This window comes from Rhipicephalus microplus, chromosome 1 (genome assembly GCF_043290135.1).
Source record: "Rhipicephalus microplus isolate Deutch F79 chromosome 1, USDA_Rmic, whole genome shotgun sequence".
Lineage (NCBI taxonomy): Eukaryota > Metazoa > Arthropoda > Arachnida > Ixodida > Ixodidae > Rhipicephalus > Rhipicephalus microplus.
The window spans coordinates 171822659-171966837 of record NC_134700.1 but is presented as its reverse complement, the minus strand read 5'-3'; the positions used below and the strand labels follow the sequence as shown (position 1 = coordinate 171966837).

Genomic DNA, 144179 nt, shown 5'->3' with positions numbered 1-144179 from the left:
TGCTTTATGGTGTTTTTTTTCCTTTTCAGACAGCGATTAGCAGCAGGGACACGCGCCACTACAGGAGACGACGTCACTACCAACCCATTTAAAACTAACACGCCACGGACGACGACGTGCCTTTGACAAAGATAAGTCCTCCTATCGAAACGTCGACCAACCTATCTGAGGCACTTCCTCACTTCATTCTGCATATCCATCTACGTGTCACGATCTGTCGGCTCCCATTTTGATTTTGAAGGCAAGCGATAAGTGAGTCGAGGAGGAGATGAACAGAACAGGAAGAGATGGTGATTAGAAAAAGAGGGTTAAAGAAAGTAAAGCAATCTATGACTTCGTCGCTGAAGCCTTCCCTCAGCTCCGCTGTCCCTTCGTGTTTGCAACAGGAACGTCACACCTATAGAATTGTATAAGCTAACCACTGCGCTCAGAGTCTCTGAAGTATTTTTGGTTCGGTTTTCAAGTCTAGAGCTATTCATCTTCTGCAAACAAATCAAAGGATATGCTGACAACAATCACATTCGCTACATTCCGTGACTGAGCCTCTTCTACATAACACCCACCCTCATACGAAACTTGGGAAAAATCTTTGATTATTACGTCGATTAGAGCATGTGTTGTACACATATAATTTTATTCACACATGGTGTCACTGTTTCATTAAACACGTGCTAAATGTATTCGCAGGTTAACCTTCTGAGGTTGTTTTTGTTCTATTCTGTCCACAATAGTCTCCATGACATCGCATTTTCAGAGTCAGGGTGGGCGGCTAATGTCTACGTTATGGTACGCCTGGTTCATCCACGTATCCCTGACAGGAAACGCATCTACTTAAAATCAAATTCATAATGGCGCCAATGTTTCCCGCTTGATCTTCTTCCCTGTTTACGGCAAAGCACACTAACTACATTCCTTCATCATTTTTTTGCGGACTAGTGACGACAAGGGAAATTCACCCGACTTATGTGGTCCATGAATTTTTGTCCGCGGACGACTTCTTCATCTGGCAGCGGACCGGTGGCAAGTAGTAGGGCTCTCCCAATTACTGTGTCACATAAGCGCTGAAAGCTTTTGCGCACATAGGACAGATGAATTTTGGTTTCGCCTATAGCCATATACGGCTTCGCTTAAAAGGAAACAAGGAAACCTCAGGTCGATTACAGACAAATTGATTTCAATTATTTGTTTTCTGCAAGCACGCGACAAGGCACCCTCCCGCAATAGCTACGAGAGCCTCACGAAGCACTCTCTCTCCTCTTCGAAATGTTTGACGAACAAGACAATAGTACCGGCCTCAAAATATCACACAAAGCATGACCTTTTTAAAAGAGAAAACTACCGTGGTAGTGAATTTGGGTGAATGAATACTTCCCGCGATACTCGGAGCGCGTGTTTTTGCACTGTGCAAAGATTGTGAATCAAAGAGGAAGATAAAGACGACGATTCGGCCTGCAAAGGCGTAGGCAAGTACAAAATTGCAATGAGCCGCCGTCTCTCAAGCAAGGAGGCCTCGGAGGCGGTGGGCGCCTACCTCCAGCGTACGCGTGATTCCCGAAGCTCGCTGGAGAGTCCAAATTCGTCCCTGTCGCCATGGTACATCAGCGACCGGTATGGGGTAAGCCTCAGCACCATGACAATAAGGAGTCCCTCTCAACCACACTCCGTCTCAGGAAGCATGAGCGGCATAAATTACATGACGTCCGTGTCATCCAGCATCATTCCCCGCACGCGGACGCGGCTCATCACAGCCAGCACGAGCGGTGGTGGCCAGGTCATTCACGGTGGCGGCGCCGACAGCGTGCCGTACGCTTGCAGACCGCTTCGTGTCGGGACCGACACTGCGATCACCGGCAGCAATGAGCCTTTTCCGTCATACGTACGCGTCATACCATCTCACGGTCACCTCGTCCAAAGCCACTCGTCTTCGTGCAGTTGTGGACACGCGTTCATCCGCCACACCACTCGCGTCAGCGTTCGGGTGGGGTCCATGACGAGCAGCCCGGTGATTGCCGACCGCATGAGACAGGCGAGCTTCGGAAGGCGTACTACGAGGCGCGCTTCCTTTGTCACCGCGAAGCTATCGGTCTCTACTGGACAAGCTGCGCAGACAACCTCGACCTCCTGTGCTACGCTTGCGGACTTCAAGCAGCTCGACGTCACGCCGGGAGCCCTCACGAGTGCCCAAACGGACGCGGCCGGACAATCGGGGGTGACACCGACAGCATCAACTAGCTCGCACGACGACGTCGGCAGAGCTTTGTTCAGTGACTGGGCACACCGGAAGCAGGAAATGTTCGCGGACATATTTAAGGACAGGAATGACTTCTTCGCGGACCTGTTGAGAAAGCGCATTGACGAAGAACACCAACCCATTGCACCCGCGCAGATGACGCTGTCTGCTGATTCTTCACACAGTGGACCATTTATGACAACCATATCCGAAGCGGGAGAAAAAGACGGCCCCGATACGTCTGCCGAAAACTACACTGTACACAGCGCTACCACCCCGTCGTCGACAACTGAAAAGACCGCCGTTGAAGAAAAGACACCACTGCAAGCTTTGACGGCTTCGACACGTTTGACGTCGTCTGAGTTTTACTCGTATGAATTTTCGAAAACTCAAGTTACCGAAACTCCAAGCGACGGAGTTTCAAAAGAAATACCTCAGGATAAAGCAGCAAGCCTGGACGGAAAGCTTCAGTACAAGTCATTTGACTTTCAGCCCAAAGAAGTTGTAATGGCTCCAGACGCCCCAGATGTTGAGACAGTGAAAGGAACAAGTGTGGATTTGTCAACCACAGAAACAAAGAGTGAAGAAAAAAAGAGGCGACTAGGGGAAACACTTCCTTTGGAGCAGTTTCATAGCACTAAAGCTATGCCAGTTTCCTCTGCAGAAAACCTCGAAGCTGCTTCCACGCGCACTCAAGTGCCGACTGAGGCGAGGGGCCACAGCTATGTTCCTGCCCTTGCCGAATCCTCGTTCGAAACACCTGGAGCCACGAGTGAAGAACACCAGCTGTTACCGACGTCGTTGGAAGGTCCGTTTATGTCGATGGCGTCTGACATGACAGATTTTCCCGCACTCGACTTGAGCAAAACGCAGGAACCTGATGTGTCGACACAGCCTTCCTCTCTGCAAAAACCAGATCACGGTGAAGTTCAGACGCAGTTAGCCGAACGACCGCAAACGGATCAAAGGGCGCAAATACAAGCGACAGGTAGTCTCCTCAAACTTGGAGCTTCGGGAGTTAGTTGCCCTACTCTTGAAGACCAAACGCCTCGGCCACAACATACCACTGAGGCAATAAGTCAAAAAGAAATAGGAGAGCACACGAAAGAATGTGAGTCAAGACAAGTGATATCGATGCCACCATATCGACGATCCGAGCTTGCTCTATCGGAACAGACCACCACCTTTGATAAGGGTGCCCTTGAAAAGCAGAGTGACCATAATCTCAAAGACGTTGCTCAAGAGCACCCGTCTCAAGGACGGCCTCGTGAAGAAAGTGACGCAAGAGATTTCGTGCCAAAAGAGGTTGATCTAAGTAATGAAATGGCTGCCTCAGTAGGTTCGGTCACAGTTTCTGATGCTGCCACAGCAGAAAAGAACAAGAACCTTCCACTCGCCAGTCATACTCAGGAGCCCACCAATCAAGAATATCCAGCAAAAGAGGAACACGACAAACGGGCCTCGAACATATTGGCCGTGCTCCCAGAGCTAGACAGTGAACTAATTTCTTCGGAACACGCACCCCTTTCCGACGCCAGTATGACACTGCATACCGATGATATTCTGACGTCAACACAAATCGGTGAGTCTAGTACTGATGATAATGTGGCGATGAGACAAACTCCAAAAGAAAGCGGAGAAATCATACCAAGACGGGAAGAACAAAGCAGTGAACAGGGTCTGCCAGAAGATTCCGCAGTAGATGACGAGAAGTCCACAGAAAAACGCGGTAGCATTCCATTTACTGAACCTGCAGTGGGGCCCAGGCCCATGAAGGAACGCTATGTGGATAAGCAGGAACACGACAAGCAGACTTCAGACGTTTTGATAGGGCATCCAGAGCAAGACAGTGAACAATTTTTTTCAAAACAAGCACCGCTTCCCGACGTCAGCATGGCACAGCATACCCCTGATATCCTGCCTTCAACACAAACTGGCGAGTCTGGTGCTGATGAACAGGTTCCCAAGAGAGACAGAGCAAAAGAAAGCGGGATAGAAGAAATCGTAGCGGGACACGAAGAACGAAGCAGTCAACCGGAATTACCGGACAGTTCAGCTGTATTTGAAGCACTGCCAACGGAAAAGCACGGTGGCATTCCATTTACTGAAGCTGCCGTGGAGACCGGGAAGGAACACTACGTAGGAAAGCAGGAACACGACAAGCAGACCTCGGACATTTTGGTCGGGCACCCAGAGCAAGACAGCGAACTCATTTCATCAAAACAAGCACCGCTTCCCGACGTCAGCATGGCACAGCATACCACTGACATTCTGCCGTCAGCACAAACTTGCGAGTCTGGTGCTGATGAGGATGTTTCCAAGAGAGAAATTGCAAAAGAAAGCAGGATTGGAGAGATCATACCAAGACATGAAGAACAAAGCAGTCAACCCGAATTACCAAAAAGTTCAGCCGTAGTTGAAACGCAACCACCAGAAAAGCACGATGGCATTCCATTTACTAAACCTGCCGTGGAGCTCATGAACGAACATTATGTAGCAGAGCCGGTACTCGACAAAAAGACCTCTGATATTTTCGTCGGGCCCCAACAGCAAGACAGTGAACAAATTTCTTCAGAACATGCAGCCGTTCCCGGTGTCAGCATAACGCGGGACACCACTGGTATCATGGCGTCAACGCAAGTTGGTGCGTCTGCTGCTGATGAAAATGTTTCAACTAGACAAGCTGCGGAGGCTAGCAAGTCGAAAGATATCGTGCCAGGACAGGAATATGAAGGCAGCCAGCCAGCGTCGACTAAAGGTCATGCTATACTCGAGACGAAGGCAACAGCAAGAGAGACAGGCATTTCATTTACTGAACCTTCCACGGAGCCCACAGACGATGTTATTATTAGAAAACAGAAGCCTGACAAAAAGATTCAGCGCAAGATGAGTAGCAATCTACAAGTAGGCGAACTATTTTCCACAGAACCAACACTGTTGTCTGACGTTGACCTCAGTGCAACGCAGCAGCCTTACGATTCTCTGATTCGACAAAGCGCTTCCACTGCGTCCTATGAAAACACAAGTCAGCACGAGACTGCGAAGATAAACAACTTAAGAGACTTCATGCCAAGACAAGATCAAGAAGGCGAACCAGCATCATCAGAAAGTTCTGCTGCATTAGAGTTAAAGGCAACCGCAAAACACGAAGGCATTTCATTTGCTGACCTTCCAACGGAGCCTACAGACGATGCTTTCATAAGAAGGCAGAGGCCTGAGAAAGGAATTCAGCGTGATGTGAGTAGCTCCAGTTACCTGCAAAAGGGAGGCGAGCTAGTTTCTACAGAACCAACACCGTTGTCTGAAGCTGACCTCAGCACAACACAGCCAACTGACGACTGGCTGCTTCATCAGAGCTCGGCCGCTGCGCCTGATGAAAGCACATTGCTGCACGAAACTGCGAAAGTAAGGCACTTACAAGACATTGTGCCGAGACAAAGGGATCAAAGCAGCGAACCCGCATCATTAGAAAGTTCTGCCAAATTTGAAATGACGGCAACAGCAGAACAAAACGTCCCACTTGCTGAACTTAGCACAGAGCCAACGGACGATGGTTTTATGAAAAAACAGAAGCCTGAAAAAGAGAGTCAGCGCAAGGTGTCTAGTGAACCGCGACAAGGAGGCGAATTAGTTTCTACGGCGCCAACACTGTTTTCTGACAGTGAATTCGGCACAGCAGTGAAATCCGATGAATCCTTGCTTTCACAGCACGCTGCCTCTGCGCCTGATGAAAGCACAATGCTACACGCAACTAAGAAAATAAGCAACTTAAGAGACGTTGTTCCAAGACAAGAAGATAAAGGCAACGAGCCAACATCATCCGAAAGTTCTGCTGCGCTTGAGTTGAAGGCCGTCGCAAAACACGAACGCATTCCATTTGTTGAACTTTCGACCAAACCCACGGACGATGACTTCATGAAAAACCAGAAGCCTGAAAAAGAGAGTCACCCTGCGGTGACCAGTTATCCGCAAGGAGGAGTTTCACTAGTTTCCACAAAAGCAACACCGCCGTCGGCCACTGACGTCCGCACAACACAGCCGCCTGACGATTCTCTGCTTCCGCACAGCAGTGCTTCTGCGTCAGACGAAAGCATAACGATGCTAGTAGTTGTAAATTTAAGTGACTTAAAAGACGCTAGACCAGGGAAAGAGGATCAAGAGAGCGAACCAACACCGTCAGAAATTTCTCGTGTAGTTGAAAGAAGTGCAACAGAAAAGCACGAAGCGTTACACAAGCATGCACTGTCCACTTCACTGGAATATGCGCAGCATCCAGACCACAAGGAAGAAAATGTTGAAGATCGGGCAGAGAACGTCAAGACTGGCGTGTCTCCCGCAGGTCAGTCTACAGCGTTAGGCCTGCAAGTTGGCCCACTGGGGGTGAAACGTACCAGTAAAGAAAAGACAAGTACAGGGAGAGAAGTCATCCCATGCGCGACTGTGGCGAATGAGCTTACGTGGTCAGCGTCTTTGGAACGTCCCACGGAGCATCCAGAAGGGGAACCAGAGCCAACAGAAGACGCAACACTGGCTACCAAGCCAGACATCCAGCAACCGAAGAAAGACGAAATCGAACGAACAGTGAGCGACCTGGTGGTTGGCACGTTTGACAAGGAACGCGGACCACTTCTTTCAGTCACGAAGACTGAGAAGCATTCGTGCGAAATAACGAGCGAACGTACCCTCAAGCGGTACGGTGACACGAAGCCCATGGAGAGTGTGACTGGAGCACGTGAAAGTTTTGTGGTTAAGGGGACCGAATCGCAGTTCTTCGATGCGTCAATGAGAAAGTCGATCATGAGAAACGCACCAGAGATAGCTCGAACAGAAGTTGAGTACAACCACTGGAAGTTCGAGCCAGACGTGTTTTTGAACGATTTAATGGGCAAAAGCGCTATCGAACCAACAGAGCCGAGTCAGCCTTGTGATTTCATCGCAAGGCCTTTCGACATTTTCGACGACGTTGTTGCAGTTGCAGCCATAAGCGCCACCGAAGCAGTTTCTTGGAAGCACTCACTGTCCGAAGACGCCGTCATACCGGTGGAATCCAAATTGACGAAGGAAAGTGTTCCGTACTGTCACGAAATAGAAATTGAAGATAATGGCAACGCTTTCGACAACACTAACGGGGTGGACGAAACGCCCGATAAAGCATCCTCAAAATCTGATAGTGACCCAATTTGCTCTCCAAATGCCTCACTAGTGGCAACGTTTAGTCCATTAACAGAAGCCAAGTTTGGATCGCTAACCAATCAGAACCAGTGTATGTGTCGGCCAACATCAGAGACAGAAAACACCGGCGCCAAACTACTAGCACGCACTAAAGAAAGCGACTTCACCATCAAAACAATAGGCACGTCTCAACGCCCGTCCATAAGCGCGCAAAGCAACTCTTCCGTAGATGAAATACTGCGAACGCTTTATAAACCTCCGTTTCACTTGAATGGCAGTCTGTTCCAAAAGCAATTAGTGAATGCAAACACATCGTCCACGTCAATGGGAAAATATGTTTTTCCAAACGTCATGTTATCTGACAATGTTTGTAAGAGCCCGTTTTATTCAACGAATTCGGCATCTGAACAAAATTCAACAAAAGATAAAGACCTCTGCCAGGAACAAGTTCCAGAAGACAGCCCCTTCGACGCTTCTTCTGAAGCGCCAGTCAGTAAAGTGCAGGATGATGCGACATCTCTCAGAGTAACAGTAAGGAAGGTCTCTGTCGCATGTGTAGGAAAGGAGGACGAACAACTGTCTAAACCTGAAGACAAAACAAGAAAAAATGACTCGTGCCTAGTGGACGCTGCTACATATAAAGAACTTCCAAAAGACGAAGGCGTTGCCCTAAATGATGCTGATGATTTTCAGGGGAAGGCACTGTCTAGAGCACAGCGCAATGACTTGGAGCCACTTTCGCGGCCTTGTGACGGACAGTTGGCACAAGAACAAAGTCCTTGCCGAGCTCTCGCAGCAGGCTACACGACCCCGTTTCACACTGAAGACGTGCAAGCACTGTCTGATAAGCAGGCCAAGCTGCACTGTGCTAACATCTCCCTCGAGAAAAATTGCGCACCGTTCGAAACTGCAACTCCGCCTGTTCGAAAATCACCTCTCGAAACACCAGCAACAGAACCGCCGACCACTGGTGCGTCTATTAACGAATCAGCAGCGACCAGCCACGGGCCGTACGCTTGCCAAGTGCTAGGAGTTAACGCGCTCTATTACGAGTACACAGCTCCATTAAAAGCCCAGCCGTCACGTAAAAGCGATGCGGAACCAGTCTCTGCCATATTACGTGGCGCTCAAGCAAGTTCCATGAGTCGCCAGCGTTGTTCTACAGACACGCCGATCCCAAACACCCCTGCACCGTACGGGACTGAAAAAGCCAAACATGAAGATAGCCAGCGCTTCGAGCAGGTATATAACCAGCAACCAACTTATTCCTCTGCTGAAGGCAAACAGCCGTGTAGCGCACCAAGAGAGGATCTAAATGGGCGCGCATTCGCCGCCGACTTGCATAGCTGGTTCAGTTGTGAAGACGCCGCGATGACTGAGTACACTATCGGCGTGCAAGCTGACCCATCCGACAAAGATTCACCCCGCTTTGAAGTTCCTCCCCGGTCGAGTTACTCAGATACAGAACCAGAAGAGAAAAGAGAATTGCACGCAATTTACGTGCCAGTTGCTGCTCCGAATAAGGGCAGCGCAAGAGGGAACGACGTCGCAGCTGCATCCTCGTTGCAGGAAATGAAAGAACCCCATGTAGTTGGCTCGATTGAGAAACACGACAGTATCAAAAACACAGCGGAATGTGCCGAAACGGTCATTGCCAGCGGAGCACACCAAATTGCAGCGAGGACTTCTCTAAGCAGTACCATGCCTTTCGCGCAACCGCAGAAAAGCAGTTTAGCAGTCGCCGCAGGGAGAGATGGAGCGGGCAAGCCAAGGACACAAAAACGAAGACTCTCGTTCAGCGACGAAGTTCCTGCCACCAGCGACGCAAACATTTATGAAAAACAGATGCCACTGGTTGGTTACTCTAACGTCGCTTTAAAAGCAGATCTATCACCCTCGGACACCAACCTTCGCCCGTCAGGAAAGCAAGTAACATATACGATTCCGGAAGAAGAATATTCCGCGGAGAGACGCGAACGGTCCACTGCGGTGAAAAGCGACGCTTGGACTAAAGCGGGTGAAGGTGGATTCAGAAGGTCCCACAGTGCCAGACAAAGCATGACGTATGATGAATTGGACTATGACGAGCAAAGCTCAGGCAGCGTGGCCCAATGCGGTGAACTTTTTTCAAGCACATTTACGCAGTCGGCTCCCAACGATATCACCACGGCGACAAACGCTACCTGGAGCGCGGAAAACAAAGACGATGGACTGCAGCGTCCTCTGTACATTGAGGCTGCTTTTGAGGACGCCAAGCGCCAAGTGCACAAGCCGTTGCTTTCTCTCGGCACTGGACGCACCGACTATAGTGACGAACACATAACGGGCACTTGCGATGACGAAACGGCATCTGTCGAGCGTCAAGAGCACGCAAAGGGAGCAGGAAAGAGCACCTTGGAAAGCTCAATTAGAGAGTTTGAGACCAGTGTGCTAGCAGGCGCTGCCTCCAGCGGTTCCTTGAGAAAAGGAGGTGTCCCCTCAACAGAACAAAAGACATGGCTAAGCAGCGTCAGTGTCGGCTACACACAAGAACCGCGAGCTAGCGATAACACGTCTTCTAGCGATGGAGATGGCTCGGATGACTTCGAATGCCTAAAGGTTCGCCTCTTTGAAAGAACTCTCTCCGAAGGTCCGGGAGATATCGCCGATGAGGATCTCCGGAAAAGCGAGCTCACGTCACCGCTCAGCCCTTCACACGTTGTTTGTACGGACACTCCGTTTACGCGGGAGCACGCATGGAGCTTAGATTCGGAGGTTGGATACGCCCCAGCGACTGTGCTGAGAGACGACGTTTACCGAATGAGCTTGCCGAGCTCGGCTGCAGCTGAAGTCCCCGCAAACGAAGGCAGCAAAATCGGGGTTCCCGCCTCAGACAAGGAGACCGCGAAATCGATAAACACATTGTCGCCCGCATACGAAATTACGTTAATCGCTAAAGAGTATGCTAAGCGACACAGTGAAGAACCGCATAATGAGAATTATGATGCGCAAGCAACATCGGTGCTACTAGAACGTTCCCGAAGCGAGCGCACCGAGTCACCTGCTAAGCACAACGGTGAAAAGCGCATGGAACCTCTCTCGAAGCTGGCAGGCGCAGACAGTGAGGACGACGCCCGCGACATCAGTGGCCAATCACCTGACACTGACGATGAGAACCACGAGGTTGTTTCCCGATACAAGGAGCTGCGATTCGAAAACTTTAGAAGGATCGTGAAATGCATGGCAGACCTGTCGTCGCGTAGCGAGGTAAACGTCGTGTACGAATCGTTTGTTACCCCCGTTGGCAAAGTCTGCGACATGCTCGGCAGCGTTCATTACGATACTGCGTTCAAGGTTTGCGTTGTGGACGACTGCGATTTAGCATCCATCATGCACGACCGCTGGAATGAAGACGCTGCCAGCGTGGCTCCTACGATCAAGACGTTTTGGTCTTACAGCCCACACAGCTTTCTGATGTCCATAGACGAGAACGGTACGTAATATAGACTTCCTTTACATCCTACAGTAAACGGGACTCTGTAAAGAGCGAATCATTACATAAAATTCAGCGCTCGTTATAAACATTATTGTAATTTAGTATGGGGAACAATATCAAAGAAGAATTGCAGGACATTATTTATGCTACAAAAAAGGCATTGCGGCGTGTTGCGTATGTTCCTTATGACAGCCATACAAGCCTATTTGCTCAGTTTAATGTTCTCCCATTTCGTTACCATTACGAGTTCAACCTTGCCATGAAGTATAAAGCGTTAAACGAGGCCACAGTACATTTATTCATCTTTGTAACTTAAACAAACAACATCAACTTAATTATGACATTAGAGAGCGTGAAATTCGGGCTGTCCCCTTTTCGCGAACCAATCATGGAAGAGACTAGCTACTGTACCGTATATCATGACTGCTTAACGATCTTGAAGGGGAAAACATTATTTTAAATACTACTTCACGTCGAATGTTAAAGCAGTATTTTCTTAGCCTTGCGGTTTTATGTGACAAATTTTCTGCCACATATGTGCTTGATTTTTCTTTGTCTCTTAGGTCTGGTATATCTTTTATTTTTGTGGTGCGTGTGAAAGTCTTCCTACATGCCTTTATGTACTTGAAAATTTGTATGGTTTCACCATGATACATATTTTCTACGACTGTATTCGTAAATGTTGTGAACTGTTCACTAAAAAAAAGTGCCTTCTGTGTAAGGAAAAATAGGAAACTTTTTGTTGTGCTGTAAATTTGCAGCACACATTTCAGTGTTTTGTTCGTTTTTTTTTCTTTAAAGATAATCTGTATATCGATGCATTGCAGTTCTTGTGTGCGTATATTGTCTCCTGCCAAATTCTGAAGGGGCAGGGGCCTTCGTCAAGCCGTTATGATAGCCCCGCCACGGTGGTCTAGTGGCTAAGGTACTCGGCTGCTGACCCGCAGGTCGCGGGTTCGAATCCTGGCTGTGGCGGCTGCATTTCCGATGGAGGCGGAAATGTTGTAGGCCCGTGTACTCAGATTTGGGTGCACGTTAAAGAACCCCAGGTGGTCAAAATTTCCGGAGCCCTCCACTACGGCGTCTCTCATAATCATATGGTGGTTTTGGGACGTTAAACCCCACAAATCAATCAATCAATCAAGCCGTTATGATAGCGGCTTTTTGTTCCTGTCCTTGCATTTGTTTCAATATGAATGCTGAAGTAAAGAATCTGAATCTGAATTCATAAAAGTGCAGAGAAGAACTAAACGAAACACCGAAGCACTATTAGTTGAAACGCATATTGCGATATTTTAATTACAGTGCGTCACGTCAGTGTTCTACTACGCTAAGCGTGCATGCGCATGGCTCCCCTTCAGAGGCGGGGGCGAAGATTTGTCGCAGCGCACCCCTCCCTATGAAGTCAATGTATGCCGCAGTCTTTGCGTCGTACCCTCCCCCCCCCCCCCAAACCCTCTCAGATAACTAGGCGGGGCGAGGGAGGGAAGGCGAGGCTAGTCACCTTACACGGTCTGACGCAAAGCTGGTCGTACACGAAAATGCGACGATCGCAGGTTATGTCCCTGCCAGCAGCGAGTTGTTTTTTCGTCGTATTTACTTTCTTCGAATCTATATCCCAATTATTACAATACACTGAAAACAGTACAATTAACGTCCCCCTATACCTTCCTTGGCTTCTTTACCAACTGCTTTTCATTAAGGTAGTGCTCAAACACCCAAGTGACACGTCGATCGTTCGGTTAATCGTGCGTTTGGCTTCAACTCGTCCGTTTTTCTCTCCACATGCGCGCAAAGTGTACAGTAGGGAAATTTAAGAGGGAAAATCGACATTTCGTTCAATCAAAGATTATATATTTTGTGCCTACAGCCGTGCGCACAGAAAGGGGGGGGGGAGTGAGTGGGCGGCCACCTCTTCTAGTAACCTGATAGGGAGAGCGCAAAGTCCGTTCCATTCATTGATTCAATAGAGAGGGGGGAGGGCCACTGCGACGAAAGTTTCCTTTCCCTGAAGGGAAACCCTGAGCACGCCTATGGATAAACCTATGTGAATCTAAGGTATAGAATAGCATGAGGTAATTTTACACTTAAGCATTTAGTGTAATGAACACTTCTGTGCTTGCAGACTGCGTTCGGTCGATATATTATGTGAAACGCAATTTCAGTGCTTGCTTTCCCATTGATTGTGACTGTACGTCCGAATAACGTGTTCGATGCTCTAACCACTGAGCTACCACAGCGGCCTATGTGACTGTACGTTGCACGACACTCCCAAACCACGCGGGCAGGTACGCAGTGCGGCATCATCAGCGCCATCGCGTTCGAGGATGAGCAGGCCTTCTGCGCGGCAAACAGCGTCAAGCGCGAGTTCCTGGCCGAAGGCGCCAAGCGGCAACTGTGGGATGCACTGCTGAGCGTGCAGCACGGCAAGAACTTGTTCACCGTGGTGCCGGCAAACGAGGTAGGAGCCTATTACCGCCACCTGGGCTTCTACACGTCGGCCAGGGGCCTCATCCTGCACGGAAGGCTGGCGTCAGACACGGAACTCGCGCCGCTCGGCCAAGTCCCGCTGCCGGATGGCGTCGAAGTGAGTTGATGCGTTTTCCTGGAGTCCTCCGTCATTCATTCTTTAATGCAGGGGTTCTCAAGCATGTTGGTTCCAGGGAACCCTGCTAAGCTCCATTAGGTGCCATGGAGCCTCCCTCCCCCCTTGCTCTTATGCAAGAATTTTTCTCGGTTAACGCTACCTACATTCGCGTGCAATAAATTCAAAGGCAAATATACAGAATGTGCCAGGTAACTTGAGCCAGAGTTTAAAAATATGCAGCCACACGCAATTACGACGCGATCATGTTGCTCACCGTTGCCTGGAGCTAGTCAGACTTTTTTGTTTTTCTGTTCTCAAATAGTGTTTATTTAGATCTCTTTTTTTTTTCCACGTGACAAAACCACTCACGCGTCAGTGCGCACTATGATTCTAGTTCTCCCTAACGTTCCGCGTACGAACGACACGCTTCCATCGCACCGGTTCATGACAGCGATAAGCAGTCACAGCAGTTATCGTTTTTGTGGCGGATGGCAAAACGTGTTCATCGCAAAGCCACCACCATCGTTTCGGCCCTGTCGAGACAGCCCAATGGGGCATATGCTATGGTCGTTAGTACGCGGAACGTTGGGGACGAGCACTGGCGCACGAGCGGGTTTGTCACGTAGTATTCTTGTATTTCACGGGCATTTGTAATTAGCAAAAAACACTAATACTTAACAGTTATAAAGTTCAAAACTGTCTAATCAGACGTTTTGCAAAACCAATCTACAACTTTCTGATTGAAAATTTTTATCCGTCTTCGTTTCTTGAAAAGTTAGTACAAGAAATGCACTTAAACAATCTTTGAGAACTCAAAAAATAGTCTGACTCCAGGCAATGATGAGCGACATGCATATGGTGGCGTCGTAATTGCGTGTGCCGGCATATTTTTAAACACTGGCTTAAGTTACCTGGGACACCCAGTATACATAATAAAAATTCTCTTCTAAGACATAAAACTAAACTCACTTTTCTTGCACCAACAAATCAGTGCGATACTCAGTAATATACCATAGTCCCAACTCTACAGTAGTGCCCGGGACCAGCCACATTTCGGCACCTATTGATTCAGCCGATTCCTGGGCCTATTTTTCAGATAGGCTAGTGCCGAGAATGCCTACTCACAAGCATATATTCATGCAAATGGCTGCAGCATGCCCACTGCCTTACCTTCGGCACCTGTCCTTCAAACAGGAGAAATGCGCAACACAGCAATAAAAGATCGACATCCGGGCCAGTTTTCGAAGTCCAAATGGCTAAAAGCTGCTAGTGGAAGTCATTGTGCAGCTCACATGTTTCTGTTATACACTGGAATGTGCTTATTGACACACGGGTGTGAGTAATTAAGGAAATCAATCTGGGATCGGTTTTCACCGTCTAAGTGTCTTGGTGAGTGCAGAACCAGACAAAAATTATGATTAGCTCGCGGAACGCCGAGGTGGGACTTGCAGAACCCATTTTGAAGATCCAAAGTTTAAAGCAGACGGGATTTCAAGCACACCCACGGACACCTTGTTTCCGCCCCACCGCGCACGTGACGGTCTTCATCCTATATGCTTGTCTCAGTAAACTTTCATGAGCTACATAGACTTGATTCGTCTCATTCTTTGCTTGAGCTACCTCATGCGGTCACAGCGCTGTAAATCATAACTGTGGAACGAAAATTCTTTTAAAACCAGCGTGCAGATTTCAGTCGTTGTAAAAATGATTATCCATATGTTTCTCGGAACCTTGCATCAACTCCCCTTCCTTATATGACATATAGAAAATGCTTGCTTTCAAATAGCAACATCAGCTGACATTTTGTTCCAAGTTCCGCCTACGCCTCCTCCCCTCGGACTTTCACTGTCGTCCTCGCGGAACTAAACTTCGTGTCTATGGCCCGCTAGGTCAGGTGAGTTTGAGAACCCTGCATTGATGGAAAAAACACCGAGTGACACTCCTGTTTCGCTCCCAAGGACTTCTGCTCGAGTACGTAATTTCGGTTTTCCAAATATCCAGAAAAAAACTTCCGAAATTTAAAACTGGTGCGAAACCGATGGTTCTGGTTCAAGTGAAGAGTTATATTGTATACATATGATGTCGGAGCGTAAGTTTACTTAGATAAGGGCCAACTAACTGCCAGGATAATTTGGAAAAAATATTGTTGATGATAGTTCATGGAAAGAAAAGGTTGTTTTCTTGTGAGCAGCTGGGAATGTTGCGGCACCTGGCGATGCAGTTTTCAACCACGCCTTTCTGTCTACGTGACCTCCGAGATCGGCCTCGGCAGCTTGACGATACGCGGTTAATTCTAGGAATACACCACGACAGACAAACGCCGACGTGCGATTGCTACTACCACACACATAGGCGTGTGCAGGGTTTCCCTTCGGAGATGGGCGAAAATTCGTCGCAGCTCCCCTTTATTCCTATTAAGTGAATGTACGGAGAAGACCTTGCGCCCCCTCCCCCTCTTCGGTGAGTTAAGGGGCGCCACCTGCGGCCCTCGCGCTCCCGCCCATAACCACACACTTAAGTCAATAATTAGGGCCCCGCCGCGGTGGTCTCGTGGCTAAGGTACTCGGCTGCTGACCAGCGGGTCACGTGATCAAATCCCGGCTGCGGCGGCTGCATTTTCGGCGGAGGCGGAAATGCTGTACGCCCGTGTGCTCAGACTTGGGCGCACGTTAAAGAACCCCAGGTGGTCGAAATTTCCGGAGCCCTCCACTACGGCGTCTCTCATAATCATGTGGTGGTTTTGGGACGTTAAATTCCACATATCAATCAATCAGTCAACAATTAGTCCACTCCGATTTTTATATTTGCGGATAAGCCCCACAGAGGACACATAAGATCTTTCGCTCGTCAAAAAAGGTTAGGGGGGGGGGGGTAGTAAATATAGTGAGGACAAGGCGCTACTTCTGCAGCCTTCAAGTACGGCTCAGCATCTGCGGAAAGGGGAATTGTGAAGATAACGGTGAGTGGTACATAGATGGATGGAGGGGAGAGCATGGTCTCTGGTTGTCTGGGGACGTTGTGACGGGCTGCAGGTCGCTCGTACCATAGGTGGTCCGGGGGAGCGGACCACCTATGGGGAGCGGACCACCCTGATCACCTGAGAGGAGGAAGCAAGGTCAGCCCCACATATTGACATTATAATGAGCGACGGCGCTGTGACTCAGGGGGGAGCGTAAATTCAGCCCCATGCATTGGCTTATTAAGGGGTAGTGCGCTGTGACCAGCCTTCGCCCCCCCCCCCCAATGAAGGGGGACCCTGAGCACGACTACGGCTCGTACAGCCGGCTATCCTGCCCAGTGTCACCGTAGGACTTGGTGCTGCTGCTGGGCAGGGCAGACCATACCAAAAAGGGCGAATGCAAGCGAATGCTTGAATTCACTCCACTGCAGCCGTGACAAGCGGTCTCGTCCTTTTAGCGCTCGTGTTGTCTACGTTTCTTTCTTTTGTCTCCGTTTTGTGGCGCTAAGATTTCTTAGTCATGCATCGTTACCAACCCGCCCAACTCGCCGCACTCGTCCCTTGTTCAATAATTATAAATGGTTCAGATCTCCTAACCTGTTTCTACTCATTTATTCGACCACTTTATTGCCAACGGCACATGGCAGCGCCATGTTTCATTGCTTAACAATGCCCCAGCTAACTCCAGCAAAGAAAAACAAAAAAACAAAGCCAATTTCCCGACGTCGCGACTAAGCGCACGCCGCTGACTGATGCAGCTTTCAAATTCGAATTTTTCGCCCACTTAGTCGCTTTAGGTTAGCGTTACATTGCCGAATTGAGCATTTAAGCACGACATACAACACGGTGTGACTTACTCCGTGCAATTGTCTGCAACACGCACTTCATCACGGCTTCATAAAGTGTGCTGGCATATTTAAATTCTGCCCAGAGTTAGCTGGGCACCCTGTAGATTCTTTTATTTCCCCTTCTTTGCGGATGTCGAAAACTAAAAAAAGCGGGATTGAAAGATCAAGTAATGCATACACAATCCGTGTACTTCAGTTCATGCAATCTATTGGCAAATTCGATGTCGGAACTTGATATCTGATCAAGGCATTCTATCATTTTGTGAGCGTCACATCCATAACGGCAGTTCAGCGGTCACAGAGTGATCACGCCGTTGATCATCAGGTTGCTGGTTCGTTACCTACTCTATATAGCGTCCTCGCTAATTCATAATGGCTGACTTCAATAACCTTATGCAATGTATAACCGTGTCCTTTTGTGCACACCAAAACACTATGTGGTCAAGGTTTAGTCCCAAGTCCCATGCATGCCCATTATACCGTGCTACTGACCGGGTAAAACTGCACATTTTTCAAAGCGTGTCACGAGAAAAAATGTTACCAGTCAACCTCAGTTGACTGATAACATTAGTCCTCATGTTATCAGCCCTCATGACAACGTGGCATACGCGGAGTGAACTCCTTGTTTATAAAGTGACTAAAGCGACAACAAAGAGAAATGATACTTTTATACTATTAGCAAATTACAACTAAAAAACTCCGAAAGCACCGCTTTTACCGCACTCGCAAAACGCTTGGCCAGAAAGTGAACGCGCAAGAAAATACAGGTGGCGACGCCGCCTTGACGTTCCCGTACCAGCTCTCCATGAGGTCCCAATTCACTCTCCTACTCTGGAACTTCCTCCTGTATACTCAATTGCAATAACCAGATTTTTTGAAAATAATAAAATTCCAGATTCTGATGACGTCATAGGTTTTGACGGAGTCTGCAAGGACCTATGTAATCGTCTGTCGCTAAAAAATTACTCGCATTGCGTTGCTATAGGGACGCGAAGTCTTAACAAGTTTCAGAAAAACTTTACAGAAACAACACAGCCAAAATGCACAAAAATATTTTGAAATTTATGACGTAGCAGTGGCATTCAAGTGCTGTAGTTTCGGTGCGAAATTCGAACATTCATGTATATTGATTGTTGGTGTTTTACGTCCGTAAAGCACGATACGATTATGAGAGCCCGCATAGTGGATGGCTAGAGAAATTTTGACCATGAAGTGTTCTTTAACGTGTACCTCTAAGTACACGGGCATCAAGCACTCTGCCTCCATCAATCGAAATGCGGTCGCCATGGCAGGGGTGCGATCTAGCGACTTCAGGTCAGTAGTCGCAAGCACCATCACAATAAGACCTCCGTGACGGGCATAGGCGTACAAGGGGGGGGGGGGGAGGGGGGTGCGAAATCTGCTTTATACATTGACTTAAAGAGGAGTGGGGGCTCTGAGATTAACTGCCCCTCTGCCCCCTGATTAAAACCCTGCTCACGCCTAAAGTGCCATGTAAACATGAAACTATGACCATCATCTTTTGTTCTATTAGATAACCGATACCATGGCAAAATTAATTATAAACGTGCTCTGAAGAAAACATGTTCACATCACTGTCGAAATTTGGGCTTGTTGGTGCATTGTGACGACACAATGTTGGTGCATTGTGACGACACAAACATGTCTGAACTGATCTGCAGTTTCACTGATGTCCCTTTTGAAGCGCGTTCCGTGTGGAAAATGGTACGATCTCGGCGTGCCTCCTCTTTCCCCAGATCGTCAAGTTCAAAAAGCAAATGTACTCGTCCCTGCTGAGCTTCGACAAGGGCACGCTGGGGTTCGGCCGCAAGCGCTTCTGGAGGATGACGCTGCGCGAGGGTCCCATCTCGTTCCGCGTGGCTCTACAAGGAGCCAGCGTGTGCGGCTACGCAGGCCTCCAGAACGACGTCAACGGCGTGCCCGTCGTACGCTGGGTGGTGGCCGCCAATGGGCAGGTGGCGATACGGCTCCTGCACAACCTGCTCGCCGGGTCCTTCACGTTTCGTCAGCGTGGCGCGTGGATGGCGCTGTACGCGCGCAGCCACGCGTCGGCCGCCCTCCTGCGGCACCTGGACACCAGCGGCTTCGAGCCGTGGATGCTCCTCTTCAATCGCCGGGAACCCTTCCTTCAATACAAGAACATAGCGGTGCTCACCTACATATGAACAACGACCCCTGATCTTTGTTCCGCCGATGTGACACATGCGCGGGGAGACTTTCGCTTGATTTGTTATTCGTTATTGGCAATGAAACCGTGAAACTGCCACATGCAAGAACGTTCTGGTGGCGCTGCTTCCCTCGACAGCAAGTTATAAATGCAAACCTTTATTTATTTTTTTTGTTCGTGCGTGCAAAAGCGGTATTGAGCACGGCGCTTATTTATCGACGCAGCTAAACGTTATGGTGGCATACCAAAATTCGCTAAGCATATATTAACAAAACCTTAGCCAAGGTAAAGACTTCCTTAGTAACGTTGGCTTAGCAATACGGCGACATTGCCACGCCTGGTAAGCGAATGTCAACAGGTGAGGCCTTTCTGTAATCGCTAGCAACTAGCGCCACTTAATATCAGTAAGCAACACCTTGATAAGCCTGCATAAGCTCGGCAATAGGTTTAGGCACGCCTAAATGCTCAGTTTATGAATAACCCTGACTGCTAAAGCTTTCACTGAAATATATTCACCAGCAGTAAACGAAGCTTCCAAAACAATGCGATCGATAATAATAATGCAAAGACGCACAATTTTGTCGCGTGGACTACGTGAAAACGTTGAGTAGCAATAGCAAACTATGTATAATTCGCTCTATGTTATAATGCGTATCACTTGCTTTTTTTTTTCGTATTTTCAGTAATGGAGATGATAAAAGCCTAAAACAAAAAAGCAATGAAATTAAGAGATGTAGCAAACTGTAGAAAAGAGTTGATTACTAAAAGCAGTAATTGAAATCATTTTACGGGGTGACCGAAATTTCAATCATTGCAGCAGTATTGAAACTTTTCAGCAGTTGATTAATGACAGTTGAACATTGGGTTGACTTGTTTGTATTGATTGATGAATAGAAAGGCGAACAGTTTGAATTCCAAATTGTAGTAAAATAAACCCCAATGCAAAACAGCATTGCATCATTCACACAAGCGTACGCACCCCACTGCAATCAACTACATAACCAGTGTGCACCAATGACGTAGATTGGATGTTCCAGGAAGGTTCAACCGCCCCCACCTACCCCGAATTATCCAATTTCACATTTGTACACACAAACACATGCTGGTGAGGATCAGGTAACATCAGATCTGCTGAAAGATGGAGGACAGATTGTGTTAGAAAAACTAGCCACCCTGTTTACGAGGTGTCTCCTGACGGGAAGGGTACCAGAGTCTTGGAAGAACGCTAACATCATCTTAATACATAAGAAAGGAGATGACAAGGACTTGAATAATTACAGGCCGATCAGCTTGCTCTCTGTAGTATACAAGCTATTTACAAAGGTAATTGCTAACAGAGTAAAGAAAACATTAGAATTCAATCAACCAAAGGAACAAGCAGGATTTCGAACAGGCTACTCAACAATTGACCACATTCATACTATCAATCAGGTAATAGAGAAATGCTCAGAGTATAAGCAACCACTATACATAGCCTTCATAGATTACGAGAAGGCGTTTGATTCAGTAGAAATATCAGCCGTCATGCAGACACTGCGGAATCAGGGCATAGATGAAGTATATATAAACATTCTGGAAGAAATCTACAGGGGATCAACTGCTACCATAGTGCTTCATAAAGAAAGCAACAGAATACCAATCAAGAAGGGTGTAAGGCAGAGGGACACAATCTCCCCAATGCTATTTACCGCGTGCTTACAGGAGGTTTTCAGAAGCCTAGAATGGGAACAGTTAGGGATAAGAGTTAATGGAGAATACCTTAGTAACCTGCGCTTCGCCGATGACATTGCATTGCTGAGTAACTCAGGGGACGAATTGCAACTCATGATTACGGAGTTAAACAAGGAGAGCAGAAAGGTGGGTCTTAAAATTAATCTGCAGAAAACGAAAGTAATGTACAACAACCTCGGAAAGGAGCAGCGCTTCGAGATAGGTAATAGTGCACTTGAAGTTGTAAAAGACTATGTCTACTTAGGGCAGGTAATAATTGCAGAGCCTAACCACGAGATTGAAGTAACTAGAAGAATAAGAATGGGGTGGAGCACATTCAGCAAGCAGTCTCAAATTATGACAGGTAGATTGCCACTATCCCTCAAGAGGAAGGTATATAACAGCTGTATCTTGCCAGTACTTAGCTACGGAGCAGAAACCTGGAGACTTACAAAGAGGGTTCAGCTTAAATTGAGGACGACGCAGCGAGCAATGGAAAAAAAAATGGTAGGTGTAACCTTAAGAGACAAGAAGAGAGCAGAGTGGATTAGGGGACAAACGGGGGTTAAGGATATCATAGTTGAAATAAAGAAGAGGAAATGGACATGGGCCGGGCATGTAGCGCGTAGACAGGATAACCGCTGGTCATTAAGGGTAACTAACTGGATTCCCAGAGAAGGGAAGCGGGTTAGGGGGAGACAGAAGGTTAGGTGGGCAGACGAGATTAAGAAGTTTGCGGGTATAAATTGGCAGCAGCAAGCACAGGACCAGGTTAACTGGCGGAACATGGGAGAGGCCTTTGTCCTGCAGTGGACGTAGTCAGGCTTATGATGATGATGATGACAAACACATGAATTCGGTAAGGGTGTTCTAGTAGTCGAAATTTCGATGACGAATAGAATATTTTTCTTATTTACGTGCATTCAATAAAAAAAAGCCTATTCAGAACATTCGGCACCGGCTGAATATGCAGTCCAACAGGTGAATATTTGACAACTTGCAAATGCTGCACGTTCCGAATTTTGATGAGCCCCAAGACCACTTTACCGAACGGTTATTGAATGCCGTCAGTATGCAAGTTCACTGCAGCAAAAGCCTTACAAGTCCCATGAAAAGTGAAAATTATCCGTCAGTGTAAATGCGAGTGATGCTAAAAATCATCACACAGTGACGTTACCAAATGACATTAGTACCACGTTGCATAATGTGACAACACATGACATTATCGCATGACATGGTAGCCAAGTAAAGGCTGGGCCTATTCTGGGGACAGGGCAAAACTAAGCGTGGTGCAGAAAGTTTGCAATCCCTACAATCTTCGAGTCAGTGCATAACCAAGAGAAGTACAGAAAGCTTTTGGAGAGGCGTGTAAGGGCAGGACAATTACATCCGCTTAAGTGTGCAAATTGCGATGCAGTGTCTGCAAATGCATCAAACTCATGGGACATGATTCCAAGACATTCGAAATTACATTCCAAGAAAAAAGAAAAAGGAATGCATTACATTGTGAGTTTCAGTACTTAGTCTTACTTAGTGTGTGATTAATATCTAATTATTCTGAAACCAGTCAGCTTCAATTCTTGCATAGAAAGAGTAGATTATTATATCCGAAATGCCTGCAACATTTTTTGTGTGTGTGTGTGGTATTCAATTCAAGCAACAACAAAAAATAGTCTTGGCGTTGGACCTGGCACGTGTCACGTCAAACATGGTAGAGTCTCCCGTGCAATGTGATCCTCCGTAGCATTACGTAGCACAATGAAGTTAAATAGCCGCTAGTTGCCCACTCAGGAAGCGTGCACAAATGTGTGCATCGAGTTTTAAGCTATTTGAAGAAGCACATGGTATGTGACCCACCTCCAATGTTGATGTGTATTATCAACAGCAAAACTTCGCAGGATGTTGGATCCAGAACAAATGCCAAATTCTGCTATATTAGTGCCTAATGCTTGCAACCAAGCAGGTGACTGCATAGTTCAAGATGACAAGTGCAGTATGGTTCATTTATTTAAAGATTACATTCCCAGACGAAGCAGGAATTCAGCTTTATCCAACATTTCACATCCCGCAAAGCTTGACTGTAGATAGTACATGATGCCGTTGAAGGGGATGCTTTAGTACATCTACTGGGAAAAAAAACAAAAACATGGAGAACGCTTGCACTTCGCGTTCAAGAGCAGTACGGGAGAACGTAATTGGGCCCCATTCGCATCACCTTCTCAATCGTTAGCCTGGCTTAGCTTCTCATTGCACACGTGAACTGTGCCACAACGAAAGGACAACTGTGCATAAAACATTGGCCGTTTCAACCTATCTTAGGATACCTACTGCAAGTACAGCCTGAATCGCACTTGTCTAGAGTGGCTTAGCGCATGGCTGTGGACGCTGTCGCCGTCCGCAGCTGCTGCCTCGCATAGGCTACGAGCTTCCGTTCACGCTTGAACTAAAGCACAAAGACTTACACGCGGTACCTCTATGGCTGTCATCATTACTGCATCAGTCCATGCATGTTTTGCAAACAAATTATGCTAGTTTCACACTAATGGTACCAAGCCTGAAGAAAAAACATAACTGAGTGGCCTTTCTTGTTTCTCTGTTTTTGTAGCATAAGCTACACTGGCTGAGGTTGAGCAGTTTCGCGTGGCTTATAGAGAGCCAGGCTGTGAATGCCCAAGAAGCAGCAATAACTCACGAGAAAACTACTCAGGATGAAGTTCACATGATCCGATGCCTGGTGCAATTCTAGGCCTCTTCCGCGCAATATTTCATGCGTTGAGACCCTTCCCACAACATGACATTTGTAATGGCCACAAGGTCCTCCACTGCAGAGGCCGCCGCTGCGATCGTTTTGATATAGCAGATAGGATGCTCCTACTCGCCTTGCTGGGTAGTAGTTGTGGAACGCAACATTCGGGTGTAATCGCGATGCGCAGCATTAAGTTCTCAGCGTGTGAAGTTTAATTTGGCGAGCTGGATATATCATCACCTTATAAGCAGTGCAATGTTGTGTGCAAGCAGCTTCTAGCAATAACAATGTAATATGTGGGGTTCTACATTGCAAAACCACGATATGATTGAGGGACGCCGTGGTGGAGGGCTCTGGATATGTAGATCATCCGATGGCATCTCACAGTGCGCGGAACTCCAACATTTTGCCTTTATCCGAGATAGAAACAGTGATTGTAGGGTCAGCAGCCACATACTGTAACCGCTACTCTGCTGAAGCAGACTGCAAGCAGCCTCAGTGCCAGATGTATGCAACAGATTCCGCTGCAAGTTGTCATGATTATACAAATGCAAATAAATGCACGACACTTGGCTGGTAAAGCCGAAAGTGGGAAAAGACTGCAAAGCTAACTAGAGGGTCCACAGAAAGCACTTTACTGATGATTTTGTGTACGCCACCGCGGCTAATATGTTCGATAACAGCTGATGTATCCTCACAAGTGCTTATAGTAGCTCATAACAGCTGATGTATCCTCACAAGTGCTTATAGCAGCTCATCCCGCATATTTGTTCATGAATTTATTGACAACTGAGAATGACAGGTTAACTCTAAACACACAAAATGAGTAATAAGGACGCCCGCATCAAAAATATCTCTCATGGCAAGGTCCTTACGAAACAAATATTTTGCTATGTTTACGATTCCATTGAAGGTGCTGAAAACTAACGATACACTGCCAACAAGTGTAACCCAAGGGGAAAAGTACATGTTATCAGATGCATGGGAGACCCGTGCTTTAATGTGACAGTAGACCACTAAATGGCGAATCTACACTTATATTGGATGGATGCACTCGCTCCAATGCCTGCTCGTGTGATAGGCCACTGCTAGGAACCACAGCTGTGAAATGTGTTCGCTCTAGGCACACTTCCTCTTTGGCTCGGCAGTCAGCGTGCTTCGAGTATGAGTGACGCAGACAAGGCAGCAGAGCGGGGGCCTCTGAAAGCTGCTGCAGTGTGCGCTCGCACATGGCATCTCGATATGCTCTCAGATGCATATCGTATTGATCACATGCAACCAACCACTATCCGAGGAACCTGTATAGATCTTGTCTTTGCAAACTTTCCACTATGGCCTATTCAAGAGCCACTCACCCTTCACTTTGCAGACCATACAGCAGGTATAATGAAGTTAGGTTGTGTATATATACAGTGTTTCTCACTTCTTTAATGGATCAAGTGGGTCGAATTAACGGAGGATTCATGGTTTACCGATGTAACTCCGGAGCTTCGCCCACTTATCATTCACTCCGTCGATATGCTGCCATATTTTTTTTGTCAGATTTCACCAGCACATTTATTCATTTGCGGTGATTCGTTCCACTCGCTATTCCCACTGTTCATTGAGTTGTTTTTGCACTACATGCATAGGGGTATTACTGCTCAGCGGCACGCTTTCCTCGTTGATGCAAGTTCGCTTGCTATTTTTAAAGAAAGTGAGAACTCACGCAGGGAAAGCATTTAATAGCGTACTAGCAGCTCAGCTTTCCTGACAAGGGAGATGTACGCGCAGAGCACAAAACAAAACAAAAAATTACTGCATCTCCACTGAGTAGATGACGGTGAGGTGAACGAAGCTCCGGAGGTTTCTCGGTGATACCCTGAATCCTCCGACGAACAGCATCTGGGTTTACCCTGCGCCGCGCGCTTCGCCACTGCTTTTTGCTCTCGCATTCCAGGGGAGGGGGGTCCACTTCTCCTTGAGCCCATTTCGCAGCAACTTCCTAGGCATGCACCGTATCGGGATCCACTTATCGTTGCACATGTTTCGTAGCGGCGTCCTTGGCGTGCACCGTCTCGGAATTCGCTCAGCGCCGCGCTTGCTTGGCAGCAGCCGCCCAAGCCATCAAGCGTAATCCGACACGTACGGCGACGATCCAAACTAATGAGACGTAACGGATGCGTCAGCGCAGCAGCCAATCAGAGAGCAGCGACACTTCCAACGCATTCTAGTGTCCATTCACCCAAACGCCATATTAAACACATCTCTATGGTACAGCGCTATGTAGCAAACTAGACGAGAAATGGCGATGACAATAAATGCCTACAGCACCATCTAGCATATCGTCAACCTACTGGAGTTAGCATGCATCTTTATGAGACAGTGCCTGTAGGGACGAGGAATTTTCCTAGACCATAAGAAGCTTCACCCCTAAAAACTTGTGGTGGCTAAAAGACCCCCCCCCCCCCCCCTACGAGTGTCGTAATGACGTGTGGCACCACGCTATGCCCTCGAGGCCAATAGATTTGTTCCAAAACAGTGTCAAATGCTGGCATGGCTCTGAGATAGAACACTGGTTCGCCTCGCGAAAGGCCTAGTTTCCGTTTGCCTTAAAGCCAATGGTTTTTAAGAATTATTTGCATCTAAGGCCAAGTTCCGATTCACACTCGCATTGAAAGTTTTCAAGATTCGTTTGCATCTATCTCGAAGTTTTGTTCACAGACAACATCGATCTTTCGCCCAAGTCCGAGGAATTCTGGCGCAAGAAGCTCTCTAACACTATCGCTTTATTTCAAAGAGCAAAATACTGCTTAGCCTTCAAGTCGTCTTAGGCAAATGCAAGTAACCCAGATATTTTTTATTTCCCGAAACGACTGCTATAAACGTTTCTTGAATCCGTCAAAAACAATTGAACTTGCAGGGATTCGTCCCATTTGAACGAAAATGCCTTATAATGGGATGCAGCAAAGTGGGTAGTTTTTTGTTTTTTTCAGAGTGGTTTGCAATACTGCTGTATCACTTTTTGAAGTGTGACACCTCTTCTTCTTAAAAATAATCTGTGTATTACACTGTCGGACAAAACCAAGTCTCATAAGTGAAGGAATACTGAAGAACAGCCTCCACATGACACACTACCTGTACAGTTCACAAGCACTAAGCACACATTTCATTTCGCATTCAGAGAACTGAGTTCATGCCATCACTTTTGGAATACACAGGCTGGTTGGACAGTATTCTTCCGAGGCAAGCAGGTATTTACTAAATGAGATGAATAATTTATTATCTTTGTAACAAAAACACATTGATGTTGATGAGGGTCTTCAGGTGTTAAATTTTTAAACGTCCAGCAGCTTCTGGAGGATAGTCACGTGCACTTGTAGCTGTGCAGTCTCTTTGAAAACAGTGAAAATAGTCGAGTCTAGGTGGTGATTGTCTTTGCCTTTTTTGATGCCTGAAGAAGAGAAGGGTCGTAATATCCTCTATAAGCATCATCAGATATCAGGACACCAGATGTGTGAATAAGACACGTAAAACAGATGCTATGCGAGTACAATTAGAGACCATAATATTATCCTGTCAGTAGTAATATGAGAACTAAGACTGCCAGAGGCTGTTTCTAATGGCGATTTTTAAAAACCAACGGCTTCTTTTGCGTAAAAACTAAGCCGAAGTTTTCTCTCACAGTACTTCTTGATGTCAACGAAACATTGTTTCTAAACTGCAATCTTTTAAAATTTCCAAGAAGTAATGATAAGTTTCCAATAGATTCAAAAAATTTATTACTGAGTTCATTTACCGCAAGGATGATAATAGTTTTATCTACGATTCAATTTATATGGAAGGTTTATGAAGTTTGTTGACCTGCGTTAATATACATCTAGAGCTGAAATTTCATGCAATTGCTTCCCTAATATATTCAAAGGCCCCATTCTACTGGCATTTGAACTGCACTGTACTGCTGTGCACACTGAACACATTGCTGTGCACTCTTCATGTCAAAACAAAAGAAATACAGCTCTGGTAAAGTAAAATCCACTTACATCTGGCGCTGGCGTGGAGGTGAACCTCTGCTTTCGCTTAAGAAGCCTCTCCTTATCCTCCAACTGTTAAAGCGAAAGAGAACAGAAAAGCATACAGTTAAGTCTCACTATGATAATCATGAATTCGGTAAACCAGGGGTGCAACAGCCAAAATTGAACTTGGAGCAATTTTTAGAGCAGCAAAATGTTATGTTTAGAGCCCTAAAATCAAAATATGGAGTAGGTTCCGGGAAGGAAGACAAATTTTTATCATGAAAGATCGAAATTCTGGCATTATAAAAAAAAGAAGGCTTAAAAAACAATGTATGCACAAAACATTCAAAAAACCTAAATCGTGCAGAGTGAACAAGCACTGCTATATCAATAAATGTATTCTGAATTACACCACTCAGCGAACAATGATGAAGTCCACATTAGCATTTGCTGTGCCTGTTGAATCTTTTGACAGACTCAGCAAATTCAAATGAGGGTCTGCCAAGCTAGCGACTTTGGAATTCGGGAGATTCGTAAAACCGAGAAGTAGGGACGGGGAAAAAACAACTGACACATTACTTTTTCTAGGGCGACAGAAATATCATGCACTGCTCCAAATGATTGCTAGTAACTTTTTTAGACCTCAGTGATCAAAGCAGTACTCAATTATGCTGCGCTACACGCATCGGTAATTGAACAATATGTGCTATGTCCAGTGACTAGCACTGACAGCCCCTCACAAATCATATTACACTTTTCCGCGGGGCACCGATGTATTGCGCCGAAGGTGGCTTAAGCACCGTTCTGCACGGGTTTGAACAGGGCCAAGCAATTTGCAAAAAATTTTGCGGCGGGCAGGACATTTCAGCACTCGTGGCACAACTTTGACGAATTTCATGGTTTTGGTGCAGCTCGGCGCAACTATGGAGAATCTTATCAAATGGGCGCAATCAGCACAACTGTTGCAACCCTCGTAAACTTTAACATAGAAAGTTGTTTAAGATGATGTTCGACCTTTTAGGCAAACTACAGTCTACGAAAAATTCAGTTTCACACATGCTGCAAAACAGTTGAACAAAACAGCAGTAAAAAAACAAATTTTGGTGGACTCGAAATCTGATGACAGTTTGATGCCGCACTGCCAAAATTCTCTTCATAGAACCGGTGCGACACATGTAAAACCAAAAGAATTACAGGTATGTATAATGCACGGTGGTAACAGAGATTGAAGAACGCTAAAGCAAAGTTATTCAGCGGTAGCGGCTTGTCGAAATGACTAGTGTTGTCTTGAGTAATGCTGCGCTGGTGCTATCATGTTCACTAAAGCGAACCACACATCTTCCATTTAGTCTGATTAACACTTGACACTAAGAACCGTTGAACACTACAAAAACAAAAAAGCTGTCGTCTAAAATTGCATGAAAACAAGGTGACAACCTGAATAAAGCCACCTCCACTTATGGTGGCCACTCTATTGTGACATTGCACTACAAATTGATTGAGCTAACACAACCAGCACTAGTGTCTCGATTTTTGGTCACTGCTATGCACTTGCAAATTACACAGAAGTCTTGTAAATTGGCCCCCCTCACCACATGCTCTCACAGAGCTGGTGGCAGTGCAGCTGGCAACATCTAACTGCTTTAAAAAATACTGGTTGACTGTTTAAAACTTGATGCCCTTGCCAAACAAAATTTTATATTGGGTAAACGTGGGTCAGTTTTGATTGCCTTTGCTGGGAACCCTTCTACTCATAGCAGGGTCTGGAACACACCATAAGATTTTAAGCAAGCACCTGATTACCCTTTCCGGGAGACTTGAAATATGTGCCAATGAACGAGCAGTGCCTTCTCACCCCTTTTCCCAGCGGCCACAGTCTATATTTTTTTAAATTTTATGCTGCGTGGCATTCACGAAAATTATGCACAAGTCGACCACGTCAACACTGACACCAGCAGAAGATTCATTATATTGCCTTGCTCTTCCACTGTGGTAGCGGTGAAATTTTGTTCGTAGCATCAGCATTGCAGAAGAGCCCGCTTCGTTTCAAGGAGGCTCAAAATACATGGCTGTACAGCGATGATGTTTTAACATTGAAATACATTACATTGAGGATCTCGTTCACTATATAGTGGTTCAATTGTAGTGGTCAATTAGCGCACCTCCATCTGAGCCGACAACAGCAATTCGGCCCCCTCCCCCTTTCCGTAACCAGAATACAAAGTGATAGAGGGACAAAAGGATCCCACATTCATTCACCAGAGCACAAAGGGATAAATGTATAGAAATGCATCGAATAGGCAAGGTTAGCTTCAGTCCTAAAGTTCAGACACCGTAATACAGTGATGCTACTGGCTTAGGCTGCTTTGGAGCAGCTTTTAAAGCAGAAAAAAAAATGGTTCGAAATATCAAAACTGGCTTTCGGAGCAGATATTGCTAGAGTCAATTTTAAGACCCCTATTGTGTTTCCGAAGAAATCTGTAAACAGGGGTTGTGTCGAACCGACGTTACGACAAGCGGTCTTGTGTTCCTCAGAACAAAACTGTTCTGTTCTAGCCTTGAGGGAGGCAAGTCCACTTGCCGAAACGTCCACCCGTCCCAACCTCTGTTTATGAACTTTGTCATCCACCTCTTCCTTACGTTTTTTTTTTTTAATACTGCGTTCATAACACAGGAATGATAAAATTACAATGTGCTGCACGCTATTCGAGCATAATAGAGTAAAAAAGAAAAGGAAATGATATCCCCAAGAGATAACCAGGCTATATTTAATAGACAAAGGCAATTATAAAATTTAAAACCATAGCACTTCGTTACAACATGATTGAACATTAGTCGACTTCCTATTTTTGAGAAGCAAGATTTTAAAGACATGCTAGAAAATTCAGACGATGTCACGACAACATCACAAGCCCTATCAACGTCTATGGATAAGAACATCTAAAATTTTCAGCAATAAAACTTTTCGGCATCCAATTTTTTGGCTTTTCAGCCGAGATTCCTGGTATGAAACAGTGTTACAGTACCTAACTTTCCTACGTCTATCACCTCGTAGGCTTAAACGAGCGCTTTCAAGAATCGTTTGGCCTCACAGTAATCTCCGAAAGTCGGCTTTACTGCAATGCAAAAATGATATGACGTGAAGGAGATAAAAAATTTCGAAGAGGCTGGTATCACCGTGAAGTGAGGTGAAGTCTAACGGGTAAGCACCGGAAATGCTTGGAGGCGTGATGACGGATATGCGGCAAATACGCCAGCAAAAGTTAATCACTTTATTATAAGCATTTTCAGCTAACTGCTTGTTACTGCATGTGGCGCAGTTGTCGGCATACTGCACGCTTAAAAAGTAGGCATACTGCACGCTTAAAAGTGTCGGCATACTGCACGCTTAAAAAAGAAAAGTAGCCTCACGCAGGCTACTTTTCTGTGCGAGTCAGCCAAGCTTTCACGAATGAAAGCAGCTCACCATTGCCATGCGCGTGTGCCATCAGGAACATGATGGGCATCAAGAACGCTTTTTTTATGACAAACACGTGCGTACGAAAGCGCCTTAATAGGAACGGCGTCAGCCGTGTAGGCTATGTGCTGCACACAACTAGAAACGATCGGTCTCGAGTGGCAGCAAGAGCTACGTGTCACTCGCCAGAGATGTTCGTACAATGGCGCATCTTCAAGTGCACACATGCATGGCAGAAGTCCGGACAAGTATTCCCATTTTCTTCCACATCCTTTATGTTCTGTGTCATTGTTTCCACATGTTCTATGCAATAAATCCACAACTTATTTCGCGCTTCGATGGTGTTGGCAGCGCCCATCACGCAATGCATATTTGCAAATGAATGTTGGCAGGCCCTCAATGTATTTAAGACAGCCTGAGCGTGCACCGAAATGCCTGATAATGATGATGTGTGGTATTTTATGGTGCAAGGGCCAATTGATGGCCAAAGAGCACCATTTCAGTAGACTATAGATGTGCACAATGACATGGTGCGTGGCTACATAGGGGCCTCAAAGTTCCTCACGCTAACACGGGTAAAAACATAGAAGCATTAAAATCATGACAGTGGCACGAAATATGTGCAGTGAAAGTGTAAGGCGAAAGGTCATGATCATAAAACCATAGTGGGACGTAGTCACCACAGCCGCGACCTCGGTACAGAGGTCGTGCTAGGGATCAGCTCGAAATATTCAGTGAAAACTGTGTACATCATTTAAAAACCTAAACAGTGATTGAAGTTTAAAAATCGGATCCCTACCGCTGAGCATCCCAGGGTGTAGTGGGAGCTGCTGTCGGTAGGGTAGTAAAAAGTGCTTTTTTCTCAGAGCATCTAACTCATTGCACTGTACGAGGATGTGGAGAACCATAAGTGGCTCTCTACTTCTCTCACACAATGGCAGATCGCCACCAGACAAAAGGTATGTGTTGAGTGTGTGTGTCCTATTTGTAGCCTTGCAAGTGTGACGTGTGTAGCGGAAGCTAGATACTGTTGGCCAATTTTCAAGTATTGGTTTATTAACATGTAGTTTGTTGTCTGTTTGCCTATCCCACATGCACTGTCATCACGCCCTGAGCTCCCGTCATAAGAAAGGTTTCATGTCTAGTGCAGGGACGGCCAGAGATGTATTGGCGGGTGCGTGGTCGTGTGCAGACCTAGCCAGCTGGCCGCCACTACGTTTCTAGCGATCTCGCGGTGCCCTGGCACCCAGCACACCACCTGTCGTTTGAGGGCGTAGATTGAGCATAAAAGAAAGTAAAGTGATATAAGGACAAAATTTTTGTTTTTTCAGAGTTTTCAACGCTGTTGCGACGCTCGGCGAATCTGTGTATACAACCGCTCGCTGCAGTTGCAATTTCTCAATGTGCTTGACGGCCACAGATATCGCATGAGCTTCTGCAGTAAATATGCTTGTTTCGGGTGCAGAATACCGGGTGCAGAATACCGAATTTTGAAAAGGATGGCCCAACAGCTGCATAGGACACACCAGTACGAGACTTAGACGCATCTGTAAAGGATTCCGGGCAAGTGTTTTTGTGCTGAAGTTCGAAGAAGTGCGTGCGGATGTGTGCAGTAGGTGTGTGTTTAGTAACCTTCACGAAGGATACATCGCAGTCAATAATCTGTCACTGTCACGGCGGTGGATATGCTGCGAGAGCCATCAGCCGATGCTCTAGAAATGACCCCCCTGTGTCATAGGCCTTCTCCATATCCAGGAACACAGAAAGAAAAAATTGTGAATGAAAGCATCACGAATTTAAGCCTCTATTCGGACAAGGTGGTCATTAGTGGATTTAGCCTCCTGAAACCCGCACTGGTATGGATCAAGTAGGCTGTTTGTTTTAAGGAAGTGCACCAGTCGCCTGTTTATAATTTTCTAAAAGGCCTTGCACAGGGAACTAACTCGTCAATGCTATGGGCCTGTAACTTGATGCTAAAGATGGGTGCTTACCCTGTTTAAGGATTGGAATAATGACAGCTTGTTTCCAGGTGGAAGGGATCTCTCCGGAAAACCAAACAGCATTATACAAGGAAAGAAGGGTTTTTTGGGTATCAGTGGACCTACGTTTCAGCATTTTGTAAGTCGGAGCCTGGGGCGGTCTTGTTACAGAATATTAGTGATGATGCTTCTAGCTCTGCTCAAATGAAAGGTTCATTGTATGTGTCATTATTTGTGGATTTCCATTCTATTTTTTGTTTTTCTTTTCTTGCTTAGTAACGTTAGAACACTGGACTATAATGGGTTGAGCTGGGGACCTCTTCGAAGTGTGCACCGAGGGAGTTCGCTTGGTCTTCCAAATCGTTGCCTTGTGTGTTTACTAGAGGAAGAGTATGTGCTTCTCGTCCTACTACGCTGCTGACCATGCTCCAGACTTTTGCCTCATGTGTATACGAGTTGATGCATGATAGAAACTTCTGCCGGCTCTCCCTTCTGGCCTGTCGACGCGTTCTCCTGCCTTGTGACTTGATTCTTTTTTTTTAATTGACAAGGTTTTCGATGGTCGGGGAGTCTTGAAGACACCTCCATGCTTTGCTGTTTGCGCGCATTGAGACACTCGCTGTTCCACCAGAGGCGGCGTTTTCTGGGTAGTGCAGATTTTTGCGGAATGCACTTAGCCGCAGCTTCAATAAGAAAAACAGCAAAGTACTCTACAGATGCATCTATGCTAGAACCGCATATGTCAGTCCAACTTAAGCTAGCAATCTTATAAAACTGGTCCTAATCAGCTTTTTCTATAAGCCATTTGGGAACATGAGCAGGACATTGAAATGATGTTAGTGTAATCAAAATTATGGGAACATGGTCACATTCGTAAGGATTATTTACGACTTTCCATGTGAGTATCCGTAGGAGCGATGGAGAGACAATGCTGAGGTATATTGATCAGTAGGTACTATTAGCCAGGCTATAGCACCCTTCCGACAGCTTCAAGCGTTGGCAAATAAATTAGTGCACTATACTATCACACACAACAGTCACATCTACGAAAAAAATATCATGAAGAACTGAAGGCATTACAGTTGAACGGTGCTTCAACGAAATTTCCGCTACAACGAAAAATTCTCAATTTCCCGTCGGCAATCCGTAGAAGTCAATGCAGAAAAATTCCCACCACAACGAACATTTTAGGGGCGAAGCTCCTTATGGCGTGGCTTGGGCATCCCTCGTACGTAATCACCAGTGGCACATACCCGAAATAGGTATAACACTTGACCTCCAAGGTGGTGCCAGTGAGAGATTTCTTCTGTGCGTTGTTTAACAATAAAAAATAGTGCTCAATGTACATGCCAATGGCTGCTAATGGGGAATGAGAGACATGAGCATTCGGCTTTTAGTCAACGCGCACGCTGCGATCCCCATTAGCAGCCATTGGCATGTACATTGAGCACTATCGGACAAGGAAGGGATGCTACATTATACTCGCTGGGTGTAACCTCCTTAGCTTTAGAAAGGTTTAGCGAGCATTGAGCCGCAGTGCCATGAATACAATGAACTTGTATATACCATGAATGAACTCAAGGTGGTTAAAAATGAGAAGTAGATACGAAGCGCAAGCCGTAAGAAAGTAAAAGCCGAATTTTCCTGTCTCTCATTTCTCATTAGCAGCCATTGGCATGTAAATTGAGCCCTATCTGACAGGGAAAGGTTGCTACGTTATACTCGCTGGGCGTAACCTCCTTGGTTTTCGAAAGGTTTAGCGAGCGTTTGGTCGCAGTGCCATGAATACAGTGAACTAGAATATACCATGAACTCGAGGTGGTTAAAGGTGGGAAGTGGACCCAAAGCGCAGGCCGTAAGAAAGTGTGCGTGTGCCACCTCTCGTTTAGTCCTTGGAATGTCCGCTGGATGGCGGTGCTTCTATATGGGGAATATATGATAAAAAGATGCGAGATGGTGGGAGGAGTGTTGAATAGATGAACGAACGGACACACAAACAGATGCATGAATGGACGCATGAACGGACGCAGGGGCGGATGCATGAAAGAACGCAGGGACGGGCGCACAAACAGACGCATGGACGGTCACACAGACGGACGCATGGACGGACGAATGCTTCGCCCCACTCTCCATCATTCACTCCGTGGATATGCTGCCATTTTTCTTTTTTTTTTCTTCTGCCGTTCTGCTTCAACGAAATATCACGTCGCAATTCCATGCTCAGATCTTTAAAGCCATGCAGTAAACACAAGCTTGAACATTTTGATGCATTTTCAGAGCATAAAAAAAATGTCTACAAAGGACAGTTGGCATCACCAGAAACCGCGGCTATTTACTAAGCATGAGGGCAGCCACTGCTCAATAGTAATGGCAATGAGACTGCCCTACTCTTGCCACTGGCTTGCTTCCGAGCCGCAGACAGTCCAAAGGTGAAGCTCAGTCCCTCAGTTCATCAAGTTTCGAACATGCTGCAGCTGGGTGCAATCGCGGAACAATGCCTTTTCCGATACCAGTGCTATTGGTTCTTTTTGCACTTGGCCAGCGTAATCACTGGTCATAGCCGCTATTCACCAATGTTATCAACAATATCAGTCAGCTGGGACAAATGGATGATAATAATAGCATAGAATAAGGCATAGGTCACCGCTTCACGATACAACGCCTCCATCTCGGCGTTGTTGGATTTTGATGGCGGACAGCTGCTGGAGCTACCGTTTTAGTGCAACAGTTACGCTTGTTCTCGAAAGCCATTGTTTCAGCGTGCTTTTCAACGTGGCATCGCTATGCATGTGTGAGAATCACGTCGTGATGCTGCTGGTAAAAAAAAAGGAAGCAGCAAACACTCAGACTTTTGGGAATAAAGTTCCTTTGTTTAGCTAGCTCAGGTCAGTTGTATCTTTTTATATATCACAACAATGAAATTCTCGCTTCAAAAAAGTTTTCTCCGCATCTAATCAGTTTCGTTGTAGTGGGGTTCGATAGATAGATATGTGGGGTTTAACGTCCCAAAACCACCATATGATTATGAGAGGCGCCGTAGTGGAGGGCTCCGGAAATTTCGACCACCTGGGGTTCTTTAACGTGCACTCAAATCTGAGCACACAGGCCTACAACATTTCCGCCTCCATCGAAAATGCAGCCGCCGCAGCCGGGATTTGAACCCGCGACCTGCGGGTCAGCAGCCGAGTACTTTAGCCACTAGACCACCGCGGCGGGGCTGTAGTGGGGTTCGACTGATCCACACAATAGAAAAATCATGTTAACTATCTCTTACTCTTCTTCAGTGCAGCAAATCAAACGTTATTACAAGCTAAATGCAACAAGCTAAAGCAAGATGTCTCAATCTGAGCAATCCAACCCTTATGTTCATACAGTGAAATCTCGGTAAAACAAACCCCACATTAACGAACTTTTCAGATTAACGAACTTTTAAAAATCCCACGCCGACTGTTAATAGTTTCAATGTAAAATTATTTCACTACTACGTATTTCAGAATACCGAACTTTTCAGAATAACAAGTGTTAATTTAGTTCCACGTTATATTAAAAATGCCTCAGTACTACGAACTTATGTTCTGAAACCCGTCGCAACCACCGGGGTACCGTACACAAGCACACAACAAAGCGGACGGACGCCTTACTTCTCGGAAGGCACGCAATGGTGTGGAGGAAAAAAAACGAAAGGGCCACTTTTTTTTCTTTTTTTGTTGAAACGCTGATGCTGCAGCTATACAAGCGGGCGCAAGGGCGAGGGCAACATGGGAGGGCAAGGTCAGCGAGGCAGAGTGGGAGTTGCGGAGCAGGTAGCACGGGCACAGAAAGCCTGAGACAGCGAGAGCAGAAAACGAAACGAGAAACATTTTCTAGCACTTTTTTTTCTTCGAAAAAGGCGATGACAGCCGTGACGCTTCGGGTTTTTCTTTGGAGGCCTTGTTTTTTCAGTCGTGTTCATCTCTTTTCGGTGATTACTTGTCTTGTCTGCAAAGCAAGTCGGTGTTCATGCTGCGGTGATACTACAAATGAGTTCATCTCTGCTTGCGATGAAGAAGCGGAAACAGTTTTCGCAAAGCGAGACAATGGATATTCTTTGGCAACTGGAAGGCAAAAAGCAGGCTGTTGTGACCAAAAAACCGAATCACACCGCAGGAATGTGGATGAGCTGGAGGCCTTCGCGCTGCAAAGTTTGCACTGCTCGCGTAAAAAAAAAAGTCACAGACTTTTTTAAAAAAGACTTGCATTTTTTGGTGTTTACTAGTGCATTTGTTTTTTTCTCATGAAAAACGAGTTCAAGGACCCACCGTTGTAAAGGTAAGTCGATTTGGTCGGTTAAAAGTAAGTATTTATGGTTAATTTCCGAGCTTTCACGAAAACGACCTTTCAAAATAACGAACAAACTTCCACGGTCCCCTGAAGTTCGTTATCCTGAGATTTCACAGTACAGTGCTGGGCTATACAGCTGAACCCACTTATAAAAATACCACTTTTAACAATATATCAGTAACAACAACAAAAAGCTGCTGCACCATTGACTTCTGTATATTTTCTACAGTGAAATAAAGCGCTTACAGCAATGCCCGCATGCTGCATTATCAGTTATAAACATTACTTCTGGCTGTCGGTGGCTGTGCTGAAAGGTAATGGAATGCAAAAGCCTTGAAAAGAACGGAGAAATTCAAGATTCTGAACCCCTGCCAACAACACCAGCACCTCCTTGCATATTCCCTAATTGTAATTGCACCAAAGCTGACTTCCAAGTCCACTACAGCGCGGGAACGGCGGTGGCTTTGGTTAATGGCCTTTTAGACATGTCGTTTGAATAAAAAGTTGAGACTTGGAAGAGTTTTGGCATCTGAAACTTCAGACATTGTAATACAGTGGATGTATGAGGAGTGTGGCGATGCTGTGAAAGCATCCGAATTTTCAAGCGTTTCTGAAAAATCGGTAGCCTTGTAATCTGTACAAGTTATCACTAATGGCGGTTTGTACCATCTGATAGTATTACAGCTCTGTCACAACAGCCTGCCACGACAGCTTGCCTGTCACAACTGCCCACTTTGCTCTTTTATTTTTTTTATTTTTTTTGCCAGTTTATACTAATTACCAGTTATAAAAATGAAATTTTTGTGGTGCTTAGTGCTTGAGTAGTGCTATAAGTAGGTCTGACGGAGTACATCGCAGACAAAATGGGCAAGCCCTTCTTTCCCCAATACATGCATATGTCAGACACGCCTGTTCCTAGGTACCAGGACTTGCAGGTATTACTAAACCGCACACAGTAGGTAAATAGATGTACATATGCATCCTATGTCATTTACACGAAGATGCAAAGAAGCATCATGTAATATACAATGCAAATGCTTCGTCTTCAAATCACTTGACCACTCAAAATATGAGAAGAAACTCCAGAAATGCAAAAATGAAGAGACACCAGAAAAGCACTCACATCTTTTGCCACGGTGGACACACTCTGCCCAAACCGCTCCGCTCGCTTTTTCAACTTTGCCAAGTCAACAGGCTGAAACATGAAAGTAATCAAGAGTTACAAAAAAAATATATGCACAATGACTACGTTGCTGCCTTAACATCTATTCCCACAGTGCTGAAGTCACAGGTTTAATAGCAATACAGCTGAGCAGGAAATATCAAAGAACTAAACGTTTTGACAAGTGGATTTTTCTCTGCCAAAACTTGTCTGCGCCCTGACAAAGCCAAGTACATTAGTTGAAAGTGCCGACACCTCAACACCTCAAGCTTCCATCTTGCGCTCAACTTCTTTCCTGTCTGGAGGTACAATTAGCATCTCCCTCCTTCTACAGTAAAGCAAGCCTTGCAGGTCTTTGAGAAGCACCCAAATTGTCTGCTTTGAGAAGCACCCGAATTGTTTGCTTTGAGAAGCACCCAAATCGTCTGCTTACTTGCCAATGTACCAAGACTCTACAAAATTAATTCATGCGCATCAGTGACCAGGAACACTTTGATGTCACCATGACATGGAATTTAACGTGCAATTTCGCAAGTTCCTCGTGCGACAGCACTGTGGAGGAGGAACAGGAGTCCACGCCTTGTGGAGAGTTTAATGGTAGAGGAGGTGTGCACGCATATATTATACTATATGTAGTTGGAAGAAACAGCTTGCAACTGCTGCACTAGCACATCACGGCTATTAGTCAGGCGAGGATCTCCTAGTCTATTATGGTCACCTTCATGGCAAATTTTGTTAGGGATCAATTAAATCCCGATTTACTGTACTTGCACGACTGCAGGTGGACCTGTCTTATTTAGACTTAAAATCCAAAGCTGGATGCCAACCTATAAATGAAACCAAAACTAGTACCATCGGTAATGATGGAATAAGTTAGAAATTAGGAACACGGTGCTGTGGTAGCATCATGTTTCCTTCTTGGTTCTACCACACCATTCAATGTGCTCATCTTGAATAAAAAGGGGAAAGAAGACCTTTTCAACAGTTATCAAGATGCTGTTAAAAGCTAGGCATGCTGTTGCTAATTGGAAGAGCAGTACTTGCATCGTCATAAAACAGCAGAGCACATTTTGTTGAGAGTTTACACAGGATATTTTCCCAATGAGGCATAATTGGAGGTGTGCCACTTTTATTGCTAACTCTCACATCAAGGAGAGCTACCTCGCACTCTGAAGACAGCTCTGTCGCATCCTTTTTGCATGCTGATGCTCTATTATCGTGGGTAGTGTAAACAAGGAGGCGATTTTTAGCTGCACGTTGAACAGAAAAACTTTCCATGGGCCAAAACTGGAAAACAACTGGACTTCGAAGACAAGCTTGCTGCCTAGCTCACCTATTCCATTTAAAATGAACTAGCCCGAGTAAAAGTCCTGGAATACACATGCCATCAAGATGGATCAAGATGCGGTCTTACAGGGCCAGTAAACAGGCTCCCACTTTTACATCTAAAAAAAGCTCACCGATTGGTGCAGAAACAAGCAGCAACCATACTTTGCAAATATTACAGTGTTGCACACTGCACATATTTTCTATTTCAAAAGAAGACTTTCTCATCGTTCTTCAGTGCCTGTACAATATGAGAAGTCACATAATTTAAAGGGCAACGTAACGTTGCACCAAGTTCGTCAATCGGTCCTCTGCACTAAGAAACTGCACCTTGGCACTGCCGTGATGCGGCTTTGGCTGCGCATTTACCGCACCACCAGGTTGATCCTAGCACTACTCTTTCAAACTCAAGTTCAAAGGGTTATCCCTTCATGCATCAGCAGGACACTAACATCCCATTTCTCCTTCAAAAAATATTTCTCTACCGTAATGTGTCGCAATTAGCCCAACGCAGTGTTGCCGATAACTTACAAGTCCTTTGTGAGCCCGAGAAAAATCGTTTTACCTTGCCACTAAAAGACTGGAGTGCAGAGTTGCCATATACTGCCGAGCTTACAAGCAAATAATCACGAAATAAGCCCAAAAGAAGCGAAAATTTATATTTCCCTGCTCTGTAACTATCTTTACTTAGAATAAAAGAGTAACTCATATGCGAAATGGAGTTGAAGAAATCACTAATTATTTTGTAGTGCAAAAATATTTGCAAATATAAACGACAGCCCACATTTAACTTTATCTACAAAGTAGTCACCATTCAACTGAATGCACAGCTGCCACAGCTTGGTTAACGTTACTTGTAGATTAACCTTACTAGTACACTTGACTTCAACAATCAACTGCTTGATGTCATTGACAAATGCATTATTGGTGATTGTGATGATGATCACTGAAACAAATATATATGCTGGAAAAAATGCACATATACATAAAAACACGACAAGCAACTGAAAAATCCTAACAGCAACTCGGCGACAAAAGAAGCCAAAATTGATTGATATGTGCGATTTAACGTTTCAAAACTACCGCATGATTATGAGAGATGCAAAAGAAGCCAGAATTCCCTTATTATAAGTGGAAAATGCCAGCTCTATGGCAGTGCCAGAATTCCATTCAAAGTAATTTAATTTTTTTTAAGAAAGCTCCTGAATTCTCCATTGGTTCAAGTAGAAAAATCTGCTATTCGAAGTGGCAAGTAAATTTTTCCTCTGGTTATCTGAAGAGGCGATCTTAGCTCCCAGTCACCAGCTTTTATAAACTTGTGCAGTAACTAGACAGATAAATGCATCAGCACTATCTCTTGCAAACTGACAGGTTCTTTGCTAAGCCTAACTGGGCACAATGGTCCACGAAATGATGTGATATACCTCTTAAAAGGCGGGCAGACACTCAGGAACATCAGTACTCGACCATTTCAAACGCAAAAGTAAGGACAACAAAATTAGCAAAAAATGCAGGTGCATGCATAGAAGTAAGCTTCGCAGGAACAGAACCCTCCAGCCCTGTGAAAGCTTAATACAGTGAACCCACAATAATACGTACCTACTGGGTACAGCGGCATAACTACACACTAAACGTACAGTAAAAGCTCGTTAATTCAAATTCCACGGGAACGCTGAGCAATTTCGAATTAAACAAAATTCAAAATAATGAAAGTGAGCAAAAATGGGTGGATTTCGGGGGTGGGGGCACGAAAAATATTTATTGGCCAAAAAAGTCGGTGATGACCATCTGCTCCTTTTCTCTGAACGCCACAGCTGCGGCTCTCTGTTCCAGCGCGCGGACGCGGCGCAGGGAATCCTCTTCACCCTCTTCAAAGCTGAAGAAAAGACGTGCCACATTAAGTGCCTCCATCACCGCAGAAGCTGACGGGCGCACAGGCGCTTCGTCATTTTCGTCTTCCTCACCTTATGGCTCTTCAGCATCAGGCTGCGCACCGGCTACTTGAGCGATAATGTCCTCATCAGTCAGGGCACCACACACCGATGAACCGGTGTGAACTCTAACATAATCGGCAAAACGTACGCCCCGAAGAGTGTCGCGCAATGCCACTGGCATGAGCTCCTCAGCCCCATCCACGTCGACGTCACAACTATCCTGCACACTTCCAGTTGCAAATCCACTGTGGCGGAAACAGTTTGCGATTTTGGTCGCGGTCACCTGTTCCCATTTGCGCACCAACATGTGCATGGCAGTGAGCAGCGTAATGCCGAAGTCCTTCCTGTCGCCCGCGCACAAAATCATTCTCTCCAGCACGTGACGCCTATAAAAGCACTTAATGTTCCTTATCACACCCTGGTCCATTGGCTGTAGGGCCGCAGTCGTATTTGCCGGAAGGAACACCAACTTAGTTGCTCTCAGCTCAACGTCGACTTTGTGCGCCGAACAGTTGTTGACGACAAGAAGAACGCGTCTGCCGCCCAGTTCCATTCGCCTGTCGAATTTCAGTACCCACTTCCTGAATAAATCACCTGTCATCCAGGCTTTCTTGTTTGCAGCGTACTCCGACGGCAGTGAGCGAATGTTTTTGAAGCACCGTGGCTTGAGTGCTTTGCCAATCACAAAAAGGGGGACCTTTTCCGTACCGGTCATATTTGCGGCGACCAGAACAGCGACACGCTCTTTGCTGCACTGGCCGCCGGCACAGCTGTCTCCCTTGTAGGTGATCGTCTTGTCTGGCTGCAACTTGAAAAATAACGCTGTCTCGTCAGCGTTAAACACATCCTGTGGTGAGTAGCTCTCCAAGTACTGCTGCAGGGTGTCGCTTCTCCAAGTAGCGCATGTTTCGGCGTCCACTTCCTTTGCCTCGCCGGATAACGTGCGGAATACGGGATTGTGCCGCTCCCTGAAACGATCAAACTATCCCTCGGAGGCGACAAAGTCTTCAATGTCCAAGCCCAGGGTGAAATCGGCTGCCTTGGCCACGATGATAGGGCCGCTCAATGCGATACTCTGGGCTCTCATTTCTTTAACCCAGATAATCAAAGCTGACTCCAGTTCCGGGAACTTCGCTGTCCTTAGCCTTTTTCGACTGGCGCCAAAATCCTCGGCTTCATAGGCGTTTTCAATGGCCGTCCTGTTGCAAATGTACGTTGACAACGTGCTCGGAGGTATGCTGTGCTACCTCGCAATTTCGTATTTGCTCGAGTTCCCTTGGTCAACCTTTCGCAAAATCTCCACCTTCTCCTTGACAGTCTTCGCGCAGTAGTTTCCCCGCGGCATCTTGCAACTTCGATGCGGAATAAGATGGCTTGACAGCGTGAACGAACAACGTGCGCCTAGGACTGCTAGGACTACTCTGCCGACTCCTCAGCGTCCCGTGGGTCCCGCGTACAAGTGGCGCCAGGCGCTGAGATAGCGGGAGGGCTACGGAAAAAAAAAATTGCTCCCTGGATTTTGGAGGCCATACTTTGCTCCCCCTTTGCTCGGAGGCCACTTGAAGCTCAAAAAAACTGGTCGTGCCACCTATCGTTCGACCGTAAAAGCTTGTGTTTAACGATGATGACGCTCGGCGCCGCGCGCTTCGAATTATCCGTAGAGGCAGCAATTTCTGTTCGAATTAACAAATCGTTTTACACATCGTCTCCTATGCACTGCGGACCGGACTGCGGCGACCATTTCGAATTATCCAAAATTTCGAATTAATGAGGTGTAAATTAACGAGCTTTCACTGTACTATACTACGCATTAACCACCAGCTACAAACGTGCATCTCCTGACGTGCGCCGTTGCCTCCAACGAACAAATACAATGCAACAGCAAGTATCGGCTAATGTACTCACCCCAAAGCCATTTCTTTTTTTTTTTTTGCCCAAGTGGGAAAAGATTTCGTCACTCTCGCACAACCGTCCAAAGAGCTTTTCAAACTACTGCAAGGTCCAGAATATGCAGCATGCTATAGCTATAGAACAGACATAATCAGTGGTCCATGATACATGCATTTTGCGGTCTGCTTCTAACCAAACATTGATGCAGATTTTTTTTTTGTTGTTGTTTAATGTGGTACAGCCGCAGAGAGTCAAATCGTTTAGTGGCTAGTTGCGTGCAGCACTTCGCCTACTCGGCGCACACCGCAACTACTGATCCACTTGCAGTAAACTACGCCCACTCTGCTTCAGACCGTGCACACATTCAGCGAATAGCCTGTAAGGCCAATGCGGCGACGACTAGCTGTCTGCAAGCGATGTGAACTCTGCGATGCTCTAGCAGTCCTGGCAAAGGGCGGAAGGCACTGTTGGGCCGTAGCCTAGTAGAAGTGTGCAGTATGGCTACAACTGCACTATGCTTGCTGCACTGTGCGCATGTTACAGGAAGGTATCTTGGTGCATGCGACGTGTGACGCTAAACACCGCAACAGCGAGCTGCTTGCGTTTCTGCAACGCAGTGCGCACTTGAACGCGGTCTCGCACAATGCGGAGGCAATCGGCAGTCTAGCACGTATAGGTTAAAAAGCGAGCAGTAGGTTTAAAGTGGCGCTATGCCCCAAGCGTACCCGAGATGACAGCTGGAGATGCTTACTCTGGTAAGGCTTTCCATCGGCGATAAGTCATGCAGGCGCATTTGTCCGTGCTCACCTCCTCACCTTAGTTTTTTCCACCCCGATTACCCGCAAAGGTACTGCCGCAATCGTGCGATAGTCTGAACAGTTGATACGCTGATATCCGCACGGAGGGGGGACGCAGCACTTAGACATAGAAAATCGGCCCAAAAATCGGATTTTCTCTCTCATCATTTTCGCGTTCCCGATGCTCTTTCACAACCATCAGCAAAGTTTGGCTTCGAAATTCCACTTACCTATTTCTCAAGTTATAACCCATAAAGAGAGCAACTTTGCGCAAGCGGATTTTTAAATTGAAGTGTCAACTAGCCGTACTTCAACCACCGACGGCACATGAACTACGCGCTCCACCAGCACCACTTTGGTCTTGTTAGAAAGGTTGCGTTTATGCCTCTTTCTTTCTTTTCCAGTAGACAACTATGTGCCTCTCGCAAGAGCAAAAGAAGCAAAGTCAAAATCACGCGCAGCGCGCGATTCCATTGGTTGCTCGACGCACGTGACCAAAATGGCACTTCCCGATTGGCCAGAAAAACTCCCTGGCAATGTCAGCCGCTATGTTGAAAGGGTATCGCTCTTGCGCATAGAATTTTTAAAAATAATTAGGAAACTCTATGCCCTTGCGAAGATGTCGTGACTCGTATCCCTAATGTGCTTGTGCGTCTCGCTATGCCCGGCGGTGTGAAAAAGTTCCGATCGCAGCATCATTTTCACCGTTCACGGAAGAAAGGCAGAACTGCTACTACTGGGTCGCGGGAGCAAGTACCGATGTTGTTTGACAGCGCCATCGTAACCAAACACAGTTTTTCAGGCGTGCGCGGCATGGACGCTGGCCGCCTGTGTACTGAAGATGTTATCAATGGAGAAGTGTGCGAGACGGCTTCCCCGGATAGCGGATGCTCTGTGAATTATGACTGTGCCGATGCTATTGGCATCGGTGAAGTGCGCGTAGAAACGGGCCTCCCTGACAGCGCCTGCAATATCAACTCCGGCAGTGTGTGGGCAGACGCTGATGTGAATAATACCAATGAAGTTTGCGATGAGCGCGCCCGCGAGACAACCACGACGCTTGAGGGTTTTTCCTCGGTGTCGGCAACAGCGCGAAAAATTGGGTGCTTTTTGGAGTCAAGTGGTGTGGCAGTGAGGCAAGATGCCAGCAAGGCAAGACTCAGAATTCACATGAAAGCCTCCAATCCATGATTTGGAGTTTGGTATCAAAGGAGCAGCACAGTTTTCTTTTTGCTGTGCAAGCTGCTGCAGCAGAAGCTGTGCTTCAACACGGGCAATGCCAATACAGTATTTACTCGCATAATCCTCGCACATTTTTTGCCAGAAAACTGATGCAAAGTTGGGGGGTGCGAGAATTACGCGGGAAAAACTTTCCATGAAAACACAGAGAGCGAAAAAGAAAACGAAGTGGCCGCAAATCGGGATTCTCACGGCAGAAACTTACAACAAGCTTTAAGAAGTACTAATTAGGGCTTACCTCAACAATAAAAGCAGAGGTTTAACACAAGGCAAGATTTATTTGAGACACAAAAAGAGGAAGAAAATAGTCGAGAATTAGAATACCATACGCGAAGCTTCTGCGCGTTGCGGGCGTAGCGGTAGCGGTCGGCCCTCAACAGGATCCCTCAAAAGGTAAGCGTAGGACGTCAGTATTGGGCTGATGGCTATTTAACAGAATCGTCCGCAGTTTGCTTTTGAAGAAATAAAGTTTACCATCAATCCCAGTTTTAGGCGCACAGCAGGCGCAACGCGTTTCGGTGGCTTTCAGCTGCCGTCACCAGTAGCGAACACAAAACTCGTAGGCTCTGAAGGGCCTACCGGCGGCCCTGTTGCCGTTGTTTAGCGCATAATCTATCACTTGCAACTTGAAGCAGCCGTGTGGCTTCAGTATCGCCCCATAACGTGCCAAGATTACCGACACAACATACAAAACACGCTGCAACGCGCACTGGCCACTTCGGCTTGGCTTGGATTAGATTAAATCTCCGTGCTATAGTAGACTTGATGCTTAAGAAATGGTGCCAGATAGCGTGCGCTATCATCATCAGTGGCTGGAACGAGCAGAGAGCAGACGAGATTATTGCGGGAGTTTTCGGGGGTGCGATACTTACTCGAGGAAAAAAAAATCGTATTTTTCTTGGGCGATGTGGGGGGTGCGATAGTTATGAGAGTGCGAGAATTATGCAAGTAAATACGGCACATTTGCTCCTATTCTTAAGCAGCTGGACGTCATGATGTTCAGCAGCACATCCCTGAGGGCTGGCGGAGAAGGACTATCACCAGAGTACAACCTCAAATAAATAGAGAGAAGCGTCCCAAAGTCTGAGAAAGCTGGTCAAGAAGCAGCATATTCATGGGATCCATTCAGATTATGCCCTTGGTGCATTTTCATAAGATTTTATTAGTATTTTTTCAAGAAAGGCATTTTGAATCGTTTTTCCTCGTTTTCTCGAAACATCAATTTTAGCACATTTGCCAAGTTGGAGGGGAAAATACCTTCTGTTCCATTTGAGACACCAGCATAATTCCTTTTTTGCCAGAAATATAAGTGCGTGCAGTATGCAATATGCCTATTTTGAAGGAAATATACACATAAAAAATTTTTAAATTGGGTCACATGCGTGACAGGTGAAGGTGGCTTTTTTTTTCCTCTTTGAACATTGATGTCCTCTAACTCTTGTTGAAATTGGTGCAGCGAATTGATTTATAGCACATTGCACTCCTTAAACATCCTACATTGTTTTTACACTGTTGCCAATGTTTTGAAGCTTCCTGCTTAGATGCTAATTAGGCTGCAAACAAAAGACCCAGGTTTTACATTGATTTTGGAGTATCTTGGAAACTACTTGACCTATCAGAAAAGTAATTGCATTTTTAGAATCTGCACATATAAATACAAACTGTGAAAATTTCATTCAGATCTATACATAAATAGAAAAGTTGCCCATCAAGTGTAGCCTCCCCCCTTAAAACGATGGAAAACCGCTTGCGACACGTCATGGCGTCCGCATGTTCATCGGCCCTCTGAACTTTTATGGAAGCAAATACTACTGTCACTGTATGCAGTTGGTACTCGTGTACCGGCAGGCATAAGGTGAACCACTAAAGCTTATGCTGTCCACGAATGAATTAGCGTCTATGAGACTGTCGGGGATTAGTCGCAACCATGTTTTACCTGTTAGTACGTTTAGAGCACGTGCATACCAACGAGGTTTGACTGAATTACCAGACACTGCATATGGCACTGTACAGCTATAATGAGGTGTACAAAATGTTCCTTGCTCGTGCAGTCATCTTCTCTTCTTGCGTTTCGTCCTTTCGAGTTCAAATATATTCGGAAATGTGCCTTGGCCCAATTTGATAATTGCTCTCTTGTACCCTCTTGTTTTAACATTTCATCCCAAATAATCGACCGGTGATGTGATTTCAAGGTAGCACCTTCACAGTGAGACAGCGTTTTCTCCCTTTTGTAAGCACCGTCATTTATTGTAGCGAGACATATGTGTCCCAACTGAAAAAAGTTGGGACACATATGCCATTTTGATTTTGATGAGATTAGTCCTATATTATTTTCATGTGGTATATACGTTTAAACCACAGCCTCACATGAAAAATACAGACAAACCTGCAAAGTGTCAAGATTTTTGAGCCATTTAGCTTTAAAACTGTGTATCCCCACTAGCACACTCGCGTGTTTGCTCTTATGAGCCGATAACTTCGCACTGGCTACTTACGGGTGGGTTTGCGGAAATGGAGGTTCGCGACAGTTTCACCGAGCTTGGCGTGGTCTTTGCAGTCGCCTTTGATGCCGCTGGGCTGTTCAAAGCAGTAGCACCAAACCTGCGAAACAAAATGAGCATACTGAACATTCTGTTTCTAATCAGAGCTTCGTTAATAGTCAAACCTATATACGGCAAAGTTGGAAACGTTAGAACGAACATCAGCACATCACACACTGCATCGTAAAAATGTTGAGGTACATTAAACGACGTCGTCAAATACACAACCACAATTCAGCAGCAGTGACTGCATCAAGCACGTGAAGAGCAGTGACCCTTTTTGTGGGCCGACGGGACAAATGTGCATGGAAACACACCACGACATTAAGCTACTGCCTACCACTGACATTACTGTCAAAGCATCGTGATAAAGGGGTGTGTTATCTTGCCACTTACCCTTCGTATAAAATTACCTTTTAAAAAAGCAAATGGTGGGGCAGGGGGAGGGCCACTTATATCATAAATCCATTACTACCTTGCGCAAGGAAACTTGCAGGGCCTCTCGTGCATTCCCTTAAGACGACTCAAAGTTGAAAGCCATCCTTTTTTTTTTTTTCTCAGTCTACGTATGATGGGAGCAGGGAACACGCACCATGGAATCACATGCCACAGCAAAGTACCGTCTTTATTTCCTTCTCACGAGGTTGCACGCTCCCCGGTTCTGTTCCCCACCCAAAGGAGGGCACTACAGTGGCGTCCTGTGCCATTACGTCACACGATGTCAGACCAGAATTTGCAACGTCGCGATGCCATCATGTGACAATTTGTTTGCATCACTAGTGCTCAACGACGACAGGCGGTTAGATTTCCTGTTTCGCGAGGCATCTGAGGCTTTCGCCCTAATAAAGAAGATGCACCATGATGCTCGAATGCTTGTAAGGTGCTCTGAAAGGGTATCCTTTAGAGGTTTCCTGCCTACAAGGAGCCACCTGTATAGATATTGTGACACGGTTGCGACAAAAAAAGCCGCAGTCGGCATGCTCAAGACAAGACTATGTCAGCAAACGTGTGCCCGAAAAAACTGAAAGGTCGAAGCACACTAAAATCTCATTGATTCAAAGTTACTGGGACCGTGAAAATCTTCAAATTAGGCGGGTTTTCAAATTCACTCTACATACAAGAAGCGGGACGAAAGTAACTTCGAATTAATGAAAGTAATATCACAGGTGGTCGTTTGCTGTGCCGGCGAGCTTGCAACTTTAAGGACTGTGTTTTAGAGCAATAGGTGGTCCAGATTTTGCCGCAAACATGGGCACCATCAGGCCTCGCTGACGCCAGCGCAAGAAAAAAAGACGGTCTAGTGATCAGCTAAAATGTGCGCCAGCGCAAAAAAAAAAAACATGCTTCACTGCAACACAGTGTCGACATGCGTGCAGCACGTCACCTGTTTCTCGCAGCGTCGGTGTGTCATGACGCCATCATTCATCCATTCTTTCTGGCAAAATAACTTAATAACTGTCAATTTGGCGGTACTCGTGATGTTTTTCTGACTGAAAAACATGGTAAATCAAGTTGCTGAACCAAATTTTTAAAGAACTACCCATTGTAGGCACGAACTCTGCCAGCAGTGCAAGTGCGAAAATTGCTGGAGAGATCATTGATTGGAGGTTCACATACATCACAAGTTCTGTCAGACTGTTCTTTGTTAATTTCTTTATATATTTCCATAAAGAATGGGTAAGTCTTGATAGGCTGCCTTTGAGAGAAGCAAGCGGCATGCTGCCCACGTGTCACCACTGTGTTGCAGCAAAGCTTGTGTTCTTTTCCACAGGGGTGCGTTACAGGCAACTCACAAGTTTTTTTTTTTTTTTAATCTATCAGTGAGACGAGCGAGACCGGGGTGCTTCACCTGTAACTCATTAGCATCAGCATGGAGTGTTGTCTTCTGGCTTCTAAGGGGCGAAGTTTCCACATATTTGCGACAAAATCGGCAACAGGAATCGGCACATAGAACCGAAAGTTTTGAAACTAGTTGGGATGGTGCTGACCACCGCTTCAAATTATCCACTCAAACTTGCATTATGTAATTTGTATTCTGTTTTTTTTAAACCTTGGTGCGTAACAGTTGGTGCCAAAAAAACTACGCATCATTACCTAACCCCACAACATTCTTTAATAATAGTGAGCCTGACATTTTCTTTATTTTACAGAAATCGGCACATGGCACCCAAAGTTTCCAAACTAGTTGGGATGGTGCTGACCACCACTTCAAATTATCCACTCACACTTGCCTTGTAGAATACAGGACCGCAGAAACCAATCGAATTAGGTGGTGTTTTGAAGTGACAGAGTTCAAGCTGTACACTGATAGCTGCAAGAACGGCACCAGTTGTCAAGTGATTGATCAGTAGTTAAGTGTGTTGACATTTTAACGTCGAAAAGTCGAGCATTACAACACGTGGCTGGGTTGGTTCCATTCGCATTGCACACTCAAGCTTATCAGATGATTCTCAAATAATCTGGAATGTTTACAGACATTCAAAGTGGTTTGAAAAAGAGTCGTTATACGTGTAACGGACTAGTTACATATAAATACAAGAAGTGAGTGAGGCAATATGTAGCACACTCAAGCCTCAATATAACTAACATGGATAGGATAAAATATCGGTTATAATTAAGCCAGTGAAAAATAGCCTTGCGATAGATGCAGTATTGGAAATATACCTTTATAACGAATTTTTGATATAACGAACTTATTTTCATGCAAGATGCAACTTTGTTATAATGAGGTTCGAGCATAGTTGCAAAGTGTCCCATATTTTCCCTTCCCGTTATCCCACCCCAGTCAATTTATCGATATTTCATGGGGTAACCCGACCACAAGAAATAAGTACAGGCAAGCCTGCTGTGCTCCCTGCAACGCACAACTATCTGCGCCCACCTTTCCATCCGTACTTTGAGTCGTGCAGTGTCCGAAAGTGGCATGTTGAACTTCTTGGAGCGAAGGGATATTCTCTGGAAAAGGTAAAGAACAGAAAAGGTGTCCCAAACTCTGCTAAACATGTGACTACAATAATAGTAATGGAGCAACATTAATGAAGCATCTAAACCACTCTTCGTAGATTGCATTTACTTTTGTGCAGCTCTGAATACAGTGGAACCTCTATTATACGACTTTCAGGGGACCGCGCAAAACCATTGTATAATCCAGGTGTCATATCATCGAAAAACTAAGATTGCAGGCATTGACACTCAACCTCGCCCAAAAAACGGGTACAGACTGCTTGAATAAGCCCACGGCACGACCTTGTGACTCTGCAAGGAAAGTTGATTAACTTATTCTTAGCAGTGGCAGCTAATGGCAGCATTACTCATATGAAGGAGGTGCGAGCGAGTCTTCATTCTCAAACTAAAAAAAATATTGAATCCAGTGTGCATCTTTCTACCAATGAATAGAGTCCAAAAATTGCCTCCACGTGAAATTGAAACAAAAACTGCATTGCTAACAGCTTTCCATCAGAAGAGTCGCACACAGTGTCATCGCTATCACATAATGGCGACAGACCACGAGTTTGCGTAGAATGGCTTTGTGTGCAACTGAGCTGCGCGCATTGTAATTTTTCGCCTTGTGAAGTGCAACTTGTGGTGTCCCGCTGTTATAATGATCGTCTACGTCAAGTAAAAGTAATTTTTCACAGTAAAAACAGCTGCATCATGCCCTTATGCGTGCACAAGCCTGTGACTGCGAGTGGGACAAAGGCAGGAGATCAGCTGTATGTAGACCACAAGTTTCCACAGGTCGAAAACGTGAAAATATCAGCTTTGCGGCTGGATGAAGCTAATCCGTGTGGATAGAGTCCAAGTAGGCAACGATCCAGTATACCTATGCGCATTAACTGCCAGGAGAATAAATATTCCGCATTAACTGCCAGGAGAAGCGCATTAACTGTCAGGAGAATAAATTTTCCAAATTAACTGCCAGGAGAAGCGCATTAACTGCCAGGAGAAAAAATTTTCCATTCTAAAAAGACAACCCGTCACACTTTCAACTTCTCCAATTCTCAACTTAGGGGAATGCAAGTTCATATTTTTACTTGTGAATATTTGGTCGAATTTGATTATGTTTTTTTTTTTTTTTTTCGGACGGAATCCGAAAGTAGTTGCGAGATGTGGGGTTGGCGTAATAGCAGAGTCGTAATACCAAGGTTTTAAATACATTTCTATGGGGATTTTGCTGGAATCAAACTGATTTGTCGTTAAATGAGGGTCGTCGTGAAACCAGGGGACATATAATTGAAGTTCCACTGTACATATCAATCCACCTTTGAGATATAAGCAAGACAAGTTGAACAAATCTGTTTTCATAACTCATTTGTTTGTTTTCTTGGCAGGAAATGAGTATCATACACAAATCTCATGCACTTTGTAATCTAATGAGCAGCCCATTCTCATGACTTCAAAATAATGTGCATCTGCACGTACAGTTGAATTATTAAAAACTGTAATGAACTGATGTGTTAACCATGAAAAGAAAGAGGGTCAGTTGCAATTTTCCTTAACGGAATGGGAAATATCTTTTATTGCCAGTTCCTTTTCTTCTGCCATTCCATTTTAGTGATTAAAAATCACTTTTGGTCTTGGATATACATCAATTGCATGCCAACAGAGCCGTCATCTCGACAACCTTTGTCTACATGTAATTGCTTAAATGGTCTTTAAGGTAAATAAATATTAAGTTGATGTGGATAATTGACATAGCGCTTTAGAAACCTCGTAGTGCTTGTTTTGTTCTAAGTAAATGCTTAGTTAGAAAGAAAGTCAAGACTTCGTGGTCCACATACTCTGGAGGTGGGCATTTCAAAATTCCCACCTCCATAGAACAACTCTTCTTCAATAGACAAGGTCATAGTCGAACCAAACTTTGCCTTTGCGAGCAACAAGCACAAGAAAACAGACTGCCGCCACTGACCCCTTAGAGCAGTAGGCCTACCTTGACAGTCAGGACGGCAGCCGTCATTCTACAAGCTGGTCATACAGAGCCAATTTTGGCTCTGTATGACCTCTGTATGGCACTGTTAAGGTGTATTCTCTCATGTAACGAGTCAACATGATGCGCAACTAGTTTTATTTACCACTCCATGTGAAAGGCAAAGACAGCCAGTACAGCAAAACAGCCAGTGGAGCTGCTCAGTGCAAGTAAGCTCACACTAAGCATCACCTTATTGAATTGAGAATTATTTCCCACAAGCAAGAAATTGTAACCAGTGATTTACATAATGCTGTTAGCAGCAATGCCTTTTCGAGAACGTAGGGGCGCACTAACATACTATACTAAGTAAATAAATGCCCTGTAGTACATTGGGTAGATAAGTATGCGCAAAATTGTAAATCGCACGTACGCTCTTCACATTACTGGCTGCGCGCAATCGCGTGCAAAGCCTGGTGTCATGTTGGAAAAGTATTATATTGGGAGCCTCAATACAAATCTCTCAGTAATATTAGAAACATCTCGAGAGACGCACTTTATTTTACAGTTTTGCTTACATTGCATTCTGTGCAAAGCTTGTTCAGCTCACCTAAAAACAAGAAGTAGAATAAGCAGATGGAAAAAATTGTTTTTCAATACCAAACCGCAAGCACCAACTGAGACATGTCATATTACCAGAAATATGACTTTATGGTGCTTTCTTGATTAAAAAACAACAACGAAATGTCAAAAGAATTCTAGCCTAATAAACTTAAATAAATTACAATACATATTCTAAAAGAGCCAATGGCTGAGCTCAATGCATGTAATGAATGTCTACTGCCCTGAAATTGCCAAGAAGCAGGAAAACAAAAAAGAGATGACATATCACAATGATGCGCTGATGGTAGAGCTACGGCACAAAATGTAAGTAATTCACATAGGCAGCCATAACAGGAGAGGCCTGAAAGGCTGCAGCAGGGCTCTTTTACATCTCTCTCCAGAACAGTATGGAATGAAATAGCATTTGGCTTGCAGGTCCATGGTGCCACTGTTTAGATATAACGGTAATAGAGCCAGCATGCAAGCCACGACAACCAACTACTGTGCGGAGATCATCAGTTCTGAAGGGCACAGCCTAGGATTAAGAAGTGAAGCGTGGCAGCATGAACAAGTAACTAATGGCTCTGTTCTTGCGTACCTCTTCCACAGAAAGCCCCTTAGTGGGCACCTTGGCAGCATCAGCCGTCGCTGCGGCACCATCTTTTCCTCCTTCTGGTAGGGTGGTCACTTTCAGCCGAACTTTCTTGGCCTCATTTTCGGTCACGGCTGGTTCCTTGGCTGCAGGAGTGACAACAGTCTTTTGTGGCATGGCACCAGGAGCGGTAACAGCTGTGGACTGTGCACCAAGGCTTCCAGTTTCCAGGCTTAACTTTGAAGCAGCCGGCGGCTCCTTCATGACAGGCGTGGCTAGCAGCTCCTCTTCACCGGCGAGAACATCTCCGTTGTTGGCCTTGCCCTCTGGGGGAAGCAGCAGGCCCTCTTCTAGGAGAGCGTCTTCATTCACGTCCACACCTTGATCCAGACTCTCTGAAAACAAGTGAAGAAATGTAATAACACACACACTGAGCATGCGAAAGTGAAAGCAAACGCGTAACAACATTTCAAACAACGATTAGCACGGCACTGTTTGTCGAGACCGCGTCCCATTATACAGTAGACTCTCAGTAAACAGAAATCTCTGAAACAGAGCTCGTGCTTTGAAGGAACAACTTTCTCTAGCATGATTGGTTTCTTGCTTGAATTCTTAAGTCCCGTTCGTCTCTCGGTAAACGGAACTCCTGTTAAACGTAACGCATTTTCCGGGTCGTTCCAGGTTCCGTTTAACGAGAGTCTAATCTAGTTTCACTGCTAAATAAGCTCTCCCATTGAGTAATCTTCCCATCCAAACCTTCCCCCCATTCCAAAGCAAGAACAAAGACGTCCGTGCCAATGCCTAACAAACATTTTAAATGACGATTAGCGCAGAATTATTCTCTCAAATTGCATTAGTTCATATTGCTACTCTCCAGCCAAGGAGTCCTCCCCTCTGAACACCCTTAATATTTAGAGCAAGAATAGAGAATTTAGAAGCATCACTGCACAAGAGGAGGTCCACTCGAAAGCAGTCATCGTCACCAACACAGAGTCAAGGCTAAATGATGTCGGAAGAAATACTTTGTGGGCAGTGCTTGAGAGAACTGCACGTGAAAAGTATCTTTATTGTGTGCTGTGCAATGCAATCGATCTATTCAAAGGCTGTGAGCTAGCAGGTCAAAGGTCAGAGTTTCATACAATAATACCTAGAGAGGAATCTGGCGCTGTGATCGTGTACCTCCATGAAAATTATGGGAAGTACAGGCTTCGTGGATAGGGTTAGCTAGCGAACTGTCTACAGACTTTTTTCTATAGTTTCATTCTTCGTGAAGAGCGGGTAGTGCAGTGTGGTGAAAAAGGCTGAAGCAGTGCCTTTGTTGTTCGAAGAGGCTGACGACCACTAGATCTCCAGATTTTCTGCGGCATGTGAGCTTTACGAGTCATATTCGACAGTTTAAACAAAACGTCGTCTACTCACCGCTGCGCACAGATGTAGCGTCTCACGCCAGTGCAGGATATTGACTTGCGTTTTTCACAAGCGCATCTTGCTTAAACCCATTTTATATAGACTTCTAAGCGATGATGAAGCTAACTAGAAACACCGTTGCGCTCCGCTGACTTGACTTCACACAAAACCAGAGGTGCGTTGAAGGCAGACCACTGGGACCACTGAAACAGACGCACCTAGCGTCGCAGAAAACAAACAACCATAAGTGTTTCTCACCTAATGCTGTACTGTTATTTCCATAAATATATAATACATACTTTCGAGGGAAAAACAAGCATGTTTGTTTTCATGTGTAGTACAAAATAATTCATTTAATCTTGATGCCAAATCTTGAGCGCAATAGCAGAAAGATGCATACCCTGATGGCTGAATTTTCCCAGGTTTCACTTTTGCCTCCTGGTCACATAAACTTTTCGCAATAAAGTATGCGTACAAATAATTGAAGCAAGTTTCAGTTAAATCTAAGTTCACATCACTATGTTTTACACTTGGAAAAGAAGTGTCGCAAATCTCAAGAACGCAATCCATTCGAAGCGGATCTGAAGCCTGTACTTCTAATAATTCCCATGGGGGTAAGAGCACCGCTGAAGGAGCCCGCGTAGACATTAGAGCCAGATTACCCTCCAGGTATTATTGTATGAAACTATGTCACGGGTGAATTGAGAGAGAGGTGCCGGTTGCTGTAGACAGGTAGACATCAACAAATGACCCTACTTATTTCTGAATTGTCCAGCTGGGTACATGAGAGTGCTCAGCTTATCTATGCCATGAATTTTAATAATTCAAGCATCACAAACTCAAGCAGACATTTCCAGCTAGAAAAACCAAAACAACCACGCACAAATGTGCAGGCTCACACCAGCCAACCTATGGACATTAATATTCGCTAAATCCTAACAAACAAGATTTTTATACAGGTCTGCAAATTAGATGAAGCCACTAATGTGTGATATCTAAAAGCAACGTTAGGTAGATTTTATTGGAAGAAAGCACAAACCCATTTTACGCTCTTCAGGAAGTACCAATAACAAAAATTTTCTACGGCAAGTAGCTCGTCAACCAAGATAACACGCTGCCGCGATGGCTCAGCAGTTGCGATGCTCCACGAAACGCTAGAGGCCCAAGTACTGAGCAACGCCAGTGTATATTAAAGAACCCAAGGTGGTTATCCAGACCCTTCCACTACAGCAGCTCCCATAGAGTCAATTTGGGACGCGAGAACTCCACAAGCCAACTAACTAACTAGAAAAATGCTGCTTGGTCAGTTTCAGGATATAAGAAACAAGCTCTCCCGAGTTCTTCATACATAGAAGTATGGCCATCACTAATGAAAGCAGCACCTCCACTTACAAAGTGTCCAAATTGGCTGCAGGCAGCCCAAAATCTCTACAATAGCATGCATTTTCTAACGAAATTGCTTGTGCCATGAAAATTCACAGCATAACTGTTGATAGTGCACAGGCTATCACCAAAGCTACAAGTTCGGTACGAACTAGCCAGGCATCGATGCCTGTTAAATTGCAGCACATTCACCTGCATTACCAAATACTATCATACAACTTAGTTTTCAGGACACTTAAACAAAGCTTATATACACAAGAATTAAAAGGAAGTCCCCGTTCTGCTTATTTCCTGCCTTTGTTCTTTTAAATCTCAACACGAAACGCTTGAAAATGATTCACAATTTCCTAAACCTACCTCTAGACCTGACCTCGGGTGAAACTAGAGCACAAGACGTCGATGCTCCAGGGCTTGCACAATCGCTTAACTGTGATAGCCCCCTAGACACAAACAATGAACTTTTTAATCCCACTGTTTTCCATGCAACAGAGATATGATGCAATCATCTCAACTGTGCCAAAGCTACTATACGCAACACTTTCCCACGAAGAACTATATTAAATCAGATAAGTCAAGCATTGAACAACAAGCACTATGCTGGCAAAAAACTTAACAGTGCCCGTCGCATTGCTTCAAACTATTCCAAGTGCAAGCGTGGAAAACCTTAGACATTTACTCGCCGGTATGATATGAAAGGTCCACTAGCATACATGATCTTTTTGACTTCGCACACTTCCACGATTATCTTGAACATGTGGATGTAAAAAGTTCCTACTGTAGCTGAAGCCAGTGACTCATTTTACTACACAAGTGCTACTAACCTGCCACGAAAAAGACGTACGCCACAAAATAAAGCACACGCTAATCGTGTAAAGCATAACGGGTATAAGTAAAATCGCATAGCTAAGGTATTTATTGAACTTTCTCGCACAAGAACACAACCACACTGTCAGAAGCCCCTTACAAACTTGTTAAAGCGACACCGACTCCACCGACCCTCAATTTGTCACCAAGTTTACGACATACCGCTCCCTTACAAACGTCTTCGGCTACCTGCCAGTTCAAAATGACGTGCGATTTATAATATAATGGCCACAGTAGAACACTCCGCAAAGTTTCAAGTTCCGCAATAAGCACGTTTACCGCGAATGCGCTATAGTTTGGTTCGTTTACTCGTTCCGTTACAGACAGCTGAGTCGGTCGCGAATCCTCAATCCGCACCGCTGCCTCTCAAAGAACCCAGTTTTGTGTGCACGATTGCGCTACGTGGTCAAAGACAGCAGGGGCAGGCTGGGCAGCTGTTGGTACCACTGAGAAAGCAGTAGCCGTTCGTGCAGGCGCGTGCAGACATGCGGAAAGCGACCACACAACGAAAAATTGCAGCCTACCGAGTCGCAGAAAAACGCGGCAACTCGATATATCACGAAGAGCAAGCTGACAAATCGCGTCGTGAACTTACCGTCAAGCTGCACGTCGCTCATGTCTACTGGAAAGCAAGCAGAAGTGCGGCAGTTAGCCATGTGGCCAGAAATTGGGACAATATCCGCGCAGTGCTTGTGCGGGTAGAAATACCTTTAGGCAATCCGAGAGCGGCTTCGAGGCGCTCGGTAAGCTCGCTTTTGTTCCCCGCAGTGGAAAGGCCCCGGGCCTTGAGTTCTTTCTTTAGGTCAGCGACCTGCGATAACAACACGGAAAAACGCGTTGGTTTACCAACTAATGAGTACTAGCTTTCAAATAAAAAGAAACGGTTATCCCAGCAAAAACGAAGCCACGGTATGTCTTCGGTTTTCGCGGGGCGCGCCATTCATGGGAGTTCTAGGCTACGCAGAGGAAGCCATAAGCTTACATTTAGCTAATGTTATAAGCGTAGAGGGAAACGCGAAGTTCTTACAAACTTACCTTCATGTTACGAACTGACTCCGCATCTACTACGTCCACGCTGTCCGCCATGGTAAACAATTTTCTTTTATTTATCTCTCTACCTTTGTTGCCCGCAGAAATCGTCAGATGCCCCCACGCGGGGAAATAATCAACAAGACCTTGAGTCCTACTTACAGATTTCTAAGGCCATGCTTTTGTACGGTACCAGCACTTGAAAAAACGACAAATTTACGTAATGAACGCTATGTCTGATACGACTCCCTAAACTACACCAATTACGACTTACTAAAAACAATTGTGTGTAAATGGTGTAATATGTTACTGGTACATTCAAATTTAAAAACTTTTGTGTGTTGTAAATTATATTGGTGCTAGGCTTGTGACGTGCACGCCGTCTGGAAACATTGAAAGTTACACACGCGCGCGCGCGCTTTTAATACCTTCAAGAAGCGTCGCATTGTATGGCGTTCTTTCGGCTATTTCAGCAAACTGGCGTTTCGATGGCGGTATATGTTCGGTGAATTGGACGTTTTATAGATTTTCAGATAGATAGCCGACAACGCTGCGATCGCGAAACTCTTCTTTCGCGTGAAAGAAAACAGAAATGGCTTCCGGCAAAGACGTCTCGGGCGACTGCGCGCAACCGACACTAGACCCCTTCAAGATCGACTGGCTCGACCTTTCGTCGTTCGGCTACCCAGACTCGCTCGGTCTAAGCGCGCTTCCCGGCTGCAGGTTCAAAGAGACGTGGAGGGACGTTGCGCGAGACGTCGAGTACCTCAAGCTGGAGGACATCAGCGACGTGTTCGTACTGTGCACTCGCGGCGAACTGTCCCTCTACCGGGTCCCGACTCTGCTCGCAGAGTACGAGAACCACGGAATGACCGTGCACCACTACCCCGTGCTGGACGGAATGCCTCCCGCCATCGGCCAAACGCTGGACATGCTGCGCGAAATCGGCGATATCATCCAACGTGGGAAACGAGCACTGGTCCACTGCTTCGGAGGTCTTGGACGCACGGGTGTAGTCGCCGCCTGTCTCCTCCTCAACTTGGACGACAACATGGCGCCCGAGTGCGCTGTTCGCAAAGTGCAAGAGCTGCGGGGCAAACGTGCCATACAGACAGTGAAGCAGTACAATTTTATTCACGACTTCAGGCAGGCTCGGGACAAGTATCTGAAAACGCCTGGCGACAACGCAAGCGCATAGACTCTGCTGTTCTGGCAAGATGGGACTCAGCCAGGGGTCGCAGTTACAGGCCTTCACTAAAATTGAACGCGGGAGCGTTATGCCCTTGTCACCACTTGTGCGTCATGTGTTACCGTGCATAGAATACGTAACGCAAATGACGGGACAGGCAGTGCTGTGCGCAACATGCAATTAGCTGATAACATGCAAACACTGTTGGGGAATGCATTCGAGCACGAACTGCCGTGTTCTCTAGGTTATGACTCGAGGCACTTGACCTGTGGAGAACCTCATGTTCTGAATTATAAGTGCATGAGACGTGTATTCTAAGACCGGTGAAAGTATTCAAAAATGAATTGTTTGTTCTGTGTTTGTAACTAAATAAATTTGCCAACAAACTGATGTTTTGTAGTTTGTAAAAGTAGACAACGTAACCTTTGGGTTATAATCCCAGGTCTATGCTGGCACGGTGATTGAAGTGTTGCACAACTGTCCGGACAGCTGTGAATAATATAGTGGCTCGATCACAGGGAAGACTTTATTTTTATACATCAAACAAGGCGGGACCCACAGCCTAAAAGAGAATTCGTTATTTTACAAAGAATGCCCTACTTCTTTGCTGCAGAGTAGACACCAACTGTGACAAGCTCCTTCTGTTGTATCATGATGTCCCTGCACACAACAAAGCACAGATTAATTTTTGAAAGCTCTCAACTGCACATACCAAGCCCTTTTTTGGCACTATCAACACAGTGTGTGTATCATAGTTACATAACATAAGACCGAGAAGAGAATAAGACGCTAGTGTCCTTCCAGGTCTTCCGAAGCGGCGCTTTAACCAACATGGGAAGTACAGATTTGTGATATGCTTAGGATAAATTGCATGCTTGAGATTAGCAGCACTTGTTTACCAAGTGAAAAAACGAAGTGATACAAAGTTATTTCTGATTAAAAATTGCTTTTACAGCGAAAGCTGTAATGAGATTACAACTCTGGTCACGCGCGGTTGTCCAATGCCGGTGTCCGTAACCACATCACGCGCAAATAGAAAAAAAAAACCTAGCACCAATGACACAGTGGGGCTTGAACACAGGTCAGCTGGGTGCCAGCCCAGTATTCTGCCAGTAAGCCACACCGGTGCTTGGGGCTTGTTGGCAAACTTGCCTTAGGCAGGCTTGATGTGGGGAAAGCAATCGGGTTAATACGACTTATAAAGCATTTTAAAAGAGCGAAAGAACCAGTCGTCGCACAATGCGAATAGTGTAATGACGAAGTCAACCAATGCTCCAACCCATTACAAAAGCCGTTCTTGTTCCCCTATTAACTGTGGCACATACCCACTTCAGCCATAAATCCTCATCATCATCAGCCACTGCATGAACAATTTGCACAAAATTCCTTGCAAGTGTTAAGCGTATACCACACTTCTCAGAAGAATGACGAAAAATAGTATAGCGAATGTAGGCTTACTACCCAAAAAATTTTATTATTAAAGCCCTAGTGGGTATCAAGCACGTGTGCTTGCAGTAGCTACCCAATGAGAGTTTCGAAAAAGGCTTTGAAAGGCTGCTCTTCTAGCTTTCCCTGTGACTGTGCTGTGCCTTTCGCACAGGCCTGGCGTTTTTTCATTATTATTATTGTTACAAAAGGTGCGCGTGACCGTGAGATAGAAACGAAACAAATACAAATTCAACCAGCAGGGTATCATGCATTTCTCCACAATAGTATTCCATATTTCCACAAACAATGCTGGTTTTTCACTTACTATGCTCGGCGACAGCTTTTATTAACAGCATTGTGGAAACTACTGAACCAAAGCACATGCCGGCTATCGTGCCAGAAGAAGAACATAAACTTTATTTGTCGAATCCAGACGATTCGAGTCCGGCGTTTTTTAGTAGGCCTGGGCACCCACCGCGGATGCGGTTCCGAGACCTTGTCTCGAAGCGGCTTCCTCGGCACGCTGGACGGCCCAGAGTTGTGCTGTCAGGTTCGAGCTGAGCAGTGCGGCCTTCCAACGCGAGCGGAGACTGGCGGTGGAAGAGTGAGATGAATCGGCACTGTTTGAAGTGTTTATTAGGCCCTGACACTCCCACAGCATGTGACTAAGGGTGACAACCTCGCCACATGACGTGCATCTGTTTGTAGTGTATATGTCTGGATACATAGCGTGCATGAGTCTAGGGTTTCTGTATGAATCTGTTTGGAATTGTCTGAAGTGTACCGCTTGCGCTCTGTTTAGCCTTTCGTGAGGAGATGGGTATATGCGTCTTTGTAACTGGTAATGTGTGGTGATGTCGTGAGACCTGGTCATACGATCCTCCCATGCCCAGATGTCTGCAGTTCCCCGCGGGGGCTCGTCGTCCTCCGGCGATGCTCGGTGAGTGAGGCCTCGAGCAACGCGGTGAGCCGCTTCGTTGGGGGTGCTCAGTCCGGTATGTGCCGGGATCCATAACAGGTGCCTTCGGTTATCGAAGTCGACCTCTCCTGGATGTATGGGATGTCGTTGGAGTATGTGAAACGCCTCTTGCAAGATGCATCCGTTGGCAAAATTGCGAATTGCTGTTTGCGAATCACTAATCACGTATGTGGCATTGGTCTGTGTGAGGGCCAGTGCTATAGCCGCTTCCTCTGCCACTTCAGCGTGTGCCGTGTTCACAGTGAGGCTTGTGATGTACTTGCCACGATGGCCGGTAACTACCGCCACGAAACTCTTTTTATTGGTATAACGCGCAGCATCAGTGAAAACCGCTTCAGTGTCGTTGGAGTAGCTTTGAGTAATGCGTTGTGCCCTGGCTTTACGCCGTCCCGTATGGTGTTGGGGGTGCATGTTGCGAGGCAATGGGGGTACGTATACTTGCTCGCGTACCGATCTTGGAATTTCGACTTTGATGCCGTGCTGCGTATGGTACGTGATGCCAAGTTCTTCGAGTAGGTGTCGGCCTGGGCGGGTCTTGGATAGGCGCTCGAGCTGGGAAACTTGTTGCGCCTCCACGAGTTCCTCGAGGGTGTTATGCAACCCTAGCTCTAGGAGTTTGCTGGTGCTAACTCCGGGCGCCAGTCCCAACGCGAACTTGTACGTCTTGCATATCAGGGCGTTAAGCTTGTCTTGTTCCGCAACTGTCCATTTGTGAAACGGTGCCGCGTACATTAGTTGTGAAATAACAAAGGCTTGTATGAGTCGTATGACGCTGCCTTCACGCATGCCCGCATGTTTGTTCGTGATGCGTCGGATGAGTTGCATCGTGCTGGTGGCCTTTGCCATTATCTTGCGCAGTGCTTCACCATTGCCGCCGTTCTGCTCAATCATCATCCCCAGTACCCGGATCTTCTTTACCATTGGGATTGGCGAGCCGTTTGATGATGTTAGTTTGATTTCTTGTATTTCTGAAAGTACGTAGTTTTTGGGCGGGCGTCCCTTTTTCACCGGTCTATATAGCAGTAATTCGGATTTTTCGGCCGAGCAGGTGAGTCCCGTGCCTACGAGGTAATGTTCCACGCATTCTATGGCCGCCTGTAAGCGATCCTCGATCTCTCCGTCACTGCCAGTTGTCGTCCAGATCGTAATATCATCCGCGTATAGCGTGTGGTGCAGTCCATCAATTTGATGTAATCTCTCGGGTAACCCCAGCAGGACGAGGTTGAAGAGCATCGGCGAGATCACCGAGCCCTGCGGTGTACCCGAGCTTCCAATGTTAATTTGATTTGAATCTAGCTGTCCCACTCGCATGCGTGCGGTTCTTCCCGTGAGGAAGTCTCTGACGTAGTTGTACACTCGCATTCAGAGGTTCAATCTGTCTATTTGTCGCAATATGGCGTCGTGACGAACGTTATCGAAGGCCTTCTTCAGGTCCAGGCCAAGGATGGCTCTCGTTGAGCACCCAGGATTTTCTATGATTTGATGTTTTAGTTGCAGAAGAGCATCCTGTGTGGAGAGATGCCTTCTGAACCCAATCATTGTGTGTGGTAATAGGTTGTTGTCCTCGAGGTAATCTGTTAGTCTATTGAGGAACGCATGTTCCATCAGTTTACCTACACATGATGTTAGGGAGATAGGGCGCAGGTTCTGCAGCTGCTATTTCTTGCCGGGTTTCGGTACAAGTATGATCTGCGCTTCTTTCCATTGCTGGGGTAACTTTCCACGCACCCAACACTCGTTGATATAATCTTTGAGTTTCTCTAGCGATCTGTAATCGAGGTTGCGCAGTGCCCTGTTCGATATTCGATCTAGGCCTGGGGCTGACTTGGTATTGAGTTCGACGAGGGCCGGCTCGATTTCGGAAATTGAGAATTCTTCGTCTAGGATGGCGTTGCCTTCTCCCCTGTAGTCCGGATGTACTTGCGGGGGCGTTTGGGATATGTAATGGAGTTCCGCTTCCCGTAGGAAATCTTGCTCCGTTCCTCTGTAAGCGTGTATGATTTTGCATATGTTTTGCCTCTGTGAGGTCTTGGTGTTCGCGGGATCTATGAAGTACCGCAGTATCTGCCATGTGCGACTCGTAGTAAGCTGACCATCCATCTGCGCGCATTTCTCTTCCCATTGCTGTTGTTGCAGGTTAAGTGCGTGCTTTTCTATTTCTTTGTTGAGCTGTGCTATTCGTTTTCGCAGTCTCCTATTATGTCGTTGTCGTTTCCAACGGCGATGCAGTTGGGTCTTGGCTTGCCACATGTGCAGTAACCGGGTGTCTATTCTATCAAGCCCAGCTGTTGACGGTATCATTTGCGTCGCCCTCTTGATGTCGCGCCGAAGTTGCTCGGCCCATTGCTCAATGTTTTTGATGTCTTCAATCTGTTGCTTGTCTCGATTTTTTCGTAGTAGTTCCCAATCTTCATTTGGCAACCGGCATTGTGTTCCTGTGGGCCGCCTTCTGCTTGTATAGAGATAATGTAATGGTCACTGCCCAAGTCTTGCATGGTGTTTCTCCAAGTCACCTTTCGTGTATTGCACATAAAGGTAAGGTCAGGCGTGGTGTCTGTGCTGACGCTGTTGCCCTGTCTAGTTGGTGCCGCTGGGTCAGTGACCAGCTCGAGGCCGGCGAGTTGCGCCGTTTCCCACAAATGCCTGCCTTTCGGCTGATCGTGTTTGTAACCCCACGCCGTATGCACCGCGTTGAAGTCGCCTCCAATGAAGAGTTGTTGACCCTGGGCGATATCGAGTGCTCGTTTGAAGAGGACGTGAAAGCGGTGTTTGCGGCATCTCGGACTGCTATAGACGTTGAGTACGAAGATGCTGTCGGGTTTCTTACGCGGTGGAATTAGCTCTACGAGGACGTTTCAATATCCTTGACATGGGTGTCGTGTTCGATGACCGTGAGCTCTCGCTTGACCAGTGTGGTTACGTTTGGATTTTCCTTCTTGCCTGTTATAGACTGGTACCCTGAAAGTTTGGCGGGGCCGTTTGTTTCTTGCAGTATGATGACGTCTGGGCGTTCGGGGATCGTTTTCAGGTATTGTTGTAGGTGCGCTCGTTTGTTTTTGTAACTTCTGCAGTTCCACTGCCATATTGTATGTTTTTGTTTCGAAGGGTGTCTTGCCATGGTTATGTGGTACTACATGTGTGGCGCCGCTTCGCTATGCGACGTCACCAGCGCGCTGTTGGCAGCCTCTAATCTGGACAATCTGAGATAAATGCTCTCCAAGCTCTGTTGAACCGTACGCATGATAGTCGCGGTGATAGTTTCCTCGAGACTGCTCACGCGCGCCTCGAGTGCCTTCACTCGGGTGTCGCCTGTTGCTGCGCGCATACGCTTGGAACGTACTGACTTTTTAAGGGAGATAGCCGGCCCGCATTTAGCATCAGGGCCTTCAGCCTCACCGTCCTCTACGAGTTCTTCATGTGTTTCCTGCATTACCTGTTGATCAGTCTTGCTGTGAGCGGCAGACTGGAGCTTTTGTATGAGTTCGTCCTTTGAGTGAATCTGTGCCTGCATGCATTCAATTTGTTTTTGCATAGTTTGTATCGTCTGTGTTAACTGAGCTATCTCCGCCTCTATCTTAGTGTGTGTTTTGCCGCCAGCCTCCGCGTTTGTTGCGCGTTTTCCTTTGACCGCATCTGCAAAGCTCACCGAATCAGTTGCCTTCGCGTCCCTCGTTGGGTTCCGTCCAGGTGTTCGGCTGCGAGCTCGGCGTTGCTGCTGCATTCGGGGTCCCGGTGTGCGGCTACAAGATCGGGAGTGGCTTCGACTGGGTGTCCTGGATCTTGAGCGGGGCTTGCTGGTGGAATAGTTGGTGGCAGTGGCCTCTGCCTCCTCGTTGGCCCTGCGTCGTTCCCACTGTCTCTTCGTCACGATGTAGGGCGTTTTGTACCTTGCACGGCAGTTGCGGTCCGCCGTCATGTGTGCGCCCCCGCACAGCTTGCAATGGGGGGAACACCGGTGGTTGGGGCCTGGGTTAGGGGCATCACAACCACGACACACTTTGTCCTTGGGCTTTGGGCACACGTCCATGCGGTGACCAAGTCTCCCGCAGCAGTGACACATGATGATGATGATATATGGTGTTTTTTGGCGCAAGGGCCATTTGATGGCCAAAGAGCGCCAGTTCATGGGACATGGAATGTGGACGATAATTGTGATTAGCGGCTGTATAAGGGCCATAAAATTCCTCGCGGTAAGGCGGGTAAAAACATACAAGTAATAAAATCATGACCATGCCGTGAAAGGTGTGTGTGGTGCGAATAGATGAACAAAGTTGGTGATAATAAAAGACGATGGTGGATATGTATGGCATTAGCACAAGTGCCTCACTCGTTCATACCCTTGCGTCCAAGGGCCGTGAGGCAAGTGCTTTCTTATGTAGCCACCGCAGCGAAAACCTCTCAGGAGAGGTCGTGCTACGGAATGCCCGGGTATATGATATGAAAACTATGAATTTCTTTTAAAAACGCTAGCAATGATTTATAACTAAAAAGCGGTTCCCTACCAACGAACATTGCAGGGTGTAAAGGTATATGTTGTCGGTAGGGTAATGGAAAATGTTGTTTTCTTATTGTGTCCAATTGTTTACATTGAATTAAAACGTGAAGAACTGTTAATGCCTCACCACATTTATCACACAATGGTGGATCACCACCGGACAAAAGATGTGTGTGTGTCGTGTATGTGTGTCCTATCCTGAGTCTTGTTAGTGTTACCTCTGTTAGACGTGATTTTGATACTGGTGGCCAATGGCCAAGGTGTGGCTTGATAACGTGTAGTTTGTTTTGTGTGTGTGTATCCCACTTGCTCTGCCAGTAGTCCCTGAGGTTTCGTTTGAGAGACGGCTTAAGATCAAGGGCCGGGATTGATATGGATGTAATGGCGGTGCTCTCATGAACGGATGCAGCGAGCTGATCCGCCCTCACGTTGCCTTGGATCTCACGGTGCCCTGGCACACAGCACACTACAACATGTTGTTTGAGTGTGTAGAGTGTGCACAAAATGGAGTAAAGTGAGACAAGGACTGGGTTTTTTTGTTTTTTAAGACTGTGCAGAGCCGTTACCACACTGAGGGAGTCTGTATAAATTACTGCTTTTTGTATTTGTAATTGTTTGATGTGTTTAGCTGCCACAAGTATCGCGTAAGCTTCCGCTGTGAAGATACTTGTGCGTGGATGTAGAGGGCCAGCATCCGAAAAGGATGGGCCGACAGCAGCGTAGGACACAGACGAGTTAGTCTTGGAGGCATCTGTCAGGACGTGTGTATTTGTGTTGAAGTTCCAGAAAGTATGTTCGGATATGGGCAATAGGTGCATGTTTTGTAACTTCTAGGAAAGACACATCGCAGTCTATAGTCTGCCACTGCCACGGTGGCGGGTATGCTACAGGAGCAATTAAACTGTGTTCAAGTGACACTTCAGTTTCTTCAGCTAGACACTTCAGGCGAACTGAGAAGGGCTGCCTCATCGAAGGCCTGTTTTGAAACAGAGTTGAGCTCGACAAATCATTAATTGTAGAGTATGAGGGGTGCTTCTTGTCTGCTTTCACCTTAAGGAAATAAACAAAGGACATGTAAGTTCTCTGCAGATGAAGCGACCACTCATTTGACTCAACATAAAGGCTTTCTACGGGGCTGGTGCGAAAAGCACCCGTAGAAAGGCGGATGCCCAAATGGTGCACGGGGTCCAGCATCTTCAAGGCACTTTGAGTAGCAGACTGATGGACAACGGCCCCATAATATAGGCGGGTGCGAATGAGGCTTCTATAGAGGTTCATGAGGCATTGCCTATCACTACCCCACGTAGTACGTGACAACACTTTTATAACATTCATGGCTTTTAAACATTTTGTTTTTAAATATTTGATGTGCGGTACGAAGGTCAACTTGTTGTCCAAGATTAAGCCTAAGAATTTATGCTCGGCTTTGACGGACAGACGTTGCCCGTTCAGTCGAATGTCAGGTTCCGAGTGCATGCCTCTCTTTCGAGAGAACAAGACACACGTGCTTTTTTGTGGGTTAAGTCGAAATCCGTTTTCATCTGCCCATTTGGAGACCTTATTTAAACCCAGCTGAACCTGCCGCTCACACATGGCCAAGTTGCATGACTTGAAGCCAAGCTGAACGTCGTCGACATATGTACAATAGAACATATTGCAGGGAATGGACAAGTGCAAAGAATTCATTTTGATAATAAAAAGTGTGCAACTAAGCACACCACCTTGTGGCACGCCTGTTTCCTGGACAAATGTTTGGAAGAGCACACTGCCCAGACAGACACGGAATGTCCGGTTTGACAGGTAACTTTCGATTATATGAAACATTCTTCCGCGCACACCAAGGTGGGACAGGTCTCTTAGAATTCCGAAACGCCATGTTGTATCATACGCCTTTTCGATATCGAGGAACACAGAGAGAAAATATTGTTTATGAACGAAGGCGTCTCTGATCTCTGCCTCGATACGAACAAGGTGGTCTGTGGTGGATCTACTTTCTCGAAACCCGCACTGAAATGGGTCGAGCAAATTGTTTGTTTCAAGGATATGTACAAGTCGGCAGTTTATCATTTTTTCGAATACTTTGCACAAGCAACTTGTAAGTGCAATAGGCCTATAACTTGAAGCTAAAGAAGGGTCCTTGCCCTCTTTCAAAATGGGAATAATAATAGCCTCTTTCCAGGAGGTAGGGATAGTGCCAGAAAACCAGATAGCATTGTACAAACAAAGTAAGGTTTCTTGTGTTTCGGCTGGTAGGTTTTTTAACATTTCATACACCACACGGTCAGAACCTGGGGCAGAAGTACTGCAAGAGTTTAGAGATGTTCGGAGCTCCGCTAGACTGAAAGCTTGGTTATATGCCTCGTATCTAGCGGATTTGTGTTCGAGTTTCTGTTTTTCTATTCTTGTTCTGTATTTTTGGAAAGTGTCAGTATAGTGGGACGAGCTGGATACCCATTCAAAATGTGCCCCGAGGAAGTTTGCCTGATCTTCCAAGGTATCACCTTGAGTGTTTACGAGTGGGAGTGAGTGTACTTTTCTTCCTGCTACCCTTCGAACCATGTTCCAGACTTTGGCCTCTTGTGTATATGAATTTATCTCTGATAAAAACTTGTGCCAACTTTCTCTTCTGGCCTGCCGACGCGTTCTCCTTCCTTGCGAGTTTATTTTCTTGAAGGTGTGAAGATTTTCGGCTGTTGGTGAGTTACGAAGCAATCTCCATGCCCTGTTCTGTTCCTTTCGCGCATTACGACACTCTGTGTTGCACCATGGGACGTGTTGTTTGCCGGGCATTCCAGATGTTTGCGGTATGCACCTGGCTGCTGCGTCAGTTAGAAAAGCTGTGAAGTACTGCACAGCTTCATCTATGTTTAACCTACATATGTCTGTCCAACTCAAACGTGTAGTGTTGTGGAACTGTTCCCAGTCTGCTTTGTTTATCAGCCATTTGGGAACATGTAGAGGACATTCATATGTTGTTTGTGAACTCAACACTACAGGAAAATGGTCACTTCCATATGGATTATTTATGATTTTCCATTTCAGTAGGGGTAGAAGTGAAGGTGATACGATGCTGAGGTCTATAGACGAGTAAGTTTTGTTGGCAACGTTATAGTAGGTTGGCTCTTTCCTATTCAACAAACAGGCACTGGAAGAGAAGAGAAATTGTTCAACGAGACGACCTCGTGCATCACAGCGAGAATCACCCCACAGTTCACTATGTGCATTTAGGTCCCCAAAAAGCAAATAGGGTTCAGGCAGTTCGTCTATTAAAGACTGAAATTCACGTCTTTCAAGACGGTGGTGGGGAGGTACATACAAAGAGCAGATGGTGACGAGTTTGTTTAAAAGTACCGCTCGAACAGCCACCGCCTCAAGGGATGTCTGGAGTGGTAAATGTGTACACGCTACTCCTTGGTTAATAATAATGGCTACGCCACCGGATGACGCAACAGCATCATCTCGGTCCTTTCGGTATATGACGTAAGCACGTAAAAAATTTGTATTGGCGGATTTTAGGTGTGTTTCCTGTACACACAGCACTTGAGGTGACTGTTTGTATAAAAGCTCTTGGATGTCGTCGAGGTTCTTAAGCAGTGCTCTGACGTTCCAATGTATAATTTGTGTTTCCATATTGGAAGTAAATTAGTGCTGTGTGCACGTTAAGAGAGTGACTTGTTTAAGCTGAAAGGTCGAGCTCAAATAACAGGGCTATTATCAGGCCCTGTTATGAGCTTTTTAGTTCTCTTGGCGCGCTCCAGAGAGCTGCGCCGTTCTTTTGGCACAAGGGGTGCCGCCGTATCCATTGCCTCCACGGAGGCACTGGATGCCCGCTCATGCGAGCTGGTTTTTCGAAGCTTGGGCCTCGCCTGGCGAGGTGAGGCCTTGAGACGAAAGGACCCTGGAGTCTCTGGTCCCTCTTCAATAGAAGGCGGAGTAGACTCAGCTACGCCTTGGGGGCAGGCACCACAGCCAACGGCTCGCTCTGCGCAGGCCGAAGGAGTGGCGAGGGCTGGTGCGACACTGCCCCCTGGCGCGCCGCATCAGCATATGTGGGGCCATAAAATGGCGAGACTCTTTTTCTTGCTTCTTTAAATGTAATGTTTTCTTTTATCTTTAAAGTGATGATCTCTTTTTCTTTTTTCCAGAAAGAACAGGAACGCGAGTACGCGGCATGATTACCACCACAGTTCACACAGTGTGCAGGTGCTTCGCAGTTGTCGGAGGCATGGCCCACGACTCCACACAGAGCACAAGTTTTCCGGCCACGACAGCTTTGCGAGCCGTGGCCATATCTCTGACATTGGAAGCATCGGCGGGGGTTGGGAATATATGGCCTCACGAATGTCTTCGTATACCCAGTCTGAATGGTTTCCGGCAAATCGCTCGAAGCAAAGGTCAGTACTAAGTGTTTGGTTGGTATTTCTTTTTGATCTCTTCTTATCTTAATACGCTGTACGTTTGTCACGTTCTGGCTCTTCCATCCTTCCAGAAGTTCAGCTTCAGTCAGGTCAAGCAAATCTGCGTCCGATACGACCCCGCGAGATGAGTTCATGGACCTGTGTGGCGTAATACTGATGGGTGTGTCTCCAAACGTTGTGAGGGTGTTCAGTTTATCGAATTGGTCTTTGTCACGTAACTCAAGGAGTAGATCTCCGCTGGCCATTTTGGTAACCTTGTACCCAGCACCGAGAGTTTCGGTTAAGCATCTAGCCACTACGAAGGGGGATACAGTTCTGGCTTGCTTGTTAGTTTTTTCGCAGTGTATAACGTGGAAATGAGGAAACATTTGTCTTGGCCGAATGAAAAAATTGATATCTTCGGTGCGTACCCGCTTTGAGGAGGCACGATCACTAAGTAAAGGGAATGCTTTCTGCATGCTAATTGTATGTTGTTCAGCAGCGTTGGCGGCCACCCACCACGGAGCCCAACGAGGGGACGCTGCAAGTTTGCGGATGCTGAAAGCTTGCAGATGTCAGCCGTACAACCCTGCTATAACCCAATGCGCCTAGGCCAAGGTAGGCTATTTGCACAGGGTTAACCCTTGCCGCCGAGAAAATTGGAAGTAAGCAGAAGAGAGAAGTAGACAGGAAAGCTAAAAAAGTAAGAAAGACGAAGATGTAGGGAAAGAGAGATAGGAAAAGGCGACTGCCGATTTCCCCTGGGTGGGTCAGCCCAGGGTTGCCGTCTGCGTGAAGCCGGGGCCAAAGGGGTGTGTTGCCTCTGCCGGGGGGCCTTAACGGTCCAATCACCCAGCGTCGGCTCAACCCCCAGGATCCCCTTTTCCCCGGACACGGCAAAGCCACGCACGGCTAGGCGTGGGAGGGAGTAGAAACTCCCCCGTTAGCTCGGGTCCGTGGTGTCGCTACACACCAAACGCCTACTTGAGCAGGCGCCCCTGCGGGGAGCAGTGACACATGTCGATTTGCTTACAATACAAGGTGCAGCGAAGGAGAGCGCCGCCATAATTGACGTAAGTGGGCACTCACGGTCCTTCAAACGCCACTATGACGGTCGTGGTGTTACTGAGCCGTTTGGCTGCCAGGGCGTAAGGGTTGCGTGCGTGAACGATGCTGGTATGATTGGACTTGGCGTCTTCTTCTAACGGGATGCCCTTGATTATTCCCTTCACCGTGTTATCGGGGGCCGTCTCGTACGCACTAACCTCGTGGTGGCAGTCGCCGATGGTGATGGCTTGAAGCTGTCTGTACTTATCGGCGTGAGAGGCATGGGGTGTGCTCACGACGATGATGTTTTGATGGTTGTTGGAACACACCGTGTTCTCCCCTGCTTCATGAGCCGGTACGTTGGCCGCGCGGTAAATCGCCGATGCGAGGCGCACGGTTCCAGGGGTGGCCACGTCGAGGCCTCCTCGTGGTCGTATCACGAACTTGAAATCGCTCCGTGGGAGTAGTGGCATTTTGCTCTTTCTAATGACTTGCTGCTTGATGTTACGCGGTTGTCGACGCGAACGCTGTCGGTTGAAGTCCGCTCCCTCGCCGGTGCAGGAGGGGGCTCCGTTCTGGGTGTTGCTCTGCGCGTTTGCGCGGTTAACTTGGGTCTTAGATTCGATGGTGCACCAATCCGTGCCCTCCAGAAACTCTTCGGGGGAGATATCCTCCCCGTTCACTTGGACTTCCATCGTTGTTGGGCGAAGAAAGCGCCCGCGGCAGAGGAGACGCTCAGCGCGTCTCGTCGGACGGACGGCTTTCGTGAGCATCGGGCCAAAGGGGCGCGGGTTGAAAACCTCTCAAATCCGGCAAAAAGTCCTTTCCTACCTTGAATTTTGGTGTCAGTGGAATCCTGGTCACTTTCCGCACGCGTTGTTGTAAAATTCATGGGCTGAATGACCGAAAATCACTGGCAAATTGTTCTTGGAAGACGGAGCCGACGTGATGCGCGTCCGCTCTCTTTGGCGACCAGCGCGCCCTCTCCTATCGTGCCAAAAAATAGCACTTCAAGTTCACTGATAATTTTCTCACTGGCCTCCTTGAAATAAATGCTACTTTATTTATTATGAGAGCCAAAGATTTGCGAGAAGTCGCGGTAAAATAGTTGTCATTCTCTTTGCAAGAGGGCCTTTCTTTTCTTTCCGATTCTTAGCACCACCTCTTCAACAACATCTGTTTTCCCATGTAAACATGGCGTCCATGACGCAGTAGGTAAATGTGTTTTGGTAATCAAGGTGGTGACTACACAAAATTGCTGCCGCCATCTAATTTCTGCGGCCGGGAAGTCAGTCATGCGCCCACGCTTCAGTTCACTACACACTCACGCTGCCCCATTGTATCGTTCGCCATGTTTCTTTACGAGTAGCTCTTGGCTTGAGTTCATTTGTGTCATGCAGCTGTGGCAAGTTGGTAAAATGACTGCGCTTACATTTTAGGAGCACCTTTTTAGTGATAACAATTTAGTTTTGAGGATTTGCATGTTACATGGAAGTTTTAATACATATTTATTTCTCCCAAAGCCACAGCTCAGGAGGGATAAGGACATGGTCATCGTTTTATAATAACATTTGTTTTCTTCATGTGACAGCATGCAGGCAAAATGGCCTTCTGTCCACATAATGTCATTCGCTGTAAATGACATTACATTTGTCGTGTGACAGGGGTATGAGTCAATGCCAGAGATGGGGTAGTTCACATGATGTTATTGGGGCGGGCCTCTGTGTTCAGAAGGGAAGATGTGTATGCCAAACACATCTGTGTTATTTAGCATTTAATTACTTGTTTCACAATACCTTCCCTTCACAAGGTCTAGGTACAGGTGCAGTGAATCAGCAGATTTCTTTTTTTCTTTATTCCTCAAACATTAGGTGTTTGTTTGGCCAATAAGCCAAGTACAGAAAAGGACACCAAATAAACTTTTTGCAGCTTTTGGGCTTTGTATTCGACATGCATAATATTGACATCTTGCTGGTTTAGATGCAAGGTCCAATCAGCAAAAATGTTTTCACACTGCAGTCTTGTTTCTCGCTGCAAGTGTGTTAAAAAGAGCACTGATTTAATCAACTTGTCTCTTTATGTTAAGTCAAGGTTCAAACCCTGTAAGTAGTTTGAAAATGTTCTCGCAAGCACAGGAGCACGTCAACTAGTATGTCTAAATACCAAGTATTCCATAAATGACAGTTGTTTAAGGTGTTCCCATTTGTGCACTAACATATATTACTTCACGTCTAAAAAAGTGCAACTCGTGTAAGATGAGAGCCCACTAATATACATCTACAGTCTATTTTTTCCCAAGTGAAAGGAACCAAAGTCAACACAGAAGTATGAATGAGAAATAACACATGCAAAATTGAGAGAAAAAAACAGGGCCTCCTCAAAATTTGTTTTAAATGCGAAGCATTTCTTAGCAAACTTCGGGGACTTTGAGCGTATCTATCTATCTAAGCGCTTACTTTTGAGTGCTCTTGTGGTCACCCCCTTAACTTGGTGTGAACCAAAATTAGCATGGGAGGGTTAGGTGGTTTGACGAATATGACACGCTGGTTAAGACATGAATAATGCCACAATCCCATCTGGTACGGCGTCAAAACACTTCACACGTCAGACAGTGGCACATACCCAAGGGTGGGTATGTGCCGCTAGTATGCAGGTATGTGCCACAGGTGACTGACACAAAGTATCTACCCAGGAACGACGAGAACACACATGAGCAATTTTAAGGTGCGATCGTTAATACCCGACATTGGTAGCATTGACCCGACAAATGCAAAGAATAAATGTCAGGGTCCCAGCTGGAATCGAACCCAAGCATTTTGCGTGGCAATCACGCATTTTACCACAGAGCTACGCCAGGTCTCGGAACTACGTCTTAAATAGACGCTAATCTTCGTGAAACCTCAACAGTGGTTGCAGTGCTGCCTACCCAATTTTACAAACATTACTTATGTACTCATTTGATACAGTTGTCACGTCGGGTTAACGTCAACTTTGGTTAGTTGCCATGCGCTGAAGTTGATTTATGTAGCAGTGTCCACGGCCAGCATCCTCGCCAGCGTCAGCGCTTCATATGAGCTTCTGATGTTGCTAAGACGCGTGTTCTAGTTGGCATCGTTCCGCAAGTGCAAACAACTGGTCATATGAACATCTGCGACTCTTCAACATATGTCTGTGCGTGCAACATTTGTACATATATTTAGTGTCATTTCGTTACGTGTCGCTCAATTAAAAAATTTCAACACGGTCACCTTTCCTCCGCTTGCTTTGCATAGCGTTGATTCTCAGGTACATGGGATCTGCCGAATTTTTTCTAATGAAGGTACCACCTAACTGTTACATTACCTAGAGTAACGTACAGCCTCTCATTGGTGGTGCTTGCATCACAGCAGTGCCGTGCAACTAAAGCAAATTACAATTAGAACACACAGATGTGCAAGCTATTAAACCAATGCTGGCGAAGAGGCTGCAGCGCGGGGCACCTACATGTGATACAACATTGTGCACCCACACACTGTTCATTCCTGTGTGCATTGTGTGTGTGCATCCCTGGTCCTGTAATCAAGAAACACTCCACTGAAATGTTACAAACACGAGCTATGCATTCCCTATGTTTGTCACGTTGGCAGACCCTAATAGTGTTTAGAAGCGTTGCACTTCTACGAAATCATGACAGCAAACAAAGCTTCGCAAGATGCACCACTTACAGTGAGTCAGATTCGAGGTGTATGGTGGGAGTCGTGTCGCACGATGGGTCGATTTCCTTGGCCAAACTGGCTAACGTTGCGATCACACCGGCGGATTTGAGCTGCACTGGACCCGAACCTGAGGGCGACGCATGATCGGAGAAGTTAAACAAAGCGGTAAAAAGTGCTTTTGGCGGTGACAGTACGAACACAGACTGAAAAGGAGCGGTTTCATATATAACACTCACTGTGCAGTGCCAAGCCATGTCTGTCGGCGCAAATTATTCCAACCGCTCCAGACTCCACGCTAGAAAGAACAAAACCAATGTCGCACTTTGCTGGTATCCAAGTGAACACAATGCCCGAAACGTAAACTACGAGAGTCCCAGCATTAGAGGAGAGTTACTCGATGTGGTCCACTGAAGCCTTGTATAGAATATGCAGGCTAAGGCATCGTTCAGAATAACTGAGCATGTTATCTCGTTAAGTGTGAGTGAAAATAGCAATAACGACGTGCCACTTACACCTCTTCTAAGCACTTGGCGAGCGGAGCTTCCATGTTGGCAAGAAATGTTGCTTCGCAGGAATGTGTCCGTACGCAAGTTTACTTGCAGGCAATGTCCGTATTCCGACCTTACGTAATGTAAACGTCCACAAAAATATTCTTTACACCACGCTTCACACGCCCACAACTTCACATATATTTGGCTATCAGGCAGTTCCGGCAGCGCAAGCAGCGCCAGTCTGTTTTGTCACGTGACATACAACTTGAGAAATATGTGGGCAAATAAACGCACTTCCACGATAAATAGGTGGATGGATGAATTAATATCGCTCTACCACAGAACACCTATCCCTACCCAAGGAAGTTATACTAAGCCTCCTGGAGTGGTTATCCCACATACTCACCCATGTATCTAACCACGGTATCTAACAATGAGGATTTAAAAAACTGCTGGAGTGGAAATTGTAGCCTAGGAGTGAAGCCGTGCCTCTGGCAAGATGGTGGTTGCGGCGGCCACCTTACTAGAGGCATAATAAAGTATCGCCGTTCAGCGATTCACTCGAACGCTCAACTATGTACGCCCACTCGAACGCTCAACTATGTACACCGACTCTGCTATGGCCCCATGTTGGGGCTAGCAGTATTGCTAAATAAATAAATAAATAAATAAACGAGTGTAACGTGGAAACTTTTTTGGGTCACATAGTGCTCCAAGTGCGTCTTAGAGTTACTAGTTTTTCTTAGTGAGCCTACGATCGCAGGCAAAGCCCTTTGAATATTCAGACACCCATACTCGTTTTTGTGTGTTGTCTCGTCGGTAACAACTGTCTTTTAATATAGAACTAACGTAGAATTAACACTAACATATCAAAACCACTTGATTTCTAAGTGGTCACTATCAGAAAAGACATGAGAAAAAAGCATGTTTCCGCCATCTTGGCAGTGGCAAAAGATAGCTTCACTTCTGCTGGCAAGGCAATGCGGGAGCTTTCACTCCAGCATTTTTTTTTTTTTTTTATCCTCCTTGGTATCTAAGTGAAGCCGCCGCGACCATATTGCTCAGGGCAGAAGGAGGCGTCGACTTCGCCGTAATGCACTGGGCGCTTCCGGCCGTGCGTTTTGATATAGCTACTAAAGCATGTATTTATTATTTTTAGGGGGCGAGGAAACGTAGGAATGACTTTAATGCACATCTGCTTTAATTTTTATTTCACACTTGGTGTTTAAGCGTGTTAAAGAGCACGCCAGGCCTGCGCTCAACGCGTAGCACAGTCACAGTGAAAGCTAGAAGAGCGGCCTTTCAGAACCTTTTCTAAACATTCTTTAGAATGCTACAGGCACACTTTTGGGTACCCACAGAGCCATGAATAGCTATAAATTTTGTGAATTTTTATGCAGTCGCTGACGACGATGAAGAACTATGCGTGAAGTGGGTATGCGACACAGTTAATAGGTGATCGAAGTTTTCGAAAGGGTTGGGGCATTGGACGACCCAGTCGTTACTCAATTCGCATTGTGTGACGCCTGGCTGTTCCTTTGATTATCTAAAACGCTTTATTACTCATATTACCACGATTCCTTTCCCGACACCAAGCCTGCCTATAAGGCCAGTTTAGAAACGAGTTCATAGCACTAGCTTGGCTCAGAGGTAGAATACGTACCGGCAGGCATGCAGCGGACCCGCGTTAGAATCCCATTGTGTCATTAAAGGGACACTACAGCCAACTATTAAGTCAACGTTGATTGTTGAAATGATGGTCCAGAAACCTCGTAGTGTTACTTTCGTGTTAAGGAAGGGCATATTTTGAAATAAAATCACGTTTTAGTGCTCCGCATCGGGTTGGCGCACTTCAAATTACCCGCCTCAAAAAGCGGACTGACCGGACCGTATCACGTCATTGTTGCCATGCACAATGTTGCCCGGCTTTACCGCGCTAATAGTAGCAGACCGAAAGCAGCGGAAGCCATAGCGCCAACAAAGGCCATTGATCGATTTCCCGCCATTGGCTTCGAGATTGCAGACGCCTTTGTTTCAACTGCGCCCCGCTAGATTACACCACCTGCCCTGGGTAACCACGCGAAAATTGAATTTTTGAACCCCTCGCGCCATTCCCCGTAGTAACGTCCAGCGGTTCTTTTTTTTCGTGAATCAAACAGAAACGAACAAGCAGCATTTTGTTGCGTTTCTTGATGCACGGAAGGTTCTTTATTTAGTGAAGTTAGATCAATAACTAGTGAATAATTGTATGCAGTCCGTCTAGTGTCATGGGGATAATATTGAAAATGTCCTACTGTGGCGCTTGTGTTCTTGTGCATTTACCTTAATTTCTCGGTAAGTATGGCACTGTTGTTGATAATATTGTCGTTTTATATGTTGTCATACACTGAACTTTCACTCTGACGTAAATTGTTATTTGACTTTAGTGTCCCTTTATTGTTTTTTTTTTTTTAATTTGCCGAGCTTATTTTCCTTCGATACTGGTTACAAGCGGCGGTGGACATCTACGGCACCGTGCATGATTCATGTTCTGATCTGAAGCTTTCGCTCTAAAAAAAGCACTCAAGGATATTAATTCGCATTATATGCTTACAGTTGCCTCGCAGCAGAAGTAACCAGTGAGGAGATGCAGCGAAAATATAAGTCACTCGCACACAATATAAGCCCTTGGCGAATAACAATTGCGTGTGTGCAAACTCTTTTGTTATGGAGGGGGGGGGGGGGGGCTTTTCACGTACTCATTTGAGAAGCTCCTGTATATTCAGAGAAAACAATGCTGGAAAAACTTCCAATCCTTCATCTGATAATATATCTTGCTCCATTACATCATGTCAATGAAATTCCGAGAAGCCTCAATACATTTTAAAAGGTCCCGTTGGTACGTACAGCTACGATTATCCTTCTTTTTCAGCTGTTAATTGTACCTCAGTTTTTATTTTTTGCCTATACCACTCCTTTGCGGGTGAAGTTTGGGGGTGGTGGAATTTCGACAGCTCCGTCAATGAGAGGTGCTTTAGGCGAAACTGTTTATTTCCCCGACTTTTCAGAGGAGCTCATTTTCTTTTTCTCCTAGATAAGGAGAGGCATAAGCATCAGAAATTTCGGCATTGGGAGTGTAGTGCTCATGCAAATATAAGAAACCCAAGTCCCAGAAATGCAGAGCCGGTGCGACGTTATCCACCTTTCAAAAACGAAGCGTTCACTTGTATTAGGTACACCCACGTACTAGCTTTTGTAAGTGCGCATGAAAACGATGCAACACGGTAGTGATGTTACAAGCTCGTCATATGGTTATTTAGGCAGTCTCATCGAATCAGCCTTCTTCAACATGTCTACTGAGCATGACTACTGAGTCGTCATTCTTTTTTGGCGCTTGACCTTCTCGCCTCAGAGCGCACTCTCATCTGCCGTGCAATATGACGTCATTGGAAGCCTGAAACGTACAAAAATTATTTTCAAAGTATCTCTGTGCACCCGCATGCAAAAAGGTAATCTATTTACTTGCGAATGCAGTCGCAGTCGCGAAAATATGTTAGGAAAAACGAGCGAACGAAGTGAACCTACTTGCACATCAAAAGTTGTTCCCGGTGTCTGCTTCACACGATTCGCGCAGCCCAGTGCTACCCAAGAGCCCGCACTCGTCGTCTCGAAAAGTGATCACAGACGTGTTCAGAACCGTCTTGTTAGTGACCACACGCAACAATACTAGCACAAGAACAACGCGAAAGCCACGTACGCTACAAAGCGCCCATCCGCTTTCTGCCCTGAGCAATATGGCCGCGCGTCGGCTTCAGACACGAAGCCCCTCTGTCACTCCAGAAGATTTAGTATAACCTACTTGGCTGTACTAGGGCATTCTAGCCACCCTAGCTGTACTCTTGAGATCGGGCGGCGGCTAATGCTACCTAGCCGTAATAAGGTCCGTTCGATTCGCCTGCACCACATGAACCAGCTCACGAGGTGCTGCACCTTACCATTCGTTTCAGCGGTGCAGCATTGACGACCGCTGAACCCTGCCATTCGTTTCGAAAGGTGCAGAAGAGGTGCAGCACCGGTTCACAATTTTCCTGCACCTCCTTCGCTGACGGTGCCGGCTTGGTGCAGGCGCGCGTGCAGCTGAGCAGACGACGCAGCACTTAGACGTAGGTGGCTTAGGCGCCGTACCCGCCTCTACAAATGCGGTGTGTTTTGCCAAGATGTTTGCGCCTCATAAACTGTCCGCATGTGCGTTTCGCCATAGGTCGGTGTTTGCTGAATGGTGTAAATTAACCGAAAAGAAATAAGGCCAACACCTTGTCGGCACATCGTCATTTGTTTCGGGTGTCGTGCTGTGCCTGCACCGCTGAACTCACGCTGCACAATTTCTGAACTTCGCGTGCACAGCCGTGAACCGGTTCCGACCGGTGCAGGTGAATCGAACGGACCTATACTTAGTGCACAAGAACTAGATTTAGCTTTTTCTTCTTTCCTTTAAATAGTGAAGTAAGGACTGGCACTCCGCAGTGAAGGATTTAATTTTTCACTCGTGCCTTGATTGTAACCACCAATTGACGCGGAAAACTAAATGACGCAGTTCTCGAGGCAAGAACTGCGTCCTCGTCGCAAAGCACAAGCCCTCTTCGTTCGCCGCCGAATGTAATTAATGCCGTTCTTGAAGGTGTACCTGCACTTGCCCTTATTGATACTGGTGCCGCCATTTCTGTAATTGCCGAAAAAGTTTGCCGTTCAATTCGTAAAGTTACAACTCCTTACTTGGGTTCGTGTCTACGTACTGCCACTGCACAGCCTGTGCAGCCTGAGGGCGCGTGTACCGCCAGACTTGCAATTCAAGGAGTGCCCTACACAGTGCAGTTCATAGTACTCCCGCACTGTTCTCACTACATCATTTTAGGCTGGGATTTTCTCTTCCATCACCAAGCCGTCATTGATTGCGCTCGTGCCGAAGTCGTTTTTTCTCCCCTTGGTGATGCCCTACCTGCAGACTATCACCCTTCCTACGTGAAGTTGGTCATTAGTGACGACACCCAGACCCCTCCGCGCGCTACTGTCTTCACACCTGTGTCGTGTTCCGCCGTCGTCGACGCTACCGCATTCTTCACACCTTCCGCTGCTTTCGTTCATCGCCTCCTATCACCGCTCCCAACCACTCTCGTTACTCTTCAAGGTGGTGGGACCGACGTGCCTGTGGGGAATCCGTTCCCATTCAGGATTACGCTGCTTCGGGGTGAATGTATCGGCTCAATCGAATCATTCGAAATCATCGCTACACTTGACGTTCCTGATGGATCATTGGAAGTCAGCGCCCTCTCCTGTAGTTCCGGGAATGGCCCTTCAACTGCCGACATTTTCAACAGTGTGATCGACGAAGGCCTAAACCCACAACAGAGGTGTGAGCTTTTGAACCTTCTTGACAAGTTTCCGCCATCCTTTGACAGTAACAGCGCTACCTTAGGTCGAACATCTACTGTATGCCACCAGACCGACACAGGTAATTACCCACCACTACGGCAGCGACCGTACCGTGTTTCACCGACTAAACGCCGTGTCATCGATGAACAAGTAGGTGACATGCTAAAGCGCGGCGTCGTTCAACTATCAAACAGTCCTTGGGCGTCGCCGGTTGTTTTAGTTTAAAAGAAGGATGGCACAATACGCTTTTGTAGATTATCGTCGCCTGAACAAAATAACACGAAAGGATGTTCATCCTTTGCCTCCGATCGATGACGCCTTCGACTCTTTACAAGGCGCAGAGTTCTTTTCCTCCCTTGATCTACGCTCTGGGTATTGGCAAGTGCCCATGATTCCGGATGATAGACCAACAACTGCCTTTGTTACACCAGACGGCTTACACGAATTTAACGTGATGCCATTCGGCCTATGCAATGCGCCGGCAACATTTGAGCACATGATGGACACTATCCTACGAGGCCTCAAATGGAACACGTGTTTGTGCTACTTAGATGATGTGGTGGTGTTCTCGCCCGATTTTTCCACGCACCTTCGTCGCTTGGAACAGGTTATACGCTGCCTTTCTGCAGCAGGCCTCCAACTAAACTTGAAGAAGTGTCACTTTGGAGCACGCAAGCTGACCATTCTCGGATACGTCGTGTCGAAGGATGGCGTTCTCCCTGACCCCGCTAAGCTACGTGCTGTTAGCGAGTTCCCGAGGCCCACGTCTCTCAAGGAGCTGCGTAGTTTCATTGGGCTTTGCTCATACTTCTGCCGCTTCGTCCGGGATTTCGCCTCGATCATGGCACCTCTGACAGACCTACTTCAGGGAGACCGCAATCTATCTGCGTGGTCTCAAGCCTGCGACAGTGCCTTTGCGAAGCTCCGTGAACTGCTTACATCACCACCCATACTGCGACATTTTGATTCAAGCGTTCCCACAGAAACCCACACGGATTCTAGTGGTGTCGGTCTTGGCGCTGTACCCGTCCAACGAAAGCCTGGTTACCAAGAATATGTTGTTGCGTACGCGAGCCGCACTCTTACAAGAACAGAACCAAATTATTCGGTAACTGAGAAAGAATGCCTAGCGATCATCTGGGCCATTACGAAATTTCGGCCTTATCTGTACAGCCACCCTTTCGACGTCGTTACCGATCACCACGCGCTCTGCTAGTTATCCTCCCTCGAGGATCCCTCCAGACGCTTGGCACCATGGGCTTTACGGCTCCAAGAGTACGACATCCGTGTCATTTATTGCTCAGGCCAAAAGCAGCCGATGCCGATTCTCTTTCACGTTCGCCCGTTTCCACTGATATTGCGAGTCTCTCCATCCAAGACAACTTACTTCCACTAGCCGGACCCATTGACATGGCTGCGGAGCAGCGCAAGGATTCGTGGATTGCGTCTTTGATGGATTACCTATCTGAAACACTCGCCCACCCGCCATCTCGAACGCTACACCGAAAAGCCTCCCACTTCGCCATCCCTGATGGAACACTTTATCGCCGCAACTACCACCTTGACGGCTGCAAATGGTTACTTGCCATACCCAGGCATCTCCGTGCCAGCATATGTGCTGCTTTTCATGCCGATCCGCAGTGTGCACACGCCGGTTTGTTTAAAACCTACGCCAGGCTACGTTTTCGGTTTTATTGGCGCGGCATGTACACATTCGTTCAAAAGTACATTCGATCTTGCACAGAGTGCCAACGCCGCAAGCACGATCCTAGCCGTCCTACTGCACCAATGCAGCTGTTACCATGCCCAGTGCGACCATTCGACCGGGTTGGAATAGACCTTTATGCTCCTCTGCCATATACATCAGCTGGGAATCGCTGGATTACTGTAGCGATCGACCATCTCACGAGATATGCAGAAACGGCCGCTCTACCAACCGCGACAGCACGTGACGTTGCGTCTTTCCTGCTCCAACGTGTTGTTCTGCGTCACGGCGCTCCGCGTGAACTTTTGAGTGATCGAGGCCGCGTCTTTCTCGCGGATGTAATTCAAGAACTTCTTGCTGAATGCCATGTGGTTCACCGCTGTACTACCGCATATCGTCCACAAACGAACGGCTTGACCGAACGTTTCAACCGTACTCTTGGCGACATGCTTTCTATGTATGTCGCCTCCGACCACACCAACTGGTATCTTATCCTTCCCTACGTAACGTACGCTTAAACACGGCGCCTCAAGCGACGACCGGCTTTGCTCCCTTCTTTTTACCTTATGGTCGAGAGCCATCATCTCCAATCGACACCATTCTCCCCTACCGACCCGACTCATCCGAAGGCACACCAGTTTCCGAAGCCGCTCAGTATGCGGAAGAATGTCGGCAATTAGCTCGCACCCTTACAACACAAGAACAAGGGCTACAGAAATTTCGTCACGACGATGGGCGGTCCCACTACCAGTTTTCACCCAACTCTCTTGTTTGGCTGTGGGTGCCTCCCATTGCTGCTCCTGGTACCTCTACAAAGTTCGTCAGCAGGTACCACGGGCCTTATCGCGTCATACAGTGAACTTCCGCTGTCAACTACCTCATCGAACCCCTGTCGCCCACTCCGGACCTGCGTCGCCGAGGCCGCGAAATCGTACACGTGGATCGTCTCAAACCGTATCACGACCCACTTGTCCTTACGACACCTTAGAACACCTACTTGGCTCCGTCTTCAGCGAGGGGGAAATATGTAATGAAGAAGTAGTGGGTCATGCATAGCTCGGAAAACACATTTTCAGTGCTAAGCACGAGACGCTCGCCCGGACATTGTCGCTGCTTTCGCTGGCTAGGCCTACGCTCCTACCTCGTCTGAAATAACAGTTCTGAATGTCTCAATTCTTTATTATAAAACCAATAGGTGTATTAATACGCGTTTACGCGAACATAATTATAGCCGTCAGCCCTGGTAACTTAGCTAACCATTGCAGCAGGTCTCATTGTCCGCGAAATCTCGAAAGCACCACAATTTTGTCGCGATCTACAAATGCGAAATAAAGAGAGGTTATTCCGCTGTATTTCATTCTTCTCTCGTTTCCATCAAATAAATAGTTTTTACTACGCACGCGTGTTGTGTACACGTGTGTTTTGTGCGTCTTTCTTCGTGCCCAAGCAGCTTGTCACAAGTGTAAACTATGCCCAACCAGCTAGCATCTACTCTCCCCATTCTGCCTGTGAGCTCTTGAATAGGAATGGTTTCGTACCGAACTTCAAGCATCACTGTTCACATGGTATGGTATTGTAGACAGTAAGTGACTCAAGCTGGCCTCTCCTTTAGCCTCGCCCTGGCGTGGTGTTCTAGTGGCTAAGGCACTCGACTGCTGACCCGCTGGCCGCGGGATCAAATCCCGGCAGCGGCGGCTGCATTTACGATGGAGGCGGAAATGCTCTCGGACAGCGTGCTCCGATGTGGGCGCACGTTGAAGAACCACAGGTGGTCGAAATTTTCGGAGCCCTCCCTTACGTGGTCGCTCATAATCACATGGTGTTATTGGGACGTTAAACTCCACATATCAATCAATCAAATCTTGTTTAGCCCTTCGCGTGGGATATTGCGGGAAACACCAGGCTGCATTTATGAAGGCAGATTGTCACTTTCATCACATTTTTGTTGATGTTATAATTTCATATACAAGCTTTGAAATAACACCACTGAGGACCTTGTTCGTGTCTCTTATTAGCCTTCACTATCTCCTCCAGCGTATCAACGGTACCATAAAGGCGAATTACAATCGTCATGTTCAATATCTGAGACGTATCAGATTAACTTCAGTTCACATTGTAATTGATTGATTGATATGTGGGGTTTAACGTTCCAAAACCACCATATGATTATAAGACGCCGTAGTGGAGGGCTCCGGAAGATTTGACGACCTGGGGATCTTTAACGTGCTCCTAAATCTGAGCACACGGGCCTACAGTATTTTCGCCTCCTTTAAAAATGCAGCCACCACAGCCGGGATTCCGCGACCACCACAGTGGGGCTCAGTCCGCATGGTATAATGTCTTGCTTCCAGGTGCAAGATTGTAGGATTCCAGAGCAACGTCGAATACTGTTGTTATTGCAACTTCACGACGTTTCTGTCGATACATCACAACCATTGGTTGTTTATTACGATACAGACATTGGTAGTTTTAATTACGTGAATGCTATTGAGTTTTGAACTGTGGTGTTTTTGTGACACGCAGAAATTGCCATCAGTAAATATGACGTGTGTATGCGCAAACACCACTACGAAAGAACAAAATTATCATGAGTCATAACATGAAGAGAGCGGCTCAGGTGCTCCCCCCCCCCCCCCGCTGTCTTTAACGGAATACAGGACACATGTGTGGGGCGTGCATGGGTGTTCCCGGCTGGCACGAGAAAGTCTGCACAAACACTTCGCTGTTCCTAAGTGGCACATTGCACCGCATTGGTCCAGCTGGGTCCCCGCACGTGCTGTGGCACAAAAGCAAGAAAAAGAGCTGCCGCTCCGAAAGCTTCGGCAACTGTGAATCCAGTTCAGTCGCTGGAGACGAGACATTTGACGCTGTAGGCGAAGCGGCAGACAGGAACGCGTTCCACAAGGTGCTAGTGGCCGCCGTCACCACAACAACGTCGTCCCTCGTGGCTCGGTCCAAAACGGTCGCCTCGTCGGCCGTGTAGACGCAACCCATTCGTTCGTGCAGTTTTTCCAGCGTCGTGCTTTTCCATCTTTGCTGGGCGGCAAAGAGGTGCTTGAAGAGGAGCCGCGCCAGTGCAGAGCCGACTCCAGCGTAGATGGCGGATACGGGTGCGTCCATCATAAGGAAAGGAAACGAAAAATGGTATGGCGCCAGTGTCAGCGGCGGATTGGCAACTTCTTCTGGGACGACAGAACCATTCTCGGGCTGGTATTTTTCAGAGGATGAAGAAGGTGATTTCTCTGTCGTGCCCGAGGCAAGCGATAGTGACGACAATGTTGCCAAGTTTCTTATCGCATCATCGGTCATGTCAGGCAGCCATTTCTTTTCCTCGGACTTGCTTAGCATGCCGAGTAATATTCCGGCGCGGTCCATCTCCGGCAAAGTGACGAGGCTTTCCTGGAACCAATTGTTTCTCCTGAGCGTCTCATGGAAGGCGTCCTTGAGTCTTGCTCCAGCTTGTGTCGCCTGTTCCAGGACCTTTTTGTCCGTGGTGCTCTTCAAGTAGTTAGCGTCGAGGGCGTAACCCGTGACTCCCGTGAAACCGAGGCAGAATTTCATCTGCTCGTCCGTAGCTCTTTCGTCGCTTCCGTGGAATTCGCGAAGAATGTGAGCATTTGTGTAGGGCATAAAGGCTTCCGCTACAAACCAACCGAAGTACTCCTTCATTGCGCGTTCACCAAGCGTGCTGTGCAGCTCAAAAAAGGCTTTGAAGAAGCGAATTCCATAGATGGTCACATTGGCGATAGACGTGTTGAAACGACGTTTCAGCTCCCGTTGCCACGATTCCAGTGGAATGGAGGGTGCCGTCTTGTTCAATTCGCTTGTGTGGGTTCGAAGGATTTTAGGTGTTCTAATGAGCGACCTTACAAGTGCCGGAATCACGCTCTTCTCTAGAGACACGGTTTCATTATAGGTAATGCTCCTTCTATACTTCTCATTTTTAAAGTATTCTTTAAATACATGGAAATACTCTTCCCGTTGCTTCTCGTCCTTCTCTCTCCAAATGTGCTCTGCGAAAACGCCGAGCGTGATTGACCTGATGATCAGGTGGCCGCCTCCTCGAACCAAATTTGTGAACGCAATCCGAAAAAGAAGTGGAATGGGCCAGGTTGACATTGCAAATATGGAATGCAATATGTCTGTACGGGAATCGACGTGAGGCCACGGCAGTCCCGCCTCAGACATCACTTTGCGGATTGACTCCACGTAGCTAACCTTCTTGTCGACGACATTGTAACAAGCCGTGAACATTTTCGTCGCCTTTTGCTCGGGCGTTTGACCCGATGCGGGCACCGACTGGAGCAAAGCTTGTCGACTTAGTCTTGTCTGGTAAGTTTTGAGTGCCGTGTCTGACACGCCAAGCTTGCCGGGATCAGATCTCCAAGATCCACACACATGGGTGTAAAAGTCATCGCACGGTGCTACGCTTACGTTCAGAAAGCTAGCAACTCGGGCCTTGTATTGCAAGCAAGCTTGACTCGTACATTCCGTCAGCAGACGTACTGGTACGCGCTTGAAAACGTAGAATGCGACGCATGCGCTAACGATGATAGCTGATGCCACTACGGCAAGACAAAAAGCAATCATTAGGTTTCTGAAACGATGATCGTGCCTTTCCACAATGAGCCGCCTGATTGGGCCACTAATTTGCGATTGTGTCGTCTGAAAGGGAAGCAGAAAGGGAGATATAATTGGAAACAAGTTCAGCGAATTATGAATTCGGCGTTATCTGTTACACGGAAAGAACTAAACCCATCGGGTATTCCTAGAATAATTCACACGAACGAATTTACTCTGAACAGAATCATGCCGTAGTCCCGCGTATACATTAATTAACAGAAAATAGTGGTTTAAAAGGTGGCGTTGCACTTGCGACGAAATTTCATTATTGCACAACACACAATCTTTGGGAGGACAATGCACAATATACCCAAAACAAAAATAAAACAGAACAGCATCAGCATAGTTGATTTGTCTCCTATGAGGGTCACCAGCAAAAGCAACCATCATTACGTCAAAAACTATGAAGCGGGCACCTGCACCTCTGCTCTCGCACGTGTCATATTTGTTCTTTCTCTCGGACACTTCAGTTACATTTTTCTTTATCTTTGGTTTGCACTGTTTACTCCTTCTTCGATGTCAAAGTGCCCAATCAAATTAAAATTTGGCATATGAAAAATAGTTGTTGAAATTTATAACTCCAGTTATCCTGCTTCAAGCATCCGAGTAGGAGTTGAGAGAAAGCTAACTTTTTCACGTTGCAATAAACATTTTTCTAGTTGTGTACACATTGCTGGAGTGCTCCTAATCTCTGCTGCTCGGGCTTGTTCTATTATCATTTTTTCTCATGCAAATTCTCGATCTTTTTCTCTGTATGGTAGACGAAGAAAGTGCTTTAACAGCGGAAACGACAGAAGGGGATAGAAGAGACGAGAACAGAGCGCTCTGTCCTCGTCTCTTCTATCCCCTCCTGTCGTTTGCGCTCTGTTCTCGTCTCTTCTATCCCCTTCTGTCGTTTCCGCTGTTAAAGCACTTTCTTCATCTACCATGCAGCACCCACCAGCCCAATCAAGCACCTTGTTAAAGTTCTTTTTCTTTGTCTCATCGAACTGACAAAAATATCTGTCACTATCGTACGCCGTACATCACAATCGTAGACGACTGCGACGTAATTGGTCACGTGAGGGCACAAGTAAAAAGAGTCGCCCATCTCTGCGCCTTACACAGTAACTGATCCCGCTCCTTGCCACTGGTGTTTCCACGCTGGTGAACTCTCGCTGCACAGTGCTCGGGTAGTACTCGGAGATGGGTGCCATCTCGCTGGAAGGTAGTAAGCCATCGTCCGACATCTCGAAGAGCGCATCGTATGGCTCGATGGACTGCGGCACCGAGTGGCGCTTGGTGCAGGTGGACCCGTCTGGATGCCGCTCTCGGCATACATCCTCGTCGCGAAACGAGACCTGGCCGCTCGCGGACGCGTGGCTTGCCGGGTTTGAAGGCGGGTTCGACGCAGCTCCCGACATCATGGCGCTGGACGATGCGGGGGATGGCGCTGGCTTGGTTGGCGATGGCGATGGTGAATCATGTGGTTATTGCGATAATGATGGTGATGACGTTGACTGCTAAACTACGCGCAAGGAGATTGGGACGTACAAAAACTTGAAAGGTATGAATAAGATGCGTTTTGGGCGTCTTTCGAGGCGCATCGTTGGTTCGGCAAGCGTCTACAATACAGGCAAGCCTGAGACGACATGCTCAGTACGTACCGTGTTCTTACTATCTCAATTTCTCAAACGCCTTCGTGCACTTGCTTGCTCGAAACGGTTCCTGGGAGAAAAGTTAATTCGCTGAGTCATTGTTTACCGTAAGCGCCACGCGAAAAAAAAGGAGGATCAACTTAATTTTCATAAATAGCGTGGGCTTCAATCTTCCTCCACGTGACCGGCGGCCCTTTCAGCCCTGGGCCGCGAGAGAAGCAACATTATAAAATTCGTACATGAAGAAAGAGCTAAGAAAGCGAGAGAGAGAGAGAGATTTTACATTGAATAAACATTACAACTATTTATAAAGTAACAAAAATGTGTTAAAATTTTGCTTAGCAATTCAAAATATTTCTGGTCATGCTAACAATATAGCTGAATGGTCTGTTTGTGCAGTCCCACAATAATTGTAGTTTTACAGCGAAATGTGTATATGGCTGGGAGAGAAGAAAAGCTCTTCACCAGCGGTATCACGAGCAGTCGCTATCGGCTGTGTCATCAGTAACGTCGTTCGCAGCATCGTACTCAAGCGCGCGTGCCATTGGCTGCGTTGTGAGTGACGTAGGTCGTTCATCCCGTCGCAGCCATAGCAGCGAGCCCGCGCGAGTTTATCCCGAAGCCTTCATCATGAGCATGCCACGGACAACTTTAGAAGAGCTCCGGCAAAGGAAATTTGAGAGAGCTCGCATTCACCAGGCCGATGGTGCAGTCCGGGCACAAAAAAACAGGCCCGGGAGGCCGAGAGCTGGCCGCAACTGCGTACCCATGATCCGGCAGCCTGCAAGCCGGGAATGCAAGCGCCGGTGATGGACGGATCCTGCAAACCACGCCGCTGAATTAGCTGGCGATGTCAAACGCTTGCAACAAAGCGGCGTTGCGGCGTGAATGTGATCATTGCAGGAGCGCGTTCGCCGGGGCGAACGGGAGTTTCTCCAGCGGCACATTGGCTTCGGCTGCGATGCCAGCGACCACCTTGGGTTCGGGAACAAACACTGTTGTTAACGCATTGCGCAACGAATGTAACCGCTCATTACACTGCGCCATGACCGTGATCATGCGAGGCGCAATGTGCGACATGTGAAATAAGCCCGCTGGTAAACCAAAGCCAAACGTGTGCCTAATCTCATTAGGAAGCGCGAACGTGTAACCAATAATTCTGAAAGACTTCAGCGCCATGTCGTGTTTAAGCCACTACCAGAGTCCTTCAATGCTTTGAAGGACTCTGCCACTACTAAACACCGGGCCGCATGTTTTAGCTTTAGCTGGTTAAACATATGTACGGAGATCTCGGGCGGTGATTTTTCTTTTTGTGTGTTTCTTTTTCTTTCTATCTTTTGAATCAAGATGTATACTACAAAGCCTTACTGCAAATTTTCAAACGACCAATTCTTGGCCAGTAACCCATAGTGGGTACAACAACAACGAAAGCAAAAAAAAAAACGATAATAATAATAATAATAATAATAATAATAATAATAATAATAATAATAATAATAATAATAATAATAATAATAATAATAATAATAATAATAATAATAATAATAATAATAATAATACATTGAGCGACGTTACGAGGTCGTTCGATGTCTTCGTGCACTTCGAATGGTCATGCGCATAGCGCGGCTTCACGTGCATGGCGTGTCGATCGCAGTAGTATCTAAATTGTAGCTTACCATACGACATGAAGCCAGCTTTCAGTTGAGCGCAGCTACTGGTTCTATGGAATTGGGGGCTCCCAGCTGCTTAAGCAACACGAGCTCAAGGTTGTGATTCTGATCAATCTGAGCGCGTCCCGCTGTCAATAAAATAGCTACGCTCACATGCGCTTTGCTGGACATTAAAATGTGGGTCAGATTGAAGAGCAGGCTTCCAGCATTGCAGCTTTAATGTTCCCACAGTAGCCTACGGTGGCTGAATGGGTTGAATAAATGGATGGACGGATATGGCTGTTCCCTTTAGATCGGGTGGTGGCTAGCGTCACCAAGCCGTAATACTTAATAAACCAAAAATTAGATTTAAATTTTTTTTTCCTTTAAATAGTGAGGTTGAGGATTCGTACTTTGCAGTGAAGGGTTTAGTTTTCACTCGTACCTTGACTTTAGCCACCAATCAGATAACCTCCTTCTAGTTAATTCTACCCGCTTAAAGTCTATCTTGCCCTCCCTGTCCCTAAACCCTAGTGCTTTCAAAAAACTCCACGTCCTTCACAAAACATTATCAAGTGTTCGGCAGTTTCCTCCTTCTCTCCACATGCACTGCATACCGTGTCTGCCACTTCGTATTTGGCCCGATAAGTCTTGGTTCGCAGAAATACTCCCTTCCTGGTTTCAAACAATAAAGAAGAATTCCTAGAATTATCACAGATCATTTCCTTGGCAATGTCCTGCTTAAAAGTTCGATTGATCTCGAGTGCGGACTTCTTAATCATGCCCATTCTCCACGTGTCGGTCTTCGTTTCCTTCACCTTCTTTTTAACCGAGAATTCCTTTTGGTTTGGCCCCCTGCTGTTTTCTAAGTATTTACCCGTCAATTTTGTGGTTTGCTTCCTCAATTTTGTATCGACATTCCTCATGTATAAATAGCTGAAAACCTTCCTAGCCCAACGTTCCTCCCCCATTTCTCTCAATCGGTCCTTAAAATTTATCATGCTGCTAGCTTCCCTGCCCTTGAATGATGCCCATCCCTTATCACCTTGTACTCCCTGATTTGGTGTGTTCCTGTGAGCTCCTAAAGCAAGCCTACCTATTCTACGTTGCTTAATTTCTAATCTTGCCTGAACCTCTGATTTCACGCGCAAGACCGCATTGCCGAACCATGACCCCTTTCCGAATTCCTCTCACATCATGCCTAGCAATGTAATTTCACAGTGCACTATTTTCATCACCACTGCATTCCTGTTACCTTTAGTCATTGCGTATCTTTTGTGTTCCCTTAGGTACTCGGCCCCTGTGCTCATCCATACACCCAGATATTTGTATTTATTCGTTACCTCTAGCGTGACCTACTGTATCCTAAGCTATCTTCATTATCATTAAAAATCATGACAGCTGATTTTTTCTTAGTGAATCTCCAAACTAATTTATCTCCGGCATTACTGCAGATGTATACGAGTCCCTGCAAATCTTCCTTGTTGTCGGCTATTTACACTACATTATCTGCGTACATCAACACTGGTAGTGCCTGTTCAAGGAGTATTTCTTGTTTGATGAAAGAGAGAATGAAGCCAAGTCCACTCCCCTATAATTTCGCCTTTTCTCCTTGTAGGTACATCATGAATAACAAAGATGACAGAGGGCACCTCTGCCTAAGCCCCCGTTCTATCTCTGTGGGCCGGATACTTAATTGTTTTTCCCATTTTATAACTACCTTGTTACTACTTCTACAGATATCTTTTGAAAGATTAGCAACTCCATCTCCCACACCTAGTGTGTCCAGTATTCCCCCCAAGTTCTCTTGGACCATGCAATCACGCTCCCTTGATATCCAAAAATGCTAGCCACAAGGGCCTGTGTTCCTTTTCTGCTATTTCAATGCACTGCATCAGCGAGAACAGATTATCTTCCAACCTATTTTGTTTCCGAAACCCATTCCACAGTTTCCTTAGCACATCCTCATCCTCTATCCATGCCTGCAGTCTTTCCTTTATAATGTGCATCACCAGCCTGTAAACCACTGATGGGACGGTATAGTTGTTTATGTCAGTTTTGTCCCCCTTTTCTTTATAGATCATGCTCACCCTGCTATGCTTCGATCCATTAGGGACTTCACCATCGATAATTGTTTTGCTCACTGCCTCTCTTAGTGTTTGGTTAGACTTGGGACCCAATTCCTTTATCAGCATAATTGTACAGCATAACTGTGATGTACCACTAGAAATCCTCTTGTCAGGGAGAAGGTAGATAGTGCTGGATTCAGCATAGGGTTAATATAGAGGCAGCCTATACATTAACTCTATGGGATTCAGAGAGAGAGAAATAACATTTATTTATACATCCGGCTACACAATTAATTTGTCTTCATTTACCCTCATTTTGCAGTGTACTGATACTTATGATCACTTTTCTGAAGTCACTACCCCGTTCGACAAGTCGTGCAACGTGCCACTTCCTGCAAGCAATGTGAAAAGCAAAAATTTTCTTTCCTCACAATTGACATAACCAACAATGAATTCGCTCTACACTCCTAGCCTGAGATTTCATCCTGTTAATGCCAAAGGTAAACATCAATGACTTCAGGATGAAGAGATACTTAACTACAACTTAGTTAGACTGAGTTACTGTAACACAGATAGATTCAACAATAGATTCAACCATAGATAGATTCCACCACATTGACTAGATTCCCCACTTCGAAACTTGACAATTACAGAGACCAGATAATGAATATATACATCCAGACGTTATACAGAAGCTGCCTATTTCATCATAGCTCAGGCCCCTTGAAAACAAATAGCATTCTGCAGCATGGACATTGGCAAAATTTTGTCTTGGGGTGCAAACCAATCTTGCATCAAGGCGGAGGGTGGGGGGGGGGGGGGCATTTTTGGTGCAGCTTAGATGCAAGTGCTTGTGTTGTTTGAAGGAAACAAGCACCCTTTTTGCAACCCCCTGCCAATGCCCTACTTATGCAGTGTGAGGTTCACCCCTATGAAGTGAAAACTCTTTTACACAAAGACACTAGAAATTGCAAGCCGTCATGGCGATGCCTAATAGGAACAAGGCGACATTACTTTGGGTGCACACTCAGTGTTGCCAACCAATTTTCGGAAAATACCCTACGCCAAGGGGTATTCACGTCAAGGTCAAAGTAACCCTACTTTGCAAAGCACAACTTTTTTGTTACCCTACATTTTACCCTACACTTAGAAATAGCACGCTGTGCACACCACAGTGCAAGATGTACATAGTGTACTCCTTATGAGGCTCAGATGTATGGGGTGCCTATAGAGTCGGCCTACCTATTACCGTGCGATGATAAAATTTGATGACTTCACTATTTGATGTCACATTGTGATGCCACACTCATGTCACAATGACTTCATATTGAAATAAAAAAACTTAGCAATGCGTCATGCCACAGCGACATCATGAGGTGGTGTTGTTATATCATGATAATTTTCAGGAACACTCGCATTGATGTCAACCACCACTTTTCGTACATAATGAGGCATCTGGAGCTTTGACCTTAATAACTGAAGCCGACCACCATTGTATAATTTAAATGCCCCGCCATGCAACAAACCGATGAAAGACAACGAAAAGTAAAAAAAAAATATTTAAAAAAACTAGCACAAAAATGTTTGAGGTATCATCTTTCAGCTTTTGAGCTTGTGATGTTGGAATTACGAAAATTAAGATTCTGATCTCTCCAGTAATGTAACCTTCGGATATGTCGCGTGGATTTTCCATATTTTTCACTGTGGTTGAAATCAACTTACGTCACCACCCTACTAACCCACGCTGGCGAAAAAATTCCGAAAATACCCCACAACTTGGTATGGCTACCCTAGTTTGGCGACCCTGGTGCACAGTCGAGTGTGTTTAACAGCTAGTGAACCTACCAGCCCCATTGTGAATATCTCGTGACAAGATAACATCTTGTTTATCAAAGAACTCATGCAAGATTTTATAAAAGAATGTGGCACTAAAATATATGTATGGCTATGCTTGCTTTCTTATCTTTTTCTTGCGTCTGTCTTTCAAGTTCTTTTTCTCTAGGCATATGTTTATTTTTTCTTGATGTTTTTTTTATCTACCCTTTCCCTTCTTTCTTTCTGGCTGTAGTTCTATCACGTTTTAACTTCTCTTTCCTTTCCGCTTATTTCTTTCTTGCCATCTTTCTCTCTACTCACTCTCATCTTCTCCTTTCATTCCTCCTCACCCTTGTTTTCTACCCCCTTGCAATACTATGCCACATTCTGCTTATGCCCTTGCTATAAGGCTATGCCACATTCTGCTAAGATGCTTGCCTTTGGATTTTGTCGACACAGATTCAAATCTCTCTATGCCAATAAAATGTCACCAAAAATTTCTTTCTTTCTTTCTCCCTTTCTCGAATTGAGCATCACTCATGCATTAGAGTTACTGCATCCCACACTAGCAAAATCTACACACATGGTTTTGGAGTGAAGCAGAAGAGGACAAAAATGAAGAGAGTATAATTGAGAGTATAATAAATGAAGTATAATAAATGAAGAGAGTATAGCGAAGCAGAAGAGTATAAAAATGAAGAGGTGACAATAATTTTGTACTTATTACAACTCATGGCAAACCTTAACCATAACAGCTTGGGTTCAATATATTGGGCCTCTGCTGAGCCCGAACCCTAATCAGCAGCGTGCCATCCCAGTATTCTACCACTGAGCCACGCCCGTGTTGGCAACTTGTTTGCAAATTTGCTTTAAGCAGACCTGATGTCAGAAAAGGAATCATGTTAATATGAGTAATAAAGTATTTTAGAACAGCAAAAAAACAACCAGGCATCACCCATTGCGAATAGTGTAACGAGTGGGTCGTCCAATGCTCCAACCCATTACAAAAGCTTGTTTTTGATCACCTATTGACTGTAGGACTTACCCACTTCAGGCATAATTCCTCATTGTCTTCAACCACTGCATTAACAATTGGCACAAAATTCCTTTCAAGTGTATAGCAGATACAACGCTTCTCAGAATAATGACAAAAAATAGCATAGCGAATGCTGGCCTACTACCGAGAAATTATTATTATTAATGCCGTAGTGGGTACCCAGCAAGTGTGCTTGCAGCAGTTACCCGATGAGTGTTAATATAAGGCTCTGAAAGGCCTCTCTTCTAGCTTTTACTGTGACTGTGCTGCCCCTTCCGCCCAGGTCTGGCATTTTTTGAATTTATTACCGAAATAGAACAGTCCTGCAGTCAGTGAAAGACAGCTGTAGTTGTGCCTCCTTGCCTAATTGTATGGTATCATGCATGACACGGGCAGCACTACGCTCTATAAAACTGATACGTTACAAAATTTTTGTGCTTGCCGCATAACCGCATTATCATTGGCAGTGAAAGGGCAAAAGCAGCCGTGCATTTAGACATGAACATGTTTGGCTTGTACCATTAGTAGAGGCCTGATGCAGCATGGCGATTTCACGTATTCACCTGTGCCAGTAAATGGTAAAATTGGAATTCTCTATAGAATGTGCTTACTCACAACTGGACCCCCTAAATCTTTCTTTGCGGCTTCAATATCCCTTTGTCTCTCTCGACACGCGACTTTACTGTATTGCTTGAGGTTGGGCCGCTTTCATCATGCCGTGATTTCGCATATACATTCTCATACTATACTCGCATATTCACACATATTCGCATACCGCCTGTCCTTGAAGACATACATTGATGGTTACTAGAGACAAACTGGACCATAGTGCTCACGCTCACGCTCTCTCTCTCTCTCTCACACACACACACACACACACACACACACACACACACACAAAAAAAAAAAAAAAAAAAAATCGGGATCATGCTGTTGACTGTGAGGTGCATTGCCGGTCATAAATGCTGTGCCTTTTAAATACAACCTAACTCTGTTGACATTCTAAAATTACACAAAAAATGTGATTGCATGCATGTGCACACATCACTTGCTTCCTTGTTGTTCTGTGCACTTCCCGTTCCCCCATTGCGGGAGGGTAGCAAACCAGGTTCAATGGCAAACTTAACCTTCCTGCTTTCCTTTTTGTCCCTTTCTGGCATCAGCTTTGAAGGTCTCTTACTGGATATAAAATTGCCTGCTGCCCACAAAAAATGTACAGCTTTCCTTGTAAACACATTTGACACGTGCTTAAACCAAGATTCCATGCCACAATCTGCTCCGGGCGATGTTAATCATCGTGCTCGTATAGAACAGTTATGCACCCATCACGCTCATACAAAATAGTCATGCATGTTTTGCTTTCTTTTTATCAAACTGTACTGAACAATATGCTTTACGAGGTAGATTTTTCAGATTCTAACCCTGGAAGTAGAACTTCATGAGGGTGCTTTTGAAATATGCTGCAATTATTAAAACCAGTGCAGCCTCAAGTGATATACAAGGTTGACAGGTCTTTTTACTTTTGTTGACATGCTGAATTATAAAATTTGTGTAAGAGATTGTGCCTAAATGGGTAGTTTTAGTAGTGTGGAGCCTAGAAGCCAGTTGCACATGCCCACTCTAAGGGGTGGGCCAAGAGCCATGTTTGCCTAGTTTTATAAGATTGTTTAGATGATTAGATTTAAAATATGGCACATGTCCTAGCTAGTGCCAAAACTTATTCAATATTTTCCCCTTGGCCAACAGTTGCGAAACTACAACAAGATACACGAGACACAATGCTGGTCAAAACATACCGTTGAAATTTTAATTTTAGGAACCGAGCTGTCATAACACACTCACCTTTCACAAGTATTGCAACACTTCTTAACTAATGAATTTATGGTCAGTTCACCAGCTCAAAGGAAGATAATTTTGCTTCAAGGAAGGGGGACAAGGCAGGAGCAGCTAGTGGCAGAGGCTTCGCAGTGAAGCCTCAGTCTGATTTTGGAAGACAATAAAATGCAAACTCTTCGTTGTTTCCGCCAATTCACACAGAAAGGAGTTTCAACAACAATTTAGCAATCGATAACAGGAAACTACCCTTGAGCCTACAATGAGAAAGAAGAAAATAAGGGTAATAATAATAATAGTGAAAAAACAGTGACACGATTTGTCGTAACAATACATTGTAACACACGCAACTTGACCACGACAGTGGCGCAGCACTGGTGATCACTAACAATATGTTTGGTTGCATCCTCGCTTGATTCCCGCTTGGAATGAATATCACCCGTGCATGGGAAGGTGCGCAACTACCATATCGTGTTCTCATTCAAGTCAGCCTCCAGGGGATCACAAAAAAAGTAGAGACGCACACACACACATCCACAACCCCAGTGATGCACGTAAAATGAACTTGGCCCGTTTGAATTCAAGTCGCAACGTCTGCAAGCACTTAGCGAACAGCATACTTGTTTGCAGTCGGAGGGAATGACAAAAAGTGAAAGAACAGGACTAAAAGATGGAAAGAATAGGAACACTGCTGCGCAAACCACGCATTGCTTCCCTGCTCCAGGGTTGCACACCGCAGTCTCGGAAAGAATGTGGCTATTGGTATCCGCACCACAGATCACACAATCGCTATGTACCAGTCCCGAGAAGAGAGGCAGTCTTTGCTGAAAAAAGCAAATCACAGCACAAGTGGAGTTGTACAAAGCGATGGCAGCTTATGCGCTGTAAGAGCCTAGCGAAGAGGGTACACCTACCCCACACCGGCTCTTAAGCCACCTTCGCCTGTACCAGGAGGCAACAAACCAAGCTGGAATTCACGTGCCTGAATTCTCCAAGAACATTCACAGAAAAGAATTTGGGAGCACCAACTAATGTTACTGCTCGGTATGCACCAGTAATGCACACCATGAAAGAGAAAACGGAAAAAAAAGGAACTGCTGTTTGGGCCACATATAAGCACGTCGTTATTTGCATGGATGATGGTTGCAGTCAGCAACCGGTCATAGTGAAGTGAATGAGAGAGGGTCGCAAGCAATAACTTCAGTACAACCGCCATCTCCGAAGTACCGCACAATTCAGCAGTTCATATCGTGCCAAGCACAATGCAGAAATGTGTGCTACAGAAAAGCTTTGACACACAAGGTATACCCCTAATAGCAGTGCAACCTTCCGACGCTCCACAGTGCATCTTTGCATTCATTTTTGTCTTCTCACTTTAACCCTTTCCGAGGCGCAGACACGTACTGCAACCCACAGGGCAGCAAGCAGACGCACAGCACGCACATTGGGCAACTACTTCTTGTGCAAGTTTAGCAAAGGCACGTGAGCACCAGTCAATGAGGTTTTCCTCGCCACAGAGAGGTGCCAGCGGCAGTAGCAGCAGCTGAGTCCTGCAGCTGCTGCGTGAAGCTCACTTCCTGGTCTTCCCATCCAAGAGAAGATGAAGGGCTGCTTGCTCGCTTGCTTGCTTGTTCGGTGTGCTGTGTGAATGCTGCTTGCGGCTGGTCATGACGAGGGAAAAAGCCCTGCTGCTTGACACCTAAGATGCCTGCCACTTGAACTTCCCCTGCATGACCCACCGCTGCGAAGACCGGCCGTCACACTCCCTCAGAACGGGGAGAGAAGGATCCTTGGCCTCTGGTTGGTCGAGGCAGCGTGCCGTGTTGACGTGCTTGAACGACTGCTCCTGCAGGATGACACGACAAGCTTTTTGTCAAGCGTAAGCACTAGAAAGTTGAAGTAGGTGGTGAGAATTCAAGATTAAAATGTGGAGCAACAGGCAACAAAGAGCAAATGTCGAAAGAGAGAACTAGAAAAGAAACGATACATTTTGAGAGATTCTATGTCAAAAAGATGATGTGCGATACACAAGAAACAGGGCAAGGAATACTCAACGTTGCATATCTGTCCTTTTCATCTGCACCTTTTATGATGTAAACGAGGTTCAATGTTGCTGACGATGAGCACTACAAGAGCTCACTGTTAGCATTTCTTTTTTTTTTTTAATAGGTACAGGCCTCATGGACAAGTCTGATATATGTACTGACAGAATCAGCTGCTGGGAGTGCTACTCCAGACCTGGAGGCTACAACTCGCATCACAGTCATCAATTTACTATAGCAGTTTTAGCCTCCGCTGCAATTACTGATGCCTCTATGGTCAAACCATTGCTTACATTGAATGGATGTATAACTGTATACAGTAAAAGTGTCTATTTGGACTACAAGGGATCGATAAAAATGTCCTAATTAACCAATTTCTCAAGGATTGAAAGTATAAGAAAAGCATTTATTTATTATGTAGATACACTTTCATTCTCCTGAAAAATACGCGAATCCTGCGCATAGTTTGCATAGGACCAGTGCAAAAGCCACAGTCTCCACCACTCGCAACTTCGTTCACAAGTTGACCGCGGCTCGAGACCTCCCTTTCCAAATTAACCCGAGACGTGCTCCCCCGAAATCGAAATGACGTTACCGGCATTACTGTGCGGTTTGCGCTGACAATGTAGAGTTTGACGCCACAGAACAATAGGTGCGCTTGCCGGGACCAGAAAACACATCCAAATTATCTCGTTTTACGAATTAACAGCTGTTAAATTACTGAGCTTTTGCTGTACGAGCAATGCTCCATGTGCCCCAGCCTGGCTGTTCAAGTGCAGGTCATTTGATCTGGTCCTGGGCTGTCTATTTCTCTCAAATTTCTGCAGAGTTCCTTGTTACTGTACCTCTTTATTGTAGATCCAGAGCTGGTTGCCACCCATGCCGTGGCAGCGCAGGAGCTTGACAGGACCCCGGGGAGAAGAGGCGTCCAGGCAGTTGTCGTCAGACATGATCTGCTGCCGTTTGGTGTAGGCAAACACCTGGTTACCGCCCATGCCATGGCACTTGCTCACGGCCACATTCTCGCCGCTCTTGCGTCCAAAGGTGTCAAGGCAGTCCGAGGTATCGGCATGCTTGATCTGGCACATGCAAGGTGTTGGGGAAAAGAGCGAGGGAAATAAAAAAGATCGCAAAACTGCAATGTCTCATTGCCTTTTAACTGGAGACCATTTTCACATAAAAATACGGCGATTCACAACTCAAGTGTATGCATGCCCCTGTGACAAGGGTGTGTGTGAGGCCACGTCACAGTATTGGTGTGGTTATTGATTTGGCCACTGGTGTTCTTTACTGGAGCAGAAACATGAATGCATGGATAGTTTTATCACTATAGATGCCACATTCAAGGATCTATCTCATAAGTTTATGTTCATGCATCAATAAACTGAAGCAAGCTGTCCAAGCGAAAGCCACTGCGCCATGGGAATGGCAAGGCTACTCAAGCTACAGATATTTCAGCTTTTACCCTGCTATCTTCATCATAAATGTACATCTTTCTTTGTTACAAATGAACAGGTGTGGTGAAAATAAACAAAATTTTAAATCTCAAATAGTGGCAACGACTGTGGAGTGTTCATCTGTTCCAGTGTGCATCCAAGCCCATACTGGCCTTTGGTAATTTAATGATGCTCATAATCTATTTATGGGCATGTCGAACACCTAATAGGCCATGAATAATAAGCTTTGCAGGCTCAGCTAAGGTTACTGCTTCTTTTGCCCAAACTACACCAAAAATGTTTCCGATGATAGCATCAGCGCATGCAATTTACAAAGTACACACAGCATCAAATACAACAAAGGCATCTGCGATAAGTATTGCTCAATAAACTACGCTGTAAGGTTACGGCTGGGAGAGTTCAGCAAAGCATTTCTATTGAACAAATGTGGACATTGCTACAGTATGTCCGAAACATTCGAAACAGGCATTTATCTGATTCGTTGGAGACTGTGGTAACGAATTACCACAGCAAAATGTGATTACTGATAGCCAGCTACTCACCTCACCAAGGTGATAGTAATCGAGGGGCATGTGTGACTCTGGATAAATGTTCTCCAAGTACCACCTGAAAGTGTTGCACTTAAGCTTGGTTCGGAGTTGTCTTCGGTACGAAAGGTCTCCTTTGTCGACATTTTTGGCCGCTGAAAACGGAAGAGAAAACAAGAGATGATGGGTCGGGCTTGTGACCTCGTCGTGCATCATGTAAATATTGGGCATGTGCATGGTCGTTGGCAGGATTTTCTCTTGAGGAGTGCCAACCAGTGTTGCATTGTAGTTCTGGGAGGGAGAGACCACAGGTGTGGCTTAGGTGAGGGCAAGTAGTGTTGAGGCTTGAGAGAGGCAACTGCCCCTTTTGCACGTCCTGCTGATGCCCATTGGTATGTGTGAATATTCAATTTATTGATTGATATGTGAGGTAGAACGCCCCAAGACCATTATATGATTATGAGAGACGCTGTAGTGGAGGGCTCCGGAAATTTCGACCACCTGGGGTTCTTTAACGTGCACCCAAATTTGAGCACACGTGCCTATAGTGTGAATATTCAAGTGGTCCAAATATTCAAATGAATATTATAGTAGTATTTTAATTTGGTCCAAACGAAACCTAAACTATTAAAAAATAATGAACAAATACAAACACCCTGTAAAGGTGCTTCCACTGCAGTAAAAGAGAGCTATACAGTGAATACACCTACCGTAATTACTCGAATCTAACGCGCACCTTTTTTCCGGTTAAGCGAGTTCATAAATCACATGCGCGTTAGAATCGAGTACGAAAAAAAAAAAATGAATAGGTCATTCTATTGCCATCGGCATTTCCAAAATAGCCGCCCCCTACGTGCGTCGGCATGGCACGTCGGCCATTTCTGCCTATGTGTTTCCCATGTGCAGCACTTCGTACGTGTGCTGAGGAGTTCTTCATCTTGTAGTGCATTAGCATCGACGGCACGGAAGGGCCGACTCCAAAAACTCGATGAGTGCACCGCGATGCCGCTTTTAAAGAAAAAGTCATCACGTGTGCCGAAACGGACGGAAATCGGGCTGCATCGCAATTGTTCAGGGTTCCCAAAACGTGCGTGCGGGGCCGGCAGAAACAAAAGCAGAAGATTGTCGACAGCAAAGATTCACGCAAAGGCTTCAGTGAACCACAGCAGGGTCGGTTTCCACAAATTGAAGAGCTGCTCGGCGAGTATATGATTGAGCAAAGAGCGGCACAGCGGCCCGTGACGACAGAACTGCTCCAAGTGCAGGCTATGCAGTTAGCCTTAGAAAAAGGGCTAATGCGGAGCCAGTTTAAAGCAAGCAGCTGGCTAACTAACTTTATGAAGAGGAAAGGCTTTTCCCTCCAAAGGCGAACGAGCATATGCGAAAAGTTTCCGGAGGAGTACGATGAAAAGCTTCGCAGTTTTCAGAGGTTCATCCTAAACTTGCGGCACAACAATGGCTACCTGCTTGGGCAAATCGGAAATGCCGATCAGACGCCTCTTTACTTCGACATGCCTGGCACGACAACCGTCGAGAAGAAGTGGGCGGAGCAAGTTCGCGTGCTGACATTGGGCCACGGTAAAACTAGAGTGACGGCAATGCTCCGTTGCACGTCAGATAGGCACAAGCTTCCTTCGTACCTCATATTTAAATGGAAGACGCTCCCGAAAGGAGTCGTTTTCCCGAGTGGTGAGATCTTGCGGGCCAACGAGAGAAATTTTGTGCTTTGCTGTCGATGTCTTACTTTTTTTTTTTTCGTCGTGGAAACCGGGTGCGCGTTACAATCGAGGGCGCGGTAGAATCGAGTAAATACAGTATCTGAAAAAAATCCACAATGCCGCGAAGCCCCGCTTGACCGTTAAATGGACATATTAGCCTCACCTCGATTCATCTCTTTGAAAGCTTAAAAGCTTGTTATACCATTTCATACACTTTACGTACAGTGAATTCTAAAAGGTAACACATTTTACAGGTTATCACTTGTATTCTACTGAAAGTCAAATCGTGCTGCCAATCACAGTTGCTTCCACTTCCCTTTGACCCAAACAGAATGAAATTTGCACATGGCCTTGCTTCACATATAAATAATATTGCTTGGGAAATGACAAATATGCTCATTTTTCTTTATAATGTGTGATATATACTATTAGAACTTGATTAAAAATTTTTCAACCAAGTCACATATAATTCACTATTTGCATATGCCTAGTAAATATGAATGAAGGAAGGAAATTTTAGGAGTTCATTTCTTTGTTTTACACAACCTCTATGGAAACCAGCAGACAATGATGCCAAAAAAAAGTACTGTAGACTCTCAGTAAACGAAACTCTCTTAAAATTAAATTGCTGCTTAAGTGGATCCAGCTGCCTCTAGTATGACTGGTTTTGTACTTGAATTCTACACTCTTGTTTATATCTCAGCAAACAAAACTCTTGTTTAACGAAATACACTTCCTTGGTCCCTTCAGGTTTTGTTAACAAGAGTGTATGTGGGACATCATGCATTGTTAGATTTGTGGGGTTTAACGTCCCAAAATCACCATATGATTATGAGAGACGCCGTAGTGGAGGGCTCCGGAAATTTTGACCACCTGGGGTTTTTTAACGTGCACCCAAATATGAGTACACGGGCCTACAACATTTCCGCCTCCATCGGAAATGCAGCCGCCGCAGCCGGAATTTGAACCCGCGACCTGCGGGTCAGCAGCCGAGTACCATAGCCACTAGACCACCGCGGCGGGGCCATCATGCAGTTGTACTGCTTTAGGTACACAGATGTGAAAAAAGTCAAGTGGACAAAAAGACGCTGCTGGCAGAGACTGAACCTGCAACTTCTGAATTGTGTGCCAGATGCTCTTACCAAATGAGCTACAGTGAAGGCCATCACCCGGTCCACATGAATCCTACATAAAACGCAGACCATTTGGGGCTAACTAGGTCTACTATGTGATTTCTTATGATTCTGGCTGAAGGCATAGTTGGAGTCCTAAACTATCATTGGTAAAACATCAGTGGTAGAACACTTCTTAACTATATTACTTATAGGAGGTGCTACAGCTTTTTGTTATTGCTTTGTTCCTCAACACCACTGTAACTGCTTAAAATAATTAAAATTATCGCACTACACTCAGCTTCTCGTAATCCAGTCACCATACTGCAATTTTTGGTGAAATAAAAGTGCTGGTTGGATATTTTTTGCATGCAATCAATCTTATAGCAAACAAAATTGATCAATAATTCAAAGCTATGAGCCCATAATACCGAAGTAACAAAACTTTTTTCGTAAAAGAGAGACTGAAAGTGACAGTCGCCATTTTGCTGCGTACAAATTAAAGTAAATAGAATTCATAATGTTTCCTGTGCCAAGATTGGCCCCTGAATCGCAATGATGTCACAGCCATCACAGCAGCCCATAATGCCACAGCTAGTGAAGGGCCAATATTGTTTAGACCAGGATTTCATGAGAAGTCGGCGACACACTTTAACCGTGTTTATTTTCATCCCTCGAGTTCGACAGCAGTCAGCAGAATGTTGAATTTGTTCTCCCTTAGATTTCAAGTGTACACGCACGTTTGGCATATCACTGTTACTCCTGGTTCCTACCACATGCCTAACCTGGCGACAAAAGTGCAAGGTTATATATAGGCTTCTGTGAACTTCACGTTAACAGTGGTCTGATCAAGAACTGCTCTAGAAGTCTGCCTCATAGACGAACCTGGGTTGATAGCAAAGTAAAAGTCCTTCCACTCGTCAAGCCACACTTCGGCCAGGCGGGCATTGTTGTGGTTGACGATGCGGCTAGTCCCGCCGGGAAACGAGTACGGTGTTGATTTTCTGAAGACGTGGCCCACGTGTGAGCATGGCACTATTTCCAGCTCTCCACCGCACATCCATATCTGAAACAGAAGGAGGCATGTGTGTCAGCAACTTCACCTTCATAAGTAAGGATATTTATCCTAATAAAACACTGAAATTCATCAAAAACCTAGTCGTGTTACAACTTGACAACAGCAGAAAGCTGACTAGTTCCAGCTGAATGAACAGCACAGCAATTTACACAAGCAAAGAGCATTAAATTGTGACACTTCAGAGACCACAATCTCTTCAGAACTAAATCTGCGTAACAAAAATCTAATTTTACTGCGCTTACAGTCGAGCCTGACTATATCGAACTCGTTATATCAAATTATCCCGTATATCGAACAATTCCTAAACACAGTAAGATTACATTGAGAATATATAGCAAAATTTACTGTTTTATCGAACGAAAATAGCAACTACAACTGACATATCAAACTCCTTGTGCCTCAAAAGTGCCGCAGCAAGTTGGCTTTCCCTTGCGGTGGCGGGGAAAACTGCGGCGCCAACCTAGAAAAAGTTGGTTAGACCCGGATGTGGGCGGGCGAACACCCCCCTCCAAGAAATGATCCTGGCCCGCTCGAAGCGCTTACAGCCAATGAGAGGCCGTCGTGCTTTCTCCGAGGCGCAGAGGCGGTAGAAGTAAGCGCCATTTTTTCTTTCTTTATGATTGTGTGCCTGCTGCTGCCGGTTCAGCGTGGTCTGTGGTGTTGCCTGTTGGTGCTCTGTGAGCTGTATTGTCGCACTGTCATCATGGCTTGCGCAAAGAGGCAAAATTTGCTGTTCGCCGCGAAACTCGAAATCATTTATCGGGTCGAGCGCAGTGAAAAGAAGTCCGACGTCGCTGCCGCATACAAAATTCCAAGGAGCACCTTGAGTACTATCCTGAAGAACAAGGCAGACATCAGGGCCAAGTCAGACAAAAGGCCAGGTGCCCGACGCGTGCGCGCTGCTGTGTACGTAGATGTTGAAGCGACCGTTTACGAGTGGTTTGTGGACGTTCGGTCGCGAAACATTCCGGTGTCCGGCGCTACGATCGAGCAGAAAGCCAAGGACCTTGCTTTTCCGCTTGGCAGGAATGATTTCCAAGGCTGTTCAGGCTAGCTTCAGTGGTTCAAAGAATGGCACGACATCATTGGCAAAGCTGTTACAGGTGAAAGCAGAGCGGCAGACCTGGACAGCGTAGAAAAATGGCTCGAGGAAAACTGGCGAGATATCGCAGCAAGATATAGAGCCCCAGATATCTTCAATGCGGATGAAATCGCTCTATTTTGGCAAATGTTGCCAAACAAGACACTTGCGTGTCGTGGGGACAAGACAAGCGGCGGCAAGGCAAACAAAGCTTGTGTGTCCGTGCTGTTGGCAGCTAATTTAGATGGATCGAAAAAGCTTCGAACTCTGGTTATCGGGAAAAGCACGGCACCGCGGTGTTTTCGAAATGTGCTGTCCCTTCCAGTTACCTAAGGAGCAAACTCAAAAGCATGGATGACCGGGAAGCTTTTCAGCAGATGGCTATCGTCGTTGAATGATGATTTGGTAGGCAAAAATCGCAAGGTGTGCCTGCTTGTGGACAATTGTTCATCGCACCACTGCAGTACGGCCTTCAGCAACATCGAGCTGCATTTTTTGCTCCCGAACACTACGTCTGTACTGCAACCACTGGATCAAGGCGTTACACGCGCAATGAAAGCTGGCTATCGGAAGCGCTTGGTGGAGAGGCTGCTGCAGAACCTTCGTGTTGGCAGGGAGCTTAAGATCGACTTGCTCGGAGCTATTTCTATGTTGAGTAGATCGTGGGCAGATGTCAAGAAGGAGACAATCCAGAACTGCTTTAGGCATGCTGGCATTCCGCATGCCTGGTGATGACACCCCAAATTCTGACAGCACTTAAGACACCGCAGGTGTTTTCGCCGAAGTTTGGAACGAGCTGGCAGACTTCCCGGGTGCTATCGACGAATCGACATTCGACGAGTTCGTCAGTGCGGACGATGATGTCCCTATCATGGGCCAATTACAGGATGAGGATCACATTGCAAACGTCGTGCCGACCACGAGCCAAAGCGACAGCAATATGGAAATCGACGATGGCCCATTGCCTACATCCTCTGAAGTGATTAGTGCACTTGCGTTGGTCCGGCGCTATCGCTTGAATGTGGAAGGTTGCGGCCTCAGCTGCTCTGACTCGTTGGACAACATGGAGGCGTGCGTGCTGTTGCAGGCAGCGAAGTGGTTGACACAGAAAAAAATCCGGGAGTATTTTGTTCCACAGTAGGGCACGCAAGTGAGCCACGATATTAATAAAGTACTTTTCTTCTAATTTGTTATGTGCCTTTGAGTTGAAATATATACTGGGCCTATATCAAATTATGCCATATATCGAACTAATAAACGTTTTTTGGCGAGTTCGATATACTTGGGTTCGACTGTATACTAGTTTTAAAAGTGAAATCACCGAAGCGTCGCTATGCAAAAACATGCATAAATGAATGCCCCAAGCTTTGACGGTGTGCATCAAAGCACTCTGCGCACAAAAGCATGGCCTCGCCAGTTCTGACACTGCCCTCCCTATATCTTTCTCATTCCCCGGCCAATCTACAGTTGAACTGTATAGCTGAAGAATGCATCTGTTTGGTACGTACGTTACTGCTTCCACTGACTGAAATACAACATCATTTTTTAGTCTAGCGCCTACCATGAGTATTCGTGCATTGTAACAGCATCATGTTAATGTAAATGTGGCTGTGAAAGATTACGTTGACCCCGAGGAAAGTGTTTGAGTAAAACTACACCGATACAACCCAAACTGTAGATGCTGGAAACAAAAGTACATGCATTACTTGGCACTAAAATTTTGCAATTCAATATATGAGTAGTGTACATATAGAAAATATTGCCAAGTGGTGTATCTGTTTTGGTTTACGTAAAAAAGCGGTTCAAGGACTGTAATTGATGGACCTGCTACACAACACAAACCCTTTAAAACAATTATCTGCCACATGTAAGTTGTTAATCTAGCTACCGCCTGTTTCTTTTTCTTTTCAGCAAATATTTCTTTCGGCTGGGTGACAAAGTTTCATTGATTATGATCTTAAACCCCACACTTATTCACTAGTCTAGAAATGCTGCCATAGTTTTTTGCATACAACCCAACCCTGCATATCAACCGCACCATAGTAACAACCTACGCAACATTGTTTTTCAAAAGGCCCTTGCAATTAAGTAATCATCGAACAACTTCATTAAATGAGCTTATTGCCTCAAACCGACCACCACAAAGCTTTTTAGAATCGGTCAAGTGCGAGCAGAGTTGCAGGGATTTGTTGCATACCTTAACTGCTCTCGCACCAGGTGAGTGTGCGGAAAGATATGTGGGTTTTAGTGGCGCAAGGGCTATGCTTGGCCAAAGAATGCCATAAAGAGATGCTGAAAGATAGGCAGAGGAGGATGACAAGGGGGCGAGAAGCTATATCTATTTGTCAGTGCATGTCGTGACTTTGAGCGCATTTTCTTCTCTTTTTTTCTTCTTCGAATGAGTGGCTTACTTTCAATGCGATTGCAATGATGTGCGCGGGCACGCCACAGTACCTCACAGCAGCTGCGGCAGCTATGGAACCCTCAATGCTCAAAGCAGCCAGTGGCTGTGGATCGTAGGCTTATGACGCGTCATTTTGCACTATTGAATCACTTGTCAAGACAAGAGTAAGCAATTTCTAGCTGACTTGAGAATTTATTGTCAATTCAAGGCAGTGCGCTAAGCTATAATGTTTGGTTCACATGTTCTCGAGAGTCTCGACTACCGATCAATAGCGCTTTCTGACGATGCTCAGAAAGTGTTGCAGCGCCCCTTTAATATCAGTGTGTGTTGCTGTGCGACCAGCCTTTTTTCATTGCTGTAAAGAATTGCAGTAAAGCTACTTTTCGTGCTGAAATTCACATATAATTTGCAATTCTACCTTAGCTCTGAATTTTCAGTATCTTTCGCATGGTTTATATGCGAGAAGATATTGGATATTTCACTGCTGCGAAGAAGGTACTTCTATAAGCGCGCACAGATGCCTGGCATAATAGATAGGATTGTCAAGCCAATGTGAGCTGTAGGCATTACTAAGATGCGCACATCTCACCCTAAACGAAAGTTCGAGGTTCTCGCCTCCCCAAATGTCCATGCCTTCATCGTACTTTCCCAGCTCATTGAAGTAGTCCTTGTCGATTGAAAAAAGGCCTCCTGCCATGGTAGGTGTCCTGCATATTATAACAATAAGCAAATTAATGTCAGTCACGCAGAGAAAAAAGAGCTCTCCAAATTTCGGCAAATTATCCCACTTACACTGTAAGGTTCGTTGTCCAGAAATTGTAGAGTTGTTTTTGAAGAACATTAAAGTGGAAGGCTATTTATGAGTTTCGACCGCCTACCATTCTTTATATGAGCCAAAAGCACGAAACATGGGTGTCTGCATTTTCGGCACCATTGTAATGCGACCACTGCGGGCAAGATTAGAACCCATGACCTAACACTCAACAGAAGCACACCACAGCCATTTATAGAATATAGTGGGTCTTGATTATCCCGATTCGGAACCTATTTTTGTAATAATCAACCTCAGCCAATTTCCACTGCAGGACGAAAGTTTCTTCACACAATCTCCAATTTACACGAACCTGCGCGAGCTTATTAACTGCGTTGGAGTAACTTAGAATATATACTGTATAAACAAAACAAAAATGGATTGTATAAGCCAATTTTAACGGAAGTTATAGCATGTTAAACTTCCATGAGTGAAATCCCACATTGACAGAGACTTACTTGTGAAAGTTTACATACCATAACACTGTGTTTATAGTTTGTCCTTCTGTGCTATCGTTTTTTTGCACACAACTGTTAGGATACCAGAGCATCTGCTCTAATGTGTTTAAAACATCAATTCTTGTTTCCTATATTCCACTCTGCTGCGAATTATGTTGCACTGCTACATTGCCGAATTCACAAAGCATACTTTCAAGGCACTCAGCATTACATTCCAAGAAAGAAAATGAACGAATGTGTTGTTTTGTGTGAGTGTCAGTAATTTGTAACTAGTTGTAGCTAGAATGTTACTAGATATGTACTTCATTATTCTCCAGAAAGTTATGTTTCATTTTGACACAAGCAACAATGAAAGAAATACTTTCAATGTTGCTTCTGTAACGCGGCACGGCGAACAACCCACTGAGCATCAAAGTGCGTCCACCAAAGTGATCGGCCACAGTTGTATGCAGCACACTAAGGTTAAGAAGTACTGACTCTGCAGAAGATTCAGTTCGTTGAATGAGCAATGTTTCTTGCTTTCTTTTGTCTACGAGTTGACTCAAGTGACATAGAGAAGTTGCGTACAGAAACATACCCGTTGCCCCTGGAGGGCATATAATTCTCATTCCAGATTATTTTGACCTATTGAATAGCTCTGCAACTCTTATTAGTTAAAAAAAAATCCGGCTGCTAACAATACAGAAATTATTTGATGTCTTAAAAAGTATATACTGTCTAGCAAAAAAATATTTGCACATTTAAATTTGGCACAGAAAAACACACACACACTGAATGTTTCGTGAAATCTCAGTGAAAAACCAAAAACGTGTCTGCAAAACAGGGTCTCCCCTTAATTAATCGCTTTGTTGGCTGCTGATAAAGATCACTTTTCAGTCAGCATTACTGGGTCTTCTCTGTTGCAATAAAATCACATTGTGTGCAGCAACAGGTCCTGCTTTAGCTAATGCCTCAGAATGTGCAATAAGCTAGTTCTGCTTTTATAGAAGCAATAAATAAAGAAAAGGTTCGCATGTTGCATTAAGTGGTGTAAGGATGAATCACAGCGGAGATTGTGGTTTTCGAGGCAGTGCCAGCTTCTGCAGATTTTCACATACTCTTCAGGAAAGCGAGTAGGAATGTAGATCATGGCTCAGCTCTTCTCTAACATATGAATTGGTTATTGGTTATGTATCAATCAGTATGAGTTGGCCATCAATTTTGTATTATTGACAGGATGAGCTTAAGGACACTGGACTATGATCGTAGGCTTATCCGAGGGCTTAACAAGGCTTCATCTTGTATTAATCAATTATAGAGTGGTATTCATTGTTTACCATTGTATCAGTCATTTAATTGCAAACCAATCACTGCAATTATCACTACACCTTTTGTTTGAGCTGATGTTGCAACTAGAACAGTGACATACCTGATGGGCAGTGTGCGATCTCCGCCTCTTCGTTCAACCTCTCGCTGTGGCACACGGTACCAACGGAAATTGAGCTTCCAGTTAAAGCCACCCCAGGTCATGTCTGAAGCGGAGATGTACTCAAATGTTTCATCGCTGATCACGTCAATCACGGGGCACACGACTCGAGTCCTGTGAGAGAGAAGGTGAAAGGTTAAGATTAGTTTATGCTTGATACACTGACTGCGCCTTACTCATGCTGTTGGTCAAGATGCTACCATGCCAGATGCAAATGCAAATATAATCAGCACCAAATGCTGGTGGTTTTTGGTACAAGAGCAAGATATGAAACTCCTGAATTATTGCTAGATATTAACTGATTGCTTTACGGCATTTGAGAAATACTTCCATCCTCAAAGAAGATCATAAAAAAAGTGGATTTCATGTACTAAAACACCACGTAAACAATGTCACAAGAAAAACATGTACAGACATACAGATTTCTGTAAAGGCAGTAATAACAGTTTGTATCAGATGGCACACAAGTACATTGGCAATAAGTACATCAGATAATCAATTTATAATAAATATGATCAGAAAGTTTAATTAGAGTATATCACGGCACAATACTATTATTCTTGCAGTTTGAACTATCTGCATCAAATGAAACCTGAACAGTGGCAAGCCTTCATGATAGTGTAGTGCACACTGTCTACTTATCACCATGAACAGGCACCCATATATGTGCAGAGCTGCCGAACAGAATGCATGACGCCTGTCTACCGTGATAACTGATTTGACGTTGATAGTACATCTATTTATATAGCAAATAACTTTCACTGACAAAATACAAGACAGACGCTTCATTGCAGAAATGTGCTCCTTGACACACAGCAAATTTGTGACAAAACTCAGGCAAAATTTGATAATTCCACTTACTTCAAATAAATTATCCCTTGGCCGACCAATTGCATTTCTTTAGATTTGAACATAAAAAATAGTGAACAAACATTTCAGGTAATTCAATGCTTCAGATTTTTCAGGACAGATTGAAGAAACAATGTAGATGATTTTTGTAAAACAAATATTCAAATCATTATGACATGTGGTGATTAGGTACTGTGTGGTATTTTAAATAGAACAAAGAGATGTCGCAATTGAGACAGTCACTGCAAAAATATTGACAATGTATGTCTAACTTCCTATTGCCGAGTCTCACTTCCTATTGCTGAAAGACATGTGCGTGCGTACCGGTACATATGTAACACTCACTTAAGAGACCATACCTTACTAAACCTTGGAAAAACTCAATCTTTAAATAAGTGAAAGATGTTCTTAAAATGTTATAATGACACCAATTAAATTACTTGTCACATTGCCAGAGGGTGCAAACCTTCTTGATCCATAAATTTTTAATTCTCAAAATAGTACGAAGAGAATGCAGCATTTGTCAAGATTCTCACTATACAGTTCCATTTTTCTCACAGCCAATGATTTACAGTGCAATGATAGTGAACCCACAGCCATGCCAGTCAAGGAGTCCTGTCCAAAAAAGTAAACAGAAGTCTTGTGAAAGCCCTGCTTGTCTTTCACGTAGCTAGCTGCTACTTCACTTGTAGTTTGTGAAATGTGACACAGCAATCTTGGGCCACTGGCATTTCGTGTGCGTTGATGTATTGTTAATTAGTTTTAATTTATCAAAACCAACATCCTTGAGGGCTAATCCACAGAAAGCGATAGCAGTTTATGAGAAGTGAGCTTCACCACAATTCATGCATCTTACACAATGGCAAATTCCACATAAGATCGAACAAAGCATGGCTGATCGACCTTTTAAATTTCTTTCAAAATTTTATATATTGTTGCCTGATGAGGGAAAAGAAGGGGCCTACAATTGGTTTCGCTGTAAAAATTTTTTTTGAAGTGCAGTAAATCAATAATGATAGAGGCGGAGTGCCAAGCTTATCTGCTCTGCTGTTGTTTTGAATTTGGCAATGAATTAGACAAAATATATTATAGCTAGGTACTTCAAACTTATTTAGCTAACTATGTGCGTATTTCGGCTCACCGTCAGTGCAAGTATCTTTATAAAGAATCTCAAAATCGACAGAGAGAACGTTTTTTATCTACTTTGCAGGCCTTTATTTCAAAAAAGGCTTACGATAGAGCAGTGGAAATTTCGCACTACTTTCTCAGGATGCTTATTTATAAAACAGCCAAAGCTTATATTAATAACACTTTTAAATAAGAAGATACAATCCGGCTGACTTCAAGAAAGCAGCATGCAAAAAAAAACTTATGACAACGATTAAAAAAAATTTTTTTTTGAGAATTTTCACTCTTTGCCCATTTTCTCTTGCACATCAGCTTTTCCAATCATTAAAACATGTTGCATAATGTGGTTTCACTTGCAGTTACGTCAAATAATGCCCTTGCGCATGGACGGGCAATTGTAGATTGTACTTCCTGCCCGCTAAATGAAATGCAAGTGTATACTTCAATTTGTTAAAAGGCAAGCAACACTGAAATAGCTGTCGGCTGCAGTGAGGACTTTAATTTCGAATTATTCCGTCACGGGAGCGGCCATGAGTGCTGGATCAACGAGCAAGCGCACACAGTCTGGCGCAAGTAGTTTTTATGCGAGAGCTAATGAGAGTACCTGTGATAATTTGGCAAATTTTATCACCTGAGTATAAAAGATGTGTTCCAACGGCCACCAGATTATAAACAACAGACGTTCGTGCTTACAGCCTTCATGGCGCCAGCTGCATATTGCTTTATTCCCTCTCACGTGACATGTATTTCTTTGTGTTTATAGAGATAGAGGAAGTTTAATCTCTATACCTGCTACTTGAAATATGCGTGTGTAACTACACACGGGCACAAGAAGACAGGAACAAGCGCCTGCCTTTTTGTGTTCCTGTTACTATCAAGAATCCTCAACACACCCAATCGGCCATTCCGACAAGTTCCATACCTGTCCTCGGCAATGCGTGCCAGCAGTGGTTCCAGCCAATGCTGTGTGCACTCGCAGTGGGCGTCCAGAAAAGTGATGACTTGGCCTTTAACTGCTGCTGCTCCCAGGAGTCTGGCGCGTATAAGGCCTGAGCGCTTTCCCGTCCGCATGACCTAAACCACGAAAAACTTCGATATCAGTTTTTTGCGCGCTAGCTCAATACAACAGTTTTGCAATGTTTTTATTTTGCAGTATTGTCTTTAAATAGCATTTAAAAAAATTAAACAAAATAGACCGTTCCGGCCAATAGTCGCTGAGTGAATAAATAAACTTTATTATTATGAGATACAGCACATTTGTAGCCCGAGATAGACCACACAGGAAGACACCAGGAAACTGTCTCTCTGTAGCTGAATAGTACTTTTTTGGTAGTTGCTAGCGCTGCTCAGCCCAATACTTGCTTGAACTTATCTTTTTCTGCAGTGACCGTGACTTTGTACGAATAATGGAATTGCATCGTGAGACTGTGCACAGCTTGAAATTATTTACATGCACCGTTGAAAGATGTCGAAGTCGAAAAACAACAGTGGCAAGTGCCTGAAATTTGTAAACAGTAATCCTAGCAGCTCTCCTGAAATATTCTAAAACTATTTACACATTGAGGTAAAACTTGCCGAGTTTATCCATATTTTTGTGCAGATTTCAAATATGCAATTATTTTTGTGATATATGTGAATTTTTCAAAATGTCAATCATTTCATGTGCTTTTTGGGAAGCATCGTTTGCCTAAACTGAGAAAGTTTCATAGTAATTCAGTATGTCAGAATGATCTGGAATGAGTACAGTATGCAAGAAAACAAGAATGGATTTTCGAAACCTATTTAAACAAAATTTTAGATATGTTGAAGAATTGCAAATAAGTCTCTGCAAAACTGGAACTTCAGTCACAAATATTCAACATTCCAGAACTTTTGTTCAAATGAGCTTAGAACACCGATTCTTGTTTTCTTTCACTCCGCACTCATTCCAGGTTTCCGATGTGCTTGTTTACTTTGTAACTCTCTCAGTATAATGCACAGCATAACACCCGGAATTTAAAAACTACATTAACAGAAAATAAATTGCACATTTGAAATCAGGGCACAGACATACATAAACTCATCAAGTTTCATGGAAATCGATAAAAATTTTTTAAAAAGTTCTCGGGCACAGTGTCGCCCCTTCAACTTAACATAGTGAGGCATGCAAGTAAAGGGCTTCCGAATGTGGCAAATCTTTGGACAATGTAGAATGTTCTATTACAAGGACTGAACTGCATGTAACAATGGTGAACAAAGCATACAGTTCCACTGAACAAATTTAAGGGGTACGACCACAAAAGATTAGATGTTTTCTTGCATAAAATGACCGACCAGACCTTCAAAAGCCTGCTAAGAGCACTGGCAACTGCGAGCCTGCCCCAGAAAAATTGTAACTTGTTCTTTGAAAACTAGTTCCAGTTGCTACAGTACTTTGATGTCACTACATGATATATACTACTATTTGCTTGCAAATGATATAGTGACGTTTCTACAGCCACACCGCTTCATGGCTCTGTTGATGACGCACGACAACTGACCATGCCGGTGTATGAAGTTACCAGAGTTGACACTGTAGCATGATTTCACACTAGTGCCAATGTCGGTAAGCGTGCCATGCAAAAATTTACTTTAATGGCAAAATAAAATATCTTGGTGTTTTCTTAGCTTTACAATTGCCCAGACCTCTCTCTGTATACAGGATATTTGTACGGCAAAGTAAAATCGGCTTTGAAAATTTATGCCACTACCCCTCTAAGTTTTGTTTTGTAATTTTTTATATCATGATGGTTCATTTGCTTACAGTAACTCAGAAACCTGCACACAAAATTTAGATATTGTATTATGAAATGAGTTTGTTGTTTGGGTTAATATACATTGTTCAACATTTTTTGAAAATGAAGATGAAGAGATTTTTTTGACGTACCTTGACAGGCACTTCGAGCTTGACAACATAGTCTTCAAGCTTCTTTCCTAGATGTTCTGCAAAAGATGGTATAGTTATATTCAGTAACATTACCCACCCTTTTCAACTGGTCTGTGGCTAAGAGTACGTTTAAAACAGAGCAAAATCTACGAGCAAATAAAAGATTTTACAAGTAGCAACAATCGACAAAGTGATGCATTAGAAGAGACACGGCTCTACTAATGATCGTCCTAGTGTAGCACAAATACACAAATTTTAAGTCTCCACTTCTTTGTATATTTAGTATATGCATCTACAACAATAAACAAAACCCAAACTAGCCAACAGGGGGGGCCCTCTTCCAGAGTATTCCATTACTATTAATAGTTTCTTGCTAATATACAACTATCATCTGTTCTTAACATAACGAAAAACTTTCAACTACACTACAAACAATTTTCTTTCACTGTACACACCTTCCTTCATTGTACGCATCCCTTCACTGCCCAAATTACTTCAAATTTGATGAATAACAAACTAGAAGCTTTACCTTCAAGTTTTGCCTTCTTACATAATTAGACAACAATATTCTACTTATAGTGGGATACATCTTCAGAAGTCAGAAGAGGCCCTGCCCAGATGACTGAAGCGCAACAGCTGATCCCCTCTGCAAGTAACAGAACAGTTCCACACCGTGCACTCGACAATGTTATTTGAAAGCGGAGTCAGTGGCCGTCTGACTCACGACATCAGTCTCGAGTGCGCGTCCATTGGTGTAGACTTGTATGCGTCCACCTTCGAAGAGGGAAATGCCGCTGACTTCTAATGCTGTATCTGACTATAAAAATGCTTGTGCTTCAGCAGCGTGCAGCTCTAGATTCTGGCGTTGGTGGAGTTTAGCCTCTGCTCGGGCATCTCGTTTAGCAGCAGACCACAAACTTGTGTGAGTTATGTTGCTCATTGTGCACAGCTTATACTAACCCTTTAATGCCTGAATTATGAGACTGCCAAAAAAAAGAAACTTCGTTTTCCTTTTCCAGCTTGAAATAGCAACCTTTAAATGATTCCACAGTTAAATTATCTAAAATACACCTTTAATGCATACTCTTATGTATGTCATGAACTCTCCACATGCCACAGAAGCAATGACCTTGCAACGAAAAATGCACTTCAGAATTATGCAACATGTCATGTGCCACAAGTTGAGCACGTACAGAACAAATAAACAAAGTTATTAAGGTAGAACTTGCATAAGCCAGGCAAGAAAGAACGAAGAAACGAGGGATCTTGCACGTGCTTTGCACTCTCCACTATCAGCTACAATATAATTGGTTCTAGCTTAAAACACATTACATGAGATAGCGCTAGATTTCTCATGCTGAAAGCTACTCTCCCCCCCGAGTACTTGACAGCCGAAATTAAAGGCGGCACGCATTCTGTGGCTTGCTTGCTCGAAGCTTTTCAATATGTTGAGAGTTCGCGACACTAGGCAGTGAAGGGTTAGAGAATGCCTCGAGTAGCATGACAATTTTGTGTAGCCCACTTTACATGAACCAATGCAGATGTAGTGTAGCAGGACTACTTTGCTATCTAGAAGATTGCAGAAACGAGGCAGAAGTGACCAAGAAAGCAAGGATGCTGCCTGCTTCTGGCTCCCTTCCACTTACTTCTTTACTTAAAGAAATTCAGAGGGTATAATGCGCTTGTCTTTTTCCCTAACTTTTTTTCCTGCAAGCATGCAACATACACTTACCCCTTTCACTGGCATCATCCACAAGGATTATCTCTTCCAGCAGAGCCCGTGGTGACGTCCGTATGACACTGTGCACTGTTCGCAGCAGGGTGGACCAGGCTTCGTTGTGGAACACAATCACGACAGATGTTGTCGGAAGCTTTTCCGGGTAGACCTTATCTTTGCACCTGTGTCGGGCAGATAATTGGTGTTTTAAGCCCCAAAACCAGGATACGAGTATGAGGGAGAGCGTGGAGGACAGCTCCAGAAGAATTGACCATTTATTGCCCTTTACCATGCACCTAAATTCACGTACAGTGCCTCTAGCATTTAGCTTTCATCGAAATACGGCCACGCGAAGCTGATCACCACAGCTGACACTCTCACGACCTTATGAAGACACCAAAGATCAGTCTGATAGGGCACTCACACACTTTCCTATATTAACCCGAATATCACTGGTTGCTAGGATCCCTGAAGATACAGTAAAATGTCATTATTTGAACTCGGAGGTTTTGAATTCCCACTTAATTCAAAAGATTTCTACAGTCTCGTATTTTGCGGTGTAAGTTTAGAGGAAGCAGCGATCTGTATCAGCCAATTAATTCGCAAACTCTAAGTGCCATGTGCCGATTCAGGATACCGATACCACCATTAATCTGCAGAAATGACGATGCTTAGGAGCAACAAGACAATGAAATGTAGAGACACTAATGAGGGACAGGTGAAGCACCCTAGTCTCACTTATTCCACTGGTAAAAAAAAAAATCTATGGGTTGTGTGGTGGGCTAAAACATTCACCTCTGGAAAAGAAGATGCGCTTCACTGTAATACAGAGGTACATGCAAACAGCATGTTGCATGTTTCATTGCACGTTACATGCTGCAGGGAAGCATCTAGAGTCCTGTTTGCCAACACAGCACATCAGATAAACTTATACTGTAAACACTTTGCTTCCCATATTCTTGTACACTCATCATGAGTGCATCAACTCAAATTTGCCCCGCAATTATTTCACAAAAAAGAAAAATCGACAGAGAGTGACGAAGGGTATAAGTGAACAACAGTATGAACAGGAGTGAATAGCGTCTGACTTGTACAAACACTAAAGCCAATGACATAGACTTTGACTTGACGTACTTGATGGACCAATGTCAGCAACCGTCACCTTTGGAGAGTGGACACGGTACAGGTATTTGAGCAATTGCTTGGGTGAGATTGTGCTAGCATTTCACTTTACAAATATTCACTTGTGCTTTTAATGAAGGAAGGAAATTTTCTAGGGCTTGGTTTTTTGTTTCACACGACCTTCATGAAAACCAGCTGATAACAAAGTCAAGGGAGGTATAGAGATTATTATAAACTTTACCGTTTGACATGTATTGTCGTAATTGTGATGTAGATGTCAAGATAAAAAAGTAGACCAAAAGACAACTTGCCACAGTCAGGGATTGAAATTACGACCTTCGAGTCACACACTCTATGCTTTTACTAACAGAGCTGCCGCAGCGGTAGTCCCCTCGGCCACTTATTGGGTATTTATGCACATAAAACATTTCCATGTGTGTAAAAGTAATACAAAGTGCTAACGCTCTTATAATGCTTCAAGGATGCACTGTAGTCCCCATTTGTATGTATAAGTGGGACCACCAATTGAACCCTCTCTGCTTAGCGAAGTAGGAAGCAAGCCAAACATTCAAAAAGTAAGAAGTTCGTGTGACACCAATCTTGATAATTGGAAGTGGGTGTGACTATAGGTGTAAGAGCATACTGGTAAGTGCAAACAAAATTTTCTATCGAAGCATGATTTAGGTTGAAGAAGGAATGTGAGAGAGGCCCTTCGATAAGAGAGTGCACAGCTCACGAAAACACCTGATGTATGAGCTGTACTTTACTACGCAGTACGGTAAAAATGTACATGAAATACCTACTTCTCCAGTCTCACGTCGGGCAAAGACCGGTTGAGGGCAATGCGGTCACTCGCCAAGAGGTTGAACTGGTTTAGCTTGAACTTCTCTTTCTTGAGGGCCTCTTCCTCGGGGCCAATTTCAACACCACGGCCACGTTCCCCGGGCCAGTCAGATGGGTTCTCGCCAAGCTCTGTAGAATGTAAACAGGAGGACTTCATCAATACGTGCCCGAGTTTCCTGTATATGAGCCTCATAAAAAAGGACACCTTAATTTACCAACTTTCTCTGGGCATGTTCATACACACCTCACAACAATTTTTGAATGGCACAAGTAGAAAGAAAAGGGGAATTAGAATTCACGTGTTTTTAAGACTTCCGATACACTTGCATAATGCAAGGTTTGTATTATCATCTTCCGGAGAGAATAGAAAAACCTTTTCCCCACAAAATTGCATTACAATCATAAAATATAATCACCAATGGACGTTCAATTACGAACCAGTAGGGCCATGATATTGGTAGCACATTGATGCCAGCTATATGATTTACAATGCTTGTTAAACAAAGTTCTCCACCAACTTAATTTGACAAAACGACCGTCATAACGAAGCTTTTAGAAATACAAACATTAAAGGAGAAACATACTTTTCTGTAGTTCATGTTTTTCTGCACTGTTTCTTTCCCAGTGCAACTAACAAGCATACAATTAAAAATGACCTCGAGTATTTAGAAAGAAGACAACAGCAGTGGGTATACAAGCTGAAAAAAAAAAACTGAAACTTGGCTACATTGTCCCGAACTTAGAAAAACTTGATATAGTGTAACTTAGCAAAAATAAAACAAAACCTTAACAATATCGTCGAATAACAGATGATACAACTCCGCTGTGCCTATAGCTTGCAACAGCATCGCTATTCAAAGCTAGGTGCAACATTGTGTTTTTTTTTTAATTATAGGACACCGAACCCGAGCCTCTGCCACGTTCACAGCATTGCACGCGCGCGACCTCGCACCAGAAAAGTATGCGAGCAAATAAAAAATAGCGAGATCTGCGTAAGAGCACTTCTCATCTGGTAAGCAGCTCGGGAACTTATTGGCAGCCGAGAAGCACTTAGCGCTATTATTGCTTGCCGCACTTTGCTGGTGCGCGCCGCCGACGTCTACGCTTCAAACGCACGTTAATTCTCAAGTTATTGGCATGGCCATCTCGGAAGCTTACGTATTACATAAGCGTGCTTACAAGGGGAAGTTTCCAGGCAGACCACAAGACCTCTTGTGCACCATGAGCGGTGCATAATATATGGTTTATATATATGCGCCACACTGCTCATCTGGAAGCTTGACGTCACGCGCAATAGGCACGACGGACGAGGAGAGACAACTTACCCCGTTTATGGCTTGCCTAGCATACATTCATACTACTCGGGCAGCCGTGCGTAACACACTACGAAGAATGCATTGTCGGGGTGTGAAGGGTGTTAGCACTAAGCCAGGGCTTTGAAGGAGGCTTGAAGTATCAAACCACCATGAATGTTTTCAGCCATAGCCTCATAGAGGAGGCTATGTTTCAGCTTATGCATATGTATTCTACACACGCACTACAAAGAATTTCTGACTACCCTGCAGACAAACAGTAAACGTCAAGTTAATTTTATGCACGGGCGACTCCTATCTTCTTTCTCAACAAACACCTTTTAGTGATAGTTAGCTAAATGTATACACCTTTTCACAGGAAGGGGGGAAAAAAACACCACCATGATGGGCTGTGCGCGGGAGTACAAAGGCTAAGGGCGCAGCGTTGTCAGTGCATTTTCGAGGGGACGCGCCAATTTGCACAGCCCAAGGAGGGCTATGGCGGCGCCCAGGGAGGCGTTTATAAAAAGGTGAATAGCCTCATTCTTGATCGTCTCAGGTTGCTTTTAACATTACGCGCGCATTTTCCCTTTAGGTCATCATGGCCACCACACTGGTGTAGTTCTAGGGGCTTTAGTGTAGCTAGCATTATGAACCCTGCTAGCATGCCGAAGCAACGTAATTAAGAGACATGACAGGACGACAGGCGCTGACAAATACGAACAACACGCATGCAACGTTAAACTATGCCTCTTTTCGAGCGCTATGAAGAACACAATCGTCCTGGCTACGGAACTCACCGACGGGCATCCAGCTGCGAAACTCGCCTCGTGGCGATTGCAGCGACCTGCTGGCGGACGGCAGCCGCTCGACCGCCGAGCTGGACTTGGCCAGGCAGCCGGAGCCTATGCACTCGGTGTAGTACATGAGCAACAGGGCTGCCACGCAGAACCACACCAGCGACGTCACCAGCACAACCTTGCACGTGTGCAGCCGAAGGAAGCGCACCCGGAGCATGGTGTCTCGTTCTTTGACGCACGCACTAAAGATATGGCACGGCCAGCGCGCGAAACACACACACGCGATGTATACGCGCACAGAGTTCCACTCCCGGCACGGCCAATGTAACGGGACCCTACCGACGTGCTCGGGACGATCCACAAGAGGAACGAAACCGACACGACGTCGAAGCCGCACAGCCGAGTGAAGGCGCCCGGATTATTGTCGCAGTGGCTCGTGAACGGGTTGTCGCGTCCTCTTCTTGGTTTTTCCCGTTTTCGAGCTTGAGGAGGAACGTCCTAAGGAGCATCTTCGTGTAACTTGTGTAGTGACGACGGCGTCGCCGGTCCATTGCACCTTCTGACGAGCAGCATTTTTTAGCGCCGATCAGCGACGAGCCTTAGTCGATAGAAGGACGTCGAAATCCACAAGAAAAAAAAACAAGAACAAAAATAACAAGGTGAACAATTAAATTAACAAAAACTCAAACACAACCTTCTTCTTCGGCTTGTTTTTCGTGGTCCTCGTTACGAATAGGGATGGGTAAAGGAAAGGAAAGAAAAAAAAAACAACTAAGGTAACCGAGGCAAAGGAAGACTACGTAGGTTGGTCATAACGCGAGCCTGGCCATGGCCCTGCGAGTTGCGGCTTCGCGGTGGCGACAGCAGGATCGACGCAACGTCAACTTGATGCAGGCGGCGCAGGAAGGAGGCCCGTGTTTCAACATTGGCGTCGAACTGTGAGCCGAGCCAGCTTGCCAGAAGCTCTCAGCACGGCGGCTTGCTCGGGTTCATCCTGGGAGGAAGAAAAGAACAAGAGAGGGGTTGTTGAATGGCGTGCCGACTCGAATCACGTTTGCGTACACATGTATAAATGAAAGTCAACCCACGTGCAGTGACACATTAGGGAGGGGGGCGCTGCGGCAAACCTTCGCCCCACTCCTCCCGAGGTTAACCCCGTGCACGCCTGCCGTTGCGATCGGGACAGCATTCCCACAGAAGAAAGGAACAAGTGCCATCCGCCACGGCAGCGTGAATCACGTGGAATGTCCTTCGACGCTGTGGCCAAAAATATGTGGCCGTTGTCTTGGTCGTTCCTCGCTCTGTGGGAAGCAGCGCACCCCGAAAAAAAAAAAAAGAGGAGGCGACGGCGCATGACCAGCGAAGTGTACCACGTGGTGCTGCGACACCGATCATACGTTTCTCCTTTTATCCCATAGGAGTCGGCCACCGCCAACAAAGGAGGAGGCTCCAACGGGACAGAAGGCCGGGAATAGTCAGTCGACATTTCAAGGTATGTCTGTACAATCATCTTACTAACTGTACGTATTTGAAAACACAGTTGTTGCTTTTGAAAGAAAAGCGGTACGGCACGTCGGGCCTCGCGCTCTAAGGTCTCCAAACCCTTCGTGGTGGCTTTCGCACCCGCCCAGTCCTCCAGCCGCCACAACTCACAAGGTTTCTGTTTCGTTTATTCCTTGGAAAACCCGTCCTTGTCATCGCAGGAGCATTAACGGTTGGCCTGGTCCGAGCGTTTTACGAAATGTGCTCGCGTGCACGACCGATTTTCTTTTCCTAAGTCAGGGAACGTGAACTAGGTCAATGTATGCGTGCATAAAGAGTCGTACCACTGGAAGGACGTACACTGACGATCATATATCCCTTCCAATCCACCATTCCTTTTTTCTCTCTTACGGAGGGGGAAGAGAAGGAGAAGGGACGAAAGCGAGCAACTCATGACACAACTGAATGACCTGTAACCTCAGAGTAATTAGAAATCGCGGTGCACGGCATAGGCATGCACACACGTAAGGTATATGCGTGGTAGCATACACAGGGACACACGGGTCTTATCACTGTGTTCTAGTGCAAAGTAAGGTCCCTAAATGTGATTTCGGCAAAAGGCGGGTCGGGAAGAGCGGGAGGGGGGAGTGCCCCGCCCTCCCCCGGCGTAGAACTCTGCGCACGCCTGTGCTAACGGCTACAGCGGCCGTTGCGCGAGACACATACGAATGCACGAGCGAGAGCTCCGGTTACCGCGGGGATGCAACGCAAATCGTCACAGGTGATTAACGATCGGCTCGCGCACCGCGGCTTAGCGGCGCAAAACGAACGCGACGCGGAGCGCCACTTAATCACAGTTGCGCGCCGCGGTTGGTTAACCTTGCACGAAAACGAACCAAATGAGCCGAAAACAGCGCAAATTGTGGAGAGAGCAGCGCCAACGCCACCTAGCCGCACGCACAATGTCTCCCCTTTTTCATCCATCCCTCTTCTATTTTACGTTTCAGCAGCATTCGTAGGCGTTTAAACGGAGAACGCGAGAAATTCTGAACTGCGTAGCATTTACCACACGTAAAGCTTACAGGGAACATTCCACGCGGCGTGCGCTCCCGCCGTTTAATATTCATAGCGAACAGCTCGCGCGAGACAGCTAGGCGAAATATGTGGCCTCCGCTAACTTCACTAGCCCACGTCTCTACAAGATTAAAGAAAGGCACAAATCCGGTGTAAACTTCGTCCACACTGTCGCAAGCGTAGACAAAAGGGTTGAAGTCTGAAGCGAGACTATATTCCGATACGAGAAAACAGGTGTTTCGTAGCGCTTCCATATATGAATTCCACACTACTGAAACTGAGAAAAAGTGTTAGAAAGAAGCAAACAAAATTAACAACCACAGGGACGTGAAGTTGTAAACGTACGTGTAAAGACCACGCTGCATGAAATGCGCCTCCAACTCATCATCATTCTTGGGAAGAAAAAGAATGGCGTTGAGTGACGCAGTAACTGTCTTTCGGGCGAGGACACCACGACACTTAGGGGGGATGGGGAAAAAAGGTAGGGGAGGAATCACAGTGGAGTAGCTGGCTCGGGGGACATACGCATAGCACTGGCAACCATAAACTCGGCACCATAGGCGGACGCACTTGTGGAAAGGGGGGGGGGGCAAAAGGGCAGTCGTCCCTCCTTAGTAAGCTGAGAGGGGAGGGGGCACATAGTCTGCATCATGCAATGACATAATATGGAAGGAGGGGGGTGCGCTGCGACAAATTTTACCCCTCCCCCCCCGCCCCCCGAAGAAGAACGCTGCGCACACCTATGCTCGGCACAGCGACTTTGCTTCTACTTAAAAAGGTGCATTACCATGCATTTGTTTTCTCTCTCTCTCTCTCTCACACACACACACACACGCGTAATGAATCTGGCATCACGGGACAGACGAAAGTATACACAAGACAATCGCTGTATTCGATGACAGCCGCAACGCGTCATTGTAGAGCCATGCATAAGTGTCGTGAAAATGAATCAAGCCAGGCGGGTCGAACAAAAAAAAAATATAGAAAGCAACCAGAAAGCGAACGCCTCAAAGCACGTGCCTCGTAGAAAGCGAGGGCGATCTTACACGGCGAAAATAAAACGCGACGCAAAGAGCGAGAAGGCGACATCTCCTACACCATAATACAAATAACGCTAACAAAGGAAATCATACTAATAATGCAGAAGAGAGAAAACGAAACAACGTCAAGGGCTGGAGAAAGTCACACGCCACACCTCTCAGACCCGACCTTCTCTCCCCTCCTCTCTTTTTATCTCAAGGAAGCGAGCAGAGGCGTACAAACAATAAAGTGGTGAGAGCCTTACTTTTCAAGATGGCCGACAGGATAAAAGAACCCTCGATCCCAGCCCGGTACGGATCGCCCACCAAGGGCACACCAACAGTGGCGGCCACGACGCAAAGAAAAAAAGCGGCCCGGCCCTTGCGGCACTTACCATGGCCTCGCAAGAAATTTACGGCGAGGATAGACGTCGAATAACGAGTACGACGAGCGAGAGAGGGGGAGAGAGCTGTAGCGTGGGCGAAACCACGAAGAACCGCAGGCAAAACGGTAGCCGTTGCCTCTGGCTGCAGCAGAACAACAGCTGCTTCGTCGATAAGTGCTTATCTGAAGATCCGCCGCCGAAGAAGAATACCCCGATGCGTTAGGCGCTTCTGCCGTTGAAAAAAAGAGAAACACGAGAGGATTGGGGAGAACATCTCTCTCTTTCTCTCTCTCTCTCTCTCTCTCTCTCACACACACACACACACACACACACACACACACACACACACACACACACACACACACACACACACACACACACACACACACACACACACACACACACACACGTCAAGCGAAAGGGAGCACACGCATCCCCAAGACGCTCTCACATCCCTCAAACGCTCTCCTTCGGATTCTCTCGATCCATTGACGCTCGAGCTAGCATGCCTCCTCAATCGTCCTCCGTTAGCCGCGTACGTTACCTAGAGCGCCAGAATCTAACGAAGTACTCTCGTATAACCACCGTTCATTCTTTGTTCAGTTTTGTTTTCTTTAAACTTTCACGTCGCTTTTTTTTTGGCGTCCCGTCGTCGGAGCGACTCCCCCATGCATCTTCCTCCTCCTGCTCCCCTCCTTGCATCGTTTTACGATCGGGAAAGCTCGGTAAAGGAACGATCGCTGTCGCGAGAGGAAACGATTCAATTTCGCGGCGAGGCGAGAAAACGTCAGAGAGAGAGAGAGAGAGCGAAATACGAAAGACGGGGAGAGAGAGGAATAGATACTACTACGCATACAAACTGCCTCTGACTTATAGGGCATAAATGGTCAAATTGTTTTACGGGAGCTATAGGCTGTAAATAAAAGAGAGTCAGATGTTTGAAACTTTGCATAAATGCTGTATAGCGCATGCGGACGATGCGCGAGGCTTGCCTCTGTGAACTTTTTTAAGAGTTCACATGGCGGTGACATCGCGGAAATATATTGTCACGTGCGTCCCGCGAAAAAGACGAAGGCGACAGCGCATACGCGCATCTGCACGCTTTTATGCAGAACGCAACAACGAGAAAGACGAGGAACTCTCTGGCGCGCGCGGTTAGTAAAAAGACAGACCCGCTGCTGTTTTCTCAGCGTCTTTAAATACGACCTCTGTCTTCACGTCGCGACAATATGCAATGACATTTATATCATTATCACTCGATAAACATTTCTCATTGCCCCGCCGCGGTGGTCTAGTGGTTAAGGTACTCGGCTGCTGACCCGCAGGTCGCGGGATCGAATCCCGGTTGTGGCGGCTGCGTTTTCGATGGAGGTGGAAATGTTGTAGGCCCGTGTGTTCAGATTTGGGTGCACGTAAAAGAACCCCAGGTGGTCGAAATTTCCGGAGCCCTCCACTACAGAGTCTCTCATAATGATATGGTGGTTTTGGGACGTTAAACCCCACATATCAATCAAACATTTCTCATTCACGGCTATTAATTTCATTACATTTATTTATTTAATCTATCAGCCGTTATGGGTTATTACAGGAGAGCACAGTGCATACATGAAACAAGCAGAATTGCATTTATAGGGGACAATCAACACTGCGGATGTATCTATCGCATAAAAAATGTAGTATGAAGAAAAAAAAACCTTTTAAAAGATGAATTAGAACACGAGGAAGCTATGCTCCACGTAGTAACAATAACCTGATAATAAAAATAAGGGTAATGATGGCGAAGTAGACAATACATGGAAGGTAACGCGGTCAATACTCGCAAAAACGTAGCCCCAACTACAGCTTGATATCTGTCAAATCCTGCCATCTGATTGAGGGAGGTAGTGTGATACCGATGTGTTTACACTAAATACGAGATCATTTTTCTTCTCAGAAATATAGTACGCAGTTTTATAGGACCGAACAAAAGCCCGATGGTCAGTGTTCTCGGGGGCGAGCTAAAACACAGCAAGCCGAGTCCCAGTGCACACGAGTGCTTTGTTTCTTGTTTTTCCTTTCAAAGTAGATTATCAGTTCACACCCGCAATTGTCACTCATGCGCAGAATGATTGACAATCATACCACTACAGAAGCGATATAGGCGCCGTGTAAAACACGCACCATCTACACCACGTGTTTCTATAGTGCATCACTTCCGGAGCGCCAAAACGGCAAGAGTACACAGCCAATCTTCCATGATCTCTTTCTGGTAGCCATAGAAACCACGGGACTGTGCGCACTCTCGGCTCTGCTCTTTTGCGCGAAGCCATACACCGTGAATATCGACAGACAAAGACACACACCTTTAAAAGGGAAGCCCAAACAAAAGAACTAACGCGGGTAACAGGGAAGGCACAAAGTTCGCGGGTATACGCATATAGGCTCACCCGACAAAAAAGCGCGAACCACACGAGCGGAAGTGAAACAAAGGCGACAAATGGGAGAGCGCGAAAGAGCGCAATATAATCGCAGAAAGTGGCCAGCGCGCGAAGAAAGAAAGAAGGAAAGAAAGAAAGAAAGAAGAAAAAGAAAGAATGATAGAAAGAAAGAAAGGAAGAAAGAGAAATTCCAAAGAAGCGTCCGAGCCCATCGCACGATGCCAGAGCAGCTGGCTACAAATAGCGCTCGTCATTTGCATAATTCGCCGGCGTTGCCGCGCTCTCAAGTTTCGCCGATTCGGCCCTCTCACGCGAGGCCTTGCCTCTTCCTTCCACCGAGTCCGGGAGGGCCTTTCTCGGTTCTGGGCCATGGACCAACGCGAGAGCCCCGCCATATATATGCATACACTGGCTGCGTACCTCGATGAACCTACCTATATATACGGCGGACAGAGAGTGATCAAAGAGCTGTGGATACGCGCTGCGGCTGTCACTATATATATACGCAATGGCCAATTAAGGTATATAGTTGATTAACATATAATTGCGAATGGCTACAGAAACTTAAACAGTCACAAATAAATTCTGCGCACTGGTCACGCTTCAACTTACCAGCAGTGACAGACGACAGCGGTGACGTTGTAGATCGACTGATTAATATTTAGGGTTTAACGTCTTAAAACAACCATACGATTATGAGAGACGCCGTAGTGGAGGGCTCCGGAAATTTCGACCACCTGGAGTTCTTTAACGTGCGCCCAAATCTGAGCACACGGGCCTACAACATTTCCGCCTCCATCGGAAATGCAGCCGCCGCAGCCGGGATTCGATCCCGCGACCTTTGGGTCAACAGCCGAGTGAGTACCTTATAGCCACTAGACCACCACGGCGGGGCGGTGACGTTGTAGCATCAGAAAGTATAATCACAGGAACTGTACATCTGTAGACATGTAGCGATCACAGATAAAAACAAACGAAAAATCAGTCAGGAGTTGCAGTCCAAGGGCGCCCACTGTTTTTGTGCCGCATCACGCAGTCGTCTTCTTTGAGACGCAAAGTGCACTCACAAATTGAAACAGGGAGACAGTTCGGGGCTCACTAACGCCCACAATTTCGTTTTAATCGTCCACAGTTCGGGTCATGCAGTACCGGCATGATTTCGACTTGAACACTCAGATCAGTGCCAGCGCCATCTATATATAGAGATCAGATTCGTACTGACATGGTGTGGTTATCTCGAGCATTCGCACATACTGCGAGAGTTATACATAAAAAAAAATTGATGTCGCGTTTGAATCTGAGTACTCTACACGTGCGCGTGTGTATACCATGCGTGTAGTTTACCACACTTGAGTACCCACACATGAGTATCGAGCGAACGGACTACACATGCGTAAGGGGGGCGTGAAGCTACGTGTATGCGTGCATTGATTGACTGACTGATTGATTGATTGATATGTGGGGTTTAACGTCCCAAAACCACCATTTGATTACGAGAGACACCGTAGTGGAGGGCTCCGGAAATTTCGACCACCTGGAGTTCTTTAACGTGCACCCAAATCTGAGCACACGGGCCTACAACATTTCCGCCTCCATCGGAAATGCAGCCGCCACAGCCGGGATTCGATCCCGCGACCTGCGGGTCAGCAGCCGAGTACCTTAGCCACTAGACCACCGCGGTGGGGCGTGTATGGGTGCAGGCAGGCGAATTGCAAACATATATCCATGATGAGCACTGCCTCTTTCCTTAAAACAAGGTCGCAAGTTGTTCTTAAGAGTTTCCTTGAAACAACGTCGCAAGCGCAGAAAAAACGCTGCGCCCAGCATTCTCCTCGCTTTACGCGCACACGACAAGAATAATGTTTGTCGAAGCAAGGGCAGCCTATATTGTACATACGTCATCCCGAAAACATATAGAACCACGGTGTGACAAACGACAATAAAAGGTATAGGATAAGCAAGAACTTTCAACTATAATTCATGCGAGGAAAGATAGAGATGAAGTGTGTGAAAAACGTGATCATTGAGTCATGCAAGCAACTACAGCAGTCTCCTTCTAACCAATTTCATCCTGCAAGAAGGCTTTTATGTTTTTAGTTCATTCTTTCAATATCGATGCTGTTTAGGAAATAGTTAATTGCGAGTCGATCGCAAAAAAAAACTATCATAATAAACGGGTACTCACCACTCAATACTCACCACTGGCCCACTAAAAATGATAGACAATTAACAGTTAGCCCCCCCCCCCCAAAAAAAAACAAAAAAACAAACGAATACGACGCGTCGGTCGCGGCAAGCCAAAGACCCCGAGTTCCCGAGACAATACAATTAGGGTACGCGAAATGCAACGACGGTTGCGAAAACACCCCGAAGCGATGGAAGGCCTATATATTCCAGCGACGGCTTGCCCGCATAGATCTATACGAGAGGTACGAACGCTTGCTTTCCGTGCGACATCCTTTGTTCGGAGTTTGGACATCCGTGTCGAGTCTGTGGCTGTCGGCGGTTTCACTCGAGCCTCTCAGCGCTGAGAATAAGCGTGGAAGCTACACCGAACATTACCTAGCTAAAGCAAGGCCACAAACTGTAGAAGAAACCTAGAAACAACCTGCCCCTTCTATAGCTAACGCCTAGAAAAAAAAAAAACATAGAAGCAAGAAAATGAAGTCTTCAGAATCGACCAGTTTTGCTGTTTTAAGACTTGCGCGGTTCATGCAAGCTTCGTCATTAAAAGAAAAAAAAAAGAGTGGTATAAGTTTGAAAAATTGGCAGATTACACGTACAGTGGGAATCAATAATATGCGAAGCACGAATGAGTCAGGTTGATATGTCATTTTAAAACCAGCACAACGTTACAATGTGGAGGTAAATCATGCTGCACATGACATCCATATCATGATTATCATGTTTGGATGTGCCATTTACCTTGGTCATCTATTTACGTCACGTGATACCAAATTTAGTATATGTGGAGCTAGCCAAACGACCGCGAGCACGCTATGAGAGTGGTATGTTATGATGTTCTTACATGACACGCCTGCCAGGATTATCATGTTTCCACCAGTCATATACTTTCGTCATCCCTTGACGTCACTTAACACCAAATTTGGTATATGTGGAGCTAGCAAAACGGCCGCGAGCGCATCATGAAGGGCCCAATATACTCCGATGTAGCGTTGACGCGCGCGCACGCTGGGCCAGCGACGCTACGATAGCAAAACGCGAGCACTCTATAGTTTGACACCAGGCGCGACCGCCACGACCAGCGTCCGTCGGCGCGGCCCGACGGCAACCGGTGCGAAATGCGACACGCTGCATTTCGCTCCGATGCGTTACCAAGACAACACTGCGTCTCCCTCTTTTCGTGACGGAGGGACGCCGGACGTGCTGAAATGCGCATGCGTCATAGCAATGCAGCACGGCGCGCGCCTGCTAGTATATGGCAGGACCGGCGCCTGGCGTCGCTAAGTCGGCGTGACGCGTCGAAATGAACGCTGGCGAGCACGCGCACCGCGTCACGTCGAAATGTATTGGCGCCTTGACTGTGGCATGTAGTCATGCTCTCATGTGACACACATCTCATGATTATCATGTTTACATCAGTCACATACCTTCGTCATCCATTCATGTCCCATTATACCAAGTTTGGTATATGTGAAGCTAGCGAAACGACCACGAGCGCATCATGAGCGTGGCATGTAGTCATGTTCTAACATTACACGCATGTCATGGTCATCATGCTTGGACGTGTCATTTACTTATGTCGTCCGTTCACGTCGCGCAATGCCGAGTTTGGCACATGTGAAGCTAGCGAAACGGCCGCGAGCGCATCATGAGTCAAGCATTTAGTCATGTTGTTACGTGACACGCATCCAATGTTTATCATGTTTGCACCGGTATCGTACCTTCATCCTCCATTCACGTCCCGTAATACCAAATTTGATATTTGTGACGGTAGCGAAACAGCCGCGAGCGCATCATGAGCATGGCATGTAGTCATGCCGTTACATGACACGCATGTCATGATTTTCATGTTAGGGTCTGTCGCCTCTGTTCGCCATGCAATCGTGTCATACCATACTAGTTGTGCAACATGGCATGTGAACGAAACCACCACAGGAGCTGCAGAATCATGAAATATAAATCATTACATTCATGACATCCATGTCATGATTTTCATGTTATGACTAGTCAAATATGTTCTTCATAGTCATGTTATGCCATATCAAGTTTGGTATCGATATCATTATCGAAACAGCCAGGAGAGCTAAAAGTCGTAGGCGGATAGATAGATAGATAGATAGATAGATAGATAGATAGATAGATAGATAGATAGATAGATAGACAGACAGACAGACAGACAGACAGACAGATAGATACATAGATACATAGATAGATAGATAGATAGATAGATAGATAGATGGATAGATAGATGCGCTCAAAGTCGCCGAAGTTCGCTAAGAAACGCTTCGCATTAAAAAAAAAGCTCTTCAACTGACGCTCAACACACGCCAACTATCAATTCGCCATCTGGTTTCGTTTATGCAGAGCCCAGAGTTCACACAGAAGCCGCATTTTTGAGACAATACGCGCGCATACACCGAGGAAACATACAAAAGAGTACCGCGGGCACATGTGATAATAAGCGAAGTTTGTACTCTCCGACCACCCAACCGTTCTTGAAATTTACAGACTATACAGCCGCCGTCGGAGCTTTTTTCAGATTATAAAAAATCTTGGCCGCTTTCCCGATTGCGCGGGCTTGAGATGCAGTAGGGAGGTGGAAGGCGCTGAGTGTTGAGGGATCACGGCGGGGTTACAAAAGGTGGGCAGAAAATGCTGCAGCGGAAACACCGTGTACGCAGCACAAGGTCAGGAGTTTCCAGGTGGCCCAACCTGCCGACGACCCACACAGCTAGTCTGCATGCTGCATATAGGTTGAATCAGAACCAGCGTATTCGCCATGACACGACCGATGGCCTGATTGCCCGCGAGCCGCGAGGCTTATTGCCTCACAAGGTGCGGGAAAGGATAGACTGGGAGAAAGAGAGAGAACGAGAGCAGCGCATGCCCTAGCAAGGGCGTCCTTCTCTGGCGGCAAGCCGTTCATCCATCATCGCACGGACGAGATGTTTTCGACAGTTTCTGCCTAACCCTGTAATCGCACCGATTATAGTGAACGAAGAAAGTTGCGCAACTGCCTGCTAGCTGCCGCAGTGGGTGTCCCTCTATGCGAAGACAGAGCAGTATTTCAAAACAATAAGGGTTCTTTAAAAGAGTGCACATTCGGGTGCGGCGGGCGTCGACGAAAAACAAAAGTTTGAGTCTGGGGTCTGACGAAGTCTCGTCGGGACGAAACATTGGCGAGAAACTTTGAGAGACGCCAGATGGTCCGGTACAGCGCGTGCGCGCTTTAATTTAAGGTAAACGATGTCGAGTTGAGCCAGCAGCTTCATCTTGAGTGGCTTCATATCCACACACTGGCACGCACTTGCAACCGCAAAGGCGGAGGTCTCGATCTGATGTGCGCCCGCGCTTCACGTCACGTTCTAATTAACCACACTACCCTTCATTAAGAACAAGGCTCCCGTGTGCGGGAGTCGAAACGTCAAAGTGAATACATGTATATCTTCCTCTCGACCGGCGTCTCTTGAAGATTTCACCAAAAAAAATATAAAACAAAACGTTGGTTACTACTTGATAAACTAAAATATTCAGCCCTTCTTTCGAATTAACGTAACCGGTTACTTTACTAGGCCACCTGCTGAAATTCTATTGGCATCGCACGAAGATAATATAAGAGCATGTTTGATGCCCGGCTGGCGTATACGGTATATAGCCTTTAAGAAAGCTGCCGCCGGCGAACTGTGAAAATAAGCTGACTCTGCTATGCGGAAAATCGGAGCCCTAATCCTGGGAAGTCCTTGAATGTAAGTGTTTCACGTCACTGGAGCCAGCGATTCGAATAATAATAATAATAATAATAATAATAATAATAATAATAATAATAATAATAATAATAATAATAATAATAATAATAATAATAATAATAATAATAATAATAATAATAATAATAATAATAATAATAATGTTGGGGTCTCGCATCCCAAGACCAAGATATGATTAGTACAATGGAGACCGTATCGCAGGGCTGCGGAAACTTCGACCATCCGGTGTTCCCTAACGCGCACTGACAATGCACATTATACACGAGCCCCCAGCAATGAGCCCGCATAAAAATGCGACCGCCACGACCGGAATCGAACCCGCGACCTCAGGGTCAGCACTCTAGCCCCGTAGCCACTGCTCCACCGCGGCGGACTGTTCCTCTGTAGTGCAGCAACTCGGGGAACACTGGACAATTCGCTGAAACGTCAGCTCAGGCGACAGCGCTTGTGCAAGTATTGTTCAGCTCTTCAAACCTCCATGTGTTGCTGAATTTCAGCGCTAATCATGTGTTTGTTTCTGTGTTCTTTATGCATGGTCCGAATGATGCATGAGCTTCTTTTTTTCTACTTCTCTGGAAGCTCTGGTGTTCCTTTGTTTCAGTTGACGCGAATTATCAATCAATCAATCAATAAGTTTTTTGCGTATTACACATGTAATGACTGGTTATTTTTCACAGGTAAGACACCAGAGCCCATTCAAGGGCAGTTTCACGGGTCCGTGTTTTTCACAGGTGTAGTTAACTACTGAGCAACAGAGCAAATAGGCACATATAGGTGCAAAAAATGCAGTAAATTTATATAACATATGCATAATAACACAGTAAAGACACATAAACGCAAATAAATCGAAATAATATAATGAGGCACGACCATTCGCGTACTATAGGCCCGAAACATCCACAACTGCCCCGCTCTGAACACGAACGTATCCAAAGCGTGCATAGATCGAGGCAATGGCGAAACCGTCATACCGTGTACATAGATATTCGACGAGAAAGTTTCCCGGTATAAAGCAAAAGCAAGCGCCTATAAGAATGAAATAGGTTTGGTTGCAACATATAACACTAAAGTCGTAAAGATGCATGACGGGCTTAAGTCGGTTCTGAAATAGAGAGAACAACTTGGTTCTTGAATTAAAAAAAATAAGAAATAAGCGCCCTTCTTCACGAAGTAATCACAAAAATGCTGATTAAAAAAAGAACGGCTGACCGGGCTACATCGTAAGAAGTGGTGTGGAGACGCGATTGCGTCAATTTTTCATTAAACTCTCTTTTTATGAAGGTTCCCGTCGAGGTGTATTTTATTTATTAAGTCTTCTATACTAAACCTGACAAGATTTCGTCAGACATGCCCCATTTTACCTCATTTCATACAACCAAACTTTATAAAGCTCCTGACAATTTTTTTTTGCATTTTTAGACGCACAAGGTACGTGCCACGTTGCTTAGACAGCTGCCTCACAAGAACTTCCAAAAAATGAGCGCGAAAGGAAAGTTCGATCAATAAGCGAACTGCGCAAGACATCTTTTGTAAGAAGCCAAGCGAAGACAAATCGATCCAGCTACATGTCCATTTCTAAATAGGAATGCGCTTTCGCAAGATGCCCGTAGCGTGCTTCGTGTCACACATTAGTTCCCCATGAATTAGAATTTTTCTCTTTTTTTCTTCAATCATGCACGTGACCACATTTGGTAAAACCACATGAATCTAAACCTGATAAATGCATACCTTTTTTTGCAAAACAAACGCAGAAGAACAACACTTTCTAGCCAGACTTTATAGATTTTTGCGGTAGTACATCAAACGTCCTCAGCGGGACACGATGTAGAGCCAATATAGAGAATTGTGCAAATCAATTAATTTCTTTCTTTGACAAAAAAGTTGATACCAAACTTGAGTCTTCATGGTCCCCCTGAGGCGGCTATTACATGTGGTGACTAACGAGCAAAGGTGAGCACGGGTACGCTATCTAGTGGTTGGTCAAACCCTTCCTTGCTCTGCCGTCAAAACGCTCCAGTGGCCACTCTTTATACATCATATTTCTCTAAGATTATACAGCTTTGCGGCGTCGGTGGCGATATGCAGGAGCTAGATTGTACTCTGCCAGCCAGGACGGAGTGCCAGACTCCGTTCACGCCTCATCGGCACGAGAGTTGCCAAGATTGGGAACTCCACCCGAGAAGCAGAGCGTTCGCAGTCTCTTTACTCTGCGTTAAAGAAAAGCGTAAGTTCCGCGGCTGACTCTATCCTACTTCCGCATGGACTTAAAAAAAAAAAAAAAAACCCTGGGGAGTTCCTCTGCTCTTGCAGTACTTCTATTCGGTGAGTGCTGATTTACCGTCACGCACTGTGTTGGTGAACGTACGCGTTTGGCGTAGATTATTATGTGTGTCTGCACAAGACGTCCACGTGTCTGTTGTCTATGGCTATGTTCTTCCTTCGCAACCTGATACGCGGGAGAATCCGCAAGACACCTCTTCCTTAAGTGCATTTTTACAGTGGTCTGCCGGCTTCACTAATATGTTCCGCAAAAACGTATAGCTGATTCCCCTATCTAAGAATCGGTAAAACACGAAAGCGAAACATGTCTTCACAGATGTAGTATAGAGAGTTTATTGTGAATTGTTTCAGCAACAGAAACCAATTGCTTTATCACAGGAAGAACGGCAAGCAGCTCGAAACTTGCAGCGCACACCTCAAGCAGAAAGCACGCACGAAATTAGCATATACAACAGGACGATCGCAGACTAACTACTGTCACAGCTCGACACTTAAAGCGCGCTGTTCAACCAAAAAGGAAGACGCACGAAACAAAAGAAGGAAGGACAAAAACAACAAAAGAGAAGGCAGGGGGGTTAGCCAGGCACATGCCCAGTTTGCTACCCCACGCTGGCGGAATGTGAAAGGGGTGTATAAAGATGAGAGAGAGAGAGAGGATAGACAAGAGAAAGAGACAAAAAATTGTCAGTCAATGGGCTGACGCGTATGCAGCGGTGGCAATAACAAATGTTCAAGGTGCTCACACATGGGCCTGTAGTCCTCAAAAAGCACAACACGACTTTGTCTGCTTTTTGAGCCAACGAAGGACGAGGACGGTGCTTCAGCAGCATCTGCACACTGCACAGAGAGTGGCCAATCGTCCAATTGTCGCAATGCACCAGAAAGCTTTTGTCTCTCAGAGGCAAATTGAGGGCAACGGCATAGCCGATGGTCGATGTCTTCTTCGGTGCCACTGACGTCGCATTCCGAACTGACCTTCGTCCTCTCTCGAATTACGAATCTGATAGGCATGCGCGCAAGAGAGACCACGCTCCGTGGAGGCGGCGACCTTTAGAGCGCACTGATAACGAATCTCGCTACTGATAACGAATCTCGCTACTGATAACGAAACAGCGTTGAAGAACCCTAGGTGGTCGAAATTTTCGGAGCACTCAACTACGGCGTCTCTCATAATCGTATGGTGGTATTGGGACGCTAAACCTCACGTAGCAACCAATCAGCGAAAACACGCTTAAGTTTCGGAGCTCTGAGGACCACCAAACGGCGTATAGTGTATATACATGACTCGTCGTTAGCAGATTTGGCACTGTAGGCTCCGTGGTGTAGTGGTTAGCGCCACGCGCTGACAATCGCGAGGTCGCTGGTTCGACGCCGCGCGGCACTCTTTCCTCTCGTTTTTTTTTCTTTGCAATCTGTTAGCATATATTTTACGTCATATCCGTGACTAAAATACGTCAGCGGAGCCATGGTGAAACCGGGCATAAGACACTTTCGCGTTAAAAAACAACGAAAGTGATTAACTAACTAGGACTGCAAGTGGACTCGTAAAACATTTTCATACATTTAGGCCATCCCGCTGTGCAGCACAGCTCATACTTGGCATTGCTTGCTAGGGTGCGCATAGTGATTTGCCAGGCTATCGCATCGCTCACATGCTTCCGTCGGTGACGTGCCACGCCTGAGCGGAGGCCTCGACGAGTTCCCGTCTTGGCCAGTCCGTGCCAACGTTACTAGATAGAATCTAGTAACGTTGAGTCCGTGCCATCCGACCGGTGGACAGAGGGAAAAAAAAAAGGCACAGCAAGGCCCCACGCCTGCTTCATGCCTTGCTAACAGCCGCGCTTGCCAGCGAATTCCAGAGCGAGGAACAACTCGCGGAGGCGACCGGGTGACGCACGCACGGCGGAGACAGGGTCGTGCTCCAGGGCTATTTGTCTTCGTCGCGTGTCCGCGCATGCGGCAACGCTCTTCTTCCTGCGGCAGCGGCGCGTGTGTACAGCTAACCGTACGCTATAGCGCGGGAGCGCCAGGAATGCAGAAGCCTACTGCTGATGCCGCTGCCTCGTACTGCTCTGTTGGTTCTGCGAAGCGGGACTAAACGTCGTAACCACCGCTCTACACCGAAGTGCGAAAGAGTTAACGAGAGACAAAATCAGAAAGTGATGAGTGAGTAGGCTACAGTGAGAGAGGAGTACGTGTGTGTGGGGTGGGGGGTGGGGGGGGGGGTTGAGCGAGCGAGGTGAGCATAAGTACCCTATTCGTGGCGGTGACGTTTCTTTGCCGAAGCACCTAATGGAGTGCTGTCTCTTGGGCGAGTTGGACATTCATACTTGGAAGAGTAGCGCTAGTGGAGCCGGACTAAAAGCAGGCCCACTGACACATACAGACGGAAGCGCTTCCGTCTGAGTGTCCATGTGCATTCCTTTAGTCCTTGAGCTAGCACTACACATACAGTTTCCTAAAAATACACTAGAGGGAACTCTGGCGCTATAGTGTCTACGAGAGCGGCAACGCACGGCGCTTCAGCGAGCATGGGAATGATGGGTAGTACACGGATTTGTCTAATCTTCATAACTTCTGGATCCGTGTGTGTTCGTGTGGCTTGGAGCAGTTCTGTAACGAAACAAAACGAATGTTCAGCGGTTGCGCTTAATCACCACAATCTTTTAGGCTTACCACTTCAAATCTGGTCACGAGGTTCAAAAGCTTCGTACTTTCCTCCGAAACAAAACCAAAACACAGTAATAAAGGAATCCACAAGTGTGATTCGCCGCCCGCAAGTATGAAGACTAGGCAAATCTGTGTACTACCCATCATTCCCTTGGTCACTGAACGGTTGCCCCGCCAGAGTCCCCTCTATAAATTGTAGGAAACTCTATGGCGCTACCCTTTCAAGGCACTCCCGTACACTTTTTAGATGCGAAGCAGCTCTTCGACTCAGGTGTGTAACGCCGTACGTACATGCATCCGTACAAACGCACCGCAACGCGTTCCCCTCGCTGCAGGTGTTGGGGCGTTGCCAAGTAGGTCACACCACAGCTGCGCGTTGACGTCATGCCTCTCTCGCACGCCACGCTCGCAGGTGCACGCTAACGCCTCTCTCTCTTACCCGCAGCACGCTCGCCGCAGCGCCCGCAGCTGCCGGTTCCTCTACCCGCTCGCAACAAACTTCTCTCTCACTTCATCCTCTCCACCGCCCGCAACGCTCCACCACACGACGAGTGGAAACACTCTTTCGGCTCGTTTATCTGCGATAAAACATACGCGAAGCCCCACCCGCCTCCGGCGTGTCTTTGCGTTTCAAACAAACGTTTACTCTAGTAAACGCTACACCTAGTTTCACTTGAAAGCGTTCTTCCAGCCCCCGCGTCGACGTCCTTTTCAACCAGGGCGCGGGTTCGAATCCCGGCTGCGGCGGCTGCATTTCCGATGGAGGCGGAAATGTTGTAGGCCCGTGTGCTCAGATTTGGGTGCACGTTAAAGAACCCCAGGTGGTCAAAATTTCCGGAGCCCTCCACTACGGCGTCTCTCATAATCATGTCGTGGTTTTGGGACGTTAAACCCCACAAATCAATCAATCATCAATCGACGTCCTTTTCAACCGGGTCTACGCCGAGCACAGCACTGCTGCTTCGCATCCCATGAGGGATCTCTCGGGGAGGTAGGTGGTCAATAATTTTCCCTCGTCACAAGAGAACAAAAAATACAAGCGGCTGCTCCTGGAAAAGAAGGGCGCAGTGTACCGGGGAAGAGGGGAAAGTGAGAAGTGACAGACGCGCTGGGAGTACTGCCTTTAGCGCTACTTTACCAGCGGTGCCTGACGGCGTTGCCGGGAGTTCGGCGGTGGCGTGATTCTGCTAATGGCGCCACTGAAGCTACGCGCGGCTTAATTAGGCCGCCACGAGGCAGAAGAAGCTCTTAGCCTAGTTTCCCGGTCCCGAGGTGAAGCGGCCGAAAGATGCTGGTCCCTTTGCCCCGCTTCTTTGGTGCGTTATCGAAGGGCGTGCACGGTATGGAAAGGGAGTGTTGTGGCTGAATAATGTCAGTAAGATATAGCCCGCACGTTTGAAGACGAAAGCCTTAGAAGGCTACTCAAGCCCGAAATGTGACCGTCGGCGCTTCAACACGAGTAATGCAATATAACACGCACCCGGTGCCCAACCAGGAACGAAGAAAGGCAAGGGCCACAGCTTCACTGCAGGAGATAGAACAGCAGAGAGAACATGCGGCTTTTGTGGATACTGCGTGGGTGATAGGAAAAGGAAGTCTTCGCGGCAGTAGTAGTAGTAGTAGTAGTAGTAGTAGTAGTAGTAGTAGTAGTAGTAGTAGTAGTAGTAGTAGTAGTAGTTGTCGATGGACTCACTCAGGATGCTATGACAATCATTACTAAAGATGCAGAACAAGTGGAAACAGCACTGACTTTAAAGAATAATAAGTGGAGAAGAATTTACAGCAACTCTAAAAATGGCTATTTGACACTTTACTAAAAGCTTTGTAACCAAAAGGGCTGCGCAGCCTGTTGGTGAGATGGACAGCCAAGATATCGAAATTCAGCGGTCCCCTACGCACATGGAGTTAGTAAGAGGTATGCACTGCGGCATGTTGTGGTGTGGCGCAAGTTAGGTAAGTGCTGCAAAGCGCGGAGCGAACAACCGTGCTGCCATCCTGACGGGTCGGTTCCGCGAAGGGGGACGCGGAAGACTCCCGCAGGGGAAAGAAAGGCGACTCCACCATTCCGTTTCAGAATGCCGCACGGACGCGACCTCTGGGCCGACCGAGACATAGTTGAGTTATGCATTCACCCTTTGGTAACAATACGGCCTTCGAAGCATGCGGACAAGCTTTCCGACCCCCCCCCCCCCAATATACGTCATTAGCGAGTGTTCTTGGAATGGCGGGGCGCCTCGCTGTCGCATACACACATTGTCAGCGCACAGGGCCGGACAACGTTCTCACCGCGTTTAGGACGGCTTCTACGAAGCGACGTTTAGTGCCCGAGCTGCCTGAGCTCAAGCCTGCAGCTACCGGTGGACGTCAGCCGATACACGGGCTAACGGGAGAGATTAGACAGTTATAGTTTAGCGTTAGCGTGATAGCGTAGGTTAAGGCAATGGCGTTACCGTGCAGCAAACGTTCGTTGTGGGCAGCGTCATATAGTTTAGCGGGAGAGCGCTTACGTGGTTTACGTGCCCCAGCTGGGACGGTGGCGCTACCTATCGGATGGTTAATAAGTTAAAGACAGTGAAAAGGAAAATAAAACGAGAATGTTTGCCCATGCCACCGCGCGAAGCATTGTTACAAGTTTCTTTTACAAATAATAAAAGGAAATAAATAAAACCACACACCAAACGCGAATAAAATTATGTTGCTGATTTGTTTACATCGATCTTGTGGTTAGGCCTAGACGCGTTCGAAATGGGAAGCTATCTCAAAAATTACGCCAACTTACTCGTAATACTCGGTCATCGAAGCTAACTGAAAGCCAGCGAAGCCACTTTGAACAGTCGTTTGCTGCGAACAAGGTGAATCTTTCAACAACTACGCCAAAATCACTTCGAAGCGGGCGTCCAAAAGCGCCGCCATGTTTACGTGCACTACGTACACCTACGCTACCACGGTAACGTGAAATCTGAAAAATACCGGGCGTACGTGAAGCGGTACGGGTGATGTACGTATCTGCGCATGCGCACTTCGATTCCGGTATCACGGTACACTCGGTAAGCCCTGTATACTCTCTATTGTAACACCACGCGTTGCGCAGAGAACCTATTCCATTGCGTGTTGTATTTTGCAACGCGGTTTTTACCAATGCAGTGTCCGTTATGAAAGCGTTTTCTACAATTGGCTGTGGTGATGCGAGCCCCTACGTGTGATTGGCTCCTGCGGAGAACCTTTGTTTGACCGAGGGCGGCAAAGAGGGCGTTTGGGT

The 144179-nt window shown here is 45.9% G+C and overlaps 5 protein-coding genes across 11 annotated transcripts in view; 2 read left to right on the top strand and 3 right to left on the bottom strand.

Annotated features, from left to right (window-relative positions):
* The first annotated feature begins 1480 nt into the window (after window positions 1-1480).
* LOC119178554 (uncharacterized) lies at window positions 1481-20388 on the top strand. Its single transcript, XM_075867904.1, has 3 exons — window positions 1481-10874; window positions 13166-13464; window positions 19029-20388. The coding sequence occupies exons 1-3, from the start codon at window positions 1481-1483 to the stop codon at window positions 19455-19457; spliced, it is 10122 nt and encodes a 3373-aa protein (XP_075724019.1). The 3' UTR covers window positions 19458-20388.
* A 6763-nt stretch (window positions 20389-27151) lies between these two features.
* Window positions 27152-59475, bottom strand: LOC119178156 (uncharacterized). Of its 2 annotated transcripts, none has more exons than XM_037429331.2 (9): window positions 59345-59475; window positions 59018-59120; window positions 58905-58931; window positions 54662-55050; window positions 51436-51509; window positions 48510-48615; window positions 38790-38861; window positions 27938-28000; window positions 27152-27348 (listed from the first exon to the last, which is right to left on the bottom strand). In XM_037429331.2, the coding sequence occupies exons 1-9, from the start codon at window positions 59393-59395 to the stop codon at window positions 27316-27318; spliced, it is 918 nt and encodes a 305-aa protein (XP_037285228.2). In that variant the 5' UTR covers window positions 59396-59475; the 3' UTR covers window positions 27152-27315. The 2 variants fall into 2 exon arrangements, with proteins under 2 accessions (XP_037285228.2, XP_037285229.2); XM_037429332.2 differs by having other exon boundaries at window positions 58905-58928.
* A 303-nt stretch (window positions 59476-59778) lies between these two features.
* LOC119178400 (cyclin-dependent kinase inhibitor 3) lies at window positions 59779-60678 on the top strand. The gene has a single exon (XM_037429601.2). The coding sequence runs from the start codon at window positions 59931-59933 to the stop codon at window positions 60534-60536; it is 606 nt and encodes a 201-aa protein (XP_037285498.2). The 5' UTR covers window positions 59779-59930; the 3' UTR covers window positions 60537-60678.
* A 357-nt stretch (window positions 60679-61035) lies between these two features.
* Window positions 61036-77297, bottom strand: LOC119178079 (ragulator complex protein LAMTOR5 homolog). The gene is made up of 4 exons (XM_037429245.2): window positions 77081-77297; window positions 76805-76863; window positions 76578-76695; window positions 61036-61187 (listed from the first exon to the last, which is right to left on the bottom strand). The coding sequence occupies exons 1-4, from the start codon at window positions 77113-77115 to the stop codon at window positions 61124-61126; spliced, it is 276 nt and encodes a 91-aa protein (XP_037285142.1). The 5' UTR covers window positions 77116-77297; the 3' UTR covers window positions 61036-61123.
* A 21484-nt stretch (window positions 77298-98781) lies between these two features.
* Pgant5 (polypeptide N-acetylgalactosaminyltransferase 5) overlaps window positions 98782-144179 on the bottom strand; it is a 316819-nt gene continuing 271421 nt past the window's right edge. For all 6 annotated transcript variants that reach the window (XM_075888159.1, XM_075888168.1, XM_075888164.1 and 3 more), the window contains 11 exons: window positions 123645-124638; window positions 121513-121681; window positions 119603-119769; window positions 117871-117926; window positions 115888-116039; window positions 112932-113102; window positions 110844-110961; window positions 106577-106757; window positions 102877-103016; window positions 101723-101956; window positions 98782-100681 (listed from right to left, as the gene is read on the bottom strand). In XM_075888159.1, coding sequence (XP_075744274.1) covers window positions 100535-100681; window positions 101723-101956; window positions 102877-103016; window positions 106577-106757; window positions 110844-110961; window positions 112932-113102; window positions 115888-116039; window positions 117871-117926; window positions 119603-119769; window positions 121513-121681; window positions 123645-123861 — 1752 coding nt within the window. In that variant the 5' untranslated portion in view covers window positions 123862-124638 and the 3' untranslated portion in view covers window positions 98782-100534. The remainder of the gene's footprint in view (window positions 100682-101722; window positions 101957-102876; window positions 103017-106576; window positions 106758-110843; window positions 110962-112931; window positions 113103-115887; window positions 116040-117870; window positions 117927-119602; window positions 119770-121512; window positions 121682-123644; window positions 124639-144179) is intronic.

Bases quoted from the DNA above. Each gene is read 5' to 3' on its own strand.
- LOC119178554 (XM_075867904.1), top strand. From the start codon at position 1,481: ATGAGCCGCCGTCTCTCAAGCAAGGAGGCCTCGGAGGCGGTGGGCGCC. The intron at 10,875-13,165 runs GTACGTAATATA...CCACGCGGGCAG, and splicing joins GATGTCCATAGACGAGAACG to GTACGCAGTGCGGCATCATC. The intron at 13,465-19,028 runs GTGAGTTGATGC...CTCTTTCCCCAG, and splicing joins CGCTGCCGGATGGCGTCGAA to ATCGTCAAGTTCAAAAAGCA.
- LOC119178156 (XM_037429331.2), bottom strand. From the start codon at position 59,395: ATGGCGGACAGCGTGGACGTAGTAGATGCGGAGTCAGTTCGTAACATG. The intron at 58,932-59,017 runs GTATTTCTACCC...CTTGCTTTCCAG, and splicing joins CGCTCTCGGATTGCCTAAAG to TAGACATGAGCGACGTGCAG. The intron at 51,510-54,661 runs GTACGCAAGAAC...TACCTTTTCCAG, and splicing joins AGGGGCTTTCTGTGGAAGAG to AGAATATCCCTTCGCTCCAA.
- LOC119178400 (XM_037429601.2), top strand. From the start codon at position 59,931: ATGGCTTCCGGCAAAGACGTCTCGGGCGACTGCGCGCAACCGACACTA.
- LOC119178079 (XM_037429245.2), bottom strand. From the start codon at position 77,115: ATGGAAGCTCCGCTCGCCAAGTGCTTAGAAGAGGT. The intron at 76,864-77,080 runs GTAAGTGGCACG...TGTTCTTTCTAG, and splicing joins GCCAAGTGCTTAGAAGAGGT to CGTGGAGTCTGGAGCGGTTG. The intron at 76,696-76,804 runs GTGAGTGTTATA...CGTCGCCCTCAG, and splicing joins ACATGGCTTGGCACTGCACA to GTTCGGGTCCAGTGCAGCTC.